The following is a 137,699-nucleotide window of genomic DNA, read 5'->3' on the forward strand; positions in this document are numbered from 1 at the left end:
GAGCCCCAACCTCAGAAACCTCTGACACAAAGGAAGAGAAAGGCTGAGCGTGGGGAGAATTAGCACAAGCACTAATTAATAAGAAAACTGTGTAACTTCTGACAATAAGCAGTAATTCCTTTGTTTGCTAAAATGTATAAAGTGTTTTGAGAGTTGGGGTGTTTGATTTGTGGAATTCCCTGAGCACCCAAAACAGTCCATGTCTCTCTCCAGTGGGTCATTCTTGGCTTGTTGCACAGCAGGGAACAAACTGATTTTTGTGGACAACCATCAACCTCCACAGAACTCCCCTCACCTGTCCTGTTTGTTGTGACTCTGCTGCATCACTCATGAACAAACATTAAGTAATTTTTAAATTTAATTTGACCTTTGTTGGTACCATGTAAACCCATCAGGTTTGGATGTTGCAGTGAATGGTTTGTATCTCCCCACGTTTTTCCTCACTTGGGTTGATCAGAAGTTCATTTATGGCTCCTGGGACTTAATCCACAAAGATTTGTGTGTATGTTTAACCCGAAGTACCTGAGAGGTCACATTTCTCTGTAACCTTTCAAGGTTAAAACCTCAATATTTCAAGTTCTAGAGCTCTGACTCTCATTTTTGTCTTTTCCAATAATCAGCACACTCAAAGCCTCAGCAGAGCAGGGGTTTGTTAGGAAAACATTTTAAACCATTTGCAAGATCAGATTGTTGAGTTTTTTATTGTGAACAACCTCAGACATTCCCAGCACCCACAACCTGAAAAGGACAATGAGTTCCTGTCTCTTTAATAATTAAATAATCTACCTGCTAATTAAAACTTTGACTTAAAGGGAAATCTCCACTTCCCAGTTTATCTGATTTGCACAATTAAGGGGTGCTGTTGATATTTCAGTGGTGACTGAAGTGATCCTTTTGTAGGTTCTGCTGGCCTGAAGTATTAAATACAGAATACTGGGATTCATTCAGGAAATCCTATCAGGTCCCTCCTTAGAAATCACAGCATTTCTAGGACAGAGAGATAACAAATGTGATAATTTAATAATCTTTTCACTTCCACAGTAATCCTCATCCTGAAGCCTAAATTAAAATAGTCCTTATCATGAAGTCTAAAATAATTCTGTTTGATGAGCTGTTTGGTGAAATTTCTTAAAGAATTTGAGATTTTTTAATGACAAAAGATGTTATATCTGAACTGTGAACTTGATGTGAAACTTCATAATCATTTTTAAAATAACTTTAGCTAGCTAAAAATGAAAAGAATATTTAAATCTTTTGAATGTGCACAAAGTACAGTAACAATAAAAAATCTAATAGATGTTCTGTATGTGTCTGGATCTGCTGAAAATACACAGATTTCTGAATGGGATTTTCTAGGGAGACAGAAAATATATAAATAAATATACTAAGTAATTTATAAATACAATAAATAGTAACATGAATATAATAGATAATAAATAAAAATAAATTTAATGACATTTATGATGAATTTAAGTGTTCAGAAGTCAGGAGGAAGATCTTCAAAGATGAGTTTGGTTTAGGAATGAAGATATTAAGGGAAATAAACTTGCTTTTTCTTTTTGCCCTCTTGTTTTTGAGTTGTTACCGAGGCTGCCTTCATGTTTTCAGGCTGAAGTTCACAAACTGTGTGTGTGTCTGTGTTGACTAAACCTGTATTTTCATGTAGACTCAGTGCCAAATGCTCAGCATTCAGGACAACCTCAAATACCACGAGAACTCCAGTGGCGTCACAACCCTTGAGGAAACTGCTGTTACTTCTCGGGGCTACACTGTAAATAGCTCTGTATAAAATGAAAACTTTCTATAACTTGTTCCAGCATTCTAATGGGAACACCCATCCTCATTTCACCACCTGGTTCTCCTCAGTAAATCAGGGAGTGCTGGAAACATCTGAGCTCTCAACATGCAGCTGTAAATGCTTTCAGACCACGACACAAAATGTTTTATTAGAAATAGATCCTGTCACTGAAATAGGTCATAAATCAACCCTGTGCTGTTGAAGTCTCTGCCTGATGAAGGTTTGCAGTGACAGACAAGGGGATGGCAGTGAGAGTCAACATTCAAAACCAGCTCGACCCTGGTGTGGTGTCTGAGCCATCTCAGCCTCTTCTCTGTGGGGTGTTGGATTTTCTCCAGTTTGTTCAGACCTGAAATACTCTCAACTCTGAGTATGAGAAATAAATAAACTGTTTTTTCCAAGCAAAAAATTAACCACAAATTACTGACAAGAAGGGGAAATGCTTGGATTTTAAAGGGGTTCTTTGTTTTTACCTAGAGGAGTATCATGGAAATGTACTGCTGGGAATTAGTGTTTGGCCCAAAACATGCAGCAGGCCTGTTCCTCCTGCAGCTGGAATTCCGTGCAGTGGCAGAGGCAGGAATGCCCAGTGCCAATCCCTGTGGCTGGCAGGTTTTCCGGGTGATCTACATTCAGCTGTGTGTGCCCCTGGGGATGTCAAAGATCATTCATCCAGTTCACTGAACTGCAGCCTGCATGTGGAGGGAGTTCTGTGGTTCCTTTTATAAATGTCACTGGTTTAAAGAGGAATGGTCTCACACTGGATTGTGCAGCCGATTGGAATATGGGCACTCCAGGGGTGAATTAAAAAGCTATTCAAAAACAATACTGTGGAACAATCTTCTCTTTTCATTGCCTTATCCAGGTGTTTATCTCATTGTGTTCTGCATGAGCCATCACCACATTATTGACATATTCTGCAGTGTCTTTTTGCATCATGTTAGTAGATAGACAGTTCCTTTAGAATAACAGAGTCCCAGAATGGTTTGGGTTGGAAGGGTGTGGGGTGATGGCCCCCGACAAGGCCTGATGGGTTGAGGGAGACACCTCAGCCCCTGGAAGGAGGCTCCAGCAGAGAACTAAAAGCTTTCAAACTGAGGAGATTAACAAAGAGTGGAGTGTTAAGAAATAGCACAGCCCCCCTTTGGGATATCTTCTATAACTGCTCAAAGGAGCCACCTCCCCTCGGGCATCTGTATCTCATAGAATCATAGAATCATAGAATGGATTGGGTTGGAAAAGCCCTCTGAGATCATCAAGTCCAACCCTTGGTCCAACTCCAGTCCCTTTACCAGATCATGGCACTCAGTGCCACGGCCAAGCTCAGCTGAAAAACCTCCAGGGATGGGGAATCCACCCCCTCTCTGGGCAGCCCATTCCAATCCCTGAGCACTCTCTCTGGAAGTATTTTTTTCTTATCTCCAACTTCAATTTCCCCTGGCAGAGCTTGAGCCCATCGTGCCCCCTTGTCCTATTGCTGAGTGCCTGGGAGAAGAGACCAACCCCCAGCTGGCCAGAACTTCCCTTCAGGGAGTGTCCTTTCCAGTGAGCATCCAAACAGGACAGCTCTGGGAGGTGGGCTGAGGAACACGGTGGTTGCAGATGTTGTATCCACACAGAATCCTGGAATTGTTAAGGTTGGACTTGACCTTTAAGATCACCAAGTCCAACCATTAATCCAGCACCACCACCACATTCACCACTAAACCCTGTGGTGCTTTAGGCACTTCTTTGTCCTTGGGATTGAGAAGGACCAAGCCTGGGTGTGGAGATGAGCAGCCAGTGGCCTTTTCTGATCCAAAGATGGGCAAAACTGTGGAAACCTCGTGGTTTTGGGTGGCCCTGTGCTGCAGACACTCTCAAGGCAGGGCTGTAATGCTGTAAGAAAAAACAGTGAATATTTCAATGGGTAAACAATTGCAGTGGAGTGTCCTCTGAGGGCCTGAGCAATGGGGGGACAGACGGGCAGTCCTGGGGGGTGTGAGGAGGTGAGTGAGGAGGTGGGTTTGTTCCCAGCTCGGGGGCTGCTCTGGCTTTGTCCCTCCATGTGCTGGGCGGGATTTGCATTTCTGTGGCCCTGCTGATCTCAGGGGCTGCCCCTGTGAGGTCCCCCAGGGCTACCAGGACAAAGGGGAGCAGGAGGCTTGGAAACAGCAAAGATCAAGGAAAGAGAAAGGCAAGTTTTTAGCGTGCTTAGTCATAGAGATACAGAGGCAGGAGAGCTGGCAGAGTCCTATTTTCATCCTGAAACTCCCCCTCACGTCCCAGACTTGCTCTGGCTGTGTTTGCTGTTGAGATAACATCCCCTTCCCCCACCACCCACAGATAACTGAAGGAGCAGCCGTTGGAAAAGGAAAAAAAAAAAAGAAAAAAAGAGGCAGTTGCCTTGCTCTGCCTGCAGGAGAAATGTCAGGAAGTGTCTGGTGGTGGGTGGGATGAAAGGAGGAAGCTGAACTCTACAGAGCATATTCCAGCTCTGCTCGTGCAAACAAATGCCCCTCTGTGTTCTGCTGGGGAAGAACATCCAGGAGTAGATCCTTTTGGGTGTGGAAAAGTGGAGTCACTTCCACACCTCGGAGGGTTTTCTGTACATGCTGCATTACCCATGAACTGGAGGAGAAAAGATGGAAACAGCCAGGAAAAAGCACAAGGATCATCAGTAATTAATGGTGCCTTTTTGTAATGGGAATGATCCAGTATTAATTATGAAGTTAATTTCTTTTTGGATGGTTTGTGCATGTGTATGAAATTTGGACCAGGATTTAAGTTCAGTGCAATCATGCTTTTATTCTAATTACAATAATTATAAATCTATTCTTCACCCTCCTTTTAAGTCTCAATAACACTGGCTTTTGTTTCCAAACATGCCAGACAGCAGTTTTTGCACACCAAATATGGCAGCTCTCAGCTCCCCCAAGTGAATCTGGTCATAAATACAAAGGAAATTGTTTTCATTCATTGTCACTGTGCAAATGTGAAAATAAGCCCAGAACGCAGGTCAGGATAAGTACTTTGGATTTCTAAAATCCCAGAGTCAACAGTGAGGAAGGAACTTAATTGCACACACCATGAAATATTTAAACAGACAGTGACCAACATGCAGATGTGGGACAGAGACTCTTACAGAGAATTCTGTGTTACAAACAGCTGATGCTGCTCTGCCTCGGGGACTTTCTTACTCTGGAGCCATAAAAATTGTCAGGGCAACATTTTGAAGCTTAGTTTTTCTACTGGGTGATCTACTGGGGGAAAAAAATCTATGGCAGAAGCACAAAACCCAGAGGGAGGACTGAGTTTCTTATTTAACTGTGGGCCATCAGCTCGATATGTGGGTGCAACTCATCTGTAGTAGGTTGAGGATGAAGGTTGGCATAAGAGCAAGCAGAAAACTCATCTTTGTTGCAGTCAGTTTTCTTACACAGTCATTAACTATTTCCCAGCTATATTCATGCCTTGCTTGTCCTACCAGCATAGATTTATTGGAAAGTTTTTCTGGTGAAAATCCTGTTTATTGTAACTGAAGTTTTGTACCAGGCTCATGGCAGATTCTTGTGTCAAAGCACAAGAGAGGAAATGTGATTTTTCTCTTTGTGTCACGTGAAAGGGAGGAGTGAGACAGAAATAAAAAGATTTCTAGTCTTAATTGTATTAATTAAAAGTTAATAGCTGTAAGTGCTTCCAGACAATCAAATCCTTACGTACCCAACACTGTCTGTCTTTTAACTGACAGCACAAAGGTTGGAAGGGGTTCTGAGTTCTAAAATGAAGCCACACTTCAGACAGGGAGAAAATTATTAGCAATAAGCACTTCTAGACAGTCAGAGCCTGATGTTCCCAACACTGTCTGTCAACTACGGGACAGCCCCCAGGTTGGAAGGGTTTCTGACCTCTGATGTGAAGCCACACTTAAGCCAGAAAAGAACTTTTCTCACAACCACCTCCGAAATAACATTTATTAATACAAATACGTGACAGTTCTTGTGGGTTCTGCTTTGCTGGTGAGAACGTTCAATGCAAGATTGTATTTAATTGATAATAAGAGCCCAAAGGAAACCAGCACAAACACATTCTACAGAGACAAACACACCAAACTCAGGTTACAGTACAGCAAAGTATCCCCTTTTCACAACAGACAGAAACCAGCAGCAAAGAACTACTGACTAAAACCACAGCCACCTAAAACACTTATCTAGACACTCTCAATAACACAGGACAATAAAATATCTTGCACACCACTCTCTCTATAACACAAAACAAAAAGAAAGAACAGAACTGCTTCCTATCAACACACATGTTGACAAAGAAACTGCCCATTGAAAGTAAAGGAAGTTACTGTAGTTGTAAACCAGAGCTGGTCTTGTAAAGTAAGAATAACAAAAAGCAATAACCAGTATAAAGTAGCAAAGTGTGAAGCAAGTTACTGTTATCAGTATTAAGGTAGCAAAACACAGTTAGTAAAGGAAATGCTTATAAAGTAAGAATCAAAGTAGCTGTTAGCATAAGATGTAAGGTAGAATGTATAAAGGGAGAAAGTAAAGTTAGAAAAAATAGAAAGCACCTGGTCTCCTCAGCCCTACACTGTTCCAGGAGGAGGAGGAGACAGAACAAGCTGCAGCAGTTCCCCTCACAGAGACACTGGCATTTCCCCCTCTCTCTGGAGTTTAAACTCCACACTTTTTATACCTTTTTTTCCTTCATGTGGTTTGTGTGACTAAAAGTCAATCTTTTGGTGGGGTGATACAGATGCCCGAGGGGAGGTGGCTCCTTTGAGCAGTTATAGAAGATATCCCAAAGGGGGGCTGTGCTATTTCTTAACACTCCACCCTTTGTTAATCTCATAAGTTTGAAAGCTTTTAGTTCTCTGCTGGAGCTCGAAGGGCTGAGGTGTCTCCCTCAACCCATCAGGCCTTGTCAGGGGCCATCACCCCACACTTTGCTTTTGCATCTTTCCTTTTGTTTTTTCCATCTGCTCTTCACTCCCTGCTGAAAATCCAAACTCGTGCCCCTTGTAAACCTCCTCCCTGTGACAGCTCCGTGTTCCCTGGATCTGCAGTGGGAGAGTTAATGCTGGCAAAAAGCTGCCACCTTGAAGCACCTGGAACAAACCAGGGTGGGATCAGTGAATCCTCCATGAGGGGTTTCACAGAGCTCGCATGCTCTGCTAGACCTCGTGATGTGATGATGTTTAGAGAGTATTTTTTGCCATGATAAGATGCCAAAACTAAGTTTTTAAAAGTGGACTTTTAAGACTTTTCCAAAATCTGAGTGTGCTTGAGGTCCCAGATTTTGCCTGGAATAGGTATCAGGTTGCCAGACTTGTAATTGCCTGGCAAGTCTCTTCAACTGCCTGATTAATTAACACCAGGATTTATTTTTTTCCTTGGCCACTTGTTTTGTTTTGCCCACAAATAGACTCTGGTTGCTGCTGTTTAACATCGTCCTGAACTTTGTGCCATGACTACATCACTTTTTCTGAATGCAGAATGAAACTGTTTATTTTAATACTTCCAGCAATTTCTTGTTCTGAAAAAAAAATTTTCTTAGGGTTCTGTATGTTCCCACTGTTCCCCCTTTTGTGTGAGTTTATCTTTTGGGAATAACAGTGGATTAAAAACATAGATACAGAGAAGACATTGCCAGTCTTTAGATTTTTAAGGCAGTCCTGGCAGCCTGATGAAATACAGCTCTGTGAGTCTCCTCCCTTCTGCCCCACGGACATTCCTGGCATAGCCAAACATTAACCAGGATTGCTGGAATTTTGCAGAGCTGGTGGATCTGTTTCCTGTACAGTGCTTGTCTCCTCTGTGAGATGGAAGAACAGGACTCAAGAGTTGGACTCGATGATCCTTGTGGGTCCCTTCCAACTCAGAATAGTCTGGGATTCTGTGATTTTCTGTAACAATTAACTCCTGTTCTTTCACTTTATTTATTGTCACAGAATCACACACTGGTTTGGGTTGAAAGGGACCTTAAGGATCACTTCATTCCACCCCCTGCCATGGGCTGGGACACCTTCCACTATCCCAGGGTGCTCCAACCTGGCCTTGGACACTTCAGGGCTGGGGCAGCCACACCTTCTCTGCCCACCCTGTGCCAGGGCCTGCCCACCCTCACAGGGAGGATTTCTTCCATATATTTGACCTAAATTTCCTCTATTTCAGTTTGAACTTATTCCCCCTTGTTCTGCCACTCCAGTTCCTGATGTTGAATCCCTCTCCAACCTGGAATCACAGAATTATAGAATGGATTGGGTTGGAAAAGACCTCAGAGATCATCAAGTCCAACCCTGGATCCAACCCAACTGTGATCATCCAACCTCAGAGATCATCAAGTCCAACCCTTGATCCAACCCCACTGTGATCACCAGCCCAGGGCACAGAGTGCCCTGGGCTGGTGATCACAGTAGGGTTGGATCAAGACATGGTGATCACAGTAGGGTTGGATCAAGACATGGTGGATTCTCACTCAGTGCCACATCCATAGAATCACAGAATCATAGAATGGATTGGGTTGGAAAAGTCCTCCGAGATCATCAAGTCCAACCCTTGGTCCAACTCCAGTCCCTTTACCAGATCATGGCACTCAGTGCCACGGCCAAGCTCAGTTGAAAAACCTCCAGGGATGGGGAATCCACCCCCTCTCTGGGCAGCCCATTCCAATCCCTGAGCACTCTCTCTGGGAAGAATTTTTTTCTGATATAAAAGGTGCTGTGAGATCTCCCCACAATCTTCTCTTCTCCAGGTTGGACAGCCCCAATTCTCAGCCCCTCTGCAGCCCCAGGGAATGACCAGGGAATGCCCAGGGAGTGCAGACCTGGCATCTCCTCACAACATTTAATTGCTGCTTCAGAGGTGGTGCCTCTTCCTGGGATTCCTGTTTGTTTGCACTCAGGACACTTACAGACCCTCATGGGGTAATTACTCCTAATTAGCTGCTTGGACACACGCTGCTCTTTCCTCTTGAAACCTGCAATTAATAATACAGAGATTATGTGGGTTTCTCCTTGTCAGCCTTGTGTTTATGTTTATAGGAAACAGTTTAGGAAAAAAAATTACCTAAATCAGCGACCTGCTGAGCTCCATGCAGGGGTTACCTGAGGATTGCTCTGTGTTTGTGGCAGCTGAGACATCCAGAACTTTGGGCACCTCAGTGTCAGCCTGAGTCCCTCTGCCTTATTCCTCTAAGTCTTTTCCTCATTAGTCATGGACTGCTTCTTACCACAGCTTAATTCAATTTATAGATCAGTTGTACAGTGTGAAAACCCCTCAGAAGTCCTGACACAGGTGTTATTTTTTAAAATAGATTAATATTTTGGAGGAGAGAAGTATCTTGAGTTGTCCTTCCTTTTTTGCTTCTCCCAGCAGCCCTTATTAAATTATGAAATAATAAACTTATTAAATGGGTGTGTGTGCACTGAACATCCCAATCAGATCAATGTGAAGGATGAACTTCAACTATTTTCCCAGTTGTCATGGAGAATTTCCACTCTCAGATATGTTTATTTACAGTGGGACATACTGGGGAGAACATCCCGAGCTTTGTTTGGGTTTTTTTGTATGAAACCAGCAAGTTGCCATGTGCGAATATTTACAAAATAGGTGATTGTTACCAGAGGTCGTTTTCATGTCAAGTCCTCCTCAGACATTAACGTTCCTTTGACTTGAAGCCCAGAATAAATACTCAGATTGCAGCTGCAAAACATGGAATCTTATCCAGATCCGTGGAAATTCAAAGCCACCTCGTGGACTTCAGATAAATTCTACAGACTTTTATTGTGTGGATTTGTCAGAGAATTGTAGAATATCTGAGTTGGCTGCCCAAGGATCAACCAGTCCAGCTCCTGGCCCTGCACAGGATCATCCCCAACAATCCCACCCTGTCTCCCAGAGGATCATCCAAACCCTCCTGGAGCTCTGGCAGGCTTGGGGCTGTGCCCAAACCCTGGGGAGCCTGGTCAGTGCCCACCACCCTCTGGAGAAGAACCTTTTCCTGAAATCCCACCTAACCCTGCCCTGGCAGAGCTCCAGCTGTTCCCTCACGTCCTATTGCTGGTCACCAGAGAGCAGAGATCAGTGCCTGCCCCTCCCTTTTTTTGATGTACTGATTTGTGTTGTACAGATTTTTTCCAGGATTAGGAGTAATTTTATGCTCTTTATTTCTTTCAAAGGATGCTAAAAATTTTGTAGCTCCATAAAATCAAGTTCTCCCATACTTAGGACACAACAAAGGCCAAACCAACCCTTTTACACTCAATATTTTTTGTTGTTTCCTGGGCAGGCAGAACCAGGTGGCACAGCCAGGCGATGCCAGATGTTTGTGTGTGATAAGAACCAATCCCGAACTTGTTCTTCCAGTGCTTTAACCTCTGAGACACCTCGTGGTGGAAACACTCACTGCTGGCAGCGGCCGAGAATCCATTTTACAGCAACTTGGGGCTTCCATTCTGCAGAGCTTGGACGTGGCCAAAGTCCTGCAGCAACACTGATTTGGGAACAGAACCAACCTATGGCTCGTTTTTATTAAAAAGATGTAAACCCGGGGGGGAATTAATTTTCTTCCTCTACTGTAAGGAAAGGGGAAGTTCTGGCCAGCTGGGGGTTGGTCTCTTCTCCCAGGCACTCAGCAATAGGACAAGGGGGCACGATGGGCTCAAGCTCTGCCAGGGGAAATTGAAGTTGGAGATCAGGTAGAAATTCTTTGCAGAGAGAGTGCTCAGGGATTGGAATGGGCTGCCCAGAGAGGGGGTGGATTCCCCATCCCTGAAGGTTTTTAAACTGAGCTTGGACATGCCATGATCTGGTAAAGGGACTGGAGTTGGACCAAGGGTTGGACTTGATGATCTCAGAGGTCTCTTCCAACCCAAGTGAGAAGAGAAGAGCAACGAGGCTGGAGAAGGGACTGGAGCACAAGTGCTGTGGGGAGAGGCTGAGGGAGCTGGGGGTGTTCAGCCTGGAGAAGAGGAGGCTCAGAGGTGACCTCAGCACTGTCTGGAACTGCCTGAAGGGAAGTTCTGGCCAGGTGGGGGTTGGTCTCTTCTCCCAGGCACTCAGCAATAGGACAAGGGGGCACGATGGGCTCAAGCTCTGCCAGGGGAAATTGAAGTTGGAGATCAGGTAGAAATTCTTTGCAGAGAGAGTGCTCAGGGATTGGAATGGGCTGCCCAGAGAGAGGGTGGATTCCCCATCCCTGGAGGTTTTTCAACTGAGCTTGGCCGTGACACTGAGTGCCATGATCTGGTAAAGGGACTGGAGTTGGACCAAGGGTTGGACTTGATGATCTCAGAGGTCTTTTTCAACCCAATCCATTCTGTAATTCTATGGATGTGGCACTGAGTGAGAATCCACCATGTCTTGATCCAGCCCCACTGTGAGAATCCACCATGTCTTGATCCAACCCCACTGTGAGAATCCACCACGTCTTGATCCAGCCCCACTGTGATCACCAGCCCAGGGCACTCTGTGCCCTGGGCTGGTGATCACAGTGGGGTTGGATCAAGGGTTGGACTTGCTGATCTCGGAGGTCTTTTCCAACCCAATCCATCCTATGATCTAAGAAAGCCTGAGAGAGTTGGGATTGCTCAGCCTGGAGAAGAGAAGGCTCCAGGGTGACCTAATTGTCCCTTCCAGGACCTGAAAGGAGATACAAGAGGGACTTTGGACAAGGGTTTGAGTCACAGGACAAGGGGAATGGCTTCCCACTGCCAGAGGGCAGGGATAGGTGGGATATTGGGAGGAAATCCTTCCCTGTGAGGGTGGGGAGGCCCCAGCACAGATTCCCTTCCATCCCAACCACCCCACGCCCCTGTGAAGAATTAGATCAATAATTACAACAGTTACGTGCAAACAGCAATAACTTTGGTTTGCCTTTCACGCAGGGTTTTGGTTTTGTTCCCCAGACCTGAAACTGAGTGTGAAACATCCCTTGGATGTCAAGAGAGCCACGGATTGAAAACGCCCTGAAAGTATCGAGTTGGTGTCACATTGTGTCACCAGCGTGGCAAGCAAGGACATTAAAGAGGTGGAATGTACTTTATACCAGTTTTCTGTATTAATTAAGAGAATGGAATAGCAGGACTGTGACCACTATGGACTCCTCCAGCTCCTTTTTCTTCCCTCTGTGTAGGTAGTGGGGAACTGGCGCTCACTTTTTATCAGCACCAAGCTGTGTCCTGCATTCCCAGGCCGTCTGAATTGCTGTTCACAGCTCAGCCTTCATTTTTGGTGCTTCACTGCCTGTCTTTTCATGCAAAATTTGGCTGGGGCTCCACTACCACCCTTGAACGTATAAATCTGACATTTTTCAACCTCAAATTGGCTCTCAAAGCAGAAGGGAAGGCTCTGGCGGCGCTGAAGCAGCGAAATATAATAGAAAATACGTTTATTTGCAGCTTTCGCAGCCCAGCCGCGTCTGAGGGCGCTCTGAGGGCCGCGGGGGCGGGGCCAAGCCGCGGGGTCCGCCTGACTGACAGTCGAGCCAGCCAATCACAACCCGCGATCTCCTCGTGGCTCCTCCTCCCGCTGCTCAAACCGCCCAATCAGCGCGCGGGAGGTTAACGGACCGTCCCGTGCCAACGTCGGCGGCCAAACGCGCCAATGGGCCCAGGGCAGGTTGGTTACCAATGAGATCAAAGAGTTCGTGAACAGCGTTACACTATTGGTGGTTTTACCTGTCTGTCATCACGGCCGAGGCGGCTGATTGGCTGCCCGGGAGGAGGGGCGGTTTCCGGGGGCGGGGATAGTATATTAGGGGCGGACAAAGGCGGCGGCGAGGCCGTTCAGTTCGCCGCCATTTTGCGCAGCGGGCGCTGAGCACCAGCAGCCGCCGCGGCCGGAGCGCGCTCTCTCCTGTCCTCCTCCTCCTCGCTCCGCGCCAGCATGTCGCGGGATCGCTTCCGTAGCCGTGGCGGCGGTGGTGGCGGCTTCCACCGGCGCGGCGGTGGCGGCGGCCGCGGCGGCCCCAACCACGATTTCCGCTCGCCGCCGCCCGGCATGGGCATGGGGCAGAACCGCGGGCCTATGGCGGGCGGCCCGCAGGGCCCGGGGGGCCCGCCGGGCGGCGGCCCGAAGCCTGAACCTCCGAAGCCTCCCACATCCACGTCGGCTCCGCCTTCTTCGTCCTCTTCAGCCGCCGCCGCCACCACCGCGGGACCCACCGGCAGCCAGGCTGGAGCGCCTCCATCCTCCGCGCTGCCCGCGGGGCAGCAGCCGCCGCAGCAGCCGCCGGTGTCGGCGCCCTCCTCGTCTCCCTCCGGCCCGCAGCAGCAGTCCAAGCCCAGCCCCAGCCCCACGCCGGCCGGCGGCCCCAAGAAAGGACAAGGACAGTCTCCCGGCGGCGGCCCCAAGGGGCCGGGCGGCCCGCCGCAAGGGCCGCACAAGGGTGGCCCGGGGCACCGCGGCGGGCCGGGCGGGGAGCCTCGGGGCCGCGGGCAGCAGCACCAGGGCCAGCAGAGCCTCGGGGCGCAGCAGGGCTCGGCGGAGCGCGGGGAGAAGCTCTCGGACGAGGTGAGTCACGGCCCCCCCACACGCCTCCCTCAGGCACAAGATGGCGGCGGCTCCGCGCGCCCGCGCCGCCATCTTGAGGGGAGGAGCGGGAGGGGACGGCGGCGCCGAGCGGGCCCGGGCGCGGTGGGGGCCCCCTGTGAGCTGCGGTTTGTGCCCCCTGTGAGCTGCGGTTTGTGCCCCCTCTGAGCTGCGGTTTGTGCCCCCTCTGAGCTGCGGTTTGTGCCCCCTCTGAGCTGCGGATTGTGCCCCCTCTGAGCTGCGGTTTGTGCCCCCTCTCAGCGGGCCCGGGCGCGGTGGGGGCCCCCTCTCAGCTGCGGTTTGTGCCCCGTCTCAGCGGGCCCGGGCGCGGTTTGTGCTCCCTCTCAGCTGCGGTTTGTGCCCCCTCTGAGCGAGCCCGGGCGCGGTCTGTGCTCCCTCTCAGCTGCGGTTTGTGCCCCCTCTGAGCGGGCCCGGGCGCGGTTTGTGCCCCCTCTCATCTGCGGTTTGTGCCCCCTCTGAGCGGGCCCGGGCGCGGTTTGTGCCCCCTCTCATCTGCGGTTTGTGCCCCCTCTGAGCGAGCCTGGGCGCGGTGGGGGCCCCCTGTGAGCTGCGGTTTGTGCCCCCTTTGAGCGGGCCCGGGCGCGGTTTGTGCCCCCTTTGAGCGAGCCCGGGCGCCGTGGGGGCTCCTCTGGGCGGGTCTGGGCTGTGTTTTGTGCCCCCTCTGAGTGGGCCCGGGCGCGGGGTGTTCCCCCTCTGAGCTGCGGTTTGTGCCCCCTCTGAGCGGGCCCGGGCGTGGTGTGTGCCCCCTCTGGACGAGTTTGAGCTGCGGTGTGTGCCCCCTCTGGGCTGGTCTGGGCTCCGGTGTGTGCCCCCTCTGAACTCCGGTGTGTGCCCCCTCTGAACTCCGGTGTGTGCCCCTTCTGGGCTGGTCTGGGCTGCGGTGTGTGCCCCCTTGGGGCGGTCTGGGCTGCCGTTTGTGTTCTCTTTGGGTGGGTCTGGGCTGCGGTTTGTGCCCCCTGTGAGTTGCGGTGTGGGCCCGGGCGCGGTGTGTGCCCCCTCTGGGCGACTCTGAGCTGCGGTTTGTGTCCCCTTAGGGAGGTCTCTGGGGTTACAGTTTGTGTCCCCTTTGGGCGGTCCCGGAGCTGGTTTGTGCTCCTTCTGGGCTGGGTCTGAGCTGTGGTTTGTGTCCCCTCAGCGAGATCTCGGGGTGGGTTTGTTCCCCCTCTAGGCGGTCCTGGAGCTGTGGTTTGTGCCCCCGCTGGGCTGATCTGAGCTGCGGTTTGTGTCTCCTCAGGGAGGTCTCTGAGGATGCGATTTGTGCTCTCTCAGGGGCGTCTCTGGGGCTGTGGTTTATGTCCCCTCTGGGCTGGTCTGAGCTGCGGTTTGTGCCGCCTGTGGGCGGTCTCGGGGCTGTGCTTTGTGTCCCCTCGTGCTTTGTGTCCCCTCGTGGGTGCCTGGGCGGTCCCAGCACTGTGGTTTGTGTTTCCTGGGATTCCCGGGCCGTCCTTGTTCTGCGCTTTGTGTCCCCTCGCGGGGTCCGCGGCTGCACCCGCAGCTCCATGTGCAGCACTCGGAGATGGCTCCAACCCTCTGCTTCTTTGTAGGGGTTCAAAGCGAACCTGTCTCTCCTGAGGCGGCCTGGGGAGAAGACTTACACACAGCGCTGCCGGTTGTTTGTTGGGAATTTGCCTGCTGATATCACAGACGAAGACTTTAAAAGACTGTTCGCCAAATATGGGGAACCAGGAGAGGTTTTTATCAACAAGGGCAAAGGCTTTGGATTCATTAAATTGGTAGGCATTCCTGCTGTGTGTCCGTCCGTTTCATTCTCACGAAGTAGAGATGGTGAACTTAGTTCTCTAAAACTGGGTTTTAAACTTCCCTCAGGAGTCTCGAGCTCTGGCAGAAATTGCGAAGGCGGAGCTGGACGATACCCCGATGAGGGGCCGGCAGCTCCGTGTCCGCTTTGCCACACACGCCGCGGCGCTGTCGGTGCGGAACCTCTCGCCCTACGTGTCCAACGAGTTGCTGGAGGAAGCTTTTTCCCAGTTCGGTCCAGTGGAAAGAGCTGTTGTGATTGTAGATGACCGAGGTAGATCAACAGGAAAAGGCATTGTTGAGTTTGCATCAAAGCCAGCTGCAAGGAAAGCCTTTGAACGGTGTACTGAGGGGGTGTTTTTGTTGACAACGTAAGTACTTCCCCAGGATTTTTGTTTTAAGCTGAATAAGGATTGTAGGCTTCTAGTTTTTTGGAGTGGAGGTTCTTACAGAAAAGTAAAATGAGTGTTTTGTGTTCAGCACTCCCAGGCCAGTTATTGTGGAACCACTGGAACAATTGGATGACGAAGATGGTCTTCCAGAAAAGCTTGCTCAGAAGAATCCCATGTATCAAAAGTAGGCACAGTCTTTTGTTATAAACAGGCTCTGTTTGATGGTTTATGTGGTATTGTCCCAGGCTCTCAGGGGGATGGAGTAATTTTTCAGAAACAGGCTTTGAATTTTGAGTTGTATTTCCAGTTCTTTTTTTGTTCATATTTTTTTATAAAGTAACATATTTATTGGTTGAGTGTGTTCACCAAGTGTTACACAAGCAGTTTCCTACATTGTGTGCAAAGAAACAGCAGCTCAGTAACAGATGGTTTTGGTGTGTGTGGAAACTTGAAAATCAGACTTGAACCGTTTCATCCTATTGTTGAGAGCTGTGATCTCCCTTAAGGCACGTCTTGTGCTGATGATCCCATGGGGAACTTGATGTTCATGCTTTGAAATGAGGCATGAAATAAAATTTTAACTCATTCCATGATTAATAGAAACTTGTTGCTTTTATATTTGCTTTGTGAGCTGAGCACTGGCATAAAGGAAGGTTGGGAGTCTAGAGAAGTCTTGTCCAAAGTAGAAGTTTTTTTAGGCTACAATCTGTATATTAAACATGTTTGTTGTAAGAGCTTTGTATTTTCCCAGATTCCAGAAAGGGAAAGCAGGGAGGGAGATCCAGTCAGTCTTGTTTGGCTGAGAAAGTGCTCAAAATTCCTTGCTTTGATCAAAAACTACAAGTGGTTTAGAGGCAGCTTTGAGAAAAATGTGGATTGATGCAGTGTTCCTAAAATGGTGAATACTTTATATTACTAATATATGGAAAGCTTTGAACTTTCATGGTTTTGTGTCCTTAATTACTGAGTGTTTGACTCCAGTTTCTTTAGATGACAAAATAAACTGTTGGCCCTCAGGGATTTTGAGAACTATTTAAGTGAAGGCTGTTATTTGCCTTTGACACACAGTGCTTTGGCACTGGAAAAATCCACTTCTCTGTGTGCTGCTGCTCTGAGTGGCTGTGCCTGCTTGGGCAGAGGCCTGTCTTGTTTGAGGAATTGCCAGCAATGGAGAGTCTAAAGGCAGTTCAGAGAGGGTGAACAAACAGTAGCACTCTAAAGATCTACCTGGCTCTGATAGTGCAGAAATCTCCGTATTTGCTGCACTCCCATCATGGCCAGTTCTTTATCCTGTTGTTGTCAGGTATTTTCAGGGCTCCCTTGATGTTCCCTGATAATTCAGTTACTCTGCTTGTCACCTTGTTTTGACCTTGAGTTTCCAGGTTTGCCCACTCTGAGCACTTTCCTTCTGCAGGGAAAGAGAAACTCCTCCTCGTTTTGCTCAGCCTGGCAGTTTTGAATTTGAATATTCCCAGAGATGGAAATCTTTAGATGAAATGGAAAAACAGCAGAGAGAGCAAGTGGCAAAAAATATGAAAGATGCCAAGGACAAACTTGAAAGTGAGATGGAAGATGCTTATCATGAGCATCAGGCAAACCTCCTGCGTCAAGGTAATTGGTTCTGAATTCTGCCTTTTGTTTCTGCTTTAAATGTGGGTTTGAGTATATGTCTGTGTAGTGAGTAAGTTTGTTTCCTGCTGTGAACTTGAGAGTTTGAGTTAAAAAAAGAGCAACTGGTAGGATTTTTTTATTTCAGTGGAGTCTTGTTAAGAACAGTGACTTTGGAAGGGACCTGTCTGCCACAGTGCAGCTGACATGGATCTCATCCAAGTCTGACTAAAATCTGACATGAATTTGTGAAAAAGCTGCTCACAGACTTCATTCCTGCAGACCTCATGAGGCGCCAGGAGGAGCTGAGACGGATGGAAGAGCTCCATAATCAGGAAATGCAGAAACGCAAGGAAATTCAGCTGAGGTTGGTTTGGCTTTCATGGGACTTCAGTTACATTTATGGGTTGTTTGTTTGTTTTTCAATGACTTACCTGTGAAAGTTTCTGTTTTCCGAGAAACACCATTGGTGCTTCAGTTTGTGTATGTGAAATTGAACTGCAGTGTAAGTTTCTCCTCAAATATTTGAGCATTATAGATTATGTTTTCTTTGCTTAAGTGTAACCATTCAGTGCCTTTAAAATTGCTGTTACAAATGATGTTGATCAATGTCAGATGTGTTCCACTGCTGGGGTTTAACACTCTGCTTTGGGGTGACCAGGCAGGAGGAGGAGCGTCGCCGGCGGGAGGAGGAGATGATGATCCGTCAGCGGGACATGGAGGAGCAGATGAGGAGACAGAGGGAAGAGAATTATAGTAGAATGGGTTACATGGATCCAGTAAGTGAAATCATGGCAGTTTTGGGTGCATTACCATGTTGTGGAATTCTGTTGATGTATTTTCGAGGTTGTTTGGCTTCCTTTGGGTTTGCTGCTGCACTGTGTGTGTAGGGACAGTGGCAGCAGTTGGCTCTACATGTGCTTTATCTCCTGGAAAGTCTGGATTGTGGTGGTTTATTAGTCCTGCTAAAAGTTGTTTCTTCTATGCAGAGGGAGCGAGACATGAGAATGGGTGGTGCTGCCACAATGAACATGGGAGGTAAAGAACCTTTAACTAATTACTTCATGTGGTTAACCCAGAAATTGTCAGAATATGATTATATATTTCTCTTCCTTAGATCCTTATGCTACACCAGCCCAGAAATTCCCACCTCTGGGAGGTGGTGGCGGCATAGGTTATGAAGCTAATCCAGGAGTTGGCCAAGCAGCCATGAGTGGTTCTATGATGGGAAGTGACATGGTAACGTATCCTGTGGGGGCTTTAGCTTAGCACAAGGGAATTGTTGTGGTTGGGAATGAGTTCTCTCCAGTGTTGGAATGGATGTGGAAATGTCACTGTTAACTGCTGGCTCTCTGGTCAGGTGTTTAACAGGCAGTGTGTAGCACTAGAGTAGCTGTTAACCTTTATGGGAGCTTACACACTCAGGAGTTGTTTGTAAGTGAATTCAAATGTGCTGTTAAGCATATTTGCAATTAACTCTTGATTTCATTGGACTTTGGAAATTCTGCGTCACTGTTAGGCTTGGAAGGATTTTTTAATAAATTCTAGAGAATCTTTACAAATTTCATAAAATACATAATGTGATAGCTTTTCAGTAATTTGATGTTCTGTATTGGTGGACAAGAGAGATTTTTGTTCTCCTTCCCAACATGTCACACTGTTTCTTTTGGCCCTTCCAAGCCTAGGTAGGCTGGATGCATGTTGGTCTGGGTATGCTGTGGAGTCCACAATCTGCATTCAGGTCTGTTTCAGCAGCAGATTAACTTAAGTAATCAGTGGTAAACAGCATATCCTTTAGTCTGTGCTGATGTGGCTGTAGAAGAGCAGAAATGCTGGTTTTTAGCTTCAGGCATGTTCCAGCCATCCTGGACTGTAGCCATAAGTGGTTCCTGTGTCCCAAAGGAATGGTAGCCCAGTGTGTGTTCCCATGTTGGGCATGACACAAAGACAGAGCCTGTTAAAGCTCCATCCTCTCCCCTGGTCTGAGGTGTGTCTCCAAACTGTACTATTTTTAGCACACTACATGTGTGACTGGGCTTGGAGCCTGCTTAGTTCCCACACTGAAGCACCATGGATGTAAATTAACGAAATGCTTAATGGGCAGGATGGGAATCCGTTGGCTTAGGTGGCAATAGCAGAGTGCTCTCACCCTCCTGAAAGGGTGACACTGTAGCACAAGCTGAACTCAGTGATTTTTGGGTGGGTTAGGCCTCGGGCTTAACATGCTGAACTACTTAGAAGCTTGTCAGGTATCTTCTGTTACAATTTTTGGGGAACCATATCTTTGGAATGGTAACTTTGCAGAGCATCATGGATTCAGTAGACAGTGCCGTTGGCCTTAAGGTATCTCGATAAACTACTGATATTGAAGCAGTTCCTGAGCTTCCTGTGAGCAGTTAGGCAGTGTGTGGTGGATGCTGTGTACATTTTTCTCCTGAACCACGGTACAGGTGCACACTGAACTTGTGTAATACCTGAAATGTGATCTGGTCAAAAGGTGTGACAGCGAGGTGGATTAACTGCCCGGAGTTTCTTAGGCTGGGGGTCTCTGCCACACAGCGCTGTCACAGTTCTGTACTGATACCTTTTAACAGAATTGGGATACCTTTTAACAGAATTGGATATGAGCTGAAGCTGCCGTGAATTAGGCAGAAACAACCTAAATAATGTTTGTGAAATTCCTTTCCGGAAAGGGTTGACAGTGACTTTCAGAAGTCAGGAGCTGGAAGTGTGAATTGTCAGTTGCAGATACTTTTTGTAACAAACCACCTACCATTGTTCTGTGACTCAGTAGTGGGAAACTTGGTTGAAATGAAAGTTTAAAGATCTCTTTGACCTTATAATGTGCAAGTTCTGTAGACTGAATGCTGATCACACCTACTAATACAGTAACTGAATGAAGTACGTGCAACTGGAGGTACTAGTAAAAACACCTGAAGCCTCTGCTTTATTGCAGAGTAATAGCTGTTACACCTTGGTGTGAAACCTTTCAGTGCTGTGAAGTTGTGAATTTCCCAAGAGCTTGTGGTGAAGGGGTGGGGTGGGGAGGGAGGTACTGCCTGGATGCACAAAACCCTCATAGCTCTGACTGAAACACTGAGCGCTTGGAACATGATTTGCATCTGATGCAGCAGCAGCTCTGGAGTATGTGGGGTTTGAACACTGCCAGTCTCTGCTCGAGCAGTTGTGTTGGTTTAGGTAAAGCACTGGTCAGTAGCTTTTTTCACTTTTTTTTTTCTTCTTGCAATGCAGTAGTGCTCACAATGAGTTTTGGTACTGCCTAAGGCCTCTGCAGTTTAGTCAGCAGACCGTAGTCTTAACCCCATCTTGAAAAGCACATGGTCTCTAGACAGCACATGCCAGTCCTGGTGAGTAGGCATTCTGTTACATGTGATGAATGTCAGCTCCTGCTTCAGCCAACTGGAGCTGCGTTCTCTGATTAGGCTTTTTGGAAATGACAGTGATGTGATCTGAGCTTTTACTGCACTAAAGGTGAGAAGTTTGCAAGCTATTTGCATTAACTTGGTTGAAAATTTTGCTAGAGCTCATTTGGAAAAGTTGTTAATTCACATCTGCACTAATGCTTACATTTCTAGCACTGCAGGGAGGATCTGTTCTTTGTGACAGATGTATGAGAATGCATCAAGTGGGAACATACCTCAAGGCATGTATTACAATAAACTAATTTTTAAATTACCCTTTTTTCCTTTCTATGTTCCCGGTACCTGTGGATCGACTCAATGGTGATTGTATCGACGAACCTTGACTGCGGAACCTTCTAAAAATATATACTTAACACACATGGACATCAACTACCTATAATGAACTGTTAATTCTGTTCCAATAGCGTCCTGAACGCTTTGGGCAGGGAGGTGCGGGGCCCGTGGGTGGCCAGGGGCCCAGAGGAATGGGGCCTGGAACACCAGCAGGATATGGTAGAGGGAGAGAAGAATATGAAACCCCAAACAAAAAGCCCCGATTTTAGATGTGACCTGTAGTTTCATTCCAGTTTGTTTTTGTCTGTCTTGTTTAGACACCAACTTCTTAATTCTTGCATTTTAGTAAGAAAGCTACGTTTTTATGGATGTTAGAAACTTACTGACCTAATATTTGTAAGTGGTCTGTTTGGGCGAGTACAATTTAATTATGTAATGCAGTGTTTCAAAATCAAATTTAGCTGTTTTTTTGATGTATAACGTCCCTAACTTGATGGCAGTGTACCTTGTGCCACTGAATTCCCAAAGTGTACCAACCTTTTTTTTACTGTGCTTCAAAATAAATAGAAAACTAAATGTAGTAACTCTTCTTGCCAGTCGTGGTTAAACAATTGAGGCTGAATTACCACACCTGCCACAGTAACCAGGGCCTTGAGTTGAGGTTGGACTAGACCAGGGTGTGGAACTGCAGTGAAGAGCGAGATCTCTTCCCACAATGCCTCTTTAGCTAAAGATTGGGTTAAATTGTAGCTGAACTTTGCAGTAGGTGCAGATTTTTTTGAGCAGTAATTGTGCTGCAATAATGAAGCAAATGGAAACCTTGCAAGTGCTGTAAGATACAATATTTAAAGCTCCACTGCAAGCAGTGCAGTAACAAATTCCATATTTTAGCTACGGCTGATGGGTGGTGGGTTGGTAGCACTTGCCAACCTGGCAGTCACTGCTTGGGAATCTTTTACAAACTTTAGGCAGAAGACTAGCAATGGCTATTTTAAAATAAATTCATAGAATGCTTTGGCTGACTTCCTAACTAAAAGATTGTTAATGTGATATTTATATGCTCTTAAGCTCTCTTGAGATTACAGGATCTGGCCTTTGCTCAGTGTTGTACACCTGCCTGAAATTGCTTGGCAAAAAGACCAGAAGTGTTACTGGAGTGATTAAGGTGATCTTGCTTATGTCCTCATGCTAACAGTGGACTAATTTGCCTAGTTCAGAATACAATCATTTGTGTTATGGGGACTGCAGGAACTATTTTTAAATCGTGTAGCTGGTGGGCAAATCTTACAATCCTGTATGTAAAACACAGCAATCAGCTTGCTTGCATGATGGTTATCGCTCTTTTATTATTGATGTTTGGAGATAATGCTTCAAAAGTAGTATCTGAATCTGAGTTGAAGAGTTAATACTACACAGTGCAAATAAACTCCCTTTAAGGTTCTTTTTGTAGAAGATCTGATGAATTCGGTAGCTCACTGTTCATTGTATTGAGCCTCAGAAGAATTTCAAAGCATTCTGGACTCATTGGTAAGGTAGTTGCTTTGATTATTATTCCTTTGTACCAGGTGAGCTGGGAACGTGACTTCCCAGTGTCCAATACCTCAGTGTTAATGCAGGATACATCAACCTGCTTGGCACAAAGTAGGTAAACTTTGCTTGGCTGTACCTTCACACGATCCCCAGCCACCAGTGTGCTGTGAGTAGTGTTAATCTTCCCAATACCTTTCCATTCCTTGTGCTAAGCATTGGCTAATTCTAAATTCTCTGCTAAATTTTCTCTGTGGATAAAACTTTAGTGTCAGATTGCAGTGGTTTAGAGTGCAGTTGACTGATGGTGCCTCTTGAAGTACTGCTGCCCCTTAAAAGACAAAATAGCAGGTTGGGAAATGCTGATACAACACTGGGAACATGAAGCTCCTCACTAAGGAGTGACTCAGCTTGTTTGGTGAACGCTTCTTATTTACCCAGTGTCATGTGAAAGGGAGGAGGGAGACAGAAATGCAGAGATTTCTAGTCTTAACTGTATTAATTAAAAGTTAATAGCTGTAAGTGCTTCCAGACAATCAAATCCTTATGTACCCAACACTGTGTCTTTTAACTGACAGCACAAAGGTTGGAAGGGGTTCTGAGTTCTAAAATGAAGCTACACTGAAGCCAGGGAGAAAATTATTAGCAATAAGCACTTCTAGACAATCAGAGCCTGATGTTCCCAACACTGTCAACTACGGGACAGCCCCCAGGTTGGAAGGGTTTCTGACCTCTGATGTGAAGCCACACTTAATAGCCAGAAAAGAACTTTTCTCACAACCACCTCCGAAATAACATTTATTAATACAAATATGTGACAGTTCTTGTGGGTTCTGCTTTGCTGGTGAGAACGTTCAATGCAAGATTGTATTTAATTGATAATAAGAGCCCAAAGGAAACCAGCACAAACACATTCTACAGAGACAAACACACCAAACTCAGGTTACAGTACAGCAAAGTATCCCCTTTTCACAACAGACAGAAACCAGCAGCAAAGAACTACTGACTAAAACCACAGCCACCTAAAACACTTATCTAGACACTCTCAATAACACAGGACAACAAAATACCTTGCACACCACTCTCTCTGTAACACAAAACAAAAAGAAAGAACAGAACTGCTTCCTATCAACACACATGTTGACAAAGAAACTGCCCATTGAAAGTAAAGGAAGTTACTGTAGTTGTAAACCAGAGCTGGTCTTGTAAAGTAAGAATAACAAAAAGCAATAACCAGTATAAAGTAGCAAAGTGTGAAGCAAGTTACTGTTATCAGTATTAAGGTAGCAAAACAGAGTTAGTAAAGGAAATGCTTATAAAGTAAGAATCAAAGTAGCTGTTAAAAAGGAAGAAAGTAAAGTTAAGAAAGTAAGGTGTAGAAAAATAAAAAGCACCTGGTCTCCTCACCTCCACATTGTTCCATGAGGAGAAGGAGACAGGACAAGCTGCAGCAGTTCCCCTCACAGAGACACTGGCATTTCCCCTCTCTCTGGAGTTTAAACTCCACACTTTTTATACCTTTTTTTCCTTCATGTGGTTTTGTGACCAATAGTCAATCTGTTGGGGGGGGTGATGGTGATGCAGATGCCTGAGGCGAGGTGGATCCTAGAGCAGTCATAGAAGATATTGCAAAGGAAGGCTGTGCTATTTCTTAACACTCCATCCTTTGTTAATCTTACCAGTTTGAGAGCCTTTGTCCTCAGCCAGGAGCACCCCTGCAGGGGGCTGGGGGGTCTCCCTCAACCCATCAGGCCTCATCAGGGGCCATCAACCCACAACCCAGTAAAGTTTGGGCGTTGGTAACATGCTACAAAAATGAATTGCTCTTCAGGAAATTCCAAATTGGCAGTTCCTAAACTGCAGACCAATTACTTGGGAGTGCTTGTATTGGATAGCTTACAAATGAGCAGTAATTTGCGTTATTGAAGCAGTTTTAAACCATGTGTTTGCTGGAGGGTGTTCGTGGGACACCCACAAAAGCTGGAGGTGTCCGAGGTGGGGAATTCTGAACGTGAACATTAAATTAATTTTTTCAGTTTATTTTTCAGATTACATGTCATTCTTTATTAAAAGAGATGCTGGTGCATATCCTAAAGTATGTTCTTTTGTAGTTCTGTAACTTGGAAGAGTGAAGGATGCTGCTGTCCTTGTACCTTACAGAGCTTGTCTTTGGGTACCCCTGTTTTGTACGTAGTAGGTATTAAAAATAGCTGAGTTGCAAACCCAAGATTAGTAAATATATTGAAAGATTTGGCAGTTTTCAAAACATCTGAAAGTTTGGTTAAATCTGGCTTTGTTTTAGCTGCATAAGCAGAATTTCTAAGACAAGTTCTGCTTTGACTTGCATGTACTAAACAGGCATATGATGAATTAGCCAACTTCACTTCAAGACCTTTAAAGGTGGTTTCTTAAAAGCTGGCAAACATGTTAACTTTGAAATCTGATAAAGTTACCAAATGTGGGAGGCAAGAAAGTGACGTTCCTTTGATCTGTTCCTATGAGGTTTTGGACTTTTTTCATAAACTCATATTTATGTAATTGAATCTTTAAACCATTCAGAAGAGTGCTTTGCTGGACAGACCTGGTTTTGGATGGTCTGGATCACGTAACACATTTTTGTACTGGACTTAGAGGACATTGGCTGTTGCAATTTAGTTTGTTTTATCAAAATTGAGCCCATTTTGACACTTAGAGCTCTGAAAACTGCAGCAAGTAGAAACTGGTATCGTTACACATATGTCTTTGCACTTTCTCAGAAATTAATATAGAATAATCCTACCTTCTGGTGTAGACACATTACACTAATTTATACAGCTGATGAGAAACTGAAACTTCTTTTGAGATTTTGTGGTATTTTTGTGGTAGATAAATTCTTGGCTTCTCCTTGGCAACCATTTACTGTGGCAGCAGGTTCTTGCTGGAGTTTTGAGACTGCAATTTACACTTTAAAACTAGTGGCCTGCTACGTAACTGCACTTAGCCAGCATTTCTGCAGTTCATAACTGTGAGGAACGTAGTACCACAAATGGCAATGGACATTAGGACCCGGATGTAGTATTCCTGCTTGCTCCAAGATTCTCATTGCCGACTGCGTCCAGGTAGGTAACAAGCAATATAATATAACTTGGTGACTTTCTATGTAATCTTATACTGTGGGTATTCTGACATCACACTTCTGACTGTGGAATTACAGTGCAGCACTCCATACCTGTATGTTGAGCTTGCATCAAAGCTGTGTGGGTTTTGGTTTGGAGCTCTGTCTCCTTCAGAGACAACAAGTAACTTACTGTGGTTCTTAGCTGAGGATTTCCAGACCCGATTCCTCTGTACATATGACTTGGCTTGGGTGGATTTTTCTTAGTTCCGATGTAATGAAGATACTCTTAGATGAGCACTGTGGGGAAGAGGGAATGTGATCTTAAACTCACTTGACTAGTCGAGTGGGTGCTCTCTGTGCCTAGAAAAGAACTTGTTTAAACTTTCTGTAGTGACAAAGTGGCCCATCTGCAGCTCATCCCTGTGTAGAGTCTTGGCTCGATAGGAATGTGTTATACCTGCTGCTCTTGCCTCCTGTGCACTTTGTGAGAGTCACTTCAAACAAGCAGCTCTAAGACTGATCTGGAGTATTTTTGAAAACATAAATGAGTGCTTAGATGAATATCCCATGAGTAGTTTCATAGAGCTTATATTGGATATTGCAGTTGTCTTTATTTTAGCCTTTGATTGACAAGCCTGATAGATTCCTCTGCTTTAATTGACAGCGATGAGATTCTGTTCCTTCTGCCTTGTAGAGTCATCCTGGTAGTGTAATGCTCAATTTCATTTTTCATCAGTCTTGGGGATGTAATTCTAAACTCTTCATTACTAGAACTACTGACTTCAGTGTTCCAGGATTAACATGCTTACCTTGCCAGACATCCAGGCATGCTGATCTCCAGCTCTTTTGCATTATTCTTGAACCTGAATTTCAAGGTCCCTTGTTCCTGCACATGATCTGACTCTTGTCTGATACTCAGTTTGTTTCACAGGTGTTGTAATGTGTTTTCCCACTTGTTCTGCAAAGTTGTGCTTTGCATACTGTTTCTTGTATTATTGTCACTTTTGGACCCTTCTATGTTACCTTCCAGGCAGGACTCTTGCTGGTGAACAGGGATCTGCTGGACAGCCTTGCCATCTGCTGTAGCCACCTTTCCATGTTCTACTGAACACTTGAAGTAGCAGCTGCACCTTAAGATCATGACAACAGGTCTTTGGTTACACCCCAGTGAGTGTAGCCAACACCAGCTGGTCACACAGCGACAACCTTGTCATGAAGTCTTTTTAACTGCCTGTGATGGCTTTGCCTTTACCTGGGACTGGGATCCATTCCGTGCTGGCTCACCCTTACCTGGGACTGGGATCCCCTGGCAGCCACTGTGCTGCTGTTCTGTAGCAAAACTGAATTGGAGATCTTGAACCAGTGCTCAGATCTGACTTTAGCTTTTCTAGTTATCCAGTTCTGGATACTTGACTTTCAGGAATGTCGTGGAGGGGTTATTGGCACATCTGCCTCATTCCGTGTACTTGAACTTAAGCACATTTTTGACACTCCTGGACGAGCAATTTGTGACTGAACTGCGGGGCTCAGACCAGCTCTGGCTGCAGTAATGAAACTTGGTGTGGTAGCAAACCTGAATAGTCATGTCTGCTCTAGGTCAGTCTGTAACAAGTGGGTACAAGAAATGACATTCAAGTGCTTGCATTGTGTTTCATCTTGGTTTTATCTGTGTGTGAAAAACATTTTTTCTCAAAAGCTTACCTGAAGCTCAGAAGTGTGGTGTCAGAATACATTGTACTGCTAGGCCTGGTGCTGGCAGGAGAGCACAGCACAGCGTGGATGGGGCTTTACTGTAACACTAAGCATACAAAGTGTTGATTTGCTTGCAGTTCTCCCCATAGCTAAACACTGAGGCCTGTGAGTAGTTTAGGACTCGAGCAGTAATGGGGTTGCATGTCTCTGTTAATCATTGCCAGCTGCAGTGACATGATCAGGAGGGCCAGTGTTCTGTTCCATTATGTTCAGTGAGGCTGAGCATGTTGGGAAGGATGCATCCAAGTATACTGCTCTGGGGAATCACTTGGCTTCTTCCACTACTAGCAAGTTTGGAATCAGCTAATTAGCTTCAGATTTTTTTTTTCTCTCTCCATACCAGCTAGTGGGGCTGTTAAATAGCTGCTGCCTGGCAAAGGAAAAACGGGAGGATTGGCCTTCTCCCACCTGTGTCATTGCTGCTAGGTAATGATTGACATGTTAGGACTTGGCTGTGCAATCCCGCAGTGGTCTGTGAATACCCCATCTCTATACATGTTGCTTCTGAACACCAGTACTGAAGAGCTAACTGGGGAGGGCTGGGAGGAGCGTGGCCAGTAGGGAATAATCTGCAGTGTTCAAAGGATGCACAAAGATATAGTATCCCTTATGCATGGGGTTTGTTGCTATGGCAGAGAAAACAAAACGTGCATAACTCTCCTCCTCCTCCCCCCCGAGGGCCATGAGAAAACCCAGGTGGTGGGTTGGACACTAATCCTGAACTTGTCCCTGCCTGGTCAGATCATGCTGAGCCCGAGGTGTAGTCTGTCTCCCAAGAGGAGCTGTGCAGAGCCTTGGGCCACATCCCCAGCTCTCACCACTGCAGGCTGCCCTCAGCTATAGTAAAGGGGGTCTCGCGAAGGGAAGGACCTTGCTGAGGATAAAAGCAGTGACAGTGCCAACCTCAGTGTCTGCCTTGGGCTTCTGAAACACCTGTAGGACTGTTGAACCCAAGGGCTCCTACAGTCCAGGGCCACTGCAGTCCCTCAGGAAAGGGAACAGAGGGCATTGCTACAGGACACAAATAGGGTCAAATAGTCGAAGTAGCTGACAAAATTAATGCCTTCACATAAGGGATAATATACCTCTGGCTGCAATCAAACCTCACTGTGCTCAGACTGGGGGTTATGGTTTGTGCTCAGACAAAGGTGCAGTTCTTCAGGCAACTACCTGCATTTTTCTTCAGCTCTTGATGAGTGTTAAAGCTAGCCTATTTCTGCCCCTTATTCTTCCACTTAATGGTTTGGAATAATTGATAAATTTCCCCTCATAACTAATCAGTCCATGTATCTTAAAAAGCTTATTTTTAAGTTAGTTTTGAAATGGTCCAGATCTGCTGTGTGTGACTCCAATAACTTCAGTTGTTATCCTTTAGGTGAAGATGAAAGCTGAGTGACACTGGAGTGCTCATCCATGGGAAGTAAGTATCACTTTTGTTCTGAATGGATAAACTAATAAAGGTTTCTGGACACTTGATGTTCAGTCAGAGTACCTTTGAATTGGGGAATACTGAGAGGTTGGAAAGAGTGAATAAATTAAATGTGTAGGGTAGAACTCAGTGCCTGCTGTCATGCCGTGGGCACGAGCACCCTGACTCCATCTGGGCTTCATATCTTGACAGCAGTGGTTAAAAATACCTTTTTAGACGTGGGTTTGTACAAAAGATTTCAAAATCACTGTGGGTATGATAACTTGAGAATGTTTTTCCAGTTGAGGAGCTGAGCATGAGCACATCCAGCACGGTGCCCAGTGGTGTGTGGAGAGACCAAGGGAACGGGTGGACAAGTAAGTAGTTGGTGTCCAGAGTTCAGTAGCCCATCCCCCTGTGGTGGATTATGTAATTCTTGCCTGAAATTTGTGGTTAATCTGAATCTTACATAAAGTTTCTAAATCTTCTGTAGTGCCAAAGTGTAACCATTGTCTGAGGCCTCTCAGCCCTGCAGCACCAAATAAACTCCTCTTGAGTGCTGCAGGTGGTCAGACAAGAAATGGCCACTCCTGTACTCAGGCTACAGAGAATGGGGTGGGTGATTGTCAGCATGGAAAAAGGAGACTAGAGCAGCTGCTTCTCAGATGTTAACCCAACTAAACTTTGTTAAAAGGCTACTTGGCTGAATTATTTCAACACTGAACTTAAAAAATAACCTGGAGTATAAATCAGCATGTACAGGAGCACGAGCAAATAGCAATTCAGGGAGATAAACCAACTTGCAGAGCTGAAATTAATGACATTTCCCTCTAATTGTCACTAAACTACAAGAGGGAACTTTAGGTATTTAAAATCCCGTGTAAGGAGCAACATGCTGAGTTTTTAACTCAGAAGTCATGGGTAAGTAACAGCTGAGATACACAACTAAACCATTCCTGTAGAATCCTCTGTAGTTTGTCACTGCTGCTCTTGGCCCTGAGATAGGAAAGTGCACAAAGCCATTTCAGATCTTAGAAATAGATGAATTCTGTTCATTTAATCTCAAATCTGATGTGATAAAGTCCTAGATAATACTTGACAAGCCCATGGCCTGTTGTGATGCTGATTCCATGTCATGACATGTAGTTTCTGCTGGTGTTTTCAGTCTTTCTAATCATATGCTTTGTACCTGCAGAAGAAGAAGAAGTCTGCAGTGAAGAGGAGCCAGGAACACAAACAATTTTAAAAATAAAACATTTGACTATTTTTATAAATGACTTGTGTTTTATTTCAAGTGTCTTCAGTGAGTAAGCAAATCTGTCCAGTGTGGTATGGCAGAGTCTGAGAAACAAGATCTTGTGTGTGTTTCACCCATTCCTTAACCCCAGTTTCAGTCTTCTGTAGTTTTGTATCACAGAATTCCGGATGTTTGCCTGTGCTGCTTTCTTGGTGATGACTGTAGTCATTAAGCCTGAGATGCAGAAGTTAAAGAGTTCTTTGGAAGTCAGGAGAGTGCTGGGTTTAGCTCTTGCAGCACAAATTGCCCTGGTTCGTGCTGCTTCACTTGGTGCTTTGACAGCTGTTCTGTGCTCATACATGGTTCATGCTGTCACTCATTAACTACAATCCTTTGTTTAAATATCAAGTTGGGATGTTAAAATACACCTGTGGCAGCTCTGCTCATTGTAGCAGTTTCCTCCTGCAGGGGCATGAGGAGTCCTGAACATTTGCCTGGGACCTGCTTTGCCAGAATAGAAAGAGTAAAATTAATTTCATGTGACAAAGTGGAATGAAACACTTGAGAGGTGTCTGTGCCTGGGGGTCCCTGTGGGGGGGAGGGTTTGGGCTGCACTAGAGGCTGGTGCTGTTCTCTCTCAGGCAATCAGGTTCTGGGGCAGGGCAGTCTGATTGTTTCACTCTGATTTGTGATTCTGGTATTGTCTCAATCCTGAAAAGGCCTTGGTGAGGTTTGTGGTTCCTCAATAGCTGCGCTGCAGAGCCTGGATTTTGGTGTCTTTGTTTCCACAGCTACTGCAGCTTGTGCAGCCTTTTTTTTGCCTCAGATTCTGTTATTTTCCATGACTTGTCCTCATTTCCACTGTAGCAGCTCTGGCTGCTTCCTGTGTGAGACTGTTCAGCATTCCATGTGCTGAACTTCACCTTAACTCCCTTCATAAACAGACCACAGTCTGTCCTCTAGGGACAAGGGATGGGTTTTCTCTGGTGCTGGTGTTGGCTGTTACTGTCACCTGGATTATTATCCTTGGGCTGCTGGGGCTAATCACCTGCTTCTACCAAATATTAAGTAGCTCCTGTAATTAATAAATCAGAGACTGTGAGGTACATTTGAACAATACCCTGGGAGCAGTGACAGATGCCCTGATGCCACAGCCCTTGTTCAGTGTAAATTCCTTTTCTCCCAAGGAGCTTTCCAAGCCACCAGGGGCTGGAGCCTGCCCTGGCCTGTTGCTGTCTATCATTCCACACGTGCCAGCTGGAGCAGGGAGAGCTCCAAATCATGGCAAGCAGCTCCTTGGCCATAGCTCTGCTAACAGAGCTGGGGCATCATGTGCTGCCAGAAGTAAAAATAGTGTCACTGTCCCTGCTTGCTGTGGAATTCTCTGTGCCTGTGGCAGCCCCTGCTCGGTGCTGGCTGAGCTTGGGTCGCTGCAGCTCCAGGCCCGGCCATGCTTTTTGTCCTCCACTCTGGTGCCTGGAAAACGCTTCCTGTTCTCATGATTTATTGGCATTAAAAAAAATATTTCCACTTGACTTACGCAAGCGTCAGTGCCCGCGGCTCCCCCGGGCCCCTCGCCAAGGCCGGGCTGCCTTTCCCGGGAGCTCGGTGGTGACGCAGGACGGGGGACCGCGGGGCCACCCCGCTCACCCCAAACCGGCCCCGCTGCTGCTACTGCCACCTCCGCCAGCTCCTGCCCGACCCTGGAGCTGAGGGCAGCACTGCCCGTGCCCCGTCTGACCCCCAGAGCCACGGCCATCGCTGCCTGTGCCCTGCCGTGGGTCACGTCCTGCTCACGGAGCCCACTAAGCTGTAGGATTTGGGGTGGGGGTCTCCCCTTTCCCATTTTTTGCCAGCCCTCCGCTCTGTGCTGCTGTGGGGGGTGAAGCTGCAGATCTGAGCACCCCCTTCCCCGGCAGCACCGCGGGGATGGGGGGGCCCCTGTCCGTGCGGGGTCTGTCCATCCGCGGGGCTGGTCAGTCATCGGGGCCGCTTCATCCCCGGGGCCGGTCCATCATGGGGGTCTGTCCATCACTGGGGTCGCTCCGTCCTCGGGGCTGGTCCATAACCCCGGGCCGCTCCATCCCCGGGGCTGGTCCATAACCCCGGGCCGCTGCATCTCCGGGGCCGCTCCATCGCCGGGGCCGCTCCATCCCTGGGGCCGCTCCGCCCCGCTCCGCCCCCGGGCCCGCCCGTCCCGCCATGGCGGCGGCCTTCACCGCCCTCCGAGTCCTGCTCGGGCTCTTCTTCCTCCTGACGGGCGTCCTGAAGCTCTCGGACCTGCTCTCGGCAGACCTGCACCGGCACATGGTGAGCCCAGGGGCTCGGGGGGCGCAGGGCTGGGACCGGGGGGGGGACGAGCAGGTGCGGGTGGAGGGCCGAGCCCACTGTGGGGCAGGACAGAGCCCTTGGGGGGAATGAGTAAATTGGGGTGCAGGGCTGAGTCCTTGGGGGGAGTGAATAAATTGGGGTGCAGGGGTGAGTCCTTGGGAGGAGTGAGTAAATTGGGGTGCAGGGCTGATTCCTTGGGCGAGAGTGAGCAGATTGGGGTGGTGGATGGAACACTTTGGGATGCAGGGCAGAGCCCAGGAGGAGAATGGGTACGTTGGGGTGCAGGGCGGAGCCCAGGAGGAGAATGAACAGGTTGAGGTGCAGGGCTGATCTGATTGGGTTACAGGGCCAAGCCCTTACAGGGAATGAGCAGGTTGAGGTGCTGCAGTTCAGGGTGGAGCACTTTGGGGTGCAGGGCTGCGCCTTTCAGTGTGAGCCAACCTGAGCCCCTTGGGATGGAGAGCTGATCCCCTTGGGGTGCAGGGCAGGGCAGAGCAAAGCAAACCCCCCGAGGGGCTGTACCCCCAGCCCCAGGCTCAGGGCTGTCCCTCTCCCCCCTGCCCTTCCCAGGCATCGGAGTTCGTGCGCTTTGCCAAGGTGTTTCCACTGAAGGAGTTGGGGTTCGTGCCAGAGCCGGGCGGGTACCTGGCGGCCGTGGGCTGGGTGGAGGTGACGGCCGGGCTGCTGTTGGCATTTGGGCCCCAACTGCTGCAGGAGATCAGCAACTTCATCCTCAGCGTCATCATGATTGGTGAGAGCCAGCGGGTACCACCATCCTGCACGGGGTCTTGGGGAGCTTCGTCTGGAGACCCCCATTCCCATGCTCTGCTCCCTGCCCAGGTGCCATCTACACGCTGTTGGCACTGCGGGAGCCACTGGCCATGTGTGCCCCGGCCACCCTCTGCCTCGGCCTCCTCCTGCTGCTCAACATCCGCGGGTACCCGGCTGCCCCCCGGCCCAAGTTCGAGTGACCGCAGGTGGGAAGGACGGACGGCTCAGACGGCAGGAAGCGATGCCCTTGTGGTATTTTCAGGGATGGCATCGCATCCTGCGAGGTAACTTGCTGCTGAGGCACGGTGTGTCCTCTCCTGCCTCTGCCAGGGACCCTGGTGTTGGTTGTCCCCACGCTGTGGGACCTGAGCTGGTGCTGTGGGATGGTGACACCACTGTGACACTGCCGTGGCTCTGCCACTGCTCCGGCAGCTCCGTTGCTAAACTTGCACAAGGTGTCTGGCTCTTCCTGGTGTTTGGCCACACCAGGCAGGGGCTGGCTCTGCTCTCCTGAGGGCTTTCATGTTTTGAAATAAACCGTCTTTGTTTTTCATGTTTTGCCTCCATGTTTATTTCTGCCTCCCCCCACACTGAGCTGTGGTGACTGAGGGGACAGCCAGGGGTTGGAGACCCTGGTCCCCAGGAGCAGTGCCTGGGAATAAGGCCTGGGGCCAGGCAGGAGCTGGTGGCAGCTGGTGTGAAGACAGACAGACAGACAGCGGGGAGAGCCTATGTGGGGGTGGGAGCCTCCATCTGCCCAGAGCCACCCAGCAACGTGCCAGGCCACTTGGTGCACATCCAGGGTGTGACAGAGACACCACAACCCCCCAAACAGTTTGCCTGGGCAGCCACATGGATTTTATTTTTATCTTGCTCATACAAGGACCCTCTGTCCCCCAAGATGGGCACAGCCAACTTGGGATGAACCTCAAGATCACACAACAGGGTAGGGATGGCTGTGGGGGGAGACTGGGATAGGCACAGGGGGTACAGCACCCCCACACCCCCATCAGGATCTGAATCATCTTTTGTGTCCCAAAGGGACACCCACAAACTGCAGGGTCACACAAAGGAGCGAGTTGGATGCTCACAGATCTTGGGGGGTGCTGCTCCCCCTAAATCCAGCTTTGAAGCCAACAAAAGCCCTGAGAGCTGGGAGGAGGCAGATTCCTGCTTTGATCCCTTCAGGGCATCCCTTCTTTCCCTCAGCTGCCGGGTGCAGAAACTTGACCCTCTGCTGCTTTCATCCAGGCGTGGGTGGGAGAAGGGCCCTGGGAAATGGTATTGGATGTGGCTGGGGGCACACAGGGGGGTCAGCTGTGCCAGCACTGGCCACCCCCACACACCCCCAGCCCCAGCAGCCGGCGCGGGGGGTCTTAGCGTGGCTCCAGCAGGGAATCCCCCATTACATACACACACAGGTGCTCTCCACGCTCCAGCTGCTGCCCCACTGAGGGCCTTGGGATGGGGAGGGTGACTCAAACAGCCCCTGCCTCCCCCAGTGCTTAAAGACTTCTCCAGCCTGGCTGGATCAGACAGTGAGGAGCAGCCAGAGGGGACACAGCCTGTCCAGCCCGACCTGGTGGGGTAAGTAACCATCGTGGTGTGGGTGAGATGGAGCATCCCCTGTGCTCACAGTGGGGGAAGGAGAAGGAAAGGGGAACCATTGAGGCATCATGGGGCCCTTGGGGGTCCAACTGAAACTCTGAATTTTCCCCAGGCTTGGCAGCTCATGCCCTCTGTACCTCAGCCTGGTGCTGGGTGCTGCATGTGTGGAATCCAGCCCTGCCATGCTGGAAAACACCGGCTGGTGACTCAGTGCCGTCGGCGAGGTGTGGGCAGGCGGTGATGGGAGGTGAAATAGCTGCAGCCCTGGATACAGCCACTGCGGCACAACCTGGTTTTCCGTGCCTAGAACTGGAGGCAAACCTGCCTGTGCAGGGCTGAGGGGCAGGGGGGTTGCTGGCTCCACACTCGTACCTCCTGTCCATGCCTGGGTCTCTCCACTTGGGCACATGCTGAGCCAGTGGGTAACTTACTGGGGGAATTTGGGGTGCTGGGAGAGGGCTGGGATGGGTGGCCCTACAGGCACACGCTGCGTGGGAGGTGTTAAGCCCCACAGCTGCTGGCTGGAGCCAGCACAGCACCTCCGGGTGCCTTCAGCCACAGCTCTGTCCCTTGGCCACGGTGCAGCTGCCCCTGCCGCTCCCTGGGGAGCTCTGTCTGGGCAGCTGATGGTGAACTCTGAGGTCCCTCGTGGGGTGAGGGGTCATAGCCGGGGTCTCCTCATCTCCTGTGAGGTCTAAGCCCCTCCAGCATACAGTGGCCTCCCCACGGGGGCTCTGCCTCTGGCACCCAGCAGCTATTGCAGGTGACAGCCAGAGAGGTTGTCCTGTGTGGGTCAACATCCCCTCCCTATCCCTGAGGCTGTGCCACTGACTGAACCCCATCCTTGCAGGAGCCCGGGATGAACGGCTCAGCACCGGGGCTGCTGCCGACGGGACCCACCGGGGAGTGCCTGCCCAATGACCCAGTGCAGTTCGTGCTGGTGCCCATCACCTACTGCCTGGTGCTGTGCGTGGGGCTGCCAGGCAACCTGGTGGCCTTGCTGGTCTTCCTGCAGAGCGGCAAGGTGAGGAAGGCCATCCGCATCTACCTCATCAACCTCACGCTGGCTGACATCCTCTTCAACCTCACGCTGCCCCTCTGGATCCACTACTACCTGTCTGGGGGTGACTGGCTGCTGTCAGAGGCTGCCTGTCGCCTGGCCGGGGCCGCCTATTACCTGGCGACCTACAGCGCCGTCACCTTCATGGCGCTCATCAGCTTCAACCGGTTCTGCGCGGTGCGGGCGGCGCGGCGGGTGCTGCCACTCACGGGGCCCCGCGGTGCCACGCTGGCCTGTGCCCTGGCCTGGCTGCTGGGACTGGGCTGTGCCGTGCCCACCCTGGCCACCCGCCAGACCTTCCCTGCCCGTGCTGGGACCACCGCCTGCTTTGAGCAGCACGGGCGGCACCGCACCTACGCCTATGCCATGGTGGGCTTCTTCGCCATCGCCTTCCTGGTGGTGCTGGGCACCTACGCCTCCATCGCCCGGGCGCTCTCAGCACCCACTGCCAGCGTGGCCTCGCCGGGCTCCCACCGGCACCAGGCACGTGCCATGGTGCTGGGGATGCTGCTGGTCTTCATGGTCTGTGTGGCGCCCTACCACGTGATGCTGGCACCCTGGGTGGGCAGCCGGCCCCCCACTCCGCTCTGCGGGCCCCCCGACACCCTGGATGTACTGCATGCACTGAGTGTGGCCCTGCTCAGCCTCAACAGCTGCCTGGACCCCCTGGTCTACTGCTTCTCCATCCGGCGCTTCCGCGCCGACCTGGCACGGACCCTGCGCAAGATCGGCCGGTGCCTCCCGCTGCCCCCTCCGGGACCCCCTGCACCTGTGCCCGGCGCCCGCGCGTCCTCCTTTGCCTCCTCATAGCGAGGTGGGCACTGGGGTCCTGCCCCCACTGTCCCAGGGCCACAGTCCCAGTGGGATGGGATCCCCAGGACCAGGCCAGGGATGGGGAGCAGCGTGATGGGAGTTCTGACTTCGTGCACCCCCTTCCTCCTCCCACCCTGTTCTGTCTTTGCACATCTCCACGTGCCCACAGTTTCTGCTGATGCACAGATCCTGCCCCCGGCTCTGCAGGCACTGGGAGGGTGGCACTGACACTGCGAGGGGGGCACTGGCACTGCAAAGGGGACACTGGCACTAGGAGGGTGACACTGGCACTGCGAGGGGTTCACTGGCACTGGAAGAGGAGCTCGCCCAGCAAGGAGGGGCTGAGCCATGGTGGGACATGGGGAGACAGGATGGGGGAGGGATGCCCAAGGATTGCTGTCCTTTCCTGGGGATCTCCAGCCCACAGGGACATGCATGACCAAAGACCTTCATGGCATGAGCTGGGCTGTGGGGGGGGCTTCCTAGGTGGGCCTGTGTGGGGTCCCTCAGCCAATCCCATCCTGCGGCGTTCCTGAGCCTCGTGCCCGTGTCCCTTCTGCTCTCTCCCAGGATTAAAAATGAATGAGCCAAAGGCTTCCCCAGTGTCTTGGCTGGCGGGTGCCTGTGCCGGGCACCGAGCAGCATCTCGCCCCGGGGTGGGCTGCGTGCGGGGCAACCCCCGGGCCCCATCCCCGGCCCCCCTCCTGCGGCACGACCCTGCGCCAGGGCGGCTCTGGCACCGGGGGCTGCTGAGCCCAGGGCTCCCCTGCCCGGCACGGGTGGGCAGCCGTGGTGGGCGCAGCGCAGCCCCAGCCCCGCGCCTGCCGCCCCCTCCCTGCGAGCCCCGGCGCTGCGGGGGCGGTGGAGCGGCCGTGGGCGGCTGCGGGGGCGGGAGATGGTGTTTTCCCAGCCCTGGCTCGTTCCTGCTGCCAGCACAGCCCTGCTCCCGGTGCTGCACCGACGGGAGCGCGGGTGCTGAGCGCTCACGCGGGTTCTGGGGATGGTGGGGGGGCCGGGGTGCATCGGGTGCCCCCGAAATGGGGGTCTCGCTCCCTCAGCACAGGACTGCTCTCCAGCATGCTCCCACTCATCCGTGCATAGAAGGAAGGCTGAAACACTGGCCAGGAGGAGATGGGCTGCCTGGGGCACTGCTGGCAAAGGACAGGCAGGGTGGCAGTGGGCACAGGGATGGCTTAGGGTTAGGGTGGGTGGTGTGGTTGCCAGCAGGAGGGTGAAGGTGAGGGGCAAGACCAGACCCTGGAGGATGGAGTGTCCATCTGCCATGGGGATTGTGCATCAAGACCCAGGCAGAACAGAGCTCAGTTAACACGGCGTGGGCTCATGAAACACCAGTGGTGCCTGTGGTGCCCGGGCACTTTGCTCTGGCCCCATGGACGGGGCTGGATGGAGAAGGTCTCCATGTGATGCAGTGCTGCTTCTCAGCAGAGCTGGGACATGTCCCAAGGTGCCTCTGCTCCACACCCAGCCCTGGGCCAGCTGCCTTCGACCACCGGGTTCTTCCCCTTTTGAAGTTCATATTAAATTTTAATCCTTTTATATAACTGCTGAGGGAGGGGGCAGAGCTCTGCTCCCCCTGTGCAGCAGGAGCAGAGCTGTGTCAGCAGTGCAGGATGCTGCAGGGCCTGGTGGGGTCTGGGATTGGGCACCTCCTTTCAAGGGCAGCAGGACTTTTGGGGGGCTCTCTGCATGTCATAAGTGGGGGCTGCCCAAGCTCTGGCTCTGGCTCTGACAGGGTGTCCTGTTCAGGGGGAAGGCCTGGGGACATGCCCAGCCTGGCTAAGGCCCACAGCACTGGGACATGGACACAACTGCTTAAAACCCCACTCAGGGCACTCACCTGGGCCGTGTCCCCCCACACATTGGGCAGGGGGTCCCACATGGGGTGCTGGGGGGCTCCAGGGCCAGCATGGCACCAAGACAGGGCATGTGCCACCGTGCTGCTCCTGCCACCACGCAGGCAAGGCGTTACCCAGGTTATTGTTCCTGCACTTCCAGCCCACGCACACTGTAATTATTATTATTATAATTATGATCAAATTACAGGGTGTGGTGCGAGGGGCTCAGCAGGCAGGCGGCCTTTGGTGTGCTGGAGGGAGACTGAGCCCTCGGGGCTGCCCGTGCTCAGTGCTATCCCAGCACCCTGAGGCTATCCTGGCGCCCCAGAGCTGTCCTGAAACCCAGGGCTATTCCACCACCCCAGGGTTATCCTCACAGCCCAGGGCTGTCCTGGCACCCTAAGGCTATCGCAATACCCAGGAGATATCCCGACACCCCAGGGCTGTCTCAGCATCTCATCCCCTCCCAGGCAGGTTTTGTGCCCACGGGCAGGGTTGGGTGATGGTCTGGGGGTGCCCCTGCTGTCCTAGGGTGCCTCAAGGGATGCCCACTGGTGGATCCCCCCTGTCCCGCTGCCAGCCCGGCTCCGCGGGGCACAGCCCACACCTCGCTCCCCATCGGCGGCATCTCCCCGGCCCCAGGCGCGGCTCCCCCCGCTGCTCACGCCGGGGGTCCCGGGGCGCCGGGAGGCGGCGGCAGAGCCGCACCGGAGCCATTTTGCGCCGCCGCCGCCCGCTCTGGCTCCCGGGGAAAATCCACCGCCGTGTCTTGGCGTTGCCGCGGCCGCCCCGCTCCGCTCCCGCCGCTCCGCGCCCGCCCGCGCTGCACTGCGGGGCCGCCGCCACTCGCATGCTGCCGCCCGCGGGGCGCCGGCCCGGGCCGAGCCGGGACCAGCCGAGCCCAACCGAGCCGGGCCGGGAGCAGCCGCGCCGGGGGCGGCCGCGCCGGGCCGTCGGGGAACCGCCCGGGAGCCGGCGGAGGATGTAGGCGGCGGGAGCGGGGTAAGAGCGCCGGGGCCGCCCCGGTCCCGGGGGGTTGCGGTGCCCGGCGCGGGAGGGGGGACTCTGCCCTGCGGGGCACCGGGACAGTGCGGGACCGGCCCCGCGGGGACGGGACGTGTCACCTGCGGACCCATTCAGCCCTGCAGAGAGGATGTCCGGGGAGAACCGGGAGGATGGCCGGGGGATGGAGCCGGGGGATGGCCGGGGGATGGAGCCGAGGGTGGCCGGGATCGTCTCACCGGTACCGCGGTGCTGAGCTTGGCCAGGATGCCCCGGTGGGTGCGGGAGAAGGGGTGAGGGCATCCCCATCTCCCACTGCCCGAGGCTTTGGGGAGGGGGCCACAGCTCGCAGCCCCTCCAGCGTCTCCCTGAAAGGCGACACCAGCCATCCTGCGCTCTCGCGCTGCGGAGGGATCGGGGCAGGCCCAGGACCCCTTCCCAGCTCGGTGGGCTCTCTCTCTCCATCCGGCCGGGGGGCAGCGCTGGGTGCGAGGGCCATGCCTAGCCCGGTGCTGGGAGCTGGCACGGGGCACGAGCCGATCTGAGCCATCACCGTGCATCCAGGCGCCATGGTTCAACCCAGCCTGGCAGGCAAGGAGAGCTTCGGGGCCCCGGGTTTGGGTTCTCCCTCCTCCTGTCGCCTTCCTTCCTTCCTCTGGACGGTTGGGTTTTGTTGGAGGAGCCGGTCTGGTCCCTCCATCCTATGCCAAACAGGCAGAGCAAGTTGGCGCTGGGACCGCTGGTCTGTCTCCGTCCCGTGACATCCAGCCCTGCACATCACCTCCCTCGTGGGGTGCAGGGCTGTGCTGCCCACAGCGGGTCCCTGCCTGTCCCCCGGGCCAGGCAGGAGGGGACAGAGCTGGGTTGGTGGGTGCTTGTGGGAGCAGGAGGCCTCTCTTGGTGTAAATTGGGGCAGGATCTGGCCAGCAGTGCAGATTCTCCTTTAGGAAATGGATGTCATTTTTTGTCTATCTCAGTTTAAACCCCCGTGCTCCTTCTGTCCCCCCGCGTGCATCCAGCTCTCAAGGACCCCTTCTGCAGGGGAATGGAGCAGGGGGGAAGGCCACAGGCAGATGGGCATGTCTGGAAGGAGCATGTCAGCCCTTTCAAAGCTTTATTCCAGCGCCGGCAGGGCTGGGAATGCAAAAATAGCCATCAAAGTGGCCGTGAAGCATCTGAGCTGCAGGGGTTCCTCTTGGCTGTGGGGGCGGTGAGAACAGTGGCATGGGCTGGGCACAGTCATGAGCTGTGTTTGGGGCTGCCTTGAGCATTTTTATGCCACCGAGCCTGGGCACCAGGACCAGCTCTGGGCATTCCTGCTGCAGGGAGCAGGGTGACACAACTACGGTGTCCCCATCCAGCCTGGGCGAGTTGGTACTGAGCCCTCAGTGTCCAAGTCTTCCTCCTGAGTGCCAAGGTTTGTGCCATGTGGGTTGGGGAGCAGCCCCCTGCCCTCCCAGCTCTCCCTTTGGGCCTGTCTGCCAGCAACCTGGACAAGGCATGGGAGGAAGGGAAGTCGTTGAACAGCCCAGGCTGGGGGTCCCTGCTGGGGGCTCTTCCTTCAGCCTCCCCATCACTAACATGGAGGCAGAGCCATGCCAGGAGCTGTGGGACACAGAGCCTGTGCAGGTGGCTGGTGGCTGTGCTGGTGTGTCTTCCCAGCTCTGCCCGCTCACAAGGGCAGGATCAGGCCCAGCACCAGGGCCTCGTGCCCAGGTGGTGCTGCTGCGATGGGGGCTGGGGCTCCAGATCCAGGTTTTGCAACCACTCGCGTCTCTCCAACAAGCTGATTCAAAACTCTGGATCCCACCCAACCAGAAATTTGGATCTGGAGCCAAAGGTGACTCTTGGCCCTTATTGCCATCACGGGCGAAGCTAAAATCTGGATCTGAGTGGTGACGTGAGGAGCCTGGATCCGGCACAGGGGCTGAACGTGTGGCTTGTGCTCCTTCTGCCCATCAAATTGGATTTCCTGAAATAGCCTGTTGAAGACCAGAGCCCGGCAGGGACCGAATGACAGGTCACCAGGGGTGTGGAAGCCCCATCACAATCCTGGCTGCCTGCTCCAAGAGGTTGGCAGCCAGCAATAATAGTAATATACGGTGCCATTGCTGGGAGAGTGCAGCGCTGGAGAGCTAAGAATAGCAGGCGAGACGTGCCAGCAGTGGGGGACTCACAGGGCGGGCAGGGGGCATGGCTGGACGTGTCCTGGGGGACATCCCAGTCATGGGGTGCATGGAGATGACAGCTCCCCTCCTCACAGAGGGCAGGACATCCCTGCGGTGCTGGTGGCACAGGGCACAGCAGGAGCTGGGGAAAGGCGAGGGGAGGGGATGTGCAGAGTGGTGCCCGGTGCTGTAGACTCTGTGTAGGGCCCTTCAGTGTGGCCTTGGGGCTTTGCTGTCCCTGAGAACTGGCTGTGAAGCCTGTGCTGACAAAGTGGCCTCCAGATTGTGGCTGTCTTGATGGCCCTGTGGTGCCCAGTCCCTCTACAAGCAGCAGCACAGGGGTGCCACCCCGAGAGCCATGCAGGGGGCAGGCTGAGCTCAGCACTCCACACTCATCCAAACTGAGCAGGATTGAGCCCCTTCTCCTCTCCCTGCCCAGCAGCTCATCCCCAGGGCCGTATGGCATTACCCATGGGGGAACAGAGTGACTGGCCACCACAGCCCACAAGCCAAGCCATGGGGAGGCCAGGCTGCTCTCTGCCCACAACCATGGCACGTGGCAGTGGAGCAAGTGCCCATCAGATTAAGGAGAATTAATTTATGCTTTCCCCATCTCCATGGGGCCGGGGGTGCTGTGGCACCCTGTGTCCCCCTCCCACGTGCAGCTGTGCCCCTGCAGCTCCCATGTCAGCACCTCTGCAACCTTCCCTCAATCCTAATTAGCTCCTCCACGTCGCCCCCCAGCTCACTCCTCCCCAAAATGCTGGAGCGGGAAGGAGCCATGACATGGTTTCTAATCAGCTTCTGAATTCAGATTCCTCTTGGCTGTTGTTGGAGGCTCCTCACAGTCTTTGTCTGGTGCTTCCTGAGCAAGGTCTGCTTCACATCTACCCTCGATGCTGGTGCCTTGTGCAGAGGCAGCTGGGAGGACCCTGTGGAAACACAGAGTTTGGAGACCGGGACTGGAAGAGCATCACCAGCACCCACCAACCTGCCATGCCAAAGCAGGTGACCTGCCCACTGCAATCCAGGTCTGGTGGGCACGTGGGCTGTGCTGGCAGCTCCGGCATCTCCTGCCAAGCACCAGGCACTGCTGCTGCTGTATTCCTGGGGCTCGTTCTGCATTGCTCCCGGGTGCCCGTGTGGCTGGTGCGGGAGCTGGGCACTGTGCCCCGCGGCTGGTCCCGGTGCGGCTCCACTGCGGCCGGTGCATTGCTGGGTTTGGCTCCATCCCCGGCACCCAGACCTTGTCGGTAGCGAGTTGTGGCTCTGAGCGAAGGCAGGGGATGCAAACAGTTCCCAGCGCTGCCAAGCCCCAATTAATAGCCTGTGAATCACGATGCCGTTGGAAGAGCAGATGTTTGCAGCGTGGTTGCCAGCACTCAGCGTTTCACCAGGAGTCTGGTTGGCCTGAAAGAGGCAGCTCCAGGCAGCGAGGAGTGATGGGGCCTCACTGCCTGCCCAGCCTCTCTCGCTGCAGGGCCGGGAGCCATTTGGGGTGGGAATTAACTGAAGTTTTTGGTGGGCAGAGCGGAGGGGGAGAACAGCCTGTCTGTGGGTGTGTGGGGGTGCCATGTTGGAGCAAGAGGACTACAAAAATTGAAGGTACCAAATTCTGCCATGGTGGGACCTGCCAGTGTCCCATCCCTGACACTGTGGCCTCAGCCCTGGGCACCCCTTTTCTCCCCAAGGGGCTGGAGGGACTGTGATGGCCTTGGGGGTCCTGGGCCACTTGGTTTAAGAACAGTGAACTAACTGGTAGTTACCAGGGAAATGCCGTGTATCTTGGAGGTGGCTTTCTCTGCTCTGGTTGATGTCCCCAGCTGGAGGACAGAGATGAGACCCTGTGGTGGTTAATACACACCAGGTTGGTGCTTTTGGTCCCATCAGTGCAGCTGAGCTGAGGGATGGTCTCAGTGTTTCATGTTCTGTCTCACAGCACACATCTCCCTGGGCCTTCTCTGGCTCGGGGGGTGTTGGGGACAGCCCCATGGTGAGGTGCCAGTGGGTGTGAGTGTGCAGGACACTGATGGGGGTGAGGGCTGCACGTGGGTACCTGTGGGGCGCAGAGGAGTGTGTGGGTGGGGGGTGTGTGGGATGCTGTGGGTGGGAGCAGTGTGGGGTGGGTGCAGCCGTGTGGGAGCACCCGGGTGCACGTGGGTGCAGAATGCCATGTGTCTGTCCAGGCATGTGGGGCCATGTGTCTGTCCATCCATCTACATGCAGGGCTGTGTATTCATCTGGGTGTGCAGGGGTCTGTGTCCGTGTGTCCATCCCAGCATGCTCCGGGTGTGCTGGGCTGTGTGACCATCCATCCCTTGGCGTCAGGGCTGCATGTCCATCGGGTTGGTGGGGCTGTGTGTCTGTGTGCCATCCAAGTGTGGGGCTCTGTGTCCATTTGTGTGTGAGGCTGTGTGTCTGTCCATGTGTGAGGCTGTGTGTCTGTCCATGTGTGGGGCTGCGTGTCCATCTGTGTGTGAGGCTGTGTGTCTGTCCATGTGTGGGGCTGCGTGTCCATCTGTGTGTGAGGCTGTGTGTCTGTCCAGGTGTGAGGCTGCGTGTCCATCCAGGTGTGGAGCTCTGTGTCCATTTGTGTGTGAGGCTGTGTGTCCATCCCTGTGTGGGACTGTGTGTTCATCCATGTGTGGGGCTGTGTGTCCGTCTGTGTGTGCGGCTGCGTGTCCATCCAGGTGTGGGGCTGCCTGTCGGTGTGTCCATCCGGAGTGTCTGTCCGGGCGTGCGGGGCTGCGTGTCCGTCCGTCGGCGCGGGTGATGCAGCGGGGCGGTGCGTGCGGGGCGGTGCGTGGGCGTGCGGCGCTGCCGGCGTGGGCAGCCCCTTCCCGGGGGTGCGTGTCGGTGCGCGGGGGTGGCCGAGCGCGCCGGGGAGCGCGCGTGGGTGTGTCCCCAGCGCGCGGGGGCGACGGCTCCGCCACCGCCTCTCGCCGCCTGGAAGGTGCCGGTGTCGGCACCGGGAGCGGTGGCCGCTGCCGCTGCCGTGGGTGGCCGTGACCCCAGGGACGGATCCGGCCCCGCTGAGCGGCCTGGCCGCGGCATGGGCAGCCCGCAGGGATCCCGCAGAAGCACAGGGATTCCAGCTGCTGTGCCGCGTCCGTGCCCCGGCTCCCGCCCAGCCCAGGCCGGCAACTTCATGGCTTAGCAGCGACGGCCCGGTGAGTGGGATGGTGGGTGGGAGGGGAGCGGGCCTGGCTCCGGGCAGGGGGGTCTATACCTTGCAGAGCCCCAGTCTCGGGAGAGCCCCGCTTTGTGCCCAGCGGTGCGGGTTCGAGGAGCCCTCCCAGCCCGGGCAGAGCGGGACCTCCCAGGCTGCCCTCAGCTCTAACCCTTTCCTGGCCGAGTCCTCCTCCCCGATGTGCAGGGAGTGCAGCGTGTGGCTCCCGGCCAGCCCTCGCCCAGGCAAGCCTCGGCACAGCCGGAAAGCTCACCCAGCCGGGATGGGAAGCTCCCAGCCCCGAGGTCTCTGCTGCTGTTCCTTGCAGAGCTGGCCCGGGGGCTGTGTCTGCTGGCCCGGGGGCTGTGTGCGCTGGGTGGGGGTGTACTGGGGTTGGGGGCTGCACTTTGGGGGTGTGTAGAGCAGGGCTGTGCTGCTCCTCCACGTGTGTGAGGCGCGGGGTGCCCTGCATGGTGTGTGAGTGTGCTGGCCCATGGATGGAGCTGGGGAGCCCCGGCTCAGCCTGCCAGACGGCCCCTCTGCCGGGGAGCGGCACAGCCGGTGCCGACATCTGTGCTTCGAGCCCTGCCTGTCTTCAGTTTGCTCCTTGGCACAGTCACAGTGGCAGTTGGGTCCCTCCATTCCTCCCCGTGGTTTCCTCTCACCACCCTGCCCCTCCATGACACAAACCTGTGTTCTCTGGTGTGTTTTCTTGGAGGGGAAACTGAGGCAGGAGAGAGGGAAGCAGCAGGGCCCTCTCCCCATCCCTGTCATCCTCAGAGTCCAAACCACGCCTCGCCCTGTGTTGTTTTTTCCTACCAAATGATGCCAAGAGCTGGGGGGAGGTGAGGGCGTCCTGGGCCACAACTCCTGCCTGGCCCCTGGAGCTGCTCTGCTCCTCCTGCTGTTGTCTGGGTCTTCCTTGGCCTGAGGCTGAGAGTGGAACTGGTTGTGGAACCACAGGTGGCCTTCTGTGGCTCGTGTTTCCAGCCTGTGTGGTGACAGTCATAGCCATGGTGGAAGTGGTGGCAGTGGTGGCTGTGACGGTCCTGGTCATGGGGCAGTTTGTACTGGTGGCAAGGGTGGCAGCGATGCCATGGCAGTGACGGTGGTGGCCATAATGGCAGTGGTGTCCATGGTGGTGGTAGCCATGGTGGTGACCATAGTGACAGTGGTGGCCACAATGGTGACGGTGGTGGCCACAAGGGTGGCGGTGGTGGCCACCGCGGCAGTGCTGGCGCTGGCCATGGTGGCGATGACGGCGGGCGCTGTCCGCGGTGCTGATCCCCCGCCGATGTCCCCACCGGCCCCACGCTGCGAGTCCGAACGGCAGGACGGGCATCGTGGTGTGTCCCGACCCCCACTCCTCCCGGGAATGCCCACGGGCGCGCTGGGGCTCGGGGTGCCCCCGCTCCCCTGGGAACGTCCCGCCCTACCCTTGGCCTTTGATGTGCAGTAGCTCCAGACAGGGCTGGCGGACGAGCAGCCACCCACGGCTGTGCCTGTCACCCCACGCCCTGTCACCCACGCCCTGCCACCCCCCAGGTGTGCCCGCCACCCCACGCCCTGCCTGCCGGGCTGAACACGCCCTGCCCGCCACCAGGCGCTGCTGATCGTCCCGACGTGCAGGTCGGACGGGGGCGGGTGCCTTGAGTCGGGCTGGAGAGAGGGGCAGGGCACGGCAGGGCACCTGGGGACACGGGCCACCACAGCACCTGGAGACACTGGCCACCGAGGCTCCATCACGCCCTGTCAAGTTTGGGACAGCCAGAGAGGGTCTGCCAGCCCTGCTTGGTGGTCCCGGGGGGGTTCGGGGTGGCTGATGTGAAGTGCCCCGGACAGCACTGCTGGCTGGGGACACTGTGCCCAGCTCACAGCCCCTGGAGCAGTGTCCCCAGCCGTGGTGCCAGTGTCACTGCTCCCAGAACAAAATGTCAACCCATGCAAATGAGACTGCGGGAGCGGCTGATTGAAGGGCCCTGCCCCGCCCCGGAGTTGCAATCAAATATGCAAATGGCTCCCGAGGAGGCTAGTGAAGGCTATTAATAGCGGGCATGAGCCTGGGAGAAAGCGCAGCGTTCCTGAGGGGATGAGCCTGGGGATGGATGAGCTGGTTCTGCTTGTCCCTCTGCCTGGTGTGTCCCTCTCTCTGATGCCCCGGGCAGGTGGCAGATGGCCCCTGTGGGGAGCCCATGGGCACCAGGTATCACTATGGCCACAATTACCCTTTTCAGGGCCAGTGCTGCCCATGTGCCCACACTCCTGCCCAGTGTCCAGAGTGTGTCTTGGTGCTGAACAGCTTGGAAACCCTGTGGGAAAGTCACAGGTGCTGAAAACACCAGGCTGAGATTTCCCCCCGGGAGTCAAACCAGGAGGGATGAGGTACCCGGGGGCACCCAGGTGCTGATGGGGGTTCTGTGGCTCAGTCTGTCCAGGGAGCTCAGCCCGAGGCAGGTGTCACCATGCTGGGGTAGGGAGGGAAGAAGGGCTCCCTCCCAATGCCCATCCTTCACTCTGTGCTTCCATCTGCCCTTCTCTCTCCTGGTTTCCCTCCACTGCCATCGAGGCAGAGGATGACACTTTTCTTCCAGCTCCAGTGTGAGCACGAGTCATGTTCCCACCATGGTACTGGTGGGGATTGTGCTGTCCCCAGCCTGTGAAGAGGTCTCAGTGCACTTGGCCCCTGTCACAGCCCCTCTGCCCTGTCTCTCGGGTTTTGGGAGCCAGGAACTATCTGACCTTTTTAGAAAATTGCAGAAGTCAGCCTGGAGTCAACAGTAACTAATTATTTAAAATCTGAAACTGGAATAATTAGCCCAATTAACAGTCTCAGGTGATGTTTGATTCCATCTGATAAAGACCCAAGGAAGAGGGAAATTAATTAACCCGTCAGCCTGACATTTGTAGGTCACCGCTGGCTCCTTGCACTGTCTGGGTGGGAGCAGGAGGGGTCTGAGTGGTCCTGTCACTCTGAGTCCAAACGGTCCACAGATTTTGGGGGTCTCGGTGCAGGGAGGGGGCTGTGGGTGAGCCCAGGCACCAGCTGGGGGAGATGGATTGAGGGCTGGTGGGTGAGGGGACAGGGTTCTGTGGTCCAAGGTCAGGGTGATGGGCAGGGGGGCGGGTTCAGTGTCCCCCAGGAACGGTACCAGCCAGGTCTGTCAGTGAGGCAGCAGTTGTGGGCCTTTAAGGTTGCTGTGGAAACGGTGCTGCTCGTTACCAGGAGGAGCCTCCTGCTTTCCAGGCAGGCCCCCCCACCATCCCTGCAGGAGGGGGACCCCCACCCTGGGCAGCTGACACCCCACAGACCCCTGTGTCCAGGGAGGGACATGGTGAGGGCACTGTTGTACATGCACAGGTGGGTGGTGTTGGGTATGCAGCCCCTTTCATGCCCCCTCCAGCATGAACCCCCCCACCCCAGCTCATCCTTGGCATGGCTTGTGATGTCAGGCAGGGCTGTGCATGCGTGGACACACATGTGCATGCATGGACATGTGTGAATCCCAGTGTGCACACCTGCCCAGGCAGCCCAGCCGTGCCCCTGCACCCTCCCGGGACTCCATCCTCCCACATCTGCTGGCACACAGCTGTGCCCACAGCCAGCACATGGACCTGCCTGTGCCACAGCCTGGCACTGGGGCCATGGGGCTGTGCTGGCCCCTCTTGGCATGGCACGGGGCCCACGGGGTGCAGAGTGTGCCATGGCAGAGCCCTCGGCCACAGCCCGGTGCCATGCTCAGCTCTTGGAGTTTTAATGAGGTAAATTTTATAAAAAGCTGTGTTTGCCCTAAATGCCCATCCCTGCGTGAAGCTGCTGCGGCACAGCCCGGGCCCACCCCGGGAGCTGGGCAGGGGGCTACGGTGCTGGGCACACGCTCCCGGGCTGGGCACGTGGCAGCAGCAGGAGGAGGAGGAAGAGGAGGAGGACGAAGGCGGTTTAGCACATTTCCAATCATTTCCCTCCACCCCCCCCAGGTTTACAGCTTACCTCAGCGGCTTATCAGCCTCCAATCTCATTAAATCAGGCAAATTGTAGCATCTGATGTTTTATGGAGATTAAGGTGTGCGCCCAGACTCTATAATTATCGGCAAGGATGTATTTACAATACCTTGTTGCTAGTAAACAAAAAATAACTTCAGATCAAAGCTCTTTTACAGGAAAATAAATCTGCCCATCGAGCCCTGCTGCGGGGCATGACAGGGAGACACCGGAGTGCCTGGGGCGGGTGGGCACCACGGGGGGACACGTGGGAGGCGTTTCGGGGATGTCCCCACTCCCACGTGGGCACAGCAAGTCCCATGTGCTGGATCTACCCCCAGGCTGGTGCGCTGTGCCTGGGTCTCCCTTGGCACCTCTCATGCATTTCTAGAGCGTCACCCACCCCTCCAGCCACGGTTCTGCCGGGAATTTCCACCGCAGGGACCTCCCAGCTGACACAGCACCGGGATTTATCGGCACAAGCGCGCTGCCCCTGGATTTCTCCCAGCGGTGGGAGCGCTGGGATTGCCGCTGCGGTGACGCTGGTTTATTGCTGCCTGAAGAGGATTTATCCGTGCGGCAGGGCCTGGGCTCGCTGCCGGTGTAAATCACCACGGCACGGCCGGCAAGAGCCTCAGAGCTGTGGCTGAGTCCGCCGAGCCTCGACATTCCAACCTCCCGGGGGCTTTCGTGGCCGGGCTCCCTGCGCTCCACACCCCGGCTCGGCTGCCTGACACTGCTGCCCCTTCTCCATCTCAGTCTTGTGCCCACTGAAACGAGAATAAAATGGTGATAATGCTGCAGACGTCCTCTGGAAAGGGCTCTGAGGCAGATGAAAAGCCCTGCTTAAGGGTGAGGCCATTATTATTAATAACTCGGAGCAAGGCTGTAAATTCAGCCGACACAGCTATTACGGGAAATGAACCTGCTCCCCTGCTGGATCCCAGGCTGTCAGGTGTGGGGTGGGGATGGGGACAGGGATGGGGACAGGAGAGCATGGCTGGGTGGTCCATGGCTGATGGTGGGATCGTGTCTTCAGCCACTGGGGCAGCATGGCCAGACCTCTTGTCAGACACTGGCTCCATCCAGGCTCACTGGGATGACTTTTTGGCTTTTTTGGGAAGACTGGAGGTCTGAGGGAGGGGACCTGGAGAACAGGTGACCTCCCAGCAGGAAAGGAGGTGGCTGAGCTTTGGAACAAGGCTGAGATGGGGCTGAAGTGAGCAGGATGTGAGGAACATGGCCAGGGCTGGGTGCAGGGAGAAGGGCCAGGATGCCACAGCTGGCACTGGGCTGGGCTGAGCAGTACCCACCATGGGCATCCTGGGCTGACTGTGCCCATCTGGGCAGTGTCCAGGCAATATCACACCTTGGCAAGGGTTGCATCAAAATAAAAATAACCTGGTGACATTCTGCACCCGCCACCTGCAGCCAGGTCAGCAAAAGGCAGAGCTGCCGTGGCTCCCATTCCATCGAGATAACTTTATCTCTGGCATTGCCACCCCCCAAGTGGGGCAGCCCTGAGGCTGGTGGGTACTCAGGGTGGCAGAGCTGGGTGTGGGGCTGTGCAGGGGATGCCGTGGGGGTGTGGGGTGCCACAGGGTGCCAGGCCTGTGGCCACAGGCTCGTGGTGCTGCCTGCACCCAGCTCAGGAGCTTCTGCGGGGGAACGAGCTTTGATATAAATATCTTTTTGCTCAGCACACGACCTACTTTCCAGACAATGCCATTAGCCTCCCGACTCCCTCATTCATCTTCTGCCATCCTCCCCCAGCCCGCCCCGCAGCAGCACCCGTGCCAGGGCAACCATGGAGAGGTGAGGCAGGATTGGCACCTGGCTCGGTGGCACCATGGGGACTCCCATGCTGGGCTTGGGGCAGGCTGCTCTGTCTGTGCCCTGGCTGGCAAGTGGCCTTACCCAGGCACATCCTCACCTTGTTGGGGACACATTTTTCAGGGTAGGGGGGAACACAGTGAGGGAGCCACACATCGGCTCAGGGCTGGCCCATGGGCAGTGTGGGGGCACAGAGCCCCTTCTGAGCCTCCCCAAAGCATCCCTGGCACTGGTGCCACACACGTGGCTCATCCAAGGATGATCCTGCAGGAGCTCCCACGTGCTGGCAGAGGCTGTGCCGTGCAGTTGGCAGCCGGAGAGTGGCTTGTGGGATTAGGGACAGGTTGGGCAGAAGGTGCCCAGCCCCACTGCCATGGCACTGCCCAGTGCCACCAGCCCCCGTGGACAGCCCTGGCATCAGTTTTCTCCCAAGAGCTGGAAAGTCGTCTCCAAACACAGGACAGCCCTGGGCCCACCTCCACACACCCCCAGGTCGAGCCCCCACTTCTCCCCTGCAGTTAAAATTAAATACTCAGTTTGTATTGCTGGTAAATCCCACAAATCTCTTTTATCTCTAAGCTGTTGTAGCAGGAATATTGGTGGTGTAATCTCCACGGGGGCCCATCCTGCCCTTCACAGCTCCCAGGCTTGGACCACGCTCTGTTTTCCCCACATCTCCCTGTGGGACACTCCTGGTGGTGAAGCAGGACTTGGATGCCAGTGGCAGAGCACTCCTCTCAGAGCACCCCATGGCACCCACCCTGAGGGTCCTGCACGCTGCAGGGTCGAGGGTGTGTGTGGTCCCCATGCTGTGTGTGATGGGGATACCAGTGCCCAGGTGATCCACGTGGTCCTGCCAGAGTGTCCCCATCCCTGCCATGTCCTCCCTCGCCCCCCCCCCCCCCCCCCCTTTGCTCTGTCCCTGCACTAAGAGCATTGTGCAGAATTATGTATTTAAATATTTAGGTTTTCATCAGCTTTGCAAATTAAGCCCATCCATTAAAGCGGCAGTTTGGGTCCTCTGCTGGCAAGCTGGGCTGTGCCATGCCTCGGGCTCACTGTGCTCATCCCAGCCCTGGCCCCAAGGGATTCAGCCTGGGAATGGGACGTGAGGGCTTGGAGCATCCCTGCTGGCACAGGGGCTGAGGGCTCTGCTTCCTCCTTGTTCCTGGAAACCCTGGCCCCTGCGGCCATGCTGTGGGAAAAGCCGTGGGACAGGGTGGTGTTGTAAAGGGAACTGGTTGGGATGGGTGTTATTGAGGTTGGAGTGGAAGGTGCCTCATGATGGGAAACTGGGATGAGGAGCAGCGCTGGTGGCAGGTGAGAGCCCTGGCACAGCCGAGCACCTGGAGGGGGCAGAGTGGGGATGGAAGGGCCAGACCACCCGGGGGCTCGGTGGGAGTGGAGCCAGGGATGGAAGGACCAGCCCACCTGGGTGCTTGGCAGGGATGGGCAGGGGTTGGGCAGGGTTTGTTGCTGCTGCCACGCTCAGCACTAAGGCTGTGCTGCCCCGAGCTCACCAAAGAGGCTTTGCAGTGATCCCTGGCTTAAGTCATTACACTGTGTGGCTGGGGATGTAAGTGGCTTTTTAAGCCCCAGCAGTGTGGCCTGTTCTGTGGCTCCACAAGGGTGGAAGAGAAAAATGGCAGTGATGGAGAAATGGGGCTCATCCTGCACCACTGCCATATGGGGGCCCTGGCACAGCTGGCAGTGCCTCAGGGGCTGCCATGACCCCCAAAGCCTGCAAAGCTCCTCTGACTCAGTGTCACTGAGACCAGGACACTCAGGCAGGTCTAACTCTCTGGGGATGCTGGAGTGAGGTGCCCACTGGGGACCTGGGCAGAGCCCTGAGGGCGAGTGTGGCACAGAGGGATGTCCCTGTTCGTCCCTTCCCTTTGCTGCAGGTGAATATCAGTCTGTTGGTCTCTCCATTCCGCTGGGCTCCCCAGTGTCACCTGCATGCCCCCCATTTCCACCAAGCCCTGGGGGCACTGGAGGGCTGTGCTGGCTGCTGCTGGCCCCAGGCAGTGCAGGCAGATGTTGAGTGTGTCCATAGGAGGGAGGCTGTCCGTGGGCATCACCGGTGATGGTGCTCATCCGTGCGGTGCAGAGCCCATGAACCCCGTGCCAGCTGGCATGGGCTGGGGTGCCCAGGGCCCTGCCTGGCCTGGGGATCTCTCCACTGTGGTTTCCCAACTCAGCCAGCTGCATTCCTGCCACTGTGGCTGTGAGGATCCTCCTCCCTGTGTGCCGTGTCCTGGTTCCCGATGAGCATCACTGTGGGGCTGAGGGGGCTGGAGGTGTCTGTGCCATGGGGCATCTCATCCCTGCCTGTACCCCCTGAAGGATGTTGCCATGGCCCATTCCCTGTGCCACCTCTTCCCTTCCCAGCCAACTCCCTGGGCTCTGGCTGCCAGCCCTGGCTGCTTCCCTTTGTGCAGGGCTTTTGAATTGTGGCTCTTCCACCAAGATCCGGGTTAGGGCTTTTGCAGGGATGGAGTGCCAGGCTCCCTTTTCAGTTGGCTTTGCCTTGCCAGCTCCAGGATGCTCCGGGTCCTTCACCCATTCTGACATAGCAGCATGGCTCTTGTCCCCAGGGAATCGACTCTGGGGACCAGAGTGTCCAGGTGGGTGGTTCTGGGCTGTGTGTGCTGTGCAGGGCAGGAGATCCTGCTCCCCCCTTCCTTGGTGGCAGCAGCCAGAGGCACTGGTGTTGTGCTGGGGAGTCCCAGCACTGGCAGCCGTGCCGGGATCCCTGGCAGCTGGGCGCGTCGTGGCCGTATTTCCTCGCTCTGCTCCACGAGTAATTGCTCAGATGGGGACTTGGGGCAACTCCCATCCCTCTCCCGGCATGGTAATGAGTGAAGAAGACTCAAAGACAAATGGCTCATTAAGAAGCAGTGCTGCATTGCAGGATTTTTCATCCCACCAACCGCTGCATCAGCAGAGGCAGCACCTCTCACGCTTGCTCTCACAGCCCTGGAGAAGGAGCTGTCAGGCAGCTGGGGCTGGTGCCAAAATTAATCATGTGCTTAATAACGTGCCCAGCCCATGGAACTGCCTGTCCTCAGCCTCCCAGCACACAGAGAGGGATGGCCATGCTGGGTTGGAGCCCTGGGGCACCATGGCTTTGGGTTTGGTGCTGGGAAGTGCCTGTGCTCAGTGAGGCCAGGGCAGTGCTGAGCCAGAGGAGATGCCCCTGGCATTGGAGTGTCAGAGCCCCCCAGCCAGCCCTTCTCAGCAGCCTCAGCAAACATTTCTTCCTCCACTCACATTTGCAATTCTTCAGCTGGTGTTTGTCTTCCATGACTCTTTAAAGATCTTGCCTCATCCCTTTTTGTTCCAGCAGTGCCCAGTTGGATCCTGCCCCTCACAGCCCTCTGCAAGGAGTGCCCACCTGCAGCTGCTCTGATTTCTTTTATTAACAGTAATTGGGTTTGATTTCCTGATTGCATCCAGCATGTTTGCTGTGATATTTGCATCTTGCTCACACCCCTTTCCTCTTTCCCTTCTCCTCTTTCCAGTTTCCTCTTCCCCTTCACTCTTTCTTCTTCCCCTTTCCTTTTCTTTTTCCTCTTTCCCTTTCCTTTTCCATTTCTGTGCTAAATTAGGTAATCTCTTACTAAGCCCCTCTTTTTTTTTCCTCCAGGCTGAGTAGATTTTACTAATTCAGCCTCATAAAATAACAGAGCAATTAGTAATAAAATAAAGTGTTTGCTTTCCACAATCCTCCTCACTTACAATGAATTGGGAAAGAGTAAATAGATTAAAAGCGTGGTGGAAACCAACCTGGCAGTATTCCATATTTATTTTCTTCTGACAAGCACAGATCAAATTCGTTCGGGCCCTAAGTGGGAAAACCACTTTATCTGATGTTTTTCCCCGGCTCCAGCCCGCTCGGTGCTGGGCGCTCACGCTGCGTGTTTGTTCTCTCCCGCTTTCATCCCAAGCCACAAAGGTCCCCAGCAGGCCCCGCGCTGGCAGAACCTGGCGCTAATTTGCAGAGCAGAGCGGGCTGAGCTCGCGCCTCTCCCGGCCTGGAGGCTGCAGAAAGGTCCCTTTGCTGCCGCTGGAAAGGCAGGGTGGCGGGAGGAGGCTTTGTGGAGTGTAAGGCTGGATCTGGAGCAAATCAAAGTCGGTGGCGAGGTGGCCGCTGGGCCGGCTCCGGCACCCGCTGGCGGGGAATTGCATAACAGGATGGGGCTGGGGATGGTTTTTTGGGCTAAACTGGGTGAAACACGTGGCTGTGGCCGTGTGGAGCCATTGCTGTCGCTGCTGGTACAGGCAGCACTGGTGGTGGGGGGTGACCTCAGGGCAGGGGGGAAGGCTGGGCTGATAAAAAACACACAGGGAGGTGGGTCAGGCTGATTTTGGGGAGGAATACTCTGGCTTTTCCTCCATCCCTCTCGTGTTCCTCCTCCAGAGCCTGCTGCCCCTGGGAGACCCAGCGTGGAGGAGCTGCTGCCAGCTGGGGCCATGAGGACAGCATCCCCCTGAGTGCCAGGCGGTGAGTGACATGCCAGGACCCCAGCACATGCTGCCCATGGCAGGGGCTGCTTGGGAAGGGTGGGAGGCCAGGACCCCCTGAGTGTGAGGCCACCAACCCCATCTCTTGGGGGTTTACCTGGAAATGTTGGAAAACCCAGCCTTGCACCAAGGCAATTTGGCAGACCCAAACATTGTGGTGGGGATTTGCTCTTCTGTCACCTCCCTGCTGGTGGTCCCAGAGCTGGAGGGAGCCTGGGTGCCACAGGGTCCAAGGGAAGCTCAAGCTTCTCATGGGGCTGCTCTGAATCCCCACAACCCTGGGCCCTGGCATGGCGGTGCCTCCAAGGCCAAGTGCTCCTATGGGAAATTAAGCAGGAAGCTGAATTTTGGGGTGGCTCAGAGCACTGGGGACTAGGAGCCCCTCTCCTCCCTGTGCCAACCCTTGTGGTGAGGAGACACATCAGAGGGAGGGTGGCAATGGAGAGTTGCCACTGGGAGTTTCTGGAGGCTCTGGAAGCAATAAAGGCAAGGAGTGAGTTATTTGTAATGGTAATTATGCTCTTCCAGTTTATCCTAGCACATAATTGTGTGGGCGGTAGGTTCCCACTGGTGGTAATTACCCTGGTGTTAAATGGCACAAAATTCAGCTGGGCTGGGTTTTTCCCCCTTGACTTGAGTCTGTGTTTGGGTGGCACAAATCCTTCCATCCTGAGGGCTGTGCAGTTGAGCAGCCTTTGGTGGGACACGGCTCCAGCTCTCAGCCACCAGTTCATGAGCCACACTCTGTCCAGCTCCCCCAGCTCCACGTGCCATCCTCCTGCCCACACTGCCCACCTGGGAGAGAGCAGAAGAGCAGGTTCTGCAGCTTCTCCCATCCTCTGTGCATGGCCATCCCCACTGGAACACGTGGATAGGCATCCTGTTCTGTGCTGCCTGTGCCGAGCCTCACAGGATCACTCCTGACCCCTTCCCCATCTCCAGGGTGCCCACGGGGGGACTGGCTGGTCCCTGGGCAGGACACAGGCGCTGGCATGGCTTTGTTGAGCTGGGAAGCACATCCTTCACCATGGCATGTCCCCATCTGCTGTCGCCGCTCCGCAGGTGCGGGGGAGCCGCGGCGCTGCCTCTCCGGCGCGTTCCGGCGCTGTTGAAATCCTGCACCTGCCGAGCACAAAAGCCCGGCGGGCTCGTGCTGACGGGCGCCGCAGCTATTTTGACTCCTTCTTCCCGCCGCAGCAGCAATATTTGGATCAGCTGAGAGTTCCCTCCCCGAGCAGGAGATGATAGCTCAGCCCACGGAGGCAGAGCCGGGCTGGGAGCCTGTTTGTCCATCCATCCATCCTGCTGTTAGATCCCTGGGCAGGGAGACAGCTCCAGCCCACACTGCTGCTCCTGCTCCTCGCAGCAGCTCTCCCGAGGGGGGAGAGGCATCTTCTCTACCAGCTGCAGCATCCTTCCGTTCAGACACAACAATTAGGGAGCCTCGTTAGAGCAGGAGTACAATGGTGAGAGTGGGGAGTGGTGCAGGAAGGAGCTATTCAGCCCCAAAACTGGGAAGGAAGGTGGTGGCAGTGGCTTAGTAGGGCCCTGTCTGCCACTCATGGCCAATGAGCCATCACTGCTCATCCCCACACCTCTTGGGGACCCTCAGCCACTCCCACTTCTGGGGTTTCTTGGGGAACACAACCCCCTCCCACACAGCCCTGGCCCTTCCAGTGTCCCTCAGTTGCAATCCCTGTGGTCTAACGGACCCAACGTGCCGCAGGGAATGTCCCACGGTCACCTTTCCCTGCAGCCAGGCCTGGAGATGAGCTGCCTGCAGCACCCTGCCCAAGTATGATAACAAGAACATCAGCGATGCCTGTTAATTAGCCAAGATACTCTGGAGAATAAGTAATTTCCTCATTTACAGTGAAACCAAAGGCAGAGCCTTTGAGGGACTGTAAGGAACGCAAACCTCCATGGGTGCCGGCGGCTCCGGCGGCTGGCACGGGCTCAGCCTGGCTCGATGCCATCCATCCTCCTGCTTCAGTGTGGGGCTGCCCCACACTCAGCACAGCCACCTCTGCTCCTGGCCCCCCATCCGGGGGGCTGGCAGGTTTTGGGGGGTCGGAGTTGTGAGTCTCCATCTGCCTTTGGGTGCTCCACGTGGGAAGGATGGGCTGGATGGAGACATCAGAGCGCGGCCCCCCCTCGCCCCGCGGCAGCTCATTAGCGGAGCTGTGAATCGCAACGGCTGAAAAACTCAGCCAGAACCGTTTTCCTAATGGAGAAACACTTCATAATATTTGGTGTTGGAGAAGAAAACAAGGATCTGCTGATGGCTGTGTGTCCTTCCTCACCGTCTGCAGGCCCTGCTGCCTGCATCGCTGCTGGCAGTGTCTTCTTCTTCACACTGCCCTCTCCAAGCAGATGACCTGGGGGACAATCACAGTTGCCCAGCCCTGGCACCATGCCCTGCTTGCCCCATGATTCTGGCACTTCACAGAGGCTCAACCAGGGCTGAATCCTGCCCTGGGAGCTTTCCAGTCCCCTCAGTTGGTTTCTGTGGGGCAATCCCAACGTTTTGCTGGCAGTGGGATTTCTGGGTAACCCAAATGTTTTGCTGGCAGTGAGGTGCAGAGGGGAGCTTGACACCGTGTCTGTCCCTGTGCCCACAGATGAGCCTGCAGGGACATCCCTGCAGGATGCCGAGGCTACGGGGAGGATGCTGACACCATGAAGGGCTACCATGGGGAGCGTAGCCAGACACAGCCCTCCTCCGGCCACCGCTGCCGCTGCATCCCAGAGGACTGCGAGCATCCCGCCGACTACATCCCGCCCTACCTGCTCAGCCCCAGCGAGCCGTGTTCCCTGGAGCATCCCTACTGCCCGGCACGCAGCCCCGGCGCGGCCAGCGAGTGCCCGGGCGGGCCCCTGAGCGAGCCGCCCTCCGCCAGCGCCAGCAGCACCTTCCCGAGGATGCACCACGCGCAGCAGCAGCAGCAGCCCTACGACTCCTGCGACGAATGCATGGCGACCGCCCACCCCTCCAGCAAGATCAACCGCCTGCCCCCCACGCTGCTGGACCAGTTCGAGAAGCAGCTGCCGCTGCACCACGACGGCTTCCACACGCTGCAGTACCCGCGGGCCGGCGGCGCCGAGCCCCGCAGCGAGAGCCCCAGCCGCATCCGCCACCTCGTCCACTCCGTCCAGAAGCTCTTCGCCAAGTCCCACTCCCTGGAGGCGCCGGCCAAGCGGGACTACAACGGCGCCAAGATGGACGGCCGCGGGGACGGCTACCACCACCACCACCACCACCATCATCACCACCACCACCACCAGTCCCGCCATGGCAAACGCAGCAAGAGCAAGGACCGTAAGGTGGACTCCCGGCACCGGTCCAAGATGTTGGGCTGGTGGAGCTCCGACGACAACCTGGACAGCGACAGCAGCTACATGGTGTCCGGCCGGCACGCCACTGACCAGGGCACCCAGTACTGCGTGGACGCTCCCGAAAGTGCCTTCAGAGACTTGACCTTGAAGAGTCTAAAGGGTGGCGGGGAAGGAAAATGCCTGGCCTGTGCAGGCATGTCCATGTCTCTGGATGGCCAGACGCTCAAGAGGAGTGCCTGGCACACCATGACTGTCAGCCAGGCCCGGGAAGCCTATCCCAGCGCTGGTGGCACCGAGAAGACCTTGATGCTTCAGGAAGCAAAGGCCAAAGACCGAGCATATCAGTACCTGCAGGTGAGGGGCCAGGCAGGGTGAGGGGACCGTGGTTCTCGGTGCCATGTGATGAGCTGGGACTGGGACCCTCCATCCAGCAGTCTGGGGTGCTGTGGGGATGCTCCAGTTCTGCTTCACATCCCCAGCACCTGTGTTCGGTTCCATGCTGGTCTGTGCTGTCCCCTTGAAGTCCATCTGCTGCCTCCTGCCCTGTGCAGGCTGGATTTGGGGTCAGACCAGCTCTGTCAGCTCAGGGCCACCAGCAACCCTGCACCCACTCCCTCCTCATGGCTTTTATCTTGCCTGTACATCTGGCTGGGTGCCACTGCCTGCCTTGTCACTGGGCTCCCTTCTAGGTCACCCCCCTTCCAATTAAAAACTAATTAACTCTTCTCTCCCTTTCCTGGGGGAAGGAGACAGGGAACAGCAATGCTGTGCTGGCCAGGAGTGGGGATGGCTGGGATCCATCTCTGCTGGCAGCGAGGGCATCAGGGCAGGGTGCCGGCCCCATCACCCTCCCTGTGGGCCCCAGGGGACACTGTCCCCCTGTCACAGCCTGGTAAGGACCCTGTGGTGCTGGCATCAGCGGCACGTGGTGGGACTGGTGCCTGCTAAGTCAAGCGAGCACTGCGCTGACATGGGTGGGATTTGGCCCAGACGCTCCTGCCAGAGGGGCCGTGAGGTGGGAGCTGCTGCACTGCCCCACATTTTGGGAATGGGGAGCTGTGACTGTTAGGAGGGATCACCTCTCCTGGATTTAGGGGCTTTACCAATGGGTAGGAGATTCCAGGGTCTCTTCCTGCAGCTCTGAGGTGTGTGGAGAGGACAGGGGAGCTGAGCACTTGTGCTGGATTTGGGATGGGCTTGGGCTGGCACGTGGCTCGGCTCTGTGTCTTGCTTGTGGGAGCCTGGCTGTTGCATCCTTTCCCACTTGCCTTCTGCTCCAGGTGCCACAGGACGAGTGGAGTGGGTACCCAGCGGGCAAGGACGGGGAGATCCCGTGCCGGCGGATGCGCAGTGGCAGCTACATCAAGGCCATGGGTGACGAGGACAGCGCTGACTCGGACTTCAGCTCCAAAGTGCTGCCCAGGGCGGCCACGCGGAGAGACAGCTACCGCCGCTCCTCCAGCGCCGACCAGGCCAGGACCAAGTAAGGGCTGTTGCTTCCCAGCCCCATCCCAGCACTGCAGGCAGCAGCGGGGCCACATGCTGGGGCTCCCTGCAAGGATGAGTGGCATCATCCCTGCTCATGGCACCGTCCCTGCTCCAGCCATGCTCCCCAGTTCGGCAACACTGAGCCCTGTCCCTGCACTGTCAGGGCACCGGGGGGGACATGGCTGTGCTGGGCTTTGGGAGGGACCTGCTGCTACAGCCACATGCAGAGTGTGGGAAGAAGAGGCATGTTCAAAGGGGGACAACTGAATGTGCAGTTTCAGTGGGTGACAGTTTTTGGGGCAGGTAGGAGTGGGGACAGCAGCGGTGACCAGAGGGAGCATCTCTGCAGCTGCGTTTCCAAGTGCTTTGCTGGAATGTGTTGCTTTTGGTGCCATCCCTTCTATTCCCACTGTCTCTCATTAGGTTTGCAAGTAGGCACTATTCTGATTCATATATCTGTAACTGTCCCAGCTGCTGCACACCACCACGAATGCTCCCGCGGGGACAGAGCTACGGGCGCTCCTTCACCACCGGCCAGGTAGGTCCCATGGCATGGGTGCTGTGGGATAGAATGGGGCAGGAGGGTGGTGGATGTCCCTCTGAGCATCTCCTGCCCCGGCTCGCCACCTCCAGCCTCACTCACCACTTTCCCCAGATCAATGACGAGCTCAACCACCAGTTTGAGGCCGTGTGCGAGTCGGTTTTTGGCGAGGTGGAGTCACAGGCTGTGGAGGCGCTGGACCTGCCCGGCTGCTTCCGCATGCGGAGCCACAGCTACCTGCGTGCCATCCAGGCGGGATGCTCCCAGGACGACGACTGCCTCTCGCTCTTCTCCATGTCGGCCCCTCCTGGGCCGCCCATCACCAGCAGCATCCTGAAGCCCAGCACTTGTGAGTCCCGGGGGGTGGTGAGGGCTTGGCTGCGTGAGGGACCCCCCCATCTCCCTCCCTGCTCACCTGGGCACCTCCCAAGGGCTGCTGCTGCCCCCACTACCCTGGTGCCCTGCAGCCCATGGCACAGGGTGTGATCATCCTGCTCGTGGCTCAGGCCCAGTCAGGAGGCTGCTCTGTGTCCCCAGTACCCATTTACCATCCTCTCTTTCCCTCCATTTCTGTCCTCATCTCTGCCACTTGCTGAGTGCTGCAGTGGTGTGGCCAGCATGGGTCTGGGGTGGTTTCCAATTCTAAAAACTGGCCAAACAGCCCCTCTGAGCTCCAGTCTGGATCTCAACCAGCTGAGAGGCAAACCCTGTAGGGCTGAGAACCCCCTGCTGTGGGAGGAGGTGGGCACCATTCCCCGGGGTCCCTGTTCGTGGTGGAAAATGAGCAAGTGTCTGTGTTTTCACGTGCCTTTTCATCCTGCGCCTCTCCCACAACAGCCTTCAGTTACAGAAAAGCTCCACCTCCCATCCCTCCAGGAACCAAAGCCAAACCCCTCATCTCTGTCACGGCGCAGAGCAGCACCGAGTCCACCCACGAGAGTTACCTGCCCAGCGAAGTTTCCCGCAGCCCAGCCTGGTCCAAGGATGCCACAGCTCGCTGCAACTCAGCTGAGAGCCTGGAGAGCTCCAAGGTGACGGCTGTGGCCCTCGACCTGCCCCCGGTGCAGCCCCGCGCCGCTCCCAAGCCCTCCACCCTCATCATCAAGGCCATCCCCGGCCGGGAGGAGCTGCGGAGCTTGGCGAGGCAGAGGAAGTGGCGCCCGTCCATCGGTGTCCAGGTGGGCTCTGCTCCTCCCCGTGGGCTGCCTGAGTGTGGGTGATGCTGAGCCGCTGTGCTGTGTCTCAGGGCTGCCCCTCCAGCATTGTCCCTCTGTCCCTTGGCAGGTTGAGGCTGTCTCTGACTCGGATACGGAGAGCAGGAGCCAGAGGGAGTTCCACTCCATTGGGGTACAGGTGGAGGAGGACAAAAGGTACTTCATGGCAGGACTGGGCTGAGACCTGCCACACTCGCTGCACCAGGGCACTGGGTTCCCACGGGCTCCTTAAGCTCCACACACCACGGCTGCCCAGCGGCATCTTTTTCCTCTCTCCTCTGGTTGAGACCCCAGACCCATCCCAGGCCAGTTGCCCCCACCTGGGGCAGAATCTGGCCCTCCCTTTGCCCTTGCTGCTGCCCAGGGAAGGGTCTGCCCTGTTCCCACCCTGTGCCAGGTTTCCTTTGCTGGGCTCAGCCTTGGGCTTTGAGCCTGGGCCAGATGCAGAGGAACCTTTGGGCATTTCTGCAGCTACCCATGACATTTTGGCCGGGGTGGAAATGCCAGGTGTGCCAGGACCTGCATGGCCTGCGGGAGGGTAACCCAGGCATCGTGCCACGCAACCCGTGCAGGCTCCTCTCCATCCTCAGTCCAGCGCCGGTAGCCATGGAAACGGGCTAAGAGCAGACGAGATGAGGGACTGGCGGGTTGCAGCTGCTCAGGGTTGTCCCCAAGGGCCCTGAATGCTTTGGGATCCAGATCGGCATCCCCAGTCCCACCCTGCATGCGGGCATCTCCTCACCCTGCTCCTGCCCCCACCATGGTACCCAGCAGGGGAATGCGACAACGGGGATGTCCCCTGTAGCCATGAGGGTCCCCACACGCTCTCGCTCTCCGCAGGCGGGCGCGCTTCAAGCGCTCCAACAGCGTGACAGCGGGAGTGCAGGCGGACCTGGAGCTGGAGGGCTTCACCGGCCTGGCCGTGGCCACCGAGGACAAAGCCCTGCAGTTCGGGCGCCCGTTCCAGCGGCACTCCTCGGAGCCCGAGTCCGGCCGGCAGTACGCCGTGTACAAGACGGTGCACACGCAGGGGCAGTGGGCGTACCGGGAGGATTACCAGCTGCAGTACGACACGGTGGAGGTGCCCCGGCGGGATGCCTGGATAGAGAGGGGCTCCCGCAGCCTCCCCGACTCCGGCCGCGCCTCCCCCTGCCACCGCGACGGGGAGTGGTTCATCAAACTGCTGCAGGCAGAGGTGGAGAAGATGGAGGGCTGGTGCCAGCAGATGGAGAGGGAGGCTGAGGACTATGACCTGCCCGAGGAGAGTGAGTTGGGGCGGGGCTGCAGCGTTGAGAGAGACTGGAGGTCCTGTAGAGTTGAAGCGTCACAGGCACGGTCCTGCAGTGCTGCCACCTTAGAACATCTCCCCTGATAAGGCTAAAGAAGTTGGGTGAGGGCAAGAAACACAGGGAAACCCTCTGGGGCTAGAGAGGTGTGGAGGAGGGAGGAGACATGACACGTTGGAGGGGCCTGAGCTGCTCGTGCTGTCTTGCTACCCTGGAGGTGCAGGTCCCCATAGTCTGTGTGCCCTCAAGAGTGCTGAGTGTCTGCTCTCCTTCCCCCAGTTCTGGAGAAGATCCGGAGTGCAGTGGGCAGTGCCCAGCTCCTCATGTCCCAAAAGGTGCAGCAGTTCTACCGCCTCTGCCAGCAGAACATGGTGAGTGTGGGCAGTGGTGCTGGGGGTCAGCTGTGGTGGTGGTGGGGTCTGATACCCTCAGTCAGTGGAAAACAGATTTTTACCACCATGGAGGAGAGGAGGACACAGCCCCCCTTCCCCGCACTGGGTTACATGGTCACATGGGCAGCAAAGCTGATGTCCTGTGGGTGGACATGGATGACACAGTGTCCCTCTGTCCCCACAGGATCCCAACGCATTCCCTGTGCCCACCTTCCAAGACCTGGCTGGCTTCTGGGACCTCCTGCAGCTCTCCATTGAGGATGTCAGCATGAAGTTCGCAGAGCTCCAACAGCTCAAGGCCAATGGGTGGAAGATTGTGGAGCCCAAGGTAAGGGCAGGGCACTGGCACTCACCCCTGGCACTTCTCCCTCCCTCCTCCTCTCCAAACACATCTGAACCCAAACCACTGCAAGGCTGTCACTGGCAACTGCTTTTGGCAGTGGAAAAACAGATCTGGGAAAAAGTGAGCAAAAGAAAGTCTGTTCTCCCACTGAGGTATCCCCGCTGTCTGCAAGGGGCTGGGGAGGGTCCTGGCACGGGTTGGGTGAAGGAATGAGCAGTCCTGCCTTGCAACTGGCACATGTGGGAGGATCTTTGGAGCCTCTCCCATAGCTTTGGCACCCACTGGGCTGTGCCAGTCCCAGGAGGTCCCAGCCTGAGCCCCTGTTGTCTGTGCAGGAAGAGAAGAAGGTGCCTCCCCCGATACCAAAGAAGCCGCCGCGCTCCAAGGTGCACCCGGTGAAGGAGCGCTCCCTGGACTCGGTGGACCGGCAGCGGCAGGAGGCTCGGAAGCGGCTCCTGGCAGCCAAGAGAGCCGCGTCCTTCCGCCAGAGCTCGGCCACCGAGAGCGCGGACAGCATCGAGATCTACATCCCCGAGGCACAGACCCGGCTGTGACCGCAGCCCCCGCTTTTCTACCCGGACTGCACGGCGCGGCCGTAGCTCACTGTGATGGGGGGCCGCGGGGACACCCTGGGGCAGCTCTTGGCCCCACTCACAGCTTCTCTCTTTTCTATCTTAGACCTTTCGTGGATCCGACGGCGGGTGAACGCAAGCCCGGTTTTGTCCCGTCCCCTTGCCCCCGCCCGCATGCCCCTGCCAGCCTCTCCTGGGGTCCGGGGCTCTCCCTCCCTCTGCCCTCCCTGGGGCTGTGTCCCAGCCTTCTGTCCCTTTCCTGCTCCCCAGCCCTCCTGCACACCCTCCCCGCATCTCAACCCAAAGAGAGGTGACCCTCGTGGCCCGACCCCGCCGGGCTGGAGGGGAGGGGGCTGCAGGCAGGCCCCCCGCCTTTCTGTACTCAGTGCAATCCCCCGGTGTGCAGCAGGGTCGGACTCCCCAGCCCCTGCTCGGCCAGAGCCCCCCAGTCCTGCTCCCCAGCCCTGCTGGGACAGCAGGGACAAAGTCCCCTCGCTGTTTCCCCCCACCTGCAGCTCAGGTGCCACGGGGACCCAGGGCTCCTTCCCCTATATACATATATAAATATAACCCAAGGAATAAACCAGAAACCACACGTGACCAGCGCTGTGTCCTGCCTGGTGGGACGGACCAGCGCAGCAGAGACGCCCGGTCACGGCGAGCCGCCCCGCTTCCCTCGCACGGAGCATCGCCACGCGCTTCTCCCCTGCCCGCTCAGCCCTCCTGCCCCTCAGTCCATCCCTCATCTGTCCGCCCTTCCCTCCTGCCATCCTGGAGTCTGGGAGCACCTCTGCAGCATGGCACTTGCCAGGGACAGGGACAATACAGTCCCCCTGTGCCTCGCTGCAGGTGGGAGACACCTCCTTTAGTGTGAGCGAGGTGGTAGCAGTGGAGAGAACCACCCCCAGACCATTCCCACCTGAGGTGCCAGGGACCACAGCTGGATTTGGCACCGCTGGGTGGGACAGGAGAGTGGACATGGCCAGCAGCTGCCCCTTGAGTGTGGGGCTGCTAGAGATCCCTCCTGGTGGGTCCCTCCTTGTCCCTGAGCTGCCAGTGCCCTGAAGGATGGGACAACCCAAGATGGGGCTGTCATGTACCTGGTGCCCTCTGGGGCCAAGGGACACTGGGATGTTGCTGCTCCCAGCTCCCCCATCGCTGTGCACCGAGCCTGGAACAGGGTTGAGGTTCCCCTGTGGTCCTCTCCTGGGCAGATCAGTGTGGTGGGGCAGAAAGCTGCATCTGTCCCATCCCTGTCGTTATCTCCATTCCCAGTCCTCCTCCAAGCATCCTGTGCCCCTCAGTGCCCCTTTTGGTGGCAGAAGAGGGGAGGACCCCACCCCTGTTCCTCACCCTGCCACGCCAGCAGCGCCACGCAGCATCACCAGCCACCCGCAAGGCAGGGCCGGTGGGTTCCAGGTAGCTCCCAAAATCTGGGGCCAAACCTCACCCAGGCCCTCGGGCAGGGCGGTGGGGTCAGAGGCAGCTGGGGGGGGGGGCTGGGGCCAAGCAGGAGGACGCCTCGCTGGGGTCCCTTTCTCCAGGGGGTCCGTCGGTGCTAAACACCTCTGTGACGGCAGCAGCCACTCAGCCACCCAAAGCCCTTTCCCACCCGCTCCCCCTGCACGCCGGATTTAGGGATGTGCCTGGGAAGGGCCCCCGCCCCGGCCAGCGCCGTGCAGTGACCGTGACACGTGGCTCCCTTTTTATTGTAACGAACCGCCGCAATTAATAAAGATGACTTTGGTTACTCCGGGCCAGCAGCCGCCTCCCCGCGGGGACACGGCCGGCGCCGGGCTCGCCTTTCGCCCGTCTCTTGTCCCTTTGAGTCCGTGGGGAGGGAGAGGGATCGTCTGAGGGGTGGGAAATGGGTGTCCGTGGGGCGGGTGATGGGCTTTCGCTGCCCCCTCGTGTCCCTCTTGTCCCTCCGTGTCCCTCCTGTCCCCTCCATGTCTCTCTCCATGTGTCCTCCCCCGTGTCCCCCTATGTTCCCCCGTGTCCCTCTGCCATGTGTACCCCCGTGTCCCTCTGTGTCCCCTCCATGTTCCCCATGTGTCCCCCCGTGTTTCTCCCCGTCCCTCCTGTCCCCTTGTGTCCCCCCTGTTCCCCCGTGTCCCCTCCTGTCTCCCCCGTCCCATCCTATCCCCCTCTGTCCCCCCGTGTCCCCTCCGTGCCCTTGTCCCTCCATATATTCCCCCTGTCCCCCATGTCCCCCCGTGTCCCCTCCGTGTCCCCCCAGCCCCGCCGCTCCTCCAGCGCTGCAGTTCCCGCCGTGTCCGCCAGAGGGCGCGGCCGCCCCTCCGCGCTGTCCGGGCCGCGTCGCCGCCGTGACCGGAACGGGCGGGGCCGGGCCGGGCCAGGCCGGGCCGGGCTGGGGGTCCCTGAGGGCCCGGGCGGGGGTCCCTGAGTCCCGTGCGGGGGACCCGGCGCGGCCCAGGCGGGTCCTTGTTCCCTGCGGTGTGCGCAGCCATGTGGTCGGTGCTGTGGGCGGCCGTGCGCTCCAAGGCGCCCTATGTCACCTTCCCGGTGGCCTTCGTGGTGGGGCTGGTGGGGTCGCAGCTGGAGCGGCTGCTGCGCGGGGACCCCCCGGCCGCGGCGCAGGAGGACGAGAAGAGCATCTCGGAGCAGCGCGAGGAGCGCAAGCTGCGGGAGATCGCGGGCGAGGACCTGACGCAGGTGGTGAGCCTGAAGGACAAGCTGGAGTTCGCCCCTCGGGCCGTGCTCAACAGGAACCGCCCCGAGAAGAGTTAATGAAGGGTCAGCGGGTCAGGCCGGGCCCTGTGGGGCTCCTGGGCACTGTCCTGGCGCCTTCCGCACCAGCCTGGCCCTGCACCTGCTGCCCTCGCCCTCCCGGGCCCACCTCGCAGCCCCCAGAGCTCGGTGAGGAGCGGACAGGGCTGTGCTGGAGCTGCTGTGGGGCTGGAACTCATCACCCCTCGGCCCAGCCTGGCCCCCGAGCCACAGAACCCTCTCGGCCTGGCTCCACCTGTGTCTCCTCCAGTTTGGTTTCTTCCATGGTGTGATTGAAGAAGAAAGTTGGGACTGGAACACCATGGGATGGGGTCAGAAGAAAGCTGGGACTGGAACACCATGGGATGGGGTTAGAAGAAAACTGGGACCTGAGTGCCATGGGATGGGGTCAGAAGAAAGCTGGGACCTGAGTGCCATGGGATGGGGTCAGAAGAAAGCCGGGACCTGAGTGCCATGGGATGGGGTCAGGAGAAAGCTGGGACCTGAGTGCCATGGGATGGGGTCAGAAGAAAGCTGGGACCTGAGTGCCATGGGATGAGGACAGAAGAAAGTTGGGACCTGAGTGCCATGGGATGAGGACAGAAGAAAGCTGGGACCTGAGCGCCATGGGATGGGGTCAAGCTGACCACCAGCAACGGGAGGAGCTGCTGCCCTGCTTCCACATGGCCTGTGGCTCTGGGTGACCCCCCCACTGCCATGTCACACCCACAGTGGGGATCTCTGGGGACCCTCCTCTGCATCGTCCCTGCGAGGAGGGGTGATGGGAGGAGGTGGAAGGCCTGGCTGTGCTCCGTCCTGGCACCTGGAGCGTGGCAATGTGTGGGGAGCAGGGGGCTCTGTGCCCTCTGCCACAATAAACTTGTGTCAGTCCTTGGTCCTCTGTTTCTTCTGCATCAGCACGGCCCTGGCCCTGGCTCAGGGAGTGTCTCTGCTCCCTGTGTGTTCAAGAAGTGACTCCTGCAGTGGGACAAATGCCATCGCTGTCCCCAGACAGGCATGGACCCAGGGCCTGGCAGCAGGGTGGTGGGCAGGAAGGGGGAGGAGGCACCGAAATCCCAGCCTGTGCTGTGGCTGTACCTCCCTCCCAGCTCCCCTGGCAGTGCCGTGTGCTTCCCTTCCACCTCCTTATCTGGAGAAGTGCTGTGGCAGTGCTGGGTGGGGTCCCAGGGGACTGGGACGGTTCCACTGGGTTGCTGGGCAGGAGAGGCTGGCAGTGGGCACTGGGCACTGGTGGCTGGTGTCCCCTCTAGTGAATGAAGAAACAATCAAATCCAATAGAACAGAACAAAATCTTTTTATTCAGTGCTGGGAACATGTGGGATAATTCCACCAAAAACATGTTCAATGAGACTTTTGTGTTTCCAGGTTTATATACTTAGTTACAGCTGAAAACCTCCCCAAAGTTAAGCAGGATATTTTGGTTCACTCTTAACAGCTCTAATGGGCTGTTCTTACCTCTGCAGCTCTGTATTTCCTTTTAACTAAACAATATTACAGCTTTAGGCCTCTAACCTAGACAGGTTTTCTGATTTATTCTTACAGCTTCTAATCTAAGCAGGATTTTGGGTTTATTTCTTAAAGTTCATCCTACAGCTCCAGGTTAAATTCCTCTTTGTCTTAAGCTCTGCATGGTTAACTGACAAACTTGGCTACAAACTAAAATCAAAAATTAATATAAAATACAAAGTTAGTACAGGTCTGATTAAAAATTAGTAAAGACCATGATGATTTTATGGAGAAGGGATAAAATCCATTTTCTTGAGGGTGTCCCGTGTGTCACCAGCCTTGGGCATTGCTGTCAGGGCAGGGACAGAACCCCGTGCTGAGCAGGGATTGGGATTGGGGCCATGGCTGGGTTATCGCTGCCTCCCGACTTGTTTTTTCCCGTGGTGCCTGAGCAGGGTCCCGGCGCTGCCCCGGCCCGGCCTTCCCCTCCCGGGGACGATAAATCTGCCGAGCCTGGTGTGGAGCCCCGAGCCAGCAGCCACTCAGCGTGTCACACACACTGCCCTGCAGCCTCAGGGCCAGCTCCTGCCCCGCTGACAGCTTTACTGCCCTGCTCCTGGCTCTGGTTTGCCTCCCCACTGCTGTCCCGGGCTGGATCGATGCCCATGGCCAGGCTTATGGCCTGGGAATGCTCCAGCCTTTGTCACTGCAGTGTGTGAGGGCAGCTGAGCCTGGGGGAGAAGGTGCAGGAGGAGTCTGGGGGTGATGCAAAGCAAGTCCCAGCCCTGTGCCACTGCCACCTCCTGCTCTGGGGCTCACAGCACCACTGCCTCATCCCCTTGCCAGGCTGGCACTGTCTGCTGAAGCAGCCCCTGCCCTTGACCTCCTGCTTTCCCAGCCTGGCTGTGGGGTGTCAGGCTGTTCCCTATTGTGTGCCGGGGTGGGAACGGTCCCATCCCTTCCCCCAGTTGGGACAAGCTCGGAAACAGCTCCAAAATGCCTTTGTTCCCCTGCGCCAGAGCGGCTCCCCATGCTGTTTATAGCCCATTGATCCGCCTGTTCCCAGGGATGGCTGGGCACAATTGGGCTCTGGGGGGGCCTCGCTGCCCCGTTTCCTCTCCCAGGCCCAGGCAGTGTCGGTCGGGGGGGCTGCTCCAGTGTGGTGGTGAAGTGATGCCCTTGGGGAGGACTGAACCCTGGTGGTGACAGTTTGGGCATTGATGGCATCTATCTGGGCAGACCCTGCCCTGCTCCCTGCCTGTCATGCTTCCAGCTGTTTTCTGTGTGTCCAGGGACTCTGATCTGTCTCCCTGGCTGTGGGGCTGCAGATTCCCAGAGACCTGTCGCCTTTCTCCTGAGCCTGTGTTGCCGTAAGTTCACCCTTCCTCCCATTGAATCCCAACAATGTGCTGCCTGGAAGCGCCAGTGGGATAAGAATAGGAGCCGGCAGGCACTCAGGGCTGGGGTGAGCAGCCACAGTGGCTCACCAGGAGCGAGAGGAAGCTTTGCTGAATAAACCATTCTGGTCAAAACCTGCCCTCACAAGCCTGCCCTCAGCTGCTCATGCACAGCTCCTTGGTCTGTTCCAGCGGGTTTGTAATCCAGCTGGATGCTGCAGTGGGAGCATGGCAGGGAGCTGTGCCAGCAGGCAACCTGTCCCCAGGCAGGGAGTCCTATGCATTTTGTGGGAGAACATCCTCAAAGGCTTGTCCAGCTTCAGGGATAAGCCTGTTTGTGGAACCAGCTGTGGCTGCACTGTGCTGTGGAGCAGGGATTGAATCCAGCAGCCACAAGGGCTCCCTGTCCCTGCCCAGCCCATGGTGGCCGTGTCTCAGGCTCAGGGTGACTGTGGTGCTCTTGGCAGGGCCCTGGTACCTTGGTGGGTCTGAGGGTGGCTGTAGCTTCCTGACAGACCCTCTGCCCTGCCCGGGACTGGGTTTGTGCCTGGGGTCCATCGTGAACAGCTCATGAGAGGAGCAGGTGGCTGTTTCTGGAGGCAGGATGCTGGGAGAGAGCTGTGCCCCAGCTCTCTGGGGTGGCTCAGGGGACTGGGACAGCTGCTGTGCAGGATGGGAGGCAGTGAGGCCTCCCCAGCTGCTCGGCACAGCTCGGCACACCTGGGCTATGGTTAGGGTTAGGGTCAGGTCAGGATTAGATCAGAGCAGGGATGCACCAGCTGTGCTGGGGACACTGTGACCCTGCACTGTCACAGGGATGGTTCAAGGCTGGCTGTCCCCTTCCCGGAAGGCCTGGCGTGATGATGCTTTGGGAGAGAGGAGCAGTGTGGGAGCTGGCAGGAGGAGCTGGGGCCTGCAGACTCATGAACTCCCGTGTCCTGTCCCTGGTGACACTGGGACATCCCAGCCCTGCCTGCAGTGTGTTGTCCCCATGGCCCTGTGACACAGAGGGTGCTCACTCGCCTGCACGGGAGGGCAAACTGCTCGTCCCCTCAGCGCGTCCCCCGCAGCCCCTGGGGACATCTGCTCTCTCCCAGCCGAGGCTTTTCCCAGGCTCCAGCTTTGCCCTTTCCCTGAGAGCAGCCAAGTCCTTTCCCATCCTCCACAACTCACTTGCCTCTTCCTGCCACAGCTCCCTCCAGTCAGTGCCTGGTGGCTCCCTCAGGGCCAGCAAAAGCCCTCACGTGCTGTAGGAGAGGAGCAGTCACATCTCTTGAGCTGACTGGGGACAGCTACAGTGGGATGTGTTCCATTCTCACTTGGCATTACCTTTTCCTGCAGCCACAGCCCAGGGCTGACTCCCCATCCCCAGCACCTCAGAACCACCGTAGCTCCTTGATTTTTGACCACATCGACCTTCCCATGCCAGGAAAAGCCTCCAGCTCTGCAGGCATCAGCCGCTGCCCACCTGGCATCACATCGGGATGATGTCCTGAGCTGCTGGCATGGGCAGGACCCATCCCAGCGTGGGCATGGGGTGCTGGGCACCGTGGTCCTGGTGCCTCCACACGAGGAAGTGGCCGGGGGGTAGTGACAATGTCAGGATGTGGGAAGTCATCGGGACTATTGAGCGCGTTTCCTCCCGCCCGCGGTTCTCACACAGGGCCACATTGTCTGCCATGCCCGCGCGTGGAGGGCTAAATATAACCCCGGGGAGGGGGGAGCTCCGTGGGCTTTGCTTTTCCTTGGCTGTGCACTGTTGGCAGCGGCTGCCAAGGGCAGGATTGTGCCTGGTTTGGGTTTGCCCTGGTGGTGAGTGCTGCTGTGGTCAGGGCTCCATGTCTGGCCTAGGAGGATGCTCCTGCCTTCTGCTCCCTCTGAAGGTGTCTGGGGAATGGGGTGCTGGGAAGTTGGCAGAGCCCTGGGCATGGGCATGGCACCTGGAGGGAAGGGGGGCCATACTGTGGCCCTACCTGGCATGCCCCTGCCCATCCCTCTACCCTTCCTCCCCCTCAGCTGTGATTCTGCTCCTGCAGCTCTTCCTGTGAGCAGGTCAGATTTAGACACTTGCTGTTTGCTGCACGCTGGGAAGGCTTAAAAATAAACTTCTTGGTGCTTCGCCAGTGCCTTTGACAGAGCTTTTCAGGCAGGACAGTCCTCTGCCCCAGACCGTGGCAGAACTGAGGAGGCAGAGCTCAGCACAGACTGGTCCTAACTGGGAAGAGGACAGAAACCTCCTTGCAGAGGAGCCACAGGAGTCCTGGGGGTTGTGTCTTGTTGGACCAACACCCCCAGAGGGAACTGGGGTCCTGGGGAGTGTGTGGCCCCTCCAGGCCTGGCAAAGCTGTCCAAAATGAGGGTGGCAGTGGGAAGCCCCCTCACTGCAGCCCCCAGACTGCCTGTGCCAGCACAGGGCTCAGCATCACAGCAGAGGGCCGGGTGTGGGGGGAGTGAGTGCCGTCCCCAGAAAGGAACCGGAGGGGTCTGTTGACTCAGGAGGGAGTGTGGAGGTGTGAGAAAGGCTGTGCGTGTCCGGCTGGCCACTGTCTGTCCCCAGGCTGTGCCAAAGGGCTTTGCTGGGCCAGCCTGGGCCCTTATCAGCTCCAAACTTTTATTTGCCTAAGGGCCACCCTCCCTCCTTCTTGGGGGGCTGTGGCCAACCCCGACCCCGCTCCCCGCCAGGTGAGCCCCTCGCTGTTGTTGTTGGCGTGTGGCACGGCGGGTCCCGGCGGCGCGGGGTCACTCCGGCTGCCCCGAGCCACTTTGTAACAACATGGGAACAATAGTGGGACACAGAGCCGTGTTTGCACAGCACTCGTGGCTGGGCACTGTGTCCAGGGCCTCGGCTGTCTTGTTTTCCACCTTGCAGGGTCGTTGGGAAAAGCGTGATGCTCCCCTGGTGCCAACAAAAATAGCAGTGCTGGAGCGGGGAGGTGAGTGGGGGACACGGTGGTGGGTAAACACACGGCACGACTGCTCCATTCCCTCTCACACAGGCATTTCCTCCTGACCCAGCTCTGGGCTGCTCTCCCCCGAGCTACAGTGGGGCTCTGCAGCTCTGCTGATGCCCACGGAGTTCGGGGGTGGCCCTGGGGGTCCCCACAGGGCAGCAATGGGAGCAGGGTAGGGTCCCTCCAGAGATGGTGGGAGCAGGGCAGGGTTATTCCAGCAGAGTCTACCCCGGCATCCTCATGGAGGGAAGAGCTGTGTGTGCACTCCAGACCCTCACCCAGGGGGATTTCACCCCCCTTATGCCCTGGAGGGAGGAAGCCAAGGGTGGGCTTGGCTGCCAACCCAGGCTCTGCCCCAAGGACAGCTCAACTGGGTGCCTCCCTCCTCATTTCCTCCAGTGGCTGATGGCAGCGATACTGCCCCATATCACCCATACTTCATTTTCTCCAGGGTATTTTTAGCCTGTCCCACCCTCAGTGGAGAGGCCCTTGTCAGAGAACGGGTTCTGCCCTGGCCTGGCTTGGCCAGAGAAACTAAACAACAGCCCCAGCTACATTGTATGCCTTTATCTGCATCTCATTTCCACCTATTATGCAGCCACAAGCAGCTCCACAGCCTCTGCTCACTTTATCTGTAGCAGAGGGAGAGGGTCTGAGCTCTCCTTTGGGCCACCATGAGCCTGTGACATGACAGCCCTATCAGAACCTTGAGCTGAGGCTGGGCTCAAGCGACAGGCCACCACAGCACAACTGGGTGCCCACTTTCCCCTTCACCCCAGTTCCATCACTCTCAGAACAGCATCTTTCCCTGTCCCTCAGCCCAAACCCTCACCTGCCCTCCCAGAATCAGCTGGAGGCTGCAGGAAGCACAGTCACACCACACTTCACCTTTACTCATTCATTCAACTTTATTCAACAGATGCAACACTGAGTCTGCCAGGGGAAAAGGAAACAGCACTGAGGGCAGTGCCCACACCCTGCACTTATGCCTGGGTCATGCAGGACCTGCAGCCATTTGGTCACAGCAAGACCATCCCCTCTCACAGCATTGGTGGGCTGGGGAAGTTGGGGGACAGCTCCTGTGGCAGCAGTTGGTTCTTTCATCCTGCCTGGCACCTCAGCCCACAGCAAGAGATGACTAGTGCAAAATAAAGAAACCCAATAACCCTCCAAACCCAAAGCTGCTGAGCTGATTCCTCCCCAAAACCCAAAGCTGCTCCAAGGCACATGGCTGGACTGGATACTGGTCCCCTGCAAACTGCACATTTAAGGCAGAAAGCTCTAGCTCAGGCTAGCAGGTTAAAAATAACTTAAAGGCACATATCCCATGGGAAAAGGTCCAGGGCGGGGAGGCGGGGGGAGCTCACACTCCTGGGTCACCCTCGTAACCCTGCAGTCATTTACACAGTCCTTGGGATCTGCAGGTCACAGGAGAGCTTCCACTGGATTAACCCCCAGCGTCCCATGGGGAGTGGGCAGCTCTGGCAGCAAACACTGGGCAGGTGCTCGGGTCGCTGGAATGGGTTGGGGTTGGTGGCCAGGATCTGTCAGTGCTGCCCCAGCTCAGCTTCCTGCAGCTGTCCCGGCCTCAGCCTGCTGTGCACGGAGGCTGGAGGGGAGCAGCTTCCCACGGCCACGCTCCCGCTCTCGTGCCGGCAGAGCTGCAGCTCCCAGTGGCCAGCAGCCTCCTGCGTGGCCCCAGGGACAGCCTGTTCCATAGCGTGACTCCAGGGATTTCTCCCTTTCCCATGGCAAGGCACATGGGACACGGTGTCCCGGGGAAATGTTTGCAGTTTCCTTTCTTGCAGGGTCATTGGGGAACACAGGAGAGAGCAGAGGCTGCACTCAGTCCCATTCACAAGCATCCCATTCCAGGGCAGGCAGGTCTCTGGAGCCTCTGGAGGTGAGTGTGTCCGTAGGGCACAGCACCAGGCAGGAGGCAGCTGCCTGCCTGCAGCCAGCACCTTTGCAGGCATGTGGGACTGAGGAGGGTCCCCCTGCCAGCCGGGGCCAGCCCGGCACTAGACATATTGCTTTTTGGAGGCTGAGCTCCCAGGCCTGCTGCCCAGCTTCTCCTCTGCTGGAGCAGAGGCTTCAGCAGCCCGGGGGCTGTAGGGGTCCAACAGGGTCCTGCTGCCACTGCCCAGTGCCAGGTTCTCCTCGTTGTGGAAGTTGGCCCAGTTCTGCTCACTGGAGAGCTTGTTGCAGGTCTGGTAGGATGGCACGTGGCTCTCGGCCATGGGCAGGAAGGGGTAGTGCTTGGGTGCATAGGGACCCGAGACCATGTCATCCACAAAGACATCCCGGCTCGGTACGACTGGCTCAGACGCCTTCTTGATGTTGCTAAGCAGGTTCTTGCAGCAGAGGTGGAAGAGCTCCAGGAGGTTCAGGATTAATGAGATCAGGCCCATCACCAGCATGAAGATGATGAAGATGCTCTTCTCGGTGGGGCGGGAGATGAAACAATCCACCTGGTGAGGGCAGGGGTCCCTCTTGCACACATAGCGGGGCACCATGGAGAAGCCATACAAGTACCACTGGCCGACAAGGAAACCGGCCTCAAAGATGCTCTTGCAGATCACACTGGTGATGTACGTCCACATCAGTGCCCCTCGGATCTTCAGCCGCCCATCCTCTGTCACGTAGATCTTGGACATCTTCTTCTCCACGGCTGCCAGGGCCTGCTCGATCTTCGGGTCCTTGCTGTGGGTAGCCCGAAGTTCACTCTCCTGCTGCTTCAGCTTCTCCTCCCTCCGGGAGAGATAGACGACATGGCCCAGGTAGATCAGGGTTGGGGTGCTGACAAAGAGGAACTGGAGCACCCAGTAGCGAATGTGGGAGATGGGGAAGGCTTTGTCATAGCAGACGTTGGTGCAGCCTGGCTGCCTGGTGTTACACACGAAATCCGACTGCTCGTCCCCCCACACGGACTCCCCGGCCAAGCCCAGGATGAGGATGCGGAAGATGAAGAGCACGGTGAGCCAGATCTTCCCGATCACTGTTGAGTGCTCCTGGACTTGGTCCAGCAGTTTCTCCAGGAAACTCCAGTCACCCATCTTCTAGGGAGCCTGTGCCACTGCCAGCAGAGTGGAGAGAACAGCCACATCAATTCTCTGTTTCCATGCTGAGGGGCACAGGGCAGGAAGGGCCACCTAAGCCCCATGTTTTTTTTGGATACAGATGTTCTGCAGAGTGTCCCAGCAAACTCACTGACGGACATCCCACTCTTGAGGAAGGGAGCCAGGCAGTGGTTCTGGAGGGCTCCTTCTGTCTGCCCCTGCTCAGTGCAGGAACATGAAGCAGAAGAGGCAGCACAGGAATTTGCCTCCCCCAGCAGCACCCAGCCCACAGCACCCACAGCTCGTGGCTATCCTGGCCACTCTTTGGCTGTGGGGTGATGGACCCCTAACCCCAGCACCCTCTTCTCACCCAGGGGACCCCTAGGACTGCTCACTGACCTGCTGCTGCTCTGGGGGCCCTGGGGAGGCCAGCCCGGACCCCGCGGGCTCTCAGCCCTCCGGCCCGGCTGGGAAGGAGGGAGAGGACGGCTCCTTATTAACCGCTGATAATTAAGCACAGAAGCTCCGGCTGTGCAGTTAAAGGGACCACGGCAGTAGCGGGGCAAGGGGATATCCGCGGGTGGAGGTGCCCCGTCCCCAGCACGGTGTTCCTGAGCGGTCTCTGGTGGTCCTCACTCACCTCCTCTGCACTGGGAACGTCCCGCCGGGCTCGGTCCGCGCTGAGTGTGAGGGGTCGGGTCGGGCCGGCGACTCCGGTCGTGCGGGGCCCGGGGGAGCCGGGGGAGGAGCGCGGGCAGGAAACCGGGGGCCGGGGCTTAGCGCCGGGCCGGGCTGCAGGTGTGCGGGGCCGCCCCCTCCCGCGGCCCCCCGATGAGGGGGCGGCCCCGGCGGGCGGGATGGGGGCGGCTGGGACCCCCGGCGGCAGGCGGGACCCGAGGCGGACGAAGCCGGTGGAAAGCCCGGGTGTTCCCACCCACTCGTCCCTGGCTGCGGCTCCGCCACGGGACAAACCTCCTAAACACGGCAGAGACCCCGGGGATGCTCCGTCCGCTGTCCCGTGCCTCTGGGATGCTTCGTCCCCCTCCCGGCAGGGTGTCCCGGGAAAGCCCCGTCCCCCGCCCGGTGTCCTGGGGATGTTCCTTCCCCTTCTCAGCGGGGTGTCCCCGGGATGTTCCGTCCCTGAGAGTCCATTCGGCGCGGCGGGCGCTGGGTGGTGCTGAAGTCCCACCGGAGCCCGGCCCCGATCCCGCATCCCACCGGTTCCCGGGCTGAGCCCCACCAGAGCCCGGTCCCGCATCCCACCGGTTCCCGGGCTGAGCCCCACCAGAGCCCGGTCCCGCATCCCACCGGCTCCCGGGCTGAGCCCCACCGGAGCCCTGCCCGGGACCAGCCCTTGAGTTTCAGACAGGAGTTTGCTGTCACGGGTCTCCGCACACACAACACGCTCGTGGGACTGGGGATTGCGGGCAGGCTGAGCGGAGCTGGGAACAGCGGACCCTCGGCTAGCGCTGCTTAAGGAGAGATTAACTAGAAATAATTTCTGTTTATTGTAATATTTATCAAGGTTTAGTAAATAATTGATGCTGATCCTTCCTTGATTTCCTTGGGGGCCAGCATGCGGTTGTGATGAATTAAAGTTTAACGACGCGTGACAAGCCGGGGGAGGCGGAGCGGGCGGACTTGAGCCCGACTACAGGATAGACCGCGGGTTCAACTGCCCTGCCCGGCTCAGGTGGATGAGGAGCACCCGGCTGCAGGTTCCTGGAGAGCCAGTCCCCTGGATTTCCAACATGCAGAGCAGGTCCCAATGTCTCCAAGTAATGAGAAATTTATTGGCCTTTGAATCTGTTCTTGTGCCATATGTGACATGTCCCTCTGAGGTGAGGTGGGACATGAAGGCACCAAGGGAAGCAGCAGAGCCAGGAAGGACACTTGGGCAGGACATGGCACGGTGCTTGTGAGAGCCAAGAGGGAGAAGCTGCCCTGCCCCAATACTGTCAGACTGAGCAAACTGGGCCAACAGAATGGTTGGCAACAGCCTGGAGCTCATACCCAGCATGGGAGCAGCAGAGCTGGAGGACTCAAGAGAAGCTGCTGGATATGAGAAGATCTGTGTGTTGTTGTGATGCCCAAGCTTGTGGCGCTACTCTGTGCATCTGGCAGAGCTCCAGGGCTACCCTCCCCTTACCTGTGTCTGCTCAGGCACCCATGGGTCTCTCTTGAGGGATGTTAGTTTGTCTGGTTTAGTAATTTTTCACACAGGTTGACTCTTGAGAGTTCAGGAGTGGCTGGAAAAGTTGCTGGGCCAAAGGGAATGTGAATCAGCTTGGACAGGCGAGGTCACAGCTCCTCTCCTCTGTGGGAAGAACAGACACCCTCAGGCATGCCTACAGGCATCCAGCACCCACCTGCCACCAAGCATGTCCATGCCACTGGGACACCCAGGGATGTGAGTTCCCATGGATATGTCCCCTTCCTCTTACAGCCAATGAGGTCCTGGCTGCAGAGTCTGGTGGTGACATCACTGGTGGTCTCCTTTGGTGCCAACCATCCCTGGCACATGCCAGGGCACTTCTCCCTCCACCCTGCCCTCCCAGCACCCTTCAGAGAGCAGTCAGGGCTGCCACACACCTAGTCTGGGACTTGTTGTCCTTCTCCTCTGACTTGAGGTGGCAGTGGCAGGTGGAGGCCTTGCTGTAGCTGACGGAGCGCTTGGTGGATTTCTTCCACTTACGTGCACTTCGGGCAACTCGCTTGAAGATGAGGTAGAAGATCTCACAGACAGTGAGGATGATGCAGATGGAGGAGGCTCCGACCATGAAATAGGTGAAGACCCTTTTCTCGGTTGGCCGAGCAATGTAGCAGTCCACAGTGTTGGGACAGGGATCCACGTTGGAGCACTTTACCAGCCGTGGCAAGTCAAAGCTGTCCCACATCTTGTGGAGGAGGTAGAGGAACAGGATCTCTATGACAAGTTTGAAGAAGAGGCTGAACAGGTAAGTCCACCACAGCCCGCCGTGCTTCTTGCCCGTGTTGCTGTAGAGCTTGGGGCAATTCTCCCCATTCTTCTCACGGTTCTTCTTCTCACGGTCCTCCCGGTAAGCCACATGCATGATGACCAGGAGGGAAGGACAAGTGACAAAGATGAGCTGCAGGGCCCAGAGGCGGATGTGGGAGATGGGGAAGAAATAGTCATAGCAGACGTTGGTGCAGCCTGGCTGCCGTGTGTTGCAGTCAAAGTCCTTCTGCTCATCACCCCACACACGCTCGGCCGCCACCACGTAGACCAGCACGCGGAAGACGAAGACCACGGAGAGCCAGATGCGGCCAAAGGCTGTGGAGTACTTGTTGACCCCACTGAGCAGTGACTGCAGCGTTTTCCAATCCATGGTGGCCCGTGGAGACCACAGTCACCTGACCTGGAGAGGTGGCAGGAGCGGTGAGTGAGGAGGAATGGGAGACATCAACAAGGGAGTGTGTCCCTCACTGCGTTAAATCTCACTGACCTCCAGATTCACCATGCTACACCCATGTGGGGTGGGGGGCCACCACCCTTGCAGACACTTAAGCTCATCTCCACGCTCTTCTGGTCACAGAGGTGACTCAGCCTCTCAGCACTTCCTTCTGACGGAGCCTTTGCCCTAAGGGATGAGCCACCCTGCCACGTCCCCACCACCAATCCCCCGCCCGACTGTGTGTGTTCGTTGCAAACTGGCAGCACGATCTGCTGGAGCAAGCCAGGATCAACAGCTGAAGGAGAAGTGGCTGCTGCAGCACTGGGGTGCTGGGACACACCAGGGACCGGTTTTTCTGTCTCACAGGTGATGCCTGAGGCAGCCCAAGCACAGGTGAGAGCGGGGCTGCAGAAAGGAAGAGTCCTTGTGTGTCACTGGCCTGTCACCCTGGCAGGTGCTCTGCTCCTGCCCCCGGCAGCAATGGTCAAACCATCAAACCAGCTCCACAGCTCAGCCTGGGGCTCCCTCATGAGAGGAGGGTGGCACACTAAGTCCAATCTGGAGCTTTACTGCACCTGCATTTACAAAGCTGGGTGGTTTTCATAACCCTCTGTGCTGGGAAGGTGTCTGCCCTGACAAAGGGATTCTCGGGACTGCAACTGGGTCATTCCCACTTTTAAGGAGTTACCACTGCCCGTTGCCAACCCAGTGCCCTCTGAGATGTACCTGGAGGAGGCTCAGGCTCCTTCACTGCTCACTGGGGGTTGTGGGATGGGAAGTGCCCAGTGCAGGGCATGGCAGGGGTGAGATGGCACACTGGTGATCAGGGTCCCTTCATCCAAGGAGGGATGCACAGTGCAGTGTCCTGGGGCTGCAGGGAAAGAACAGAGCCTGGAGCATTGGCTGGAGCCCACGGGGCTGCCCAGGAGCCCATTCTTGGGCAGAGCCACCCTGCAACAAGCCCCAACCCACCACTCTGCACCCACACTACTGGCCCAGGGATGCCCTGGGAAGCAGCTGAGCCAAGTGGGGCCAAGCTGGGGTCCTGTGCCACCAAGTGCCAAGGCAGTGCCTCTGCCCAAGCTCACACACCTTCACTCACCACCCCATCTGAAATCAGATCATCCTGTCAAATTAGTGAGCCAGAATGGGGAGCAATCACAGCTCTCCCACCCAGCCCTTGGCTTCAAAATCAGGAGAGGGGAGCTGCTGCTTTCCCCACAAACGCTGGTGCTGGTGGCTGGAGCCTGGAGTCCCTGCATGCCCCCATGGCCAGTGCCCCCTCACCAGCCTGCCAGCTCCCCCATGACGCCATCCCTGGTGCCCCATCAGTGATGCCACCCAGCACCCACCTGCCCAGCACCCACCTGCCCAGCACCAATGTGCCCAGCTCAGCCCAGTGCTGGCTCCAGCCATGGACCCGCAGCAGGGTGGGAAGGGGACGTGCTCTCCATGCCAAGCTTTGTGCCAAGCTCCATGCCAATCCCTGTGCTCCGGGAGCCTCCCCAGCCCCCCAGGTGCTGGCTGGGAGCCAGGCAGAGCAGGGGCAGCGCTCAGGTGTGCTCAGCTCTGCCGGCAGAGCCCGTTTGCCTCCTGCAAAGCTCAGCACCCTCTCCAACCCCGAGAATGCCAACCCGCTGCGTCACCGCCGGGTCCTGCCCCGCGTGGGCACAGGGCGTTGGACCTGAAAGCGCCCAGCTCCCACCTGGGTGCAAAGGCAGCAAAGCCACTTTCTCAGGTGGGCTCAGCCTCTTTCAGTCCATGAGGAGGGTGGTGGGACAGAGGAGCAAGGCTTGGGGTGGCCATTCCTGCTCCTTGGGGTGCCACACTGTGCCATCCCCCTGCATCACCCCCCGGGGGCACAGCCCCATGGGACAGGGACCCTGACACAGCCTGTGGGGTCCCGACGTGGCACGGTGTGATATTGGGGTGCCCACCCTCAGTTCCTGCAGGCACAGCAGTCCCAGCCATAACACCATTCCCACCTTCACCCCATACACTGTAACGCCACTCCCACCTGCACCCCGTTACACTATGGGGTCTGTCCCCCACATCCAGCACGTCCCCAGCACCCCCTTAGCACCCACTGCCTCCAGAGGTACCTGTCCAGCCAGGAAAGAGCTGTAGGAAGGTGTCCAGATCCAGGTGGCTCTCACAGTAGGGAAGCTCCTTCCCGGCCACAGCCCTCCTGCACACCCAGGGTTCTTCTGTGGAGCTGAGTGTGTGTGGGGAGGGGAAAGGTGGTTGGATCAGTTCCCAGTAACTGGGTGAGTCTGGCAAACAGCTCCTGGAGAGGTTCTTGTCTGTGCACATGCACACACACGCTCAGGCTGAACAACAAAGGCAAGTTAAATCCCACAGGGAGCTCAACGTAGCTGGATTCCTCCACAAGCAACACCAGCAGCTCCTGCCAGGTGATGCCCTGACCCCCAAAATGGTGGTCTGGGCACTGCAGACCCGACAGCCAGACCAGGGTGACAGGGACGGGCACCAGGCTCGCACTGTCCCCCAGCTGTGGGGCCACCAGCAACTGTTGCTAAGAATCAGATTTCGCAATTGTAACCCACTTTTTAAATGATTTTGCCTTAGTAATAGTTTTGCAACAGCTCATTGGTATCTCCAGCCTACAGGAACTTGCAGCCACTGCCCTGGCGGTGCCAGGATGGTGGGATGGGATGTTCCCCAAATAGCAGGATGCCAACTGGGTCCCCACGAAGTGGGACACTGCCCTTCTGCTGCCTCCAGTCACGCCTCCCCCGGACCTGGAATGTGTCCCTAAGGGGGATGTCCCTCTCCCAAAAGTACTGGTGGCTCCCAGGAGACTGAGCCAGCCCCATCCTGCTGGAGCAGCAGGATGCCCTGTGGAGCAGCCCCGTTTGATGGTTCTGCCGACAGGGCAGGAATGTACTTCCCCTTGCCTGCGGCTCACCTGGTCGTTACTGTGCCCCGAGGCTTTTCCGGCATTCTCCGGCACACCCCAGAGCTTTGCAGGGCACCTGGCCAGGGCCACCCTTCCCGTGGGGACACATCTGAAGAGCCCCTGAGTGCTTGGTGCCCTGAAAACCTTGCTCCTCGCTCCTGGCAGACAAGCAGCCACTTGCCCGGAGGTGTTTTGGCTCCACGTGGTCAAATAAAGCCAGTGAGTGTTTGCCTGGTTGGGGACACACAGAAATGGGAGCCCAGGAGATCCAAAGCAAACCCTGGTGGGAACCTGGGTGTGCAGAGTGGGGTGAGCCCGGAGGATGGGACAGACACAGGACCCCCATCCCAACCAAGAGCAAAGCAGGAGCTCCCTCACCTCGGAGCTGCCCTGTCCTATCGGCAGGATCAGGAATTTGAGCTATGTTGTTGCAGAAAGCCGGTGTGGCAGAACCTTCTCAGGAATCTGGGGGCTGTGGCCTTCAAAATGATAAACCCAGGGGAGTGGGAAGTTCTCAAGAAGCGCCAGCAGCTCAGATTCCTTGTGCAGGCAGCAGTTCCCTGCCCCACGGCCAAACTCTGTGAGGGCCAGGTGAAGAGCAGGGCTGGATCCCCCCTGGGCAGTCTCTTGCCTGCAATTTTGGAATTTGAGGAGAGGCCAAGTCGCTCTTGGTGAGAAAGTTCAGGTGCTTTTGGCATGGGCAGGTTTCCCCAAGGCAGTTGGGTGGGGAGCGGAAACACCCCATGTTTTTCAGTGTTTTGCAGTGCTGAGCTGGGTATTTGCCAGAAAAGGGCACATCCCTGTGCCCCTTCTACCTTCCCTCTGCCAACTGGTTCAGTGTGGGCACAGGGACAAGTGCCAGCATGGTTCAGCAGCTCTCAGCACCCCGGAGCTTCAGGTATGTCCCAGGTTATGTCACCCTGCTGCCACCCTGCCCCAGCTCAGCAGGGTGATGGGTGAAAGGCTTCGGTGCCAGGTGTGAACACTCAGTGACCTCCTTGGATCCTCCACTAGGGAAAAACAAGCAGTAAAGCAGGTGGAAAACCAGAAGGAAACCCTCAAAGTCTCTTTTAAGGAGCCTTAAATGGAACATTGTAGGACCCAGCCCTGCTTTTTATTTCAGCTCCCTGCCTGCCAAGAGCATCCCAGCTGTCCTGCTCCAGGGTCAGGTCCCCAGGGATGAGATTCCCCCACAAGCACAGGGCATGGGAGTCACGGGATCCTGGGAGTCAGCAGTGAGAGCAGCCACTGGCTCCAGCACACTGGACAAAAATCAGAGAGTTTTTCCTCAATTCCCAGCAAAGAGGTGGGGTTTGACCAGGGGAGAAACAAGGCCAGGCTGGGAAGGCCAGGCTGCCCCTGAACCGCACACATGATCCCCTCCACGTCCCTGCCTGGAGTGGAGTTAGTGGTGGGTTTCTTTTAAACCCCCTCTCCCCTGAATTCAGGGGCTCCTCTGGGACCCCACAAGAAAATACAGGGGATTCCCTGTGTGATGCAGCAAAATCTGGGAAAGAGTCAGCTTTTATTTTGACAACCCCACAGTTTATTTGCTTTGCTGACACTGCAAACCAGGATGTGTCCCAGTCCCCACACCCCTGTTTCTGCAGCACCAACTGAGTCAGCTTGGGGGGAAACACATCAGAAAGAAGTTGAATGTGCTGATCCCAAGCCTGGATGGTGCAAGACACCCGGAGCTCTGTGGAACAGCTGTAGTGTTTCCTCTGAGTGTGATAGAACACCACAACTCCCCACAACTGGATCTTCAGATTTCTCACAACGGGGCAGCAGCTCCAACTGTGCTTTGATGTGCAGAAGCAGGACAGGGTGGTTCTTCTGGGGCTTATCTCTGCCCCATTAGTGCCTGCAGAGGGAACACCTCGGGGTTTCACCCACCGGGGACAGTCTGGAGCAGGAGCGGCCGAGCTTGCTCGAGAACAAACAGCCCAGCCCATGCTCTTTAAATCGGCGCAATGGCTCGCACACAAAGAACAACTTGTGTCCTCTGACGTGAGAGGCTTTGGTAAAGGAATCTTTCAGGTGGATAATCCAGCAACAGGAGTGGATGGGAGGAAGGCAGAGACTAGCACAGCTTCACCTAAAGAGAGGTGGAAAAACCCCCTACCTGTGTTTCACCATCTGCCTCTCTCACCCCAAAGGTCTCCAGGATCACTGGATTCAGCACAAGGAGCTGCTGTGTGACCAGAAGGTTCTGGGCTGCTGGCTGAGATGTCCCTGGGACTTCTCCACCATGCTCACACTCATGGGGTGGCTGTTTCAGGCCCTCCCCTCCCATCCAGCAGTGCTGCAGCCCCCCTTTGCCCTCAGCATCCCCCCTGGCCACAGCGGTCCCTCTGACTCGCCCTCCATCACATCCAGCTGGTCCTTTCACCAGGATGGGCTGTGGGAACTTTGCCCAAGCAGGAGCTGGTTCACTGGAGCAGAAGTAGCTGGAATGATCTGTCACCCAGAATGGCCCTGATCCTAAAGGACACAGGGATGGTGCTCCCTGTGCTGCTTCCTTTGGGGCAGAGCCATAGAGAGCTGGTGCTGACACTGCTCATGGAAAAAATAATAATCACACCCTTTAAATAAAGCAAAACCAGCAACAGACCGAGCTGCGTGTTCAATGTTGATGTTACTTATGAGTGCATTTGCCATGAAATTATTGTTAATTATTCATCCTGGCTAATGCTCAGTGCTGGCCTCCAAAAGGACAGTGCCACTCATGTCACAGCCCGATGTGACACGTTACAGCAATAAATGAGAGCAGATTCTGCCATTTAATGTTATTGTTTAATCAATGGTTGGGGTGTTTTTCCTCCCCTGTCCTCGGCTGTTTTGCTCAGGTGTTTTCCTCTGGCCAGGCAGGATAATCCAGCAGCCCACGGCGGGCGCTGCCTGCCCATCCGGATCCTCACACCCGCACTTCCCTGTGGTGGCTGCGGCACCAGGGCCCTGCTCTTGCCCCCACTCAGCTAATGAGTGTAATTAATTCTGATTGCACCTGTCTGAGGTGGCCCTGACACCCGTGGTGTGGCTGACGTAGGGTGAGGGATAGGGAGAGGAGTTCCTGGGGGGATCAGGGTGTCTGTCCTGGCTAGGACAGGCTTAAAGTCTGGGCACTGCTGCCTGTTCACAGCTGCCATGGATCTGCTGGTCCCTGTTGCTCTGGGGTACCACACATGTCCTACAGCACCTGGTTTACCCCAAATTCAGCAGGATGATCTAACAGGTCTTTCCCAGAACAGGAGAAGCAGAGACTCCTTGGGCACAGCCCAACTCCAAGGTGCTGCCACCCTCAGCACTCCTGCACCGGGGCATTGGAGGAGGAAGAGGGGGATGAAGATGCAGGGCAGGTGAGAGGCTCCTTCTTTCTCCTGGGCAGCTCTAGGAAAGAGACTCCTCCTCGGGTAGTGAGTTGGGGCAGGATGCTGTGGGTGGGATGGTGGCCGTGGGGGGTTTGTAGTCTGCCCCATGGAAAACCTGTCCCCCTGTGCCCACAGGCTCAGGGCAGGAGATTGGGCAGTCCTGGCTGTGCCGCCGGCTCTCCACGCCACCAGCCCGCAGGCACTCCTGGCACCGCTTGCCCACCAGGTAGGTGGCCTCGATGAGGCTCAGCACGATACAGACACAGGTCGTGGCCACCATGAAGAGGGTGAAGATTGTCTTCTCGGTGGGTCGGGAGATGTAGCAGTCCACTGCGTTGGGGCAGGGGCGCAGCTCGCACTTCACCACCCGGGGCAGGGTGTAGTTCCTGTAGAAGCGGTAGAAGATGTAGAGGAAGACCATGTCCACACCGGCCTTGAAGATGAGGCTGAGCAGGTACGTCCACCACAGCCCACCCCTCTTCTTGCCGGGGTTGGTGTAGATGTGGCGGCAGCTGTCCCCACCGGCCTCACGGAGCCTCTGCTCTTTGGCCTCCCGGTAGGCCACGTGCATGATGACCAGGAGGGATGGACATGTCACCAGGATGAGCTGCAGGGCCCAGAGGCGGATGTGGGAGACGGGGAAGAAGTGGTCGAAGCAGACGTTGGTGCAGCCTGGCTGCCGAGTGTTGCAGTCAAAGTCCTTGTGGTCGTCGCTCCAGACCCGCTCGGCCGCCACCACATAGACCAGCAGGCGGAAGATGAAGACGAGGGAGAGCCAGATGCGGCCGAAGGCTGTGGAGTACTTGTTGACCCCACTGAGGAGCCCCTCGAATGCACTCCAGTTCATGGCTCCCTGGTCCCGTTAGCTGGCCTGGGGAGAGGGAAGACACTGTCACCAAGGAAGAAGCAAGAGGTGCCCATCAGAGCCCCTGTGTGCCCCAAGGCACCAAGCTGTGCCCCTGGGACCCTCTCTGGCCTATGCCCACAAGCAGGGACAGCACCAACATGTGCCCCAGCACAGACCTGGTCCTGGTGATGTGTGTCCACCAAGCACTGTCCCCCACTTTGGGGACACAGGAACTCGGCAAAGCTTGGGGGTTCTGTCACAGCCACAGCATCCTCCAGGCTCAGCCCCATCCCACACTGCCCGCCCCAACTGCTGCCTCGTTGCCCAGGTATTTGTTATTAATTTTTCTTACGTTGCCAGGCCTGGCCCAGGCAGACAACAAATAGGAGCAGCCGGGACATGACTCATGTGGCTGCACCGCCGTGTCCTCTCCCTGCGCTGGAATCTGCCGCAGCCTCTGCTCTCCCCGCCGGGCAGTGCAGGAGCAGCGCTGCGCTCACTGCTCCCTGTCCATGCACTGGAGAGGCCACGGCAGAGCAGGGGCAGGGGGTGGCCTGGGAGGGCTGCACAGCTCTCGCAGTGCCAAGGAGCTGTCCCAGGGCTGGGCAGCCACAACAACCAATATCCACCAGCCCCAGGCCCCTGTGTGGCTGATTTGACCCTGGTTTGCACCGTGCTGGATGAACACACCCCGCGTGCCGTGGAGCTGCGTTTGGCACTGACTCAAATATTTGACCTATCAGCACCATAACAAGAGTCCCCCTCACCGTGGAGTTCTCAGGGGCGAATACATCCCCTGCTTTATGCAGCCTGGCCCGGCTAATGCTGCTGCTCGCAGGGCTGGGGCCACCACAGACATTCCCGGTGCACGTTGTCGCACCGGGTGGATCCCCCGGGACACGCACACAAATCCCGGATTCCTCCTTCTCCGTGCACGCTTCCAGCGGCAGCGCAGGATGTGCCCATCACCCTGGAGTCAGGTGGGGCAGATGCATCCTCCCCAGCCCCATCCTCCCTCCCCAGGGCGGGGGTCGCAGCAGAGAGGGGTCCCCACACCACCCCACTCACCCGCGGTGTCCCTCGCCGAGGCCGGCGCTGCTGCGGGTCGGTGCTTGCCCAGGGCAGGAACGCATCGCCTGGTGCAAGAGGCACCTCATGAGTCACTCCCGGGCTCTTGGGAGCGAGGAGGAGATTCCCAGGGGGAAGGGATGAGGCTTGAGGCAGATCCCCACGTGTCCCATAAGTTGTCTGATCTCTCAGGGCGAAGGGCGGCCCCACAATGTGCAGAGTCTGATCCTGCTGCTGGGAAGGGCTGTGCCAGCTGCTCTGTCGCGGGGAAGGGTGGGAGCTCGGGGCCCTCGGGTGCCTCAGGGATGCTGGGGTGCCCAGGACAACCTAGGGTGCCCAGGACTACCTGGGGTCCCCCATCCTCTTCCTGCACCCATCTCCCTTTGCTCCCATGTGGCCAAAGCCCTGTGAGCCCCTCCCTGCCCTCAGCACCAGGAGCAGCTCAGCCGAACACCTCCCTTTATAATCCTTTTTTCACTCAAACTTTGCACCATGGCAATAATTTAGCAGAGCCTTTATCCCTCCCTACCCTCTGACAAGTGGGTGGAGGTTGATTATTTTACTGGGAATTAATTAACTGCTTATCTATGCACCCCTCACCTGCAAGATGGCACAAGTCTCTTCCCCACCACCCTTCCCTGGTGCCAGAACCTGGAGCTCTCCCAAGATGAGTCCCCAGCTCAGGGAACCCCCATTTTGAGGTCTGACCCCCATCTCACAGCTCTGGGGCACGGGGATGGGGGGCAGAGGGGTGGGGATCCAAGGAATAGATGTGGTTCCAAGGAGAAGGTGTGGGGTGCAGGAGTTCAGGTACTGTTGGAGTCATTTGAGGAGCAAACACACGTTTCATTTGCAATTCTGCTGGGGTTTAAAAAAAAAGAACGCAGAGAAACAAATCTAAACAGCTGTAAAGTAAATTACCAGTGTTTGCGGATGGCTCCAGGGAAGAGTTCTGCAGTTTGAAATCAAACAAGCCCATTTTTATTTTTTTACATGCCTGTCTAGTGGCTGTGCCAGGAAGGGGTTCCCAGGGGCTGTGTTCCCCCTGGGCAGGCAAGGAGGGCCCAGAGCAGTCCCCATCCACCAGCACCCAGCAGTGGGTAGGGGTGACATTCTGCCCAAGATGTCCCTGATTTTATGGGTGTCTGAAGTGGCTCTTGTGACTTTCTGGGTTAAAATCTCCTCTTTTGGGGAGCTGCCATGTGTGATGGGCATTTTCTGCTCCAAGTAGAGCCCCCTCCACCCCTCCACAGGTGAGTCCCCAGTGCTGGGGACACAGAGGTGTATTAATGGCAGCACTTTATCTTCCAGGAACAAGCCCTATTAGTACATTTTCACTACAACATGAAATATTAATAACGCTTTGCATTTATATAGCGTCATTCATCCCGCCGTCACCAGCCAAGCTGCTGACATGAATCAAACACCACAGCCAGCTCTGGAGGAGGCAGGTAAATGGGACTAGACCCATTTTCCTGCTGCACAGGGTTTTCTCCAGCTCACTGACTCTGCTGAGGATGTTTTGGGGGACAAAACCCAAACACATGTGGCCAGGGGCTGCTCTGAGAGGCACTGCTGGTGCTGGGCTTCCAACTCCTCCAGCTGCTGCAACTGGTATTTGCTGTTCCTGATCCTGTGCTGACAGTGCAGGGAGGGAGTTAGGAAACCTGTCAGCCCACGGAGAGCCAGGCCCTGACACAACCCGAGGGCTCTGGCAGCATGAAAGAGCAAGCAGAAACCAGTGGGGAAACAAAGGGCTATTTTCATCTTATTAAAGAGCCTCACATTTAAATCCTCCTCCAGCTCCAGAGCACACGATGATTGCAAAGGATTTTACACACCAGCCCAGCAGGAATTGCTCCTGCTGTGGGAGATGCTGATGCAGGTGCTGGTTAGCAGGGTGGGATCCCATTAGTGGTGCTGGATCAAAACAGATAAACAGGTCCTGGGTACAGTTCTGGAGCACTGTGAGCAGCAGGGAAGGGCTGTTGGTACAGCCCCCTGTCCTCAGCACCATTGTTATTCCAAGAGGAAGGCACCTTGTTTGTTTGCAGATAATTAAAGAAACCCAAACAGATTAGTGAAAATTAAACACACAGAGCAGGCTGGATGTTGGCTCAGCCACCGGGAGAGTGGTGTGAGCATCCCTGGATGTTGGGGCCAAACTGGCTCAGCCCTGGTACCCCCTTCCCCAGCCCTGGTGTGCTGCCAGCTGCATTCACCATTCCATGGGATTGTTTAGAAGCTCTTCCATGGAAAACCTGTGTTTGGGGCCTGTCTGGATGAGAACAGGCAAACCCTTCCTGGCCCAGCCTGGTCATGGCCATCTAACATGGCCAGCACCCATTAATCTTAAATTTATACATGAGGCTGCAGAGAGTAACCTCCTTCCTGGGGAGACCTTAATTAATCACAGCCTCAAACTGCCTCAGTGAGGTGTTTTGCCATCAAGGAGATAAATCCACATGGACAGTGGTGGCTGAGGATGGGGATGAGGTTATCAGGGACCTAAATCATGGCAGCTGATGGTGGTGAGCAGAGCAGGAGACAGGGCACATCTGTCCTGCAGAGCCCTTCTCTGCACTGGGAGCAGATGAGTGGGGCACAGGGGGAGATGCTGCTGTGGCACTTTGCCCCTGAAAAGGCAGAAATAAGAGCACCTCAGCCTGTACAGACCCTGCAATAAAGGCAAAGGAAGGATGTGGAGGACAAACCACAAAACTGGAGGGGACTGTGGGCAGCCACAAAGTCCCAAAACCCAGGCAGGGAGGAGTTGGGGGATCTGGATGCTGTCCCAGTAGGAGCAGAGTCCAATCCAGCCCTCAGCCCTGCTGACTGGCACCCATGGGCCCCTTAATGCCTGATTTGGGTTGTTTGGCCAAATAGTCACCGTGCAAATGACATCTTTGCCCTTGCCACTGACCTTGGTGGCATCAAAACTGGTGACAGGCAGGTCAGAGTCTTTATATCCCATTACCAGTCTCCTGAGTCACGCCTATCCCCTGGCAAGTTACATTATTTTGAGATGGCAGCTAAATGGGAAAGAGGTCGCGCTCCCAATACAGCGACAATAGGACATGACAGCACTTTTCTGAGTGATTAAACCTCAGGTGATGTTGGGGCTACAAGACAAGTGGCTGAAAGCTGAAAGACTTTAATCACCCCAGATGTAGCATTGCACCCTCACTCCATCCTGCCACCGTGGGGTTTTAGTGCAGAATGGGAGTGATAATAAAAATAATCCAGCCCAGCCTGCACACCCACTGGTTGGTTATCCGTGCTGCTGTTAATAATTGGCCTGGGCAGCCTGTTGGCCCTCCAAGATCCTTCTGCAATAAATCAGCTCTGATGCCTTAAAATAACTGTCTGAGGCTGCTGGAGCAGACACTAGATGGCATTGGGAGAACGTGCTGTGAGGCACAGACACCTTCACTGGAACAGTCTGGCAAAACAGAGCAGAAAACTCAGGATGACGGAGCAGAAAATATCTCAGCCAGGGAGAGGCCACCAGCTCACCTCCATACTCACCCACCAGCTCACCTCCATTCTCACAGCCACCAGCTCACTTGCATCATCACACCCACCAGCTCACCTCCATCCTCACAACCACCAGCTTACCTCCAGTGTCTCACCCACCAGCTCATCTCCATCCTCTCACCCACCAGCTCACCTCCATCCTCACATCCACCAGCTCACCTGCATCATCACACCCACCAGCTCACCTCCATCCTCTCACCCACCAGCTCACCTCCATCCTCTCACCCACCAGCTCACCTCCATCCTCTCACCCACCAGCTCACCTGCATCATCACACCCACCAGCTCACCTCTATCCTCACATCCACCAGCTCACCTGCATCATCACATCCACCAGTTCACCTCCATCCTAACACCCACCAGTTCACCTCCATCCTCACATCCACCAGCTCACTTCCATCCTCTCACCCACCAGCTCACCTCCATCCTCACACCCACCAGCTCACCTGCATCATCACACCCACCAGCTCACCTCCATCCTCACAACCACCAGCTCACCTCCATCCTCTCACCCACCAGCTCACTTCCATCCTCTCACCCACCAGTTAATCTCCAGCCTCTCAGCCCCCTTGCCAGTGTGGCAGTGGGGCAGAGCTCAGGGTGCTTTGCCTCTTCTCTGATCTAATGAAATAGTTTATCCCCAAATTTTTTCCCCAGTGAGGAGCTGGGACTTGGATGGAGCTGCACCTGTGGCTCCCCAGGGCCTGGCTGCCTCTGTTTGCACCAGCACGGCCATTCAGGGCTTGGTGGGTCCTTACCTGACTGGGGTAGGTGCACCTGGGCACCTGCACAAGGGGTGGGGATGAGAAGTGGGGCTCTAAAGTGAGTTCAAAGCCAAACGCTGCTGCTTTCCTGTCCATCCCCTGCTGACTCCAGTACCCTCCCAGCTCCCTTCACACAGGAAGAAGCTTTTCCTCCTGCAGTCTGGACACGTGCTTCCCACCCCTCCATCCAGATCAGCCTGTTTGTCCCTCTGTCCATCCACCCCTCTGCATCTCACTCGTGCCTGGGGCTGGTGCTGACAGGGAGCAGCCCTGGGGATACTCTCAGTGGAGCAGCAGAGCACACTCACCCTCCCACACAGCAACCGGCTCGGAGCCAGAAACTGTTTGCAGGCTCCGTGATCAGTCGGGCTCTTTCCCATCACTCCAATCTCATTCCACCCATCAGAGCCAATCTCTCCTTCCCCCAAATCACCTCCTGCACCCCACTGAGCCGAGCTGACTTTGTCTCTTAATGCTGCATTGTGCCGGCAGCCCAAGAGCCACAATACAGCTCCTGATTGCAGCTCCCTCCCTTCCAGCCAGCCCCAGCCTGGGTGTCTGGGCACTGCTGGCAGCACGTGGCACTGCCACAGCCACAGCCCACCCACTCCTCCCCTCCCAGGGGGACCCCAAAACCCTCCAGCCCTCTGGAAAAGCAGCACAGCTGGACTTAGTGTCAGTCTGCGTAGGGGAAAGCTGTTGAGGTGATTCTCCAGGTTTGGGGGTGTGCACCTACCCCAGCTTACACCCATCCTGTGGGCCTGGGACTCACCCTGCCCTGTTCCCCCTGCCCAGGAAGGGTAACACACAGCAGAGGCAAAACTCAAACACTGTCACAGGCTCTTGGGTCAGACATCTGTGCTTTCTTTGGGGATCTCTGCCCCTCCAGCCTGATGTTACAGAACTCTTCCAAAGACTAAAAACATGCTCACAAAATACTACCTTAAAAACAACCCATCAGCCCTCTTAGTTTGCTTGTGCCACTCCAGAGGACTCTGGGCAGCAGGACTGAACTCTGAAAAGGGCCCAGACTTGGCTCAAAGCAAGAGATTTCACATCATCGTGTCTTAAAATGTCACCACTTTAATTAGCTCTATCTGAAGCTGGAGCGGGTCTGTCTGGAAATGAGCAAGGAAACTGCTTCACCCCTCTCTGCTTTCAGTTCAGGTTGAGAAATTTGTTCAAGCTGACCTTTTCCCTCTCAGACCCAAAAAAGGTTCCCAATCCATACTGACATTTCCTAAAAATAGGACAAAGTAGCCCCCCAAAATACCAGCCAGCTGTAGGGATGCTGATGTGCTGCATCACGCCAATGCAGAGAGAAGAACTTCAGCTGTGAGATCCTGCCCTGGCACAAGTGATGCTCACAGGCTCCCATGGTATAATTTCCCCCTTTCATCTCCTTCAGACACTACTGCCATGTCCTCTTCATGGAAAAAAAGGAACCCTCCAGTTATCTGAGATCGAGGGTTTCTGCAGCATCATTTAAATCTCCATCTCACCCACCCTTTCCATTTCATCTTTTGTACCTGTACGGCTGCTGGAGCCATAACTTACACTCCAGGATAATTTCTTGCTCTAAAGGACACAGTGAACTTCTTCACAATTTGCCAACCAGCCAGGAATGCTTCTCCAGGTGGGATGTGCTGGGTAATCATTGGATTTTAGCTGCTGGAGATGGAGGTTCCAGCCCACTTATGCTCTGTGTGCATGGGATAAATTAATGAAAGCAAAGCCAGAGGAAGCCCCTGAGAAAACACAGGGAAGCAGGAGGCCCCACCACAGCTGTTGGGCTTGGAAATCACAATGCTGAGGTGACACAACCCCTCCAAAGCCTCTGGTCTCCAGACCAGGCTGGCTCCAGTATGACCTCTAAGAGCAGAAGCCACCAAGAGTCAGGGACCACCTCAGGAAGGGTCAGAGAGATGTCCACCATGGCGATGGCTGGGTGTTGTGGAGTGCTGAGAGGTGCTGTGGAGGGCTGAGGGATGCTGGGTTTGGGTCTGGCCTTGGCCAGGGGTCCAAGCGAGCATCTCCTGGGGGAAGGATTGGTGCTGTCACCACGCGCTGCTCTGCCCTCTCAGATGGCAGAGCAGCAGTTGGTCTCCTTTCAGAGCGAGGGAAAGCTCAAGCTAGAGAAATACCTTCCTCAGAGCCTAATAATTCTCCAGCACGTCAGAGGAAGAAGAGCGGGATCAAAAGCCTCCTCGCCACCTCCCCGCTCATTGCGGCGAGCCCGGAGCCGTGGCCTCGCGGCGCTCAGGCTTTGGTGGAGCGTGACACTCATCTGTGGCGTGCCATGCAATTATGGCTCGCAAAGAGAAGGGGCAGATCACCCCTGGCGTGGGAAGAATGAGAGCCAGACGCCGCCTTTCATCCACACCCCACCAGCCGCCGCCTGCCGCTCGCTATTCTTATCCCTCCTGATCAAGGAGAAGCGTTTCCTCCTCCTGCCATTGAAGCCCAGAGCCCCGACATGGCTCGGGTGGTGCAGGGAACCCGAGCCAGGGATGGGGCTGCCCCGGCCCCACGCTGCGAGGCACGACCCTGTAGGGATGGCTTTCAAGCTCTGAGGTGCCTCGTGGAGATGGGTATTGATGTAGAGACACAGGGACAGCTCTTGGAATGCTGAGGAAGGTCAGCCTTGGCTTGTGCTTGATGTGGGAAATGTCGCAGATCACACGACGGCGGCAGTGGAGGGACTGCTCATGCTCCTGTGTTGGTGCCAAACAGGGGTTGCTGCTCCATGGGAAAGAGGAGGAAAGGGGCTCTGGGAGGAAAATTTGCTCATTGGGTTTTAAAAATCCCCTCTTGTTGCCATGAGAGAGACTTGGGCTTTTGTGTTCTGCTTGGTCAACTTTGTCCCCAGGTCTAGTCTTTGTGAGGAAAACAAGATCTCCATGAGTTACGATGGTCAGTGGGCACTAAGGGTTGTGTCCCACTGCACTGGAAGAAGGTGGAAGTTGCTACTGGCACCATCCATGGGTAGAAAGCAGAGCTGCCTTGGTGTCAAGGATAAAAGACTCCCCAAGAGCCTGTGGCAAAGGATGATGGCCAGACCAGATGGTGTCATGCAAGGTCAGCAAGAGCTTGAGGAAGGTAACTGGGTCCACCTCTACTGAAGTGAAGCCAAATCAGCAGAGCTATCCCAGGAACCAAGAATATTTGAGAGGCAATCAGGGAAACACCAAACTCCCCTGGTGACGATCACAAATCCCATCTGCTACAAGACTTTGTGCAGCAGACGGGGATTGCTGATCCTTCCAGGCTGCCTTTGCCACTCTCTGGTTCTTGCAAACTGCTCCAAGAATTAACTACACTCAGGGTTTCTGCAGATGCTGGAAGAGCACAACAGGAAGGACCAGGAAGGTCTCTAAACACATCCAGCTCCTCAGGAGGGGATGCAGCTCCCAAACAGCCCCAGACTGGGCTGGGGGACCCTGCCAGAGTTGATCTGCTCCACCACCACATCAGGCTCTCACCTCTCCCCAAACCTGGCTGGAAACAGGGGCATCTGAGCATATTCTTTGTGTCAATACAGATGCAGGAAATCAGCCTCATCCCCTTGAAGGACGTGGAGCTCTTCCCAGATGTCAGCAACAAAAAGTCCAGTAAAGTTCACTCCTCTCTTTGTTCCCTGGGAACTCCTCACCACTGATCCCAATGAGGACTCGTGCTGATGGATGAAGCCTCAGGAGCCAGGGCTGTTCTCTCCAGGCTTCCATGTGTTTGGGGTTCTTGCTCCACCCACACAGTCAAGGAATTTTGGTGTCTGGCTCTGGGGGTGCCTCAGCATTCTGGGGAGATGCTGAGCTGGAATGGCCCCATGGAGAGGAGAGGAGAGGAGAGCAGCTCCTTCCCTCATCTCAGGGTGGGCATTGCACAGGCCTCCTTGCTGCAGGTTCATGCCTGACTGCAATCAATGCAACCTTTTAAAATTAATCTACTTTCTCTCCTCTTTTGCACACAAATACAGTTGCTGAAATTCTTCCATTTCCATGACATTTGGGAAAAAATTCTGCCTCAGTGGAGTGCTTTCTTTACACTGTGGGCATTATCACTGGAGGGGGAAATTAAAATAAAGTTGTGGGGTTTTTTTTTGGTCTACAATATTGGAAAATAAAGGTTCTTTCCCCCCTTGCACTGCTGGAAGTGCAAGCAACTGCCAAGCGGAACGAGGAGAGCAGTCAGGATAGCCGGGGGCTGTTCCCAGTGCTCCCTGTCATCCTGCCTTGAAACCAGGGGAAAATCCCTGCTAAAAGTTCGTGGCCAAAGGTCAGGCACTGGAGAGCCAGGGCAGCAACCCCAGTACGAGCACAGGGAGCTCCTGCCTTCTGCTCTCGCTCCTGATTTCTCAGGATCTGAGGGAAATGGGGAGCGACGACCGCCGGGCGCTCAATCAGGAGCCGCGGGATAGGGGAGGGCGCCTGCCCCCGGCTGATGGATTGGGGAGGAAAGGCTGACAGCCCCAATTTACACATCACTCTGCTTTCTTCCTTCAAAGACAAAAAGCAGCGTTTCTTCCCTGCTTTCCAAAAGCAAAGGTCCCTCCTCTGGCACCGGGGGCTGAGGGGAGGCAGGAGGGTGAGGTGGGGGTGAGGAGCTGCTCCCTGTGTGGCACAGGGATGGCACTGGATCGGGATGAGAAGGGACACCTTGGCAGCCAGCTTGTTCCCACGGGCACATCTGTAAAACAAACAGCTGAAGGGAGAAGGGAGGAAGGCCCTTCCTTCACCCACGGAAAGGGTGGGAGATGCCTCCTCTGTTTGGGATAAACATGAACACTCTGACACAGCAGACCTTCCTGCTTCAGAACAGCAGCCAGACCTTCAACTGGCACAGGAAGAGAAGGAAAAGAGTTTGAACAGATAATTCGGGCTTTGGACTCATCTCAGCCTCTCTGGGTGCAGAAAGTGTCCCACCCTCCATCCAGAGACCCCCATGAATGTTCTGCTGCCGTGTCCCTGCCTGGAACAACCCCACTCCCACCTCTGCCAGACCCACCAGGGACCTGCCATCCCTGGAAACACCTTTCTGTGCACACCCTCCTGTTTCTGTGCATTTAAGGATGCAGGTGTTTGGGCAGAGGACACGGGCAGGGCTTGAGGACCCCCATGGACCACAGACCTGAGAGGAGGATGGAAAAGGCAGGGCAGGACAGCGGTGCCCAGCCAGGCAAGGTGAGGAGTTTCCAGAGTCACACACATGTTCCTCAGTCCCCTGGTATGTGCAGGATGGTGCCACTGCCCACACAGCCCTTCAGCCACCCCTCACTCCCGACTTTCCTGGCCTGGATTTCCTGGAACAATCCCAGCAGTCTCCTCCTTCTCTTTCCCAGGCTATTTTTATCCTCCTCCCAATGACAGATTGAGGGCTTCAAAACCCAGCCCTGTGAACTCTCTCCTGCTTCCCCGCCATGGAAATTACTGCGCAGTGGTTCAAAATGGGAGAGCAATTTGCAAAACAAATAAGTCTCCGATTAGCTAACGAGCATCAGGCTGACCTTACAGGGACCCCTTCATTAGGAGACACTGAGCACCGATTAACTGCACCGGGATGGAGGGAGCCACTTCATACCAGTTTAATGAATTAAATATATGCTCCTATTTGGCTCCTAATGTTAAAAAACCCTTAAGTACAGTAATTGTCACATTCCTGAAGTCAGTCATCTCCCTACCTCACAGCTCAGCTTGACTTTCCTCTTCCCACCAGCAAAGTTTAATTTGTTAATGTGCTTCTGGTGTCACAGTGTTTCCCTCCATTAACACCAGCCCGTCACAGTGCCCTGCTCAGGGAGCTCGGGTGTGCCCTCCTCCAGATCTCCTCCCACTCTCCCAGGGTATCCCAGCACGTGGAAGATGCTCCATGCCCTCTCCTGGCCATTACCTCTTTTTGGGGCTGTATCTTCTCCTCTTCCATTTCTCCTTGTCCAACAGGACAAGAGGAAAGAGCCTCAAACTGTGTCACGGGAAGTTCAGGTTGGACATCAGGAGGAATTTATTCCTGTAAAGGGCTCTCAGGCATTGGAAGGGGCTGTCCAGGGAGGTTTGGAGTCCCCATCCCTGGAGGTGTCCATGGAATGACTGAACATGGCACTCAGTGCCCTGGGATGGGTGACAAGGTGGGCATTGGGCATCGGAGCTCTTTGCCAGCCTCACTGATTCTGTTGGGGAAAACAGACAGAAAGGGAAAAACTAATGACAAGGAAACAGTGGAGGAATGGAATGACTGATCATCCTGGCCATGGGATTGCCCTGAAACTCTTCCTGCTGCCCGTGGGGCTGCAAACCTCCCACCTTTGGTGGATGTGGCTCTGACTGGTGTGTAATTTAATTACCGCACGCTTAAGAGATTAAATCCACGATTAAAAGAATTTATCTGGATTAGAGCAGGATGATTTTAAATCTCTGCCAGCTCATGGCACAGCAAACCAGCAATCTGCAACCTGCAGCAAGAGCAGCAATGATGGGAAGGCCCCGTTCCGTGTGCCAGGAGAGCCAGACATGGGAATTGCCAGGAGCCCTTCCTGGCACCGCCAGTTCCATGCCAGGGGCAGCACAGGCACTGCCACAGACATGGGAGGGTGTCACCTCCCCAGCACACTCCTGTCTGGCTCCATCACTCCATCACACACATCTCTGCTTATCTCTGCTTGAAAAATTCCGCCCTTAGTCCCCAGGTGTGAATTTTAGGCCCTTTTTAAGCCAATCTGTTACTTTTCTTAAGTCACTTATTAGATGTCGCTTTATGGGGGAGAGAAAGAAGCAGGATGGGAGGAAAAGTAAAGTGGGAAGGCTTATGGAATCAACTGGTTTAAATCAAATTCCCAGGCCTCCAGCTAAAGCTGTGCCTCAGAAAGCTTTATTGTTTCCCTCTCCAGGGCAAGAAGGAGAATGTGAAATTCACTTTTCTGTGCTGGGAGGGGAAGGGAGGCTCATGGGCAGCATTTTCATTGAGTTGCTTCTTCCAAATTTACAAATCTGCATCTCTTTATTCGAGCAGGTGACTCACCTGCCTGCTGTGATCACTCCCAAACTGGGCAGGGATGGAGACCAAGGGGGTTTTAGGGCTAAACCAGCATCTCTGGGAATATCCTGCAGCAGTGCCCAGTGTGGGCACCTTGTCCCCCTCACCTGTCACCACAGTGACAGGCAAGGCTGGCACTCAGGGCTGTCCCTGCTCCAGGGGCCGTGGGCAAACATCGACTGGCACACCCTGCCAGTGGGACGTGGTTTGAGGCTCCAGCCAAGAACACTCATCCAGCCATCTGCTACCAGCATGGCCATGCAGGGACACAGAGAACCCCCTCCCGACCTCCATGGCCCTGTACTGGGACACCTCTGGCATTTCCATGGGCAGGATGGCAGCACAACGCCAGGCCCGGTGCAGTCTGTTTGATTTGAAGTATTAGTGGAGAGATTAGAAACAGTGCTCATGATTTTGTGATGCATATGGTAATTAAAGTGTTACATTGCAATTATGATGTAATTAAACTGTGGGATGCTCTTCAAGATGCAATTGCCACTCATTTGCATAACTGACGGATTTGCTTATTATCACCCTTTTAATATATGTATTAAAAAGAGCATCAAGAGCGTTGGCTACAGAAGCAGCACTCAGTCTTCCTCCAGCACACTGCAGGGCCTGGGCTGCTGCTTCCCAGCTCCCACTGCTCCTGATTCCTTCCCTGCTGGGGCTGTCCCAGCCAGGATTCAGGAGTGGCTCTGCTGGGGCTGTCCCAGCCAGGATTCAGGAGTTGGCTCTGCTGGGGCTGTCCCAGCCAGGATTCAGGAGTTGGCTCTGCTGGGGCTGTCCCAACCAGGATTCAGGAGTGGCTCTACTGGGGCTGTCCCAACCAGGATTCAGGAGTGGCTCTGCTGGGGCTGTCCCAGCCAGGATTCAGGAGTGGCTCTGCTGGGGCTGTCCCAACCAGGATTCAGGAATGGCTCTGCTGGGGCTGTCCCAGCCAGGATTCAGGAGTGGCTCTGCTGGGGCTGTCCCAACCAGGATTCAGGAGTGGCTCTGCTGGGGCTGTCCCAGCCAGGATTCAGGAGTGGCTCTGCTGGGGCTGTCCCAGCCAGGATTCAGGAGTTGGCTCTACTGGGGCTGTCCCAGCCAGGATTCAGGAGTGGCTCTGCTGGGGCTGTCCCAACCAGGATTCTCGAGTGGCTTTGCTGACCAGCAGCCCCCTAAATTCCAGCCCTTGGTGAGCATCCCAGCTGGAGCAGCCATAGCTCCAGGCAGATCCATGCTGGGTCCCCCCAGGCAGCCCCTGAGCAGCCTCCTCTCTCTGAACAAAACACTGTCAGACTCTCCCCTGCTCTGTGTCTGCCGGGCTCTTCTTCCAGAGAAAAAGGTTTTTCCTATTCCAGCCTTCCTAAGCCAGTTTTTGGTTATTCGCCCTTTCCAGGATGCTGTTTGGGGGTCTCTGCCTGGGAACCCACCAAACCTGACCTTTCCAAGCAATTAATGTCAATCCTGACAGCTGCTCTACCCACCAGCTGTGCACATCTGGCCTGGCACAGCCACCTAAAGGCACTCGGTCTGTGCCAGAGTTCCTCACTCATAAGGACCTTTCTGGATCTGTAGATTCCTACAGGTGCTGAAAAAACTCACTTTATAAAATAAAGGAGAGAAAATCTTCCCTGAAAGCCGAATCCTGTGGCTGGACTTTGCTTTTATCCTGAGCAGGCCATGCCTTAAAACATCCTTGACAGCTGATAATGCCTCAATCTGCCTCACTGAAGAGAACAGAAAAAAAAAAAAGGGAAGGACTTCTCCAATGGTTCCTTTTATCTGCTGTTTTAACCTCCACTGAGAAACATGAGATTCCTGAAATATATGGTGTCTGGTGTTCTGCAGGAATGAGTTGATCAGGAAAATAGTGTTGCTGCTTGGAGGGGAGGATGGGCTGGGCTCTATGGAGTGTTTCATCCCCTGCCCAGTGAGATCACAGGGAACATGTCCAGGTTTTGGATCCCCCAGGCAGGACATGGAGCAATCCCACCATCCAACCTTTGAGGTCTTGAGGGAAAAGGCTGCTGCTTCTCCCTCAAACCATGATCCTGTGTGGTACAGTAGCCTTGGGAGGTGACAGGTGATGGAAGTCTCCAACAAGGAGGTCAAACAGCAGCTCACAAATCACCGGCCCCCTGTGAGCCACCATCTCTGAGCAAAACACATTTACAGTCATTGAGAGGAAAAGCTTTTTCCCTTCTCGCCGAGCTACAACAGATCTGTGATAGGGCTTTTCAAACTCCAGCATCCCCCTGGCAGCCTGTGTTAGGCCTGGAGGTGGAAATAAATGATTCCTCACCAGATTAAAAGATATGTGTGACAGCTGAGAAGGGCTGAGCCCACATCCGAGGGAGCGCTGAGCGCGAGCCAGGCTGGAAACCACAGGTACCTGGAGGGCACCCATGGAGCTTTCTCACCCCGAGACCCCCATTCTGGGGAGCTGGGCCCCCCAAATGAGCTCTGAGCATCCTACAACACCCTCTCTTCCTCCACTTATTTTGGTTTAGTTGGGAAACTGCAGACATGAACTAATTAAAATTGATGTCGCGTTCACCGGAGCCCAATTCCGTATCGAGCTCCTGTTGCTTCCATCTCCACGAGAGCAGGTCTGCCATATTTAGCCAACTTTTAAACTCATTAGCAGAAGCAGATGCTTAGATCCGCAGTCCCTAATGACTGTAAATGAGAGTATTAGTTTATTGACTGATGGCCTAATTGTTGCCACCACAACCACAAGCAGCAGCTTCAAGCCCAAGCGCTCTCTCCGTGCTGAAGGACACCCATCCTGGTGGGGACAGGGACAGGGACAGGGACAGGGAGATGGTGCTGCTGAGGCTGGAGCCAGGTGGTGGGATGGAGCATCCAGGAGCACCCACAGTCTGACCCTCAGGCAGATCTCCAAATGACTCCAGCATGTGAACAGTGACACTAAAGTTAATTAAATTACACTTTCCCCAGCAGAGGTCAAAGCCTTGGAGTGTGTGTTGATGGGTGACCTTATGCAGGGTGGCTTGACTTACTCGTGCTCTCTGCATGGTAATGAAGAGGCTGTTGGGGCCTGGAACAGCACTGTGTGCTGTCCCTACTTCGCTCCTCCCCTCCTCCTTTGGTTGTCCATGGAAATGTAAATAAATGGAAGGAGGGGAAAGTCGGGGCTCACTTCTTGTGCAGCCCTGCACTGGTGGGGAGATGTGCCTGGGTGACCTTCAGCCCTGCTCCTGCACCAGCCCTGACGGACAGTCCAGAGTGATGAACTGTGGCTCTGCTTCAACAAAAGCATCTGCAACCTGCCCTGACCCAGATGGGCACAAACAGCCCCGAAATGAGGAGGTTTTGAGCAGGTGCCTGAATGGCTCATGGAGCAGGGACAGACTGAAGACATGGGAAGACACAGGTGCCCTGGGATGCTGTTGGGAAGACAAGATGCATCACTGGCAGAGCCTTTTTTGGCCATTCTCTTACTGGACATGAGACCAAGAGGTGCCACACAGAGCCTGTGGGAGCTGCTGAGTCCTGGAGCTGAGCCCCCAAATCTGACATGGCATTGTGTCTATCCAGCAGTTTTGGGGAAGAGAAACAGCCATGGAGAAAGTCATCTCTGCCTTAAGGGGTTGGTTAATGCTTCTCCAACACCTAAAACTCAACAGAAAACACAGATTTACAAGAGGATTTAAGAGGCATCATGTTGCCTGGATACCAGATCCTGTAACTACCCAAAAAGTAATTATAAAAGCAAGAAATCCGTCTCGGCTAAGCAGGTGGACAAGAAATTGGAAATCCATTGGTGAGAGACTTTTTTCTTCCTAACAAGGGAGGGTACAGCTCCCCCCTGTTCTCTCCTGCTCCCAACACTCTGGTCTGTCCTGGAGGAGGATGGGGTGGTGCTTCCTGGTATTCCCAGCACTGTGGTGTTTGCTCCTGAGCTCCATCCAACCCTCCTGATGGCTGGCACACACATGTCCCCTGGGTCCCCAGTGAGTTCCACAGGCTCTGCTCTCCCCTGGCAGCCACTCATCTCCTGCTCTTGGACCAGGAATGAGCTCAGATCTTCCCAGAAAACCTCCCCTACACAATACAGGAGAGCTGGAGCCACTTCCCTCCATCCTCCCTGACCACACTGTGGGATCTGGCTGATGGAACCAGCTGGGCAGTGCCACACCAAGTAAAATAACCCCCTACAATGATGAACCCACTAAGAAACAACCTGGGTTTTATTTTTTTCCCTTGGGAAAAGGCTGAGAAAAATTCAGAGAACCGAAAAAACCCCTCTACAATCCCAAGATCTAAATTTCCTCACACAGACTCGCTCGCTCGTCCCTTTGGTGCATCACAAGGACTTGTAATTATGAGTAGAGAAGCCTTTTGCTGCTGTAATTGTTTCTGTGTGGCCTGGGAGGAGATGGGTTGTGCTGGAAGCGAGAGAGATTTTGCTGGAGCATGAAAAGAAAAGCCATTTAGTTTAGGTAACAGCTCTGGAGCTCTAGGGGTCAACAAAAAGAACTCCAGGAAAATAGTTTTCAGGGCAGGATGGTCTGGAGGCAGAGGAGGGAAAAAGAACCAAGAAAACTCATTAATTTGGTGTCCAATTTACCTCCTCCTGGTCTGTCTGCTCCTTTTCAGCCACAAAATAGGAACCAGGGAGAAGAACTTGCAGTGGCAACGCTGGCAGAGTCAGAGCAGGGAGGGAACAGGAGCTCTGTAGGGGGAGGGAAAACAGAACCAAGGGCAGCAGTGAGTTTGAACTGCTGGAAGGTGCAAGAAGAAGGGGTGGGAGCTGGAATCAGCAGGAAAATCCTGGTGCCAGCAATGCCCTGGCTTGGCAAGTCTTTCCCAGACAGTGGTCACAGCCCCAAGGCCAACAGAGCTCAAGGAGTGTTTGGACAACGAACAGGGTGGGATTGTTGGGATGTCTGTGCAGAGCCAGGGTGGGATTGTTGGGATGTCTGTGCAGAGCCAGGGTGGGATTGTTGGGGTGTCTGTGCAGAGACAGGGTGGGATTGTTGGGGTGTCTGTGCAGAGACAGGGTGGGATTGTTGGGGTGTCTGTGCAGGGCCAGGGTGGTATTGTTGGGGTGTCTGTGCAGGGCCAGGGTGGGATTGTTGGGGTGTCTGTGCAGGGCCAGGGTGGGATTGTTGGGGTGTCTGTGCAGGGCACAGGGTGGGATTGTTGGGGTGTCTGTGCAGGGCACAGGGTGGGATTGTTGGGGTGTCTGTGCAGGACCAGGAGTTGGACTGGATGGTCCCTGGACATCCTTCCAGCTCAGGATATTCTGTGACTGTATGACCTGTTCTGCTCAAGCCACAAACAGACCCATTGGCTCCTTCTCCTTCAGTCCCTCGGGAAACTTCCATTCAGGATTCCTCTCTTGCAGGAATCTTCCTTGGTACAATCAGCCTCACAATTCCTCATTTCTGTGTTTTTGACAAGAGAAAGGGCAGGTTGGGGCTCTCCCTGTGTAAATCAGCTCATTCATGCCATGTCTGAAGGGCTATGGTTCTCTGCTCCACGCAGGGAACGCAGACAGAGGTATCTGAAATCTCCATCACTGCAGAATTCCGGCAGCACCGTCCCGTGTGAGGGGCTGAGACATCAAGGAGGGTGACAGACAAGGATGAGGGAGGTGTAGAAACGATCCTACAGCAAGAGGTGACATTGACCCAAAAGATTTCTTCTCCTTTGTTTTTTCTTTTCACTGCTCTGCAGCACCAGGCAACGATTGTGTTTCTCAAAGGCAAATTCCCAGATCCAAAGAAAGGAGTTGCTAAACATTTATCACAACTTGCCTGGAGGTATGTAAAATACAAGAGGAAATCTCTCCCCCCTTCCTCCCACCGAACCCTACCCTGAATTTGAGAGGAAAAGTCATTTGAGTGATCTTAGCAGAATCAGAACAAGCATTTACTGGTCTTTAAGGACACATAAACCACCTCAGTAGTTTGCTGATTTATATCTGACTATCTTCCACATTAACCATTTAAATTAAAACATTTATAATTAATTGGACAAATCATTTCCTCTGCCCCAACTCTGGGGACTGGGAGTAAAGTCTTCAGTAAATTTTGGTCTCCTAAGCACCAGGGGTATCCATTTCCTTGATAGGGCTGGTTTTCCTGAGGGGTGAGAAGCAAGAGCAGGCAAGAGAGTGGTTATAACTGGAAAATCAATTGATGGGAATGACAAACTCACACGTATTTTTTCAAAAGGGGAAATGAAAAAGGCACTGGGAGCCTCCCTGACAGCGACCAAGGAATTCCATAATGGAGAGGACCAAGAGCAGATGGGCTCTGGCAGCTCCTGTGCTGGTGGTGAGAGCAGTGTCCAGGCAAGCAGGGGATGGGCAGAGGGACCAGAACCCAGGAAAGACATCACTGAGCCAAGGCACGCCATGCAAGGACTGCTGTGTGTGGGTGACACCCCGATGGGGCTCAGGAGCCAGCCCTGAGCACCCCAGGAATGGCCACTCTGGGCTGGGCTGCTGCAGAGGGGACAGGGCTCTGGAAGAGCCGAGCTCTTCACAGAAAATACACTTTATTTTGATGCCCTGGAAATGCCTTTGTCAGCAGATCTATTCTTTCATTGTGAAAAAGCCCATTAGCTTCTGCTTTCTACTTCTATGGGAATTTATTCCTCCATCAGATCTTCAGTATAAAAGTGCTTCCCTTACTGAGATTGATACCTTGTGTATGAAAAGCTCCGCGCGCCTCTGGGCAAGGCAGGCCCTTCCCTTAGGAGGGATGAAGGATGACTTTGAGAGCAAAGCACTGAATAACTCCACAAGATAAAATCTCAATTGCAAGGACTGCTATGACATCCTGGTGACCTTGGGCTGTCACCAAGGCACCCGAGCAGTGCAGGACGTGCCTTTGAGAAGCACTGGGCATTGCTGGACCCTCACCTCACACTCACCCTGCACAGGCCCCAGGTAGGGAACATACCTGATGCTGGTGAAGCTTCACAGCCCCATCCCCTGCCTCTCAAAGGCCCAAATGTGGGGGTCACACACTCGGCTATGTGGCATTCACAGCTCCCAGCCAGTGTTGGAGGGGAAGGGCACAGAGGGCAGGAGGATGAAGGGAAGTTCTGGCCAGGTGGGGGTTGGTCTCTTCTCCCAGGCACTCAGCAATAGGACAAGGGGGCACGATGGGCTCAAGCTCTGCCAGGGGAAATTGAAGTTAGAGTTCAGGAAAAAATTCTTTGCAGAGAGAGTGCTCAGGGATTGGAATGGGCTGCCCAGAGAGGGGGTGGATTCCCCATCCCTGGAGGTTTTTCAGCTGAGCTTGGCCGTGGCACTGAGTGCCATGATCTGGTAAAGGGACTGGAGTTGGACCAAGGGTTGGACCTGATGATCTTGGAGGGCTTTTCCAACCCAGTCAATTCTATGATTCTGTGATTCTATGTGCCCAGCTGAGCCATGGGCAGGGCTCTGCACAGACCTGATGTGGTGCTGTGACTTCAGCCCCAGGCAGGCCAAATCAGTCCCTTCTCTCTGCTCAACCAGCTAATCAGGAGGTAATGCCACTCAGTTTGACAGATTCGGTCCCTTTGCCTGCAACCCAAGTAGCACCAACATGTGCAACACCTCTTGAAGTACCCACATGTCCCTCTGGACTTGCTGGGCTGCCTGGCACTGCTCCACTATCAAAGCATGAACAGCAACAGGAGGAGAAAGGTGCTCAACCAGCTGTGTGAGTCTCCTACAGGCACAGAGAGAAACTTCTGTCACAGCCTGAGTGTGGGTGGACAGGACCACACCTGCCTTCAAAGGGCTTTGGTGTCCCCCATTGCCAGGCAGTGCTGGCACAGCACAGTGGGCTGGGATGACATCCAGACAGTGCCCCAGCACAGTGAGAGTCCTGCTCTGGCTGCAGAACCACCTTGAGCACCAAGAGGTCAGCCCAGCCCCATCTCTGCCCACCCCCAGCCCTCTGCCACCACTGGGCCTCTCTGACCAGAAGGCAGTGCTGGTGAGAACATCAACATCGTTGTCGATGTCATTGCCATTGTCTTTGTCATCATTGGGGTCATCGACATTGCCATCATCGTCATTGTCAAAGTCGCCATTATCATCATCTTCAGCTCTGTTGTTGATGTCATCACCGACATCGTCCTCATCCTCATCATTGTCAACATCATCATTATCATTGTCATCATCATCATCATCTTCATCGTTGTCTTCTTTGTCATTTTTGCCATTTCCATCATCATCATCTTCATCATCTTCATTGTCATCTTCAATGTCTTCGTCTTCTTCATTGTCCTCATCTTCTTTGTTGTTGTTGTCATCTTCGTTGTCATCATCATCTTCATCATCTTCTTTGTTGTTGTTGTTATCTTCGTTGTCATCATCATCTTCATCATCGTTCTTGTCGTCGTCGTTTGAGTCAACGATGTCATTGTCATCGTCCTCGTTGTTTTTGTCATTTTTGTTGTTGTCGTCTTCATCATTTTCCAGTGCTGGAGACAAGGGCAAAGTTAATAGAAAACGTATCCAGTCCCCAATGGTAACTTTAATTGTTGCCACTAATGAAGCCTTTTCAGGATGGATTATGTACCTGGCACTTCAGCTGCAACCCTCAATTCATCTTCCCTGTCACTTGTCTCATCGCATCCCATCCAGAGGCAGAAGGAGAGTTTTCCCCTTTCCGCTGAACGACTGGGGTTGAAAAACAACTTCTGCGTAATCCATCAGCTGAGATGAGCAGCTGTGCAGAGCAGGGACCTGTGGAGGTGCCCAGGGGGGAACTCACCTGCCCAGCACTGCCAGGAGCTGCTGAAGGACCAGTTGCTGCAGCCTCAGCATTGCAGGACCTGCTTGAGGGCAGCCAGCCCCTCACCTGCCCATGGTCACCTTCCCTACACTATTTCCAGGTCCTGAGGTGACTGCTCAGGGTCCCAGAGGTGACAGAAGGCTGTGGCTCTGCCCTGGGGCAGCCCCCTCCTCCCCAGCTCTCCTTGCAGCCAGTTTTCCAGGCGCACTTCTGGAATTAAGGACAAATTGTAATTACTTTTCTCGGTAACAGAACCTTTGGAGGAAAGGGCTGGTGATAGATTTCAGGCTTTATCAGAGCTGACAAAGAGCATTACTCACCCTGCACGAGAACTGGCACCTCTGCAGACAGGGAGGTCTGTGCTGACCATCCCCCGGGGCACCAACACACACCAGGAGGTTTCTTCCCTTAACACAGGAATTAAGTTCATTGTCTTGTTGAGTTCCCTGGGCCGTGCAGGTGAGCCCAGCCCTGGCTCATCATCCCTATTTGCCAAACTGTTGTTTGGAAGGTCACAGGAACCCGAATATTGGAGAAAGGGAACTGCAAAACAGGAAGAGCACCGGGGCTGTGGTGTCCAACTCCTTGTGGAAACTCATGGCACTGCTTGGGCATGGTCAGGCCAACCCCATCCAAGGAGCTGCTGCTCTCTGGGGCAGGGATTTGCCTCTCGTTGCCACATTCTCCCAGGAATAGGCAACAAGATTCCCCTGGATATGGACAATGTCAGGATGAACCTGTTCCAAAAGGTGAGAGCAACTCTCCAGCCCCTGTTTCCTCCTGGGTCTGCACCAGTGTGAGCAACTCCCTCCTATTTAGTCTCGGTTTAGCTGGACAGAGCTGTTCATTAGCATGAGTTTGCCATGAATTAATTACTGCTGCAGCCTCCCCCAGCAGGGAGCCGTCAGGCACCTCCCTCAAATGGGAGTATTCTCCCTTTTGTCCCCATTCTCCCTTTTGTCCCCATTGTCCCTCCCCAGCAGCGCTGTACAAATGGGCAGCAAATGCCTTCTCAGTGCACTCAGGATTTCCTGCAAGGCAAACCAGGGCAGAGGAATGAATTGTGGCGAGGATGATTCAGTGTTCAGGTGGGTGCCACAGCCGTGCCCTGAGGAGTTATTCCATTGCCCTTCAGCCGGGCACAGCCTGGCTGGAGTAGTGACAGCTGGTACAGGGAAATGGGGTTGGCACCCCAAGGACCCCCCTCATCACCCTCTTTCCCAGTATGAGTGTGGAGAAGGTGCATTGAACCTCTTATGATGTGTTGGAAGCTGAGCATCCCATTGTCCTCCAGCTTTCCCCACCCTGAAAAGTGAAATCAAGTGACTAATGGGAGCCATGGAAAGTCTGAGATGGATGGATCCATCTCATCTTCCAGCCATTGTATCCATCATACCACTCTCCTTTGTGTCTGTGTCCCTTTAAATAAAGCTCCTTGCTTTTCACTGGGGAAGGAATAGAAGAAAAAAAAATCAATTAAACAGAAAAGGAGGTGAGGGGGGAAAAGGATAATTATGTCCCAGAAAAATTAAGGAAAAGAAAAATGATGTAAAAAAATTGCTTCTTATATAAAAGGGTATTTTATAATAGACCTTTAAAGCATTCCATCAAGTGAAACCAACACATTTACTTGAAGTGTTAAAGAGGAACCTTCAATCAATCAGAGAACTTCATTTTTACACTGTAATGAATTCTATTGACCTTTGTGTTGCAAAGACACAGGGGCTGAGGCACAGGAGGGGCTGCTCTGAGACACCCCCTTATCACTGGGGGTCTCTGCCTGTGGTTGCCAGGCTGAGCCCCACGAGGGTGGAGGAGATGCCCTTGGAGCTGTGGGAGCTGCAGCCTTGCTCTGGGGCTCTGGATTCAGGGAGATGTGGATGAGACCCTTGGAGAAGGGGTTGGTCACCACATGGAGAACAGACATCACTGGAAACTTGCTGGGAGAGGGAAGTTCTGCATGAAATCCTGAGATTAAACCTCTTCTCTCAAAGCAATTATCACCAGGTAATGTGAGCTGGGAAATGGCCTCTCCCTTCCCACTGATTGAAATCCCATTTTGTCCCCCCAAGTTGGAAATGGAAGAGCAGTCACTTGGTAACTCATGAAAATTGGAGATTAAGTTTGTGGCTTGAGAATCCCCACCCAAAACCGTTTCAGTTGCGCTGAAAGCCAGTGTGGAGCCAGAGGGATTTTTGGAGGAGGCTTAAGGATGGAAGGACCTTGGACCTGCAACCTTTTGGGGGCGTACAGGTCCATCTCTCCTGCATCAGCAGAGCACCAGGGTGAGCACAGCCCAGGCCCCTTTTTCCATGCCAGGTCCTTAAATCACCCAGTGACATTGACCAGTCCCAACTCCACCATCAGCCACTGACCAGAGTGGTTCCAGTCCCAGAGTGGCTCTGGGAGCCCCAAACACCCAAACTTTTCTGTTCCAGGGGGGAGTGCAACCCCCAGCCCCACCACCAGCCTTTGTTCTTATCTCCTGGATAAGCACTGATGAAAGAGTGGCTAAAAATACAAAAAAATCATCTCTTTCTGAGGGAAGAATCCCTCGAATCTCACCTCGGCTAATTAACATTTATACAAAGTGCACTCATCACAAACATACATTAACCTTTGAGGCATATATAAGAGCCACTGGAAAATACATAATGAGAGCAGAGAGAAGGCAGAGCACTAGAGCTCCCCACAGAAAATGCCACCCTGGCCTCCTCTTGGATGAATTTTGAAGCAGTTTCCCCTCAATTATCTGTTTTTCAGTGGTCCTTGACACCCCTCAGCTCCCCCTTCCCTGGTCAGAGCCAGGGGATTCTGGCACCTGATGCTGCCCAAGGCTCTTCATCCCTGTCCTGCTGCTCCACTGAGGAACAGGGAGCAGTTCTCATGACAAGCCCAGAGAAAAATGAAGGATTTCATCCAAGATTTAAATTAAACCACCAATCAATATCCCTCCTAAAAGCAGAGAAGAGCAGCCATGATGCTGAGATGTCCTTAATGATTCCAGTCAAAGTCATTAGCAAAGTTAGTACCCTGGCTTTTATTTTTTAATTGGGAATGGTGAGCGAGCCCCAGCACCCTCAAGGAAACACTGAAGACATCTGGGAAGCACTGAGGCTGGAAAGATAAGATGTGGAGCTGATCTCTACATGCCAGTTGGGCTGGGAGGGGGAAAAGAAAACTCCAGAAAGAAATAGTCTCTTTTTCTTGACACCACTTAACCTGTGTGGGAAGGAACTGGGTGAGTGACCAATGCCTGACCTCATTTAACAAGAAATTAATGATGATCAATACTTGCTCCTCAGCCTCCTCTGCCCCCACCTCGTTACTCACCGGCCCCTTCCCCCCCAGGCCATTAACACATGGACATGGCAAAGCCTGAGGGATGGATGGACATTCCAAGCTGCCAATCCAGAGAGCAGAACTGGTGCTGTCCTGTGGGGCAAGGCATGAAACCCAGTGCTCTAAACAGCTCCCATTTTTCAGTCTTTGTATAGAGGGTTTAGATTTGATGTGTAGTATTTAGTCTTCATTATAGGAAATATATATATTTACACACACATATACAGGCATCCTTGGGGAGGTTCAGGGCTCTTCTGAGGGGACACTGCTCCCCACACCTGGACCTCAGGTAGGGCACAAGGACCAACTCTTCTACCCCAAACAGCCCAACCTACTGCTGAGCCCAGCCCAGGGTCAGGGAAGGAGGAGAAGGATTAATTGGAGAGCCATCCCCAAACCCAGAGCTTTTGTTTCCTCAGCCATCAAACAGCACTTTGATTTCAGTCGTGTGCAACTCCCCATAAATCCTCCCCAAGCCAACAAAAGCCAAAGACATTTACCCACACGAGGCTTCCCAGAGAAACAAGGAGCAATTCCACTTATCAGGGGCTGGGGTGGGATCCATCACATCTGGTGCCAGTAATCACAGTTAATTTTCCAAAGTCTGGATGACATATAGGGAAGATTTAGGTGTTCTAATTACTCTGCTGAATACCAGGGGTGCTGCTGATGAGGGAGGCAGGCACATGCACAGCCACACACACACACTTGGAGCCAATTAAGAAAGAAAAACAGCAGCAAGGAGCCTGCAGGCTCACAAATAATAATTAAAAAAGAGGTCTGAGCTGGCCTACCCCTCACTGTGAAGCAGAGACCACAGACAAACTGGAAAACTTCTGCTGGTCAGTGCTCAGCAGCAAGGCCCAGCACAGGGCAGGGGAGGATTCCAGCCTTCAGTCAAGTGAGAAAGCTTAATTTTCAGCTAATTGCATCATGGTACCCAACAGCAACCGCCCTTAAATGCCTCCCTGACATCCGATCCCGTCAGATCTCGGAAGCTCAGCAGGGTCAGCCCCGGATCAGTACTTGGATGGGAGACCTCCTGGGAAGTGCTGGGTGCTGTAGGTTCTAGTCCTGAGGACTTCACTGGCACCGTCCAAGCTCGCTCGGCCGTGGCAGATGAACCTCAGGACTGAAACGGTGGGGCCAGTTCTGTGCAGGCTGAGCCTCACCTAAAACATCCACTGCACAGGCTGGAAAGGCACAGCCACGTGGGGACAGCCCTGCCCAAATCTTCGTTTGCGAAGCTGAGCCACACACCCAACAGCATCATGCCCTGGGTATCCCACCCAGCAAGGACCAGGAGCCACAACCTGACATTGCTGATCAGTAAAATCCTCCCTTTCCAGCCCAGTTTTCCCAGCTCTCAGAGCTGCCTGCAACATGCTCTGATGCCAAAACCCTCCCAAAGGACCCCCAGCCCATTGTGACCAGCCTGTACCACCACCCTCAACCCCAGTGCCTGGCACTGGCACCATTTCTGCCAACTCAGAGCCAGGACAGGATCCCTCCCAGGGCTCAGCCAGCCAGGGCTGTGTGGCCAAAGCTCCCCCAGTGCCAGAGTTCCTGCAGCTCCTCTCACTGCACCAACAGACACTTGGCACTGGCAACTGGGTCCTGCTCTGTGCACTCCAAGGGCTCAGCAGGCAGCACTGGAGACAGGGCTGAACCACACAAAAATGCCCCTCCAAACCAACTCAGGACCTTGACAGCTCCATTAAAATCCCCATTTGATGTTTTGTGTTGTTCTGGGTCTCTCTTTTCCCCAGTAGAATCTTCACACCCTCCCAGACCATTCCAGGGCCAACATCCTCCTGCCCACCAACCTGATGAGCAGGACAAAGAAATTGTCCTCCCTGCAGCAGCCTCGTTAGGAAGGACTCCTTTGCTTCTCATTAGAGCCCTGAACCAGCTGGAAATTCTGGTTTCATCACAACCTTTCTCCTGGGCTCAACAGAGAGCTGGAAACAGGATACAGGTGCCTCTTTTTGGCCTCTGTTGGCAGCCACCCCTTTCAGGGACATGGGAGAAAGAACTCAGGGCTATAAAATCAAAGAGGGCCTTTGATCCTGGCTGGAAGTGTGGGAATTACCCAGGAAATGCAGCTGCAGGAACTCAGGGGGGCTCTGGGCAGCAGGGAGTGCAAGGGGAGACCCACCAGTAATGGGAAGGAGGTGCTGACTGGCCAAAAAGTGCAAGCAGCAGAATTTTTAAACACTCCCTTTGAGTCAATGCTGTTATTGATGTTATTTATTGCAGAAAGTGGCATTAATATTACCACACTTATTAATACATAAAGCTGTAGCATTTTTACTAAATCAGCTACAAAACTCTGCATTACTATTAATGCTGACATGAATATATTAATTATACATTAGCACTGGTTTGTTTTGTGGCTTCTTCTTCCCTGAAATCATTTCTGCTCCAACTTTTGATGCTGTTTGTTCAGTGTTTTGGCAACCAGCGGGTCTAAACAGTAATCACAGAATCCCAGAAACATTAGGGTTGGAAAAGACTCCAAGATCATCGAGTCCAACCTGTGACTGATCCCCAGCTTGTCAACCAGACCCAAGCATTGAGTGTCACATCCTTGGACACCTCCAGGGGTGGGGACTCCCCCATCTCCCTTTCAGCCTCTCCCAATGCCTGACCACCCTTTCCATGAAGAAATTCCTTCCAGTGTCCAGGATGAGTGGCTCATGCTCTTCAAGGCATCCAGTTCCTGCTTAGGTAACTTTAAACTCAATCATGCCTGACTTTGCTTGCACAGAAATCCTGAGACTCCCTGAAAGTCCAGCACTGCCTCATTTACTCTTGCACTTTCTCCTGCACAACCCCTGGAGCTGCTCCTGCTTGTTTTTTGCAGGTTTGCTGCCAAAACAGGGCAGGGATGACCTGGGAGGAAGCCCAGCAGGATGTCCCTGCCTTGCTGCCAGGATTGATGGTGTTGCTCTCAGGGCTGTGCTGGGGTGGCCACTGTGGCTTCAGGTTTGGTTGCCCAAAGCAGAAAGAGAGATGTGAGCAAAGGAAAAGGACTTTGTAGTGCAGGAAATGGTGTGTTTGAAATGCTGATTTAGCTCTGAGGAATACAAGTAACCTCCTGCTCCCCTCTAGTATTTAGAAAACTTCTTTTTGAAACAGGAAAAATACACAATGGAGAAACTTTTCCTTGCCTCTGTGGGCAGGGGCAAATATTTGCATTCACAGAGAAAAGAGTTTGATGTTCTGGGTAAATGCTGATGTCTGATGTCCAGAAAGGAGAGATTAATGCAAAATGTTTAACAAAATTAGCCCTGTTTCCATCTCGTGGTGACAGTTCTCCCTCCTGCACTGGTGGGATGGATGGAGGGATGGATGGATGGATGGATGGATGGATGGATGGATGGATGGATGGGATGGGTGGATGGGTGGATGGATGGATGGGATGGGTGGATGGATGGATGGATGGATGGATGGATGGATGGATGGGATGGGTGGATGAGTGGATGGATGGATGGATGGATGGATGGATGGATGGATGGATGGGATGGGTGGATGGGTGGATGGATGGATGGATGGATGGATGGATGGGTGGGTGGATGGATGGATGGATGGATGGGATGGGTGGATGGATGGATGGATGGATGGGATGGAATGGGTGGGATAGAAGGATGGATGGAGGGAGGGATGGATGGAGGGATGGATGGATGGATGGATGGATGGACGGACGGGATGGGTGGGATGGAAGGATGGATGGATGGATGGATGGAGGGATGGATGGAGGGATGGATGGATGGATGGATGGACGGACGGACGGGATGGGTGGGATGGAAGGATGGACGGATGGATGGATGGATGGATGGATGGATGGATGGACGGGTGGATGGATGGATGGATGGATGGTGGGTGGGATGGATGGATGGATGGATGGATGGATGGATGGATGGATGGATGGGCGGAGGGATGGATGGATGGATGGTGGGTGGGATGGATGGATGGATGGATGGATGGATGGATGGATGGATGGATGAGTGGGATGGATGGATGGGCGGAGGGATGGATGGATGGATGGTGGGTGGGATGGATGGATGGATGGATGGATGGATGGATGGATGGATGGATGGATGGTGGGTGGGATGGATGGATGGATGGATGGATGGATGGATGGATGGATGGACAGGTGGATGGATGGATGGATGGATGGATGGATGGATGGATGGATGGGTGGAGGGATGGATGGATGGATGGTGGGTGGGATGGATGGATGGATGGATGGATGGATGGATGGATGGATGGATGGATGGATGGTTGGATGGATGGGCGGAGGGATGGATGGATGGATGGTGGGTGGGATGGATGGAGGAATGGATGGATGGATGGATGGATGGATGGATGGATGGATGGATGGATGAGTGGGATGGAGGGTGACAGCTCCACCTCCACCTGGACTTGGTCCCAAACCCAGCCTGGGTTTAATCCCTATCCCAACACTGCATTGGGAGGGGAAACTCACAACTAAATCACTCAAGAACTCAGGAGCTGGACTTCAGTGCTACTTGTGGATCTCTTCCAACTCAGGATGTTCTGTGATTCTATGAGGACCATTTGCAAATATTCTTGAAAAATTGGGTGGGGATGGAAAATTCAGGGTTGGATCTGCTGAGAGGGACAGACAGACTTCATCAACCAGGGCAGGCAGGGCATGGGGCTGCTCCTCCACCTCCAGCAGCAGCTCCTTAGAGCAAAATGCTGCTGCCTGTGCTGCTCCCCTTCCCTCTGCCAAGAAAATAGCACCTATTTAGCAAAGGCTTTAAAGTTACCTGGCAGCAAACTCTAACCAGGAAGAAAGTGAAATCCTCAGATCTTAAATAGAAATGATCAAAAACCCGCTAAAAAAATCCTGAAAAATTAAAGAAAAATCGAAAACTACACAGCTGACTTTTAACCTCGATGCTCTAAAGTCGACCAAGACACCTCTGCTGGTATCGATTTCCATGGAAAACGCTGGGAGATGCTCCGGATGGAGGGGGGGGGATGAAAGGCAAGGAGATCGTGACCCCACGACCCTGAGTGGGAGTTACTCTGAAATTCCTTCGGGTCTCAAACAAGGCAGGACACAGGATGTTCCTTCCCGTGGTTTCTTTGAATCCAAGTTTCGGGAGGAGGGGAGAGGCAGAGGCAGAGCTGCGGCTGCAGCGGGCAGAGCTCCCCCGGCTCCCGCTCCTCGCGCCTGGCTCAGTGTAGATACAGCCAGTTCCCAATAAACCCCTCACTTATCTTGCTGGGGAGAAAGTGCTGCCTTTAAATGCTGCGTGTTCAAACAGCAAATCCTCGTCTCAGCCTCAGAAGAGCTTTACACACAACATGTTTTTCCTCGTTTCTCCTTCGGGTGGTTTTCCTCCCTCGCAATAAAAAGAATCCGCTCTCGATGTTTTTAGGACTTTCTTTCCTTGTTTTTCTCTTTCTTTCCCTTCTGTGGGTTGGACCTTTGGGAAGTATTTTCACAAAGAGTTCAGGGGAGAAACTCCACTGCTGTAAAACCATCAGGGTTAGGAATCCAATTCCAATTTCTGTCCCTGCCCTGTTACTGAGTAAGGACTTGCAAAAGTTTTGGGTGAGGGTGCACTAGAGCTGAGAAAAAGCCTGGATGTCCAGCAAGCTCCACTTTCTCTCCTCTCCCTTTGCCTGAGCACTGGGAATGGCCTGTAATCCTGGGAATGGCCTGGAATCCTGCACTGAGTGAGCTGGGGATAAGGACTGACCCTCCTTGGCTTGATTAAATTAAAGATAATAGCTGAAAATGTGAAAACTTGCATCAAAATGAATGGGACGAAGATGCCAAAATACCTCTGTGGATGTGGCCCTTTAGGTCTTTATCTTGATTCAATACTCTTGGGAAGTCAGTGTGGAGTGAAGGATGGGTTTTCATCTCAGATTTTGCTGACTAAAAGTCATGGGCTGTAGGTAAATCTCACCTGGTAATACCTTACCCGTCAGAGCCCTTTCAAAACTCTGGGTAGCACAAACATCCATCAGGGCTGACACATGAATTCAAACAGTCTTATTTTCACATCATTTAAGGCCTCTCTTTCCCACTTTTGTTTGGCAATTGAAAATATTTTTGAGGCATAACACAACTGCCATCCTCACCCTGCTGCCTGGAACCACTGCCAGGGCCCACGGGGACTGTTGGCATTCCAGTCAGAACTGACTGTTTGAAGGGGTTTAGATTTAATCTCATCCAAAGACGCCTTTTGTTTAGGATAAAAGAAAAAATAATGCTCAAAGAAATAGAGCCCTGGGGATGCTGAGGGTGGTGGGGGTTTCTCTGCCCCTCATCACACCTGCAGGGGATAAAGGATCAATCACAGGCTCTGGGAGCAGAGTCAGGGGCCAAGTGACACAGCAGGATTGGGGCACCCATCCCAAAGGGATCCCAGTGTCAGCTCAGGCTCCAGAGAGGGGGTGGATTCCCCATCCCTGGAGGTTTTTCAACTGAGCTTGGCCGTGGCACTGAGTGCCATGATCTGGTAAAGGGACTGGAGTTGGACCAAGGGTTGGACTTGATGATCTCGGAGGGCTTTTCCAACCCAATCCATTCTGTGATTCTGTGATTCTATGGATGTGGCACTGAGTGAGAATCCACCATGTCTTGATCCAACCCCACTGTGATCACCAGCCCAGGGCACTCTGTGCCCTGGGCTGGTGATCACAGTGGGGTTGGATCAAGGGTTGGTGATCTCAGAGGTCTCTTCCAACCCAAGTGAGAAGAGAAGAGCAACGAGGCTGGAGAAGGGACTGGAGCACAAGTGCTGTGGGGAGAGGCTGAGGGAGCTGGGGGTGTTCAGCCTGGAGAAGAGGAGGCTCAGAGGTGACCTCAGCACTGTCTGGAACTCCCTGAAGGGAAGTTCTGGCCAGGTGGGGGTTGGTCTCTTCTCCCAGGCACTCAGCAATAGGACAAGGGGGCACGATGGGCTCAAGCTCTGCCAGGGGAAATTGAAGTTGGAGAGCAGAAAAAAATCCTTTGCAGAGAGAGTGCTCAGGGATTGGGATGGGCTGCCCAGAGAGGGGGTGGATTCCCCATCCCTGGAGGTTTTTCACCTGAGCTTGGCCGTGGCACTGAGTGTCATGATCTGGTAAAGGGACTGGAGTTGGCCCAAGGGTTGGACTTGATGATCTCAGAGGTCTTTTCCAACCCAATCCATTCTGTGATTCTGTGACTGGGAAGAGGCAGGACCTGCTGGTCACTGGGAGGAGATTTGCTCTGGAGAAAGTCAGTGACCAAATGACGAGCCCCAAACACCAGTGGGGACACTCTGGGGCCCAGCAAGGTCTGTGTAGGTGAGAGAGGACCCACCTGCATGTCCTGTCTGTCTGCTGGGGGCAGAAAGGGTGCCAAGGCTCAGGGCAGGGGGTGAGCAGAGTGGCAGAGGCTGGCGCAGCCCCTCACTGGTGCCCACACCCACAGAATCCCAGAAGGGGTTGGTTTGGGAGGGACCTTAAAGTCCATTTCATTCCAACTTCAGCTGCTGCTCCCTGGCAGAGACAACCCCTGGATGTCACTGCAAGGCTGTGCCCATGGCAGTGCCCCTACCAAGGTTTAATACCATTTTTTTTCTCAGTTTAAACCAGATTTGGAATAACCTAAACCCCAACGTGGCTTTAAAGATCTCCTTCCCTTTCCCAGCTGCTGGCAGAGAGACCCCAGGTAGGTCCTAGATGGGAATTCAGGGACTGGCCATGCCAAGAGGCTTGTGGGGAGAGGACTTGAAACTCCAACAGTGTGGACTGAGGTTTTTCCATTCCCTTCGTGCTCAGGCTTGGGAATATCCTGCTCTGGAGCTTCCACATCATTCCCAAGCAGAGGGAGAGACTGACACCAACATGAGCTTCCCACTCAGAGCCAGAGACTGATGCAGCTTGTTTGTGACAGGCAGAAAAGCCAAATGACTGAAAATCTAATCTGGAGGTTAAAAAACAAGGGCATGTGAAATGAAAAATTAAGCTTTTATTTTTGTAACATTGATTTTTTCATTGGTTTAAAAAAATGTTCATTTTGAACACTTATTTTTTTTCCCATCAGTAAAAAGAAAAAAAAAAAAAGCAGGACAGTACATAATAAACATTTCTGTGTTAAAAAACTGATTTTGATGCAGCTTCAGAGCTCGTTTTTTCAGCAGTAACTGCTCTTCTGGATATCTGGGTGGACATTTAGGGATGAAATTCAGGGGAAAAAGATTTGCTGAGATTTTTCTGCTCCCATGAAGGACTCAGGTTGGATCCACTCTGTATTTGCAGGACCTCTTTGCCTCCACACAAAGTCCCCACGAGCTGCTCTGGCCATACCAGATACAAATGACCCTCTGGCCAAAACGCCTCTTCTGTCCAATATTTATAAAATTAACTTAAACAAGCATGAAAATCAAGGCTATTGAGCTGAAGTGTTGGACAAGTGGAGCTGAAATTCAGTCCCAGCTGATGTGTTGGGTCTCACAGCCTGGAAAATTGGGATTGTTCAGCTTGGGGTGACCTCACTGTGGCCTTCCAGGACCTGAAGGGAGCTACAAGAAAGATGGAGAGAGATTATTTAAAAGGGTCTGGAGTGACAGGACAAGGGGGAATGGCTTCAAACTGCCAGAGAATGTTTAGATGGGATAGTGGGAAGGAATTCCTCCCTGGGAGGGTGGGCAGGCCCTGGCACAGGTTGGGCAGAGAAGCTGTGGCTGCCCCATCCCTGGAGGTGCCCATGGCCAAGCTGGAGCAACCTGGGATAGTGGGAGGTGTCCCTGCCCATGGCTGGGGGAACTGGATGGGCTTTAAGGTCCTTTCCAATCCAAACCATTCCATATGAAGATGAGTTGCTTTGTGTCCACAGGCTTCTGGCATGGGAACATTCCCTGGTTGTGCCTCAGTTTCCCCTTGTCCATGTGTCTGCCAACCCAAGCCCCTTCCCAAGGGCTGAATCCAGTGGAAAAGCTGGAGCAGGAAGGTCCTTCCATGCTGGGGAAGGTGGTTCCTCTCCTGCTCCTGGAAGGGCACACGTGTCACTGCTCTACAAACACATCCCTGCAAACAGACACTTGATTAGGGGCTTTTTGCTCTCACACTGTAATTTAATACAAAGCATTTTCCTGTCCTGAGAACCAGAAAGGAGCTCTCGAGGCCCCTCCTTTTCTCATCCCTTTGTGTGATCAATCATGGCAACATTATTCCAGCCTCAAACGCTTCCAATGAGAGGGGATATCAAAGTGGGGTTGGTTTCCTGGGTGAGCTTTTAAATGTCTTGTGGTTTCTCAGCACATTTTCTTCTCTTTGTGTGGTGCATCTGCCTCCCTCCTCTTCTTTTCTTCACTCCAGGAAGGCTGAGATTTCTTTTTAAGCCAAGGAAAAGGTAATTTTTTTTCTTCTTCTTTGTTCTGCTGCTACTTCCTCAGTGATTCCTCCTTCCTCTCCTGGGTCCTGCTCACCTCTCCTCAAGGGTGAGACTCTGGAGAATTCCAGGGATCACAAGGTCCTTCCCATGGGCTGTGGATGGCAGGGAGACAGGGGCAGGGCTGGCATGGACTAAGTGAGAAATTCCTTCCAGCACAGGAGCATCCATGGCCAGAAAGTGGGGAATCCTGCTGGGATGGAATCCAGCTGGGATGGAATGGCAGGAGCTCCCTGGCTCTGCTCTCATGCCAAAAGGGCTGGAGTTCCCAGGAGACCCTTCTCTCCTGGTCCTGAATGTCTCCAGAGATGGAGACTCCAGGCCCTCCCTGGGCAGCTCTTCCAGTGCCCTCCACCCTCCATGGAAAGCTCTCCCTCAGTTCATCCTCCAACAGCTCTGACACCCAGCCCAGCGAGGCTGTGACCTCTGCCAGCTCCCACAAAGCAATTAAACACTAATTTCAGAGCCCAGTGTCATTTGCATCTCACCCCTGGTAACCCCAGCAGCAAATCAAGATTTAGGGCAGCATCTCAAGCCAGGCTGATTTATTCCAACGGTGTTCAAAGGATCTTAACAATTTGTCAGGCACCACCAGATCCAAACCTGTTTATGATGAGGACCAGGAAGCAAAAGCAACTCATTTAGTTTGTTTACCATCAGGTTGGGCTCAGACACCCCAGAGTCATTAAGAGAAGAAAAGGCATCTTGGAAAAGCCAGGGCTGTTTGATTCCAGCAGGAACCACGAGTGGGTTTCCTCCAGCACAGCAAAAGACTTTCAAAGAGCACAAATCCAAACCTACAGCAGCGTGAAATTGGACCAAAGCCAAACGAAGTGTCCAAAGCCCTGGGCATGAGGGGTTTGCTTTAATTGCTTTGGTGACCTTTAGGGGTGGGCAACCTCTGGGCATGAAATGAGAATTTCTCTGCTTTGCATGGCTTATCTGTGGAGAAGCTGCATGTGCAGGCTGGGAGAAAGGGAATGAGGGAATGGTGGGAATGAGGGAATGGTGGGAATGAGGGAATGGTAGGAATGGGAATCATGCCTTGAATGAGAACACCCAGGAGAGCTGGAGGGCCATGGACACACAGCAGCTGGAATAGCTGATGGCCTTCAACCATCCTGCAGGTCCTGTGTGACCTTGGGAAGCCCAGAGTGAAGGCAGAGGTGGGGATTAAGGAGGAAGAGGATGAGGTGAAGTCCTTGAGGCCACATTCCAAAGGCACCAGGATCCAGCTCTGCTCCTGCCACAGCACTGTGGAATCTGCAATGCCATCACCAAAGCCTTGGGGCTCTGCTTTTCCCAGCCTGCTGCTGTCACACAGACACATCAGACAGCACAGATACCATGTGCAAAAGCAGCTTCGGTGTCCCAACGCCACCAGCAAAGCCCCGCCTAAGAAACCAGCCCATCCCACAAAGCTCAGCTTTGCCGGAGCGCTCCCAGCCGGCTCCGGGAGCGCAAAAGCACTTTGCAAATCCACACCTCATCTTCTATTCCATTTAAATGATCTACCATCTTTAGCAGGGCTGAGCCTCTCCAGAGCCTGTATCCAAGGCAACGAGAGCTACCAGGGAAAAAATGGATCCAAGAAGTTATTAAAATCACAATGTCCTTTCTGAGCAAGGCAGAGATAATGAGGGCGCGTTCCGCCGGCTCCGGCACCACGGGCTGGCTCTGAGCCACCCACTGGGGGCAGCCCAGTCACCAACTCCAGCTTGGGGGAGGCATTTGAGGTTCCAAAGTCACTGAGAAGCACATCCACACCTCCAAACCTCAGCCCAAACCCAGACAGCCCCAGAATTTATTTGCTGCCTGAGGAATCTCCAGAGCAGGACAGCAGAATTTCCAAGCGTTAAGAAGGGGGTTGGGTTTTCAGTTTACAGACTTTTGGAGAATTTCGAGGTGCTGAGGAATCAGTAGGTTTGCAAAGAAAAAAATTGAAATGCTGCCCTTGTGGCACCTCACATTTATTCGTCATGGACACCAGGGTTGCTCCTGGGTCCATCTCTTGGCATGTCCTTCCCTTTTCCACAGGGCAGGAGTGAACACAGAGATGTGGTGAGCCCAGACCTGGCCCTGCCAGCATTGCTGAGGTGCCCAGGCAATACCCTGAGCACCCCCAGACACCCCCAAAACAGGGTGGCTTTGCTGGGAGGGCTGAGGGGACAGGCCTGGTGGCCGAGGTCACTCTCCCTGTGCTGCAGGAATGAACCAGCTCCGTGTGTGTTCCAAGCACTTCATAAATCCCGGGATCAGGAGAACATTTTCAACCACTCCCACTCCACGTGGCAGGAGGTGAAGCCTCCTGGAGTCAGGCTGAGAGAAAGATCCTGGTGGAATTGGTTTGGATGTCCCAGGACTCTGGATCCTCCAGTTCCATCCCAGGACAACCTCCCACTGATTCTACACTGAAGGGCAGCTTTGCCTTGCAAGCTCCGAGTCAAAATCTGGGATTATCTTTCGTCCTCACCTCTCCAGAGCAACAGTAAAGATTTGATTTGCAAAGAGATTGTACAAACATTTCCCTTTATCCATCCCTCTGTTTGAGCTGCTCAGAGATTTTAAAGCAAAATGCTGATCTCTCCTGGGATTTATGCTGAAACCAACGGAATTGGTTGCATAAACTGCATCCATGTTTGCTAAAAAAAGGGGGAGTGGATTCTCCTCAAAATAAGCCAGAGTGTGGAGGTGACCATTGGAAGGGCCTCCAGGGGCTCCAGCAAACCCACAGCAAGTCTCAGTGCTGAATTCCCAAGAATAAAGAGATTTTTGTGGAGGTTGAATTTTGTCACAAATATTTACAGAGTCACAGTGAACGAGTCCTAAAGAGATCCAGGTAATTAATAGGTAATTTATGCCTGGTATGAACATGCAGACTGACATCTGAACCACCTCCCTGGCCCAAGCAGCTCCACCAAACCCACCCCCAGGCCCCACATCTCCCAGCACAGCCACTGGCACAGCTCTGTGATGGGCACCAGAGCAACCTGTGCCAGCACAACTGCATCTGGACAGTCTGTCTCTCATAATTACAGCAGCAAAACAACTGGAACATTTTATGACATTCCTCAGCTTGCAAAATTCTACCAGGATTGCTTTGAAAATGATGATTATCCAAAATTCTCAGCCTCGATCACTGAATCGTTAATTCGCTGCTTTTCAGTGTGTTTTTCAAATGAAATGTTCAGCAAAGGGTGTTTATTTGTTCGTCATTCCTTTCCAGCTGTAAAAATAACCAAATGAAATTCCACTCTCCAATTCAAACAAGACTTGAGAGGTAGAAAGAGTCAAAACAAGCTCAGGAGAAGGGCACAAATGTTCATGCCATTTGCCCACCCATTTCGCATCAAAACTCCAGGCTTTGATCACTGGTTTAATTTGGCAAATCCTGCCTGAAGAAAAGGAACAAAACCCTCTCATCAGAAAAGTTTGGAGCTTTTTTTCTTGGGTTTCCCTCTCTCCACAATCAAAACTTTGATGGCAACACTTGTCAGACGCTGCGTCAGCTGCAGCACCAAGTTCCACCAGCACAGCCCCTGTTTCTCTAAAGAGCTGATCACAGCAATGCCCCAAAGGCCCAAACCTATATTTGTTTGTCTTCCTTTCATCCTCCTCGAGTTGAAATATTTATGAGGTTTCTCTAAACTGCAGGCCTGGAGCATTTCTGTGTGCTGGGTTAAACACCCCCACACAGCTCCGAGCTGGGCTTTGGGCTCTGCTGCCCCTCCAGGAATGCTCCTGAGCTTTCCCCTTCCTCTTCCCTTGGTCCTTTCCCAAGGGACAGGCTCTGGCACTGCTCTGGCACAAGGAGCATCACCCCAACACCACCCTGGGGTGCCCCAGTGGCATCCTGGGCAGGCCAGTGATGGGGGTAAAGCTGGCAAAGGGGAGGTAAATGCAAATCTGCTGCCCATGGAGGGCACCTCCTAAGAAGCCTCTGGGTCTCTTGTCTCAAGGCTGACTCGATGCTGAACTTACAAATAAAGTGGAACAGAGGGAGGGGACACGTCCCCACAGTGCCCCCAGTTCACCAGTGCCCAGGAGAGCAGCGTTTGCAGCCTGAGCTCTGCAGAGGGGACAGGTGGGTTTGGGATGCCCAACATCATGTCTGTGACTGAAGCAACTTCCTCAGCCCTTGGACACCGATAAGGCTCCCGAGGAACCAGGAGAGATCTCTGCAAGGGGCAGGAGGGAGATTTTCCTGTTGCTTTTCCTTTCCTTAAAGGGATGCAAATAAGGAGAGCAGCAGCAATCAGGCTGCGGCCCCAGGACGGCTCCTCTGGAGCTTATTCTCCTCTCCGTGGGGGTTTGATGAAGGGAAACTTTCCCAACTCGCTGCAGCACATGTGGAAAGAACCTGTTTCCAAGGAAACAGGGATCTTTTGCATGTCCAGCATGTGGTCAGAGATGGAGAAAGGTTGTGAAGACAGAGCCTTCCTTCCCTCCCTCCCTCCCTCCTTCCCAGGCAGACACAGAGCACTCCCAGCACCCAGCCGAGCAGCCCAGAAAGTCTCCCTGCAGTTCTGGGGTGCTGGTTTGAGTTTGGAGAAGTAGGAGAAGGGCAGTGTTTGCCTCTGTATTCCCTGTAAGTTTTAGGGATCACATCTCCCCAAAGAGCAACACCTCCAACAGAGGAGGCTGATAATCCAGGTAGGATTGGGCTGCTCATTCCTTGTCCTGCCTGGACCAGAAATTGCTCCAAACCAGGAGCCAACCTCCAGATTTTACCACCTCTCCAGGCAGGAATAGGGAACAGGAGCCTTTTACTGCCCCCAGGACTGAGGTGAGGAAGATGCCACAGGAAGATGTCACAGAAAGCCACAGAAAGATGGCACAGAAAGATGGCACAGAAAAATGCCACAGGAAGATGCCACAGGAAGATGACACAGAAAGATGCCAAGGATGATGTCACAGGAAGATGCCACAGAAAGATGTCACAGAAAAATGCCACAGGAAGATTCCACAGAAAGAAGCTACAGGAAGATGCCACATGAAGATGCCAAGGAAGATGCCACAGGAAGATTCCACAGGAAGATGCCACAGGAAAATACCACGGGAAGATACCACAGGAAGATGCCACAGGAAGTTGGCACAGGACGATGCCAAGGAAGATGCCAAGGAAGATGCTACAGAAGGATGCCATAGGAAGATGCCACAAGAAGATGCCACAGGAAGATGCCACAGGAAGATGCCACACTCACCCCTCTGCCAGCTGGAGGCTGCAGCACAAAGGGATGTGCCACCTGCAGCACCACCTGCCCCAGCCTCTCTGAACTGGGGAGATGCCCATGAACTGGTGTGAGGAGCCCCTGGGGGGCTGTGCCACCAGTGACCTGTTCATGGGCAGCCACAGGGCACGAGCTGCCTCTTCAATCACCTTTAGGGGCCCCCTCCTGTAAAGTCTGTGGTTGTGTGAGTTTGTAGGAAATCCTGAAGGTGAGAAAAGATTAATTAGGCCACAGCTTATTACAGGTGTCACACTCAAAGACAGTTTTAGTCAAGAACTCCACGGAGAGAAAAAAGACAAGTAAAAGCCTCTTCTTACTTCCCCTTACAGAATATATCTCCTTATTCCCACCCATAGCTCCATCCCATAGGTTGAATTACAGTGTCTATAGAACTCATCACAGCTTTAATTGGATGACACTTTTAGACAAATGTTCACCATTACTATAACTATGTTACTCTCAGCGTTGCATTCTCATGAGTAGAATAACCCAGAGCCTTCTTGTTTTTTTCTAGCCATTGGTCTCCTTCTCACAGAATGAACTGGCTCCAGAACTCAGCCTGCCACTCCAAAAACCCTTTTTCTCAACTCAAAAATCCTTCCTCATTCCTACACCCCCAGCAGGTCCCAGCAGTGTCCGGCAGCTCTGCCCACCCAGGGGCTGCAGCAGGTGCCATCCCTGCTCCCTCCTGCTGGGAGACTCCTGGCTCGGAGCCGTGTGGGATTCCACACCCGGCTGCATCTGCAGCTCTGCGTTTGCAGACACTGCCTGTGTCTATAATTAATTAATGTTTGTACAGTGCTTTTAAGATAAAGTGGCATATAAGTACCAACTGGCATTATTATTAGAGCCATCGTGATTCAAAGGCATCAAAAGGCAGGAAATTGGGGGTTTAAGAGCCTGGCAGGCTGGTCACACAGGGCTGCTGCAGCTCAGGGCTTTGTGCTCAGCACTTTACTCAGCAGAGTAAGTTAAGTCACAAACATCAGCTGGGGATTTGCAGATTCAGCCCAGAGTTTACTGAGTTTTGTATCTTGAAGGGAGAAATCTCTCATGAAAGGGGCCTTTGGCAGGGAGTCAGGAAATAAAAATCTCCTTAATGCATCTGCAGAGGGGACAGGTGGGTTTGGGATGCCCAACATCACGTCTGTGACTGAAGCAACTTCGTGGCACCCGGGCTGGGGTTTGTCCCCTCTGTGTTCCCACTATCAGCACTGAAAATTAACTACAAAAATAATCATTTTAGCCGAGGCCATTTTAAATGCCAACCTCTAAGAGCTGGGCAGGGCTAATCAGTAAAGGGGGAGGGGAATGGGGTGTCAGGAACTTTAATTTCACTCAGTTCAGCCAAGCCTGAAGAGAGTTTGGAGCTCCCTGGTAGTGACACACCTTCAATCCGACTCCAAATTTGAGTCAGGAACACCAACAAAGCCCTGTCAGTGCCAGGCCCTCAGGGCAAGGTGGTACCTGGGGGCTTCAGGGGGTGAGGCTGGGGGTGAACCACCCTCTGGCCAAACCAGCTGGTTTCTCTGGGGTGCAGAGGGGCTGGAGGTTGAGCACCCATGGGAGCAGGACATGATCCACCTGACACAAAGGGGGGCTCAGAAAGGCCATGGAGCTGTTCTTGTACTCAATCTGTGCCAAAACAGAAAGAAGCAAAGAGGGAGGGGAAGAGGGAGAAGGGAGGACTGAGGATGCAGAGGCTGCTGAGTGCTGCCCCTCAGCCAAGGCTGGCACAGAGGAGCTGTGAGCTCTGCCAGGTCCCCACCTTGGGCCTCACCTGCTGCTCTCCACCTGGTCACTGTCAAAAAGAGAATTATTTATTCCTTTGGCTTCCAGAACTGCTTTTATCCTGTTCCAAACTTTTTTGTTGTTTCCTTTCTATTCTGCAGGACGCTGGATCAGCAGAGGAATGGGACCATCTCCCCTCCCTGCCTACAAACTGCAGAGCTGGAGCTCACACAGACACAAGCAAGTCCTGCCAACAACCCCTGCAGACCCTTTCTCCATCTCTCCCTCATCTCTTTCCAACCTGTGGTCCATAAAACCTGTTCAGTCTCTCCAGCCCCACAGTCCCTGTGGGATTGCAAAGGCACCAGGGGTTTGGATCAGGTGTGAACCTTCCTGTGCACCCCCAGAGAGGCACATCTTGTAGGACCCTGGACATCCCAGCTGAGCAGCTGGTGGTTCTCATAACCCAGTTGATGTGGGGCTCCTGATACTGGGCTGGCACCAGCAGACAATGGGACTGAGAAGGCAAAGCCAAGTGGTGGCAGGTCCTGTCTCAGCTCCATGTTTTTCTCTCAGCAAACACTTTCTAGAAAGACACACAAAAAGTGTTTGAATTTCTTGGATTCCTGACTGTTGTGGGACTCTGTGGCACTTGGATCCTCAGGGATCCAGAGCCCTTTATGAGCCCTGTGGCCTCAAAGGCAGCCAGAGCCCCTCACCCAGCTGTGCACCAGCCACCCCAGCACTGCTGAAGAGCTTTGCTGGATTATTCCCAAAGCCTGTGCTCCTCTTCAAAACATTCCCAGGGATGGAGGAATCAATCACAGCACTTTCTGGAGTGGCCAGTAGTTAATTGCCTCCTGTGTTTAAAAGCTCACCCTTACGATTGGGTTGGATCACTTGAATTTCCCTGTTCATTGTTTTAACCCCTCTGGGATATGTTTTCACACCCAGCAGAGGAACCTGCTGAGCTCTGGGAAGGTTCCACAGAGCCCACCAGGGGTCTGCAGTGGGACTGGGAGGGCTGCAGTGGGACTGGGAGTCTGTAGAGGGACTGGGGGGCTGCAGAGGGACTGGAGGGGCTGAAGGGGGACTGTGGGTCTGCAGAGGGACTGGGGGTGCAGTGGGGCTGGGGGGGCTGGAGAGAGACTGTGGGGGCTGCAGTGGGGCTGGGGGGTCTGCAGAGGGACTGGGTGGGCTACAGAGGGACTGGGGGGGCTGAAGAGAGACTGAGAGTCTGCAATGAGACTGGGGGGCTGCAGAGGGACTGGGGAGGGGCTGCAAGGGGACTGAGGGGGCTGCAGAGGGACTGGAGGGGCTGAAGAGGGACTGGAGGGGCTGCAGAGGAACTGGGGGTCTGCAGAGGGGCTGGGGTGGCTGCAGTGGGACTGGGGTGTCTGCAGAGGGACTGGGGGGGTCTTCAGAGGGACTGGGGGGCTGCAGAGGGACTGGGGGGGCTGCAGAGAGACTGGGGGGGGGCTGCAGAGAGACTGGATGGTCTGCAGATGGACTGGGGTTCTGCAGAGGGCTGGGGGGTCTGCAGAGGGACTGAGGGGTCTGCAGAGAGACTGGGGGGTCTGCAGAGGGACTGGGGGGTCTGCAGAGGGACTGGGGGGTCTGCAGAGAGACTGGGGGGTCTGCAGAGGAACTGAGGGGGCTGCAGAGGGACTGAGGGGGCTGCAGAGGGACTGGGGGGGCTGCAGTGGGGTCCCCTCCTCATTCCCACACTGAGGCCAAGGGCCAGATCCTGCCCCCACACCTGTCCATCCCTCCTTTCCTCTGCCAGGGGGAGAACGTGGCTTTGGATGCTGCCTGTGAAATGAAATATCCACGATATTATTTTATCTGCCCACAGAACTGACAGACACATTTCAACAGTAGTACAGTATCAATTATAAGCCTAACAGAGCATGTTCTCCCATCTGATTGTTGGCAGAATCACTTGTCAAGGGCTGGTAAAGACCACAGCTGTCTCCTCCACACAGACAGCCCTGCGAGAGGCGTGGAGCTTCTGTGCTACAAAGCTTTGCTTTCCCTTCCTTTCTTTTTTTTCCTCTCTGGTATAATAGGAGAGAACTGAAGAGGGTGGTTTCCATAAGTCTCTTTACCCCAGCAATGTTTTACACAGCAGAGTGTTGGATCCTGGCAGTGCAGTGACAACGTTAATCCAACACTGCTCTGGCACATCCCATTGGAAGAGCTGAGGCAGACCCTCCTCTTCCTCCCTGCAAGCCCTTCATGCTGAGGGTGATGCCTCCAGATGGTGTTTCCCTGTGAACTGAGGCACACTGAAGACAAGTTAAGGGAGAAAGATAGAAGGTTTTATTAGTAGAAGCTCCCACGTTCAAACCCAGGGGGGTTTCACCTCTAGGTCAGGAAGTTTCAGGGTTTTTACACCCACTTTTAACATCCAATCAGGATTCCCATTTCTCCTTAATGCCCACCCAAATGGCCTGTCATCCTGCCCCTTCTCCTGTTGTTTGCCTCCTGTTACCTTGCAGGTGTCTGCTCAAGAAACACCTTGGCCTTGACAAGGCCTGAAAGCAGCTCCCAGCTCGTGAGAAAGGCACTTAATGGACAGACTTAAAATCAGAGCAAATCAGCAGAGATGATATGATTCTAAAACCTCCTAAAATCACATTAAATTCTTGGCCATCAGGGGAATGGGGGCCTTGCAGCCAAGGAAAACCTCGTTTCCTCCATTCCATCCTGATCCGGAGCCCAATCCCAGTGGCCACCACAGCCACGACCCTTTGCAGCAACCAAGGGATCACCTTCTGGACTTCCCATCACTGCTGCAGTTTGTGTGTGTGTGAGTTCGTAATAAATCTTGCAACATGAAGAAATCAGCCCACAGCTGGCAGAGGTCACAGCCAAAGAGGGTTTCTTAAGCTCACAGAACAGAACCGGTACTGGGAAAAACCCAAGGCAAAGGGGCTCTCTAAAAAACAACCCTTTCTAACTTTCTGTTACAGAATATCTTTCTCCTTTATTCCCATCCACGGCCCCACCTCAGAGGTTAAACCACAATGTCTGTAACTCTTTCACAGCTTCAATTGGATGACACCTTCCAGCAGAGGTTTTTTTTGCTATGAGAAAAGTTCTCTCTCTCCACACCAAACTCAGGAGAAAAATCACTCAAGGCCTTCCTAACTCCTTTGGTTTTGCCAGTTGTGGACTTTTCTTCACTGACTAACTCTGCACCTGCCAGCAGCTCTCAGAACCTCGTCTGTTCTTCTAAAAACCTTTCTTCTCAACTCAAAGAAACCCTTCCTTGTTCCTACACATCACTGTCCCCCTTCTCTAAACACAGGGTGATCCCCCCATGACACAGGACATGGGTTGAAGAGGGACTGGGGGGGCTGCAGTGGGGCTGGGGGGTCTGCAGAGGGGCTGGGGGTCTGCATTGGGGCTGGGGGGTCTGCAGAGGGGCTGGGGGTCTGCAGTGGAGCTGAGGGAGGCTGCAGTGGGTCTGGGGGGTCTGCAGACGAACTGGGGGGTCTGCAGAGGGGCTGGGGGGTCTGCAGAGGGACTGAAGTGACTGCAGAGGTACTGGGGGGGCTGCAGAGGAACTGGGGGGGCTGCAGAGGGACTGGAGGGTCTGCAGAGGGACTGGAGAGGCTGCAGAGGGACTGGTGGGGCTGAAGAGGGGCTGGGGGGGCTGCAGAGGGGCTGGGGGGGCTGCAGTGGAGCTGGGGGGGCTGCAGTGGGTCTGGGGGTCTGCAGGGGGACTGGAGGGACTGAAGAGAGGCTGGGGGTCTGCAGAGGGACTGGGGGGTCTGCAGAGGGGCTGGGGGGCTGCAGTGGAGCTGGGGGGGCTACAGAGGAACTGTGGGGCTGCAGTGGAGCTGGGGGGGCTACAGAGGAACTGGGGGGGGCTGCAGAGGGACTGGGGGGGCTACAGTGGAGCTGGGGGGGCTGCAGAGGGACTGGAAGGTCTGCAGAGGGGCTGGGGGGGCTGCAGTGGGTCTGGGGGGTCTGCAGAGGGACTGGGGGGGCTGCAGAGGGACTGGGGGGGTCTGTAGTGGGTCTGGGGGGGCTCATCCCCCAGAGATGATGAGCCACAACACTTGTGACAACGTTCCCTGCTTTGGTGTGTCACAGTTGGCACAGATTAAAGCTGCTCCCAGACAGGGCACTGCCAATTACAGCCACTTACAAACAGGACGGGGGGATTTCTAATTATTAAAAAGCTTTAGCGCCTTAAAAAGCTACAACAAGAGAGCGAGAAAGAAAAGACTTAATCAGTTTTGCTTTGGAGTTGCCTCAAATTTGTAATTCAATCAAACCTCCCATAGCAGGAAGGATGTCTCTCTGATATTCACAGGAGCTTTCCAGGGGCTATAATCTCTGAGAGATTTATTCATACTTTCTGCATTAGCTTAAGACTATTTTGGAAGAAACATCTCTCCCTCCCTCCCATCAGCAGAGCTCCAGAGAAGACATTAATATTAAAACAATTCAATTACTGTGACTTGGGGAGAACAAGAGGCCCGGGGAGGGCTCTGGTTGTGCCGTGCCCTGCCCGCCCTCCCCTCTGCCCGACATCCCCCACCCTTGTTCTCAGAGAGTTCACTGAAAAATTGAACAGAGCTGTTGCAGACCATGGGAGGAGAGAGCCCAGCTCCCCTCCTGACATTGGGCACTGCTGGTTGTACAGCTTGAGGTCCTGCTGGGGCTCCAGGTGCCACCAGGGTTTGCCAGCACCGCTCCAAGCTCCTTGGCATCCTGCCCTGCTCACTGTCCTGCCCCTGCCCCTCACAGCCCACCCTCTTCCTCCTGCCCCAGGAACCCAAACTCCTCACAATAAGTCATGGAATCACAAAAATCATGATTGGTTTGGGTTGGTCTCTTCTCCCAGGCACTCAGCAATAGGACAAGGGGGCACGATGGGCTCAAGCTCTGCCAGGGGAAATTGAAGTTGGAGAGCAGAAAGAAATTCTTTGCAGAGAGAGTGCTCAGGCATTGGAATGGGCTGCCCAGAGAGGGGGTGGATTCCCCATCCCTGGAGGTTTTTCAGCTGAGCTTGGCCGTGGCACTGAGTGCCATGATCTGGTAAAGGGACTGGAGTTGGCCCAAGGGTTGGACTTGCTGATCTCGGAGGTCTTTTCCAACCCAATCCATTCTATGATTCTACGGATGTGACACTGAGTGAGAATCCACCATATCTTGATCCAACCATGTCTTGATCCAACCCCACTGTGAGATTCCACCATGTCTTGATCCAACCATGTCTTGATCCAACCCCACTGTGAGATTCCACCATGTCTTGATCCAACCATGTCTTGATCCAACCCTACTGTGATCACCAGCCCAGGGCACTCCGTGCCCTGGGCTGATGATCACAGTGGGATTGGATCAAGGGTTGGACTTGCTGATCTCGGAGGTCTTTTCCAACCCAATCCATTCTATGATTCTATCCCATTCCAGGCCCCTGCCATGGGCAGGGACACCTTCCAGGGGACCAGGTTGCTCCAAGCCCCATCCAGCCTGGCCTTGGGCTGCTATTCCAGGGCTGTTTGCACAGACACAGGGCCTTGAGGTGCTTAGAAAAGCCAGTCCTGAATCCTGTTTCCAGGATTCCCCTGTGGGGGCAGCTCCAGCCCCTTGGCCACCAGCAGCACTTGGCAGAAAACAGCTGGGATGGGATGAGGAGGGTTGGGATGGAGAGGAGGAGATGACTTCGGGGGAGAAGGATCGGGAGTACTTTACACTTCAAAGGACACATCATCTCCTTGCTTTGCAAGATCACAAGGAAGAAGGAATAGCAAGGCTAGAGGATAGATTAACCTTCCTTCTCCCTCCTGCTTCCTCCTTCTGTGCAATCCATCCTTCACACACAGCTAATTAAACATGAAACAAGAGCAGAGGGTGCTGAGCCTCATCAGCTCAGCCCCACGTGCAGCAATCCTGCTCCTCCAGCCTGGCAGCAGATCTGGTTGCTTGTAAGAAAAGCAGGTGGCCGGTCCCCAGTGGTGTCCCCAGGGGTCTGTGTTGGGTCCAGTCCTGTTTAACATCTTTAGTGATGATTTAGATGAGGGGATTGAGTCCATCAGCAGCAAATGACACCAAGTTGGGAGGGAGTGTTGACCTGCTGGAAGGCAGGAGGGCTCTGCAGAGGGATCTGGATAGACTTGAGAGATGGGCTGATTCCAATGGGAAGAAGTTCAACAAGGCCAAGTGCAGGTCCTGCCCTTTGGCCACAACAACCCCCTGCAGTGCTCCAGGCTGGGCACAGAGTGGCTGGAGAGCAGCCAGGCAGAGGGACCTGGGGGGACTGAGGGACAGGAAGCTCAACAGGAGCCAAGAGTGTGCCCAGGTGGCCAAGAAGGCCAATGGGATCCTGTCCTGTATCAAAAATAGCGTGGCCAGCAGGACCAGGGCAGTGACCCTTCCCCTGGACTCCGCCTTGGGGAGGCCACACCTTGAGTGTTGTGTTCAGTTCTGGGCCCCTCAGTTGAGGAAAGAGATTGAGGGGCTGGAGCGGGGCCAGAGAAGAGCAACGAGGCTGGAGAAGGGACTGGAGCACAAGTGCTGTGGGGAGAGGCTGAGGGAGCTGGGGGTGTTTAGCCTGGAGAAGAGGAGGCTCAGAGGTGACCTCAGCACTGTCTGGAACTGCCTGAAGGGAAGTTCTGGCCAGGTGGGGGTTGGTCTCTTCTCCCAGGCACTCAGCAATAGGACAAGGGGGCACGATGGGCTCAAGCTCTGCCAGGGGAAATTTAAGTTGGAGAGCAGAAAAAAATTCTTTGCAGAGAGAGTGCTCAGGGATTGGAATGGGCTGCCCAGAGAGGGGGTGGATTCCCCATCCCTGGAGGTTTTTCAACTGAGCTTGGCCGTGGCACTGAGTGCCATGATCTGGTAAAGGGACTGGAGTTGGCCCAAGGGTTGGACTTGCTGATCTTGGAGGTCTTTTCCAACCCAATCCATTCTATGATTCTGTGATTCTCTCAGTGCCATCCAGGTCCCTTTCTCCAGTTCCAAGCCTTGCTCTCCCCCCCCTCAAACATCAGTGCTGTCCCCTCTGTCCCCTGAAACATCGATGCTTCATCTCAAAAATATCCTGGCTAAGAATTTCCAGCTTTTGTCTGAAAATCAGACAGAACGTCACCAGAACAATCAAGTTTTTGGGTTTTTTTTTTGTGTGCTAAAAACTTACTTATCTTGTTACAGTTCTGAGTGGGGCTTTCTAAGGACTGTGAAGAAAACATAAATCAAGTCAGACCACACATCTGCATGTGGCTGAGGCCCAGAGCACACCACTGGCAGCTGATCAAGAGATGGAAATGCCCCTTCAGGTCTGTGCCCACCTGGCAGTGCCCACCTGGCTCAGCTGCTCCTCAGGGAGGGCTCTTTATTCCCAAGCTTTGGGGACACTGCAAGGCAGCACAATGACCTCGGAAAAGACAACAGGAATGATTTCACTGGATGACAAACAAGGGGCTGAGCTGCGTTAACAACAGGAAATGGCTCAGAGAAAGGGCTTGCAACAACAGGCAGTTCTCCTGTCCCAGCGCACCTGGGGATTAAGTGGGAATGTAGATCGGGGATAAACACACAGATCTGATCTGAAAGCCAAAAATTCACCTAAAAACAGTTTTACTGCCTTCAATCCTCCTTTATTCTGCTTCTCTCAGCCTCCTGCTCTGGTCCCCGAGGGCCTCGCTGGTTCCACCCAGCAGAGATGAAGACTCTGCTAAGGACAACTGGGAGGGGCTGTAGAGGAACTGGGGGGTCTGCAGTGGGGCTGGGGGGGTCTGCAGTGGGGCTGGGGGGGTCTGCAGTGCGGCTGGGGGGTCTGCAGTGGGGCTGGGGGGGTCTGCAGAGGGGCTGGGGGTCTGCAGAGGGGCTGAGGGGCTGCAGAGGGACTGAGGGGCTGCAGAGGGGCTGGGGGGTCTGCAGAGGGGCTGGGGGGCTGCAGAGGGGCTGGGGGGGGTCTGCAGTGGGGCTGGGGGTCTGCAGTGGGGCTGGGGGGTCTGCAGTGGGGCTGGGGGTCTGCAGAGGGGCTGGGGGGGTCTGCAGTGGGGCTGGGTGTCTGCAGTGGGGCTGGGGGTCTGCAGTGGGGCTGGGGGTCTGCAGAGGGGCTGGGGGGGGCTGCAGAGGGACTGAGGGGGCTGCAGAGAGACTGAGAGTCTGCAATGGGACTGGGGGACTGCAGTGGGGTCCCCTCCTCATTTCCACACTGAGGTCAAGGGCCAGATCCTGCCCCCACACCTGCCCATCCCACCTTTCCTCTGCCAGGGGGAGGATGTGGCTTTGGATGCTGCCTGTGAAATGAAATATCCACGATAGTTCACCTAAAACCAGCTTTACTGCCTTCAATCCTCCTTTATTCTGCTTCTCTCAGCCTCCTGCTCTGGGGAGGGCCACGCTGGTTCCACCCAGCAGAGGTGGAGACTCTGCTAAGGATGAAGGGCAGCACTGGCAGCACCAGCTAACCCAGAGTTTTCTGTCTGCCCCAGAGGTGCAGCACATCTGGAAAGGAGCACTGGCACTCTCGGAGAGCTGCTCAGGCTCCCAGCAGAGCTTTTTGAACCTTATCAGCAAGTTCAACCCATCTCTGATCTTCTCTCACAGAGCACTGGGACATTTCCAGAGGATGCCCCAAACCATGGGAAACACATTCCTTGATTGCACCCAATTACCCCCTGGAGAAGAGAAGCACTGGATGACCCACAGGCTCATGGACGATGTCCAGTTGGGTAGAAAAGAGCTGGTGTCAGCCTTGAGCACCCTCAAGGCTCAATGTCCTGAGCTCTCAAAGCCCTCTCGGTGTTCACACTCAGACTTTGTCCTGAGGAGGAAAGTCTGATGTTGTTCTAAGGTTGATCTTGACCTCCATGGGCCTTGAAGGTGAATTCACCCTGCTCGATTCTGTCTTTCAAATGCAATTAGCAGCCCATCTAATGAAAGAGGAGCCGGTGGGAGGCTTCTCTCCTCGGCCAGGTTGTGCAGTGAACAAACCTCAGCCTCCTCTTCACTTCACGGGTCAGTTCCAGCTCTGTCAGGCCTGAATGATGTGAAATCCTTTTGCAAACATTTACCTGCCTAATTACACACCTCTGTGGCCATCCCTGTGCTCTCAGGGTGAGTTTCCTGCAGCAGCAAACCAAGGGCTCACCTTGCTTGGAATGTGTCTCTTGGCTGTTGGGGGCCCTCCCTGGCCAAGGAACAACCCAAAATTTGGGCAGAGGGCTTTTGTTTCTGGAAATCCTGGCTCTTGACAGCCACCCACTTCTTCCTGTCATCAATTGCTTCAGTCTTTGGTGAGGTTTTCTCTGGGGTACTGAGTTATTAAAGCTGGGATCAATTAATGGTTTGTAAAGTTATCCCACTAATTTTTAACTTCTCTTGAGATGGGAATGCTGAATAAACTGGCTGTGCTCTGCATTTGGAGCTGTAACTTGCCCCTGTGATGTCCTGAGATGCCTTGAAAATGCCAAACGTTGGTTCTGAGCAGGCAATAATTAACCAACTAATTTACACGACATGGGTTGTTTGGGAGGTGCTCCCAGGAGGAGCAGAGGACAACCCTCCCTGCCCTGCAGCCTTGGCTGATCCCAGCGTGGGGCCTCTTGGAAGCACAGAGGTCGGAAGGGACCCCAGCAGTGAGACAGAGCTGGCACAGCTGAGCACCAACAGCTCCAGAATGTTCTGCAGCCTCATACCCAGGAGTGATGCCCGTCCTGGTCCCTGGTCCCAGCCACAGCTCTGGGTCCTGCAGCCTCGTGCCCAGGAGTGATGCCCATCCTGGTCCCGGCCACAGCTCTGGGTCCTGCAGCCTCGTGCCCAGGAGTGATGCCCGTCCTGGTCCCAGTGCAGCAGCCACAGCTCTGGGTCACTCAGTGCAGCTCCATCCAACCCACTGCTCCTGGACAGCAGGGAGAGAGAAGCAATTAGAGCCCTAATCAATAACATCCACAGCCCTCCCTGCTTCAAGCTGCTTAATTGGCATCCTGGAGTCAAGGGAAGGTCAGTCCAGGGCTGGGAAAGCAAAGGGAGGAAGAATCTCCAGAGCAAAGTCCAAACAAATCCCTGGGCAGGAGGTTCTGCTGCAAAGCAGGTGCTGTTTGACCCCAGCAGGGCTGTGGGAGGGGATCCAGGCTTGGTGCTTCAGGGGAGAATAAACCTTTCCAGCCCAGAGCTGGCCAGGGGTGCTCAGTTGGAGGTGCCTCCTCCCACAGAGCCCCCAGATATCACTTTGTAGCCTTCTCTGGGGACATTTCCAGGCTCCATGGCCTGAACAGCATCTCCTGCCAAGGAGCTGCAACCTCAGCCCTGTGAGGGCAGGGAGTGTGTCCAGCTGTGAGGATGCACCTGGAGGGCACAGCTGGACACATCTGCACCCATCCTGCCCAGGGGCTGAGCATCCCCTGACACCTGGATCACATCACACCCACTCAACAGGACAAGCAACACTCAAATCCACAGCATTCCCAGAGCTGTTTCCCTTCCCCAGTCACTGTCACCAGAGAAGACAACCAGGGAATTCCCACACCAAACCCCTCTCAGTGCTCCTCAGCTCCTCCCAGCCCTGATAATCACGTTAAATTTTC

General features: G+C 54.6%; 8 protein-coding genes across 17 annotated transcripts; 5 read left to right on the plus strand and 3 right to left on the minus strand.

The window, feature by feature from the left end:
- Positions 1–12,563: 12,563 nt before the first annotated feature.
- Positions 12,564–29,870, plus strand: SFPQ (splicing factor proline and glutamine rich). Of its 3 annotated transcripts, XM_071576934.1 has the most exons (13): positions 12,564–13,299; positions 14,883–15,071; positions 15,166–15,467; positions 15,577–15,672; positions 16,903–17,099; positions 17,379–17,463; positions 17,758–17,875; positions 18,086–18,134; positions 18,214–18,335; positions 27,532–27,614; positions 28,564–28,608; positions 28,899–28,973; positions 29,792–29,870. In XM_071576934.1, the coding sequence occupies exons 1-11, from the start codon at positions 12,673–12,675 to the stop codon at positions 28,565–28,567; spliced, it is 1,872 nt and encodes a 623-aa protein (XP_071433035.1). In that variant the 5' UTR covers positions 12,564–12,672; the 3' UTR covers positions 28,568–28,608; positions 28,899–28,973; positions 29,792–29,870. The 3 variants fall into 3 exon arrangements, with proteins under 3 accessions (XP_071433035.1, XP_071433036.1, XP_071433034.1); XM_071576935.1 differs by lacking the exon at positions 27,532–27,614; XM_071576933.1 differs by lacking the exons at positions 27,532–27,614; positions 28,564–28,608; positions 28,899–28,973; positions 29,792–29,870 and adding an exon at positions 20,944–22,252.
- Positions 29,871–32,023: 2,153 nt separating this feature from the next.
- Positions 32,024–33,488, plus strand: TMEM35B (transmembrane protein 35B). The gene is made up of 3 exons (XM_071576732.1): positions 32,024–32,143; positions 32,735–32,915; positions 33,005–33,488. The coding sequence occupies exons 1-3, from the start codon at positions 32,036–32,038 to the stop codon at positions 33,133–33,135; spliced, it is 420 nt and encodes a 139-aa protein (XP_071432833.1). The 5' UTR covers positions 32,024–32,035; the 3' UTR covers positions 33,136–33,488.
- A 1,914-nt stretch (positions 33,489–35,402) lies between these two features.
- LOC139682410 (platelet-activating factor receptor-like) lies at positions 35,403–36,413 on the plus strand. The gene has a single exon (XM_071576731.1). It carries the CDS (start codon positions 35,403–35,405, stop codon positions 36,411–36,413), a length of 1,011 nt encoding a protein of 336 aa, XP_071432832.1.
- A 2,596-nt stretch (positions 36,414–39,009) lies between these two features.
- Positions 39,010–65,928, plus strand: DLGAP3 (DLG associated protein 3). 4 transcript variants are annotated; one of them, XM_071576745.1, is made up of 12 exons: positions 39,010–39,274; positions 54,847–54,930; positions 57,572–58,640; positions 59,567–59,769; positions 60,198–60,312; positions 60,430–60,664; positions 61,153–61,493; positions 61,600–61,685; positions 62,370–62,794; positions 63,095–63,186; positions 63,392–63,535; positions 63,886–65,928. In XM_071576745.1, the coding sequence occupies exons 3-12, from the start codon at positions 57,630–57,632 to the stop codon at positions 64,102–64,104; spliced, it is 2,871 nt and encodes a 956-aa protein (XP_071432846.1). In that variant the 5' UTR covers positions 39,010–39,274; positions 54,847–54,930; positions 57,572–57,629; the 3' UTR covers positions 64,105–65,928. The 4 variants fall into 4 exon arrangements, with proteins under 4 accessions (XP_071432846.1, XP_071432850.1, XP_071432849.1 ...); XM_071576749.1 differs by having other exon boundaries at positions 60,246–60,312; XM_071576748.1 differs by having other exon boundaries at positions 39,010–39,256.
- Positions 65,929–66,445: 517 nt separating this feature from the next.
- SMIM12 (small integral membrane protein 12) lies at positions 66,446–67,747 on the plus strand. The gene has a single exon (XM_071576716.1). The coding sequence runs from the start codon at positions 66,592–66,594 to the stop codon at positions 66,871–66,873; it is 282 nt and encodes a 93-aa protein (XP_071432817.1). The 5' UTR covers positions 66,446–66,591; the 3' UTR covers positions 66,874–67,747.
- A 5,809-nt stretch (positions 67,748–73,556) lies between these two features.
- Positions 73,557–76,551, minus strand: GJA4 (gap junction protein alpha 4). Of its 2 annotated transcripts, none has more exons than XM_071576588.1 (2): positions 76,367–76,551; positions 73,557–75,743 (listed from the first exon to the last, which is right to left on the minus strand). In XM_071576588.1, the coding sequence occupies exon 2, from the start codon at positions 75,721–75,723 to the stop codon at positions 74,689–74,691; it is 1,035 nt and encodes a 344-aa protein (XP_071432689.1). In that variant the 5' UTR covers positions 75,724–75,743; positions 76,367–76,551; the 3' UTR covers positions 73,557–74,688. The 2 variants fall into 2 exon arrangements, with proteins under 2 accessions (XP_071432689.1, XP_071432690.1); XM_071576589.1 differs by lacking the exon at positions 76,367–76,551 and adding an exon at positions 76,126–76,356.
- A 948-nt stretch (positions 76,552–77,499) lies between these two features.
- GJB3 (gap junction protein beta 3) lies at positions 77,500–81,405 on the minus strand. 4 transcript variants are annotated; one of them, XM_071576930.1, is made up of 4 exons: positions 81,245–81,385; positions 79,869–80,013; positions 78,319–79,106; positions 77,500–78,043 (listed from the first exon to the last, which is right to left on the minus strand). In XM_071576930.1, exons 3-4 carry the CDS (start codon positions 79,074–79,076, stop codon positions 78,028–78,030), a joined length of 774 nt encoding a protein of 257 aa, XP_071433031.1. In that variant the 5' UTR covers positions 79,077–79,106; positions 79,869–80,013; positions 81,245–81,385; the 3' UTR covers positions 77,500–78,027. The 4 variants fall into 4 exon arrangements, with proteins under 4 accessions (XP_071433031.1, XP_071433028.1, XP_071433029.1 ...); XM_071576927.1 differs by having other exon boundaries at positions 77,500–79,106; positions 81,245–81,399; XM_071576928.1 differs by lacking the exon at positions 81,245–81,385 and adding an exon at positions 80,510–81,215 and having other exon boundaries at positions 77,500–79,106.
- A 2,186-nt stretch (positions 81,406–83,591) lies between these two features.
- On the minus strand, positions 83,592–87,627 carry LOC139682349 (gap junction beta-5 protein-like). Its single transcript, XM_071576630.1, has 2 exons — positions 87,349–87,627; positions 83,592–86,304 (listed from the first exon to the last, which is right to left on the minus strand). Exon 2 carries the CDS (start codon positions 86,278–86,280, stop codon positions 85,453–85,455), a length of 828 nt encoding a protein of 275 aa, XP_071432731.1. The 5' UTR covers positions 86,281–86,304; positions 87,349–87,627; the 3' UTR covers positions 83,592–85,452.
- Positions 87,628–137,699: the final 50,072 nt, after the last annotated feature.

The sequence above is a fragment of the Pithys albifrons genome, chromosome 24, assembly GCF_047495875.1.
Source record: "Pithys albifrons albifrons isolate INPA30051 chromosome 24, PitAlb_v1, whole genome shotgun sequence".
Classification (NCBI taxonomy): Eukaryota; Metazoa; Chordata; class Aves; order Passeriformes; family Thamnophilidae; genus Pithys; species Pithys albifrons.

Bases quoted from the DNA above. Each gene is read 5' to 3' on its own strand.
- SFPQ (XM_071576933.1), top strand. From the start codon at position 12,673: ATGTCGCGGGATCGCTTCCGTAGCCGTGGCGGCGGTGGTGGCGGCTTC. The intron at 15,673-16,902 runs GTAGGCACAGTC...TTCCTTCTGCAG, and splicing joins AAGAATCCCATGTATCAAAA to GGAAAGAGAAACTCCTCCTC. The intron at 17,876-18,085 runs GTAAGTGAAATC...TCTTCTATGCAG, and splicing joins GAATGGGTTACATGGATCCA to AGGGAGCGAGACATGAGAAT.
- TMEM35B (XM_071576732.1), top strand. From the start codon at position 32,036: ATGGCGGCGGCCTTCACCGCCCTCCGAGTCCTGCTCGGGCTCTTCTTC. The intron at 32,144-32,734 runs GTGAGCCCAGGG...TGCCCTTCCCAG, and splicing joins CAGACCTGCACCGGCACATG to GCATCGGAGTTCGTGCGCTT. The intron at 32,916-33,004 runs GTGAGAGCCAGC...CTCCCTGCCCAG, and splicing joins CCTCAGCGTCATCATGATTG to GTGCCATCTACACGCTGTTG.
- LOC139682410 (XM_071576731.1), top strand. From the start codon at position 35,403: ATGAACGGCTCAGCACCGGGGCTGCTGCCGACGGGACCCACCGGGGAG.
- DLGAP3 (XM_071576745.1), top strand. From the start codon at position 57,630: ATGAAGGGCTACCATGGGGAGCGTAGCCAGACACAGCCCTCCTCCGGC. The intron at 60,313-60,429 runs GTAGGTCCCATG...CACTTTCCCCAG, and splicing joins GCTCCTTCACCACCGGCCAG to ATCAATGACGAGCTCAACCA. The intron at 61,686-62,369 runs GTACTTCATGGC...CGCTCTCCGCAG, and splicing joins CAGGTGGAGGAGGACAAAAG to GCGGGCGCGCTTCAAGCGCT.
- SMIM12 (XM_071576716.1), top strand. From the start codon at position 66,592: ATGTGGTCGGTGCTGTGGGCGGCCGTGCGCTCCAAGGCGCCCTATGTC.
- GJA4 (XM_071576588.1), bottom strand. From the start codon at position 75,723: ATGGGTGACTGGAGTTTCCTGGAGAAACTGCTGGACCAAGTCCAGGAG.
- GJB3 (XM_071576929.1), bottom strand. From the start codon at position 79,076: ATGGATTGGAAAACGCTGCAGTCACTGCTCAGTGGGGTCAACAAGTAC.
- LOC139682349 (XM_071576630.1), bottom strand. From the start codon at position 86,280: ATGAACTGGAGTGCATTCGAGGGGCTCCTCAGTGGGGTCAACAAGTAC.